Here is a 137,513-nt window from a genome sequence, read left to right on the forward strand (position 1 = left end):
TTTATAGCACTTACCTCGATTTGCACTTATATACTTATTTGTGGCTTCAAGTCCTGTCTTCCTGCAGACTATAAGTTCCAGGAGAGTGGGCATCATGTTTATTTTGAGTCCCACCAGGTTTTCAGTACCAACCACAGTGCCTGGCACCTCTGCAAGCATTCAGTACATATTTGTTAAATGAATGTTCATCCAGAAGCTGCCTGGAGTAGTGGCTAAGAGCACAGGTGCTGGATTCAGGCTCCCCAGATTGAAATTCTGGCTCTGCCTCTTAATGACTAAGGGAGCCTGAGCAAATTACAGAATAAGATCCCTTATCTTACAATAAGGGAGGACACTGAGAGTGCCTGCCTCGTAGCATTCTAATGAGGATTAAATAAGATAATAGATGTAAAATACTTGAAACACTAACTGGCACAGTAAGCACTCAAGCAGAGTTAGCTCTTAATAGTTTCTTTCAGAGCATAATTCTAAGAAAAATCGAAAGCCTGATTGCTAAAACTCAATTTCCTTGGGAATTATTAGGATGCATACCATCAATACTAATCTCTGAAGATATTTATGTCCCCATGGTTTAGCAGACCATCTTTTTGATTAAAAAATCCTTTATTATTAAATATGTGGATATATTGAAACAAGTCACACTCAAGCCCTCTCAGCCTGGAATTCTCTTTATGTTATGATGTTTTGTGTCTATGTACTAATCCACTGTGCACGGGCGACAGAGCTTAACTCTAATGGCAGCTGTATTATCCTCATTTCTGAGTTTTTGGGAGGGCCACCTCTGTAACAATGAATTACGGACAATATTCAAGGCGGATATTTTATAAAATTTAGTAAGGAAAGAAGAAGAACATAATAAATACACAAAATTCTGTAAGAACAGAGGTAATCATTATTGTATTCATTTGTTTTAAACGCTTTACTGACAAACACTATGGGACATGCACCATATTTGTAATAAATTAGCATTGCAGTTTTTGCCGCCCCCCCCCTCCATGGGTTTCACTTGGGTGCTTATGGGTAAGCACCTGGACACGAGGAGAAAAGTTACATAACCTCAAGCTGTCAATCAACTTGTCAGTCAAATGACACAGGACACAGGGAGGGGCCACCACTCTAAAAAAAACAAAAACCCAACCCTACCCCACTGCAGGGCTGCTTCTGGTTTCCAAACAGCCCGCTCTCATCCTTTCTCGGGACTGTACTTTTGCTCTGCTTAATAAAACTCTTGCTGCTTAAAAATGCTCTATGCCTCTCAACTGAATTCTTTCCCTCAAGAGTGCAAGAACTGAGGAAATGGCCGATCCACCAGTGACAAACAGATAAGAAATAGGTCCATATACATATAGTCAACTATAATTTTTGAGAAAGGAGACATGAAAACACAATGAGGGAAGGATAGTTTCTTCAATAAATGGTGTTGGGAAAACTGGATATTCCCATGCAGAAGAATGAAATTAGACATCTGTCTTACAACATACACAAAACTCAACCCAAAGTAGAGTAAGACTTAAATGAATGACCTGAAACGGTAAAACTCTCAGAGGAAAACATGGGAGAAAATCTCCTTGACATCCATCTTGACAATGATTTTTTAGATTTGACACCAAAAGTAAAGGCAATAAAAGCAAAAATAAATAAGTGGGACTACATCAAACTAAAAAGCTTCTGCACAGCAAAGGAAACCAACAACAAAATGAGAAGGCAACCTACTGAATGGGAGAAAATATTTGCAAATCATATATCTGATAAGGGGTTAATATCCAAAATATATCAAGAACTCATACAACTCAGTAAAAACAAACAAATGGGGCTTCCCTGGTGGCACAGTGGTTAAGAATCTGCCTGCCAACGTAGGGGACATGGGTTCGAGCCCTGGTCTGGGAAGATCCCACATGCCGCGGAGCAACCAAGCCCATGCGCCACAACTACTGAGCCTGCACTCTAGAGCCCGTGCGCCACAACTACTGAGCCCGCGTGCCACAACTACTGAAGCCCATGCGCCTAGAGCCCATGCTCCGCAACAAGAGAAGCCACTGCAATGAGAAGCCCATGCACCCCAACAAAGAGTAGCCCCCACTCACCGCAACTAGAGAAAGCCCGCGCACGGCAACAAAGACCCAACGCAGCCAACGATAAATAAAATAAATTAAAAACAACAACAATAACAAATTGAAAAATTGGAGGAGGAACTGAGTAGACACTTTTCCAAAGAAGACATACAAATGGCTAACAGGTACATAAAAATGTGCTCAACATCACTAGTCATCTGGGAAATGCAAATCAAAACCACAATGAGATACCATCTCACACCTATTAAAATGGCAATCAGCCAAAACCAAGCAATAGCAAATTCTGACAAGGATGTGGAGAAAACAGAACCATTTTTCACTGTTGGTAAGAATATAAATTGGTGCAGCCACTGTGGAGGTTCCTCAAAAAATGCAAAATAGAACTACCTTATGATCCAGCAGTCCCACCTCTGGGTATTTATACAAAAGAAATGAAATCATAATCTCAGAGAGATATCTGTGCTCCCATGTTCATCGCAGCATTATTCAAAATAGTCAACATATGGAAACAATTCAAATATCCATCAACGGATGAATCGATAAAGAAAATGTGGTATACACATACAATGGAACATTACTCAGCCTTAAAAGAAGAAGGAGGGGCTTCCCTGGTGGCGCAGTGGTTGAGAGTCTGCCTGCCGATGCAGGGGACACGGGTTCGTACCCTGGTCCAGGAAGATCCCACATGCCGCGGAGCGGCTGGGCCCGTGAGCCATGGCCGCTGAGCCTGCGCGTCCGGAGTCTGTGCTCCGCAACGGGAGAGGCCCCAACAGTGAGAGGCCCGTGTACCGCAAAAAAGAAAAAAAAAAAAAAGAAGGAATCCTTGCCAGCATTTGGTGCTGTCAGTGTCCAGGACTTTGGACATTTTAATAGGTGTGTAGTGGCATCTCACTGCTGTTTTAATTTGCATTTCTCTGAAAACATATTATGTAAAACAGATTTTTCATATGCTTAATTTGCCATCTGTGTATCCTCTTTGCTAGGTGTCTGTTAGGGTCTTTGGCCCACTTTTGGATTGGGTTGTTTGTTTTCTTATCATTGAGTTTTAGGAGCTCTTTGTGTATTTTGGGTAGCAGTCCTTCGTCAGATGTGTCCTTTGCAAATATTTTCTAACACTTTGTGGCTTGTCTTCTCATTATCTTGACGTTGTGTTTTTTTCTATGTAGTGAAATTAGAGGAAGATTTCTTATTTATAGTATTCTCCCATTAATCTATTTTATACCATGCTAATTGTAAAATAATTTGCACTCATTTTTTGAAATATGTGAACATTAATGTTCATCATTTATACATTTCATTATACCTGGAATATAGAATTAGTAAACTAGAAAAAGAGAACTGGTACAATGCCTGTTCATCCTATTTGGAGAATAAAGCTGGGGAAAGGAATTAACAATTATGAATGCTAGTTTATTATGAGCTAGATATTGCCCTTGTTCACAAAACACATCATCCCCTTTTAACTTCATCACTCTATGAGAAAGTTTTATTACCATTTTTTTAAGACTATTTTTTAGAGAAGTTTGTGGTTTACATCAAAATTGAGAAGAAGGGGGCTTCCCTGGTGGCGCAGTGGTTGAGAGTCCGCCTGCCGATGCAGGGGAGGCGGGTTCGTGCCCCGGTCCGGGAAGATCCCACATGCCGCGGAGCGGCTGGGCCCGTGAGCCGTGGTTGCTGAGCCTGCGCGTCCGGAGCCTGTGCTCCGCAACGGGAGAGGCCATAACAGTGAGAGGCCCGCGTACCGCAAAAAAAAAAAAAAAAGAAAGAAAGAAAAATTGAGAAGAAGGTAAAGAGATTTTCCAAATACCTTCTGTCCCTACATGTGCATAACTTCCCCCATTATCAACATCACTCACCAGAATGATACATTCTTTAACAAGGATGAATCGATATTGACAAATCATAATCACCCAAAGTCTGCAGTTTACCTTAGGGTTCACTCTTGGTGCTGTGGACCAAGGATCTGGACAAATGTATAATGACATGTATCCATCATTATAATATAATACATAATAATTTCACTGCCCTAAAAAACATTGTCTTTTGCAGAGCAGGCTTTAATTTTAATAAATTCCAGCTTGTCAATTAAAAAAAAAAAAAGAAGAAGGAAATACAGCCATTTTTGACAACCTGGATGAACCTGGAGGACATTCCGGTAAGCAAAGTAAGTGAGACAGAGAAAGACAAACACTGTGTTTGTGGGGGTGGAAAAAGTGGGGAGAGGTTGGTAAAACAGTATAAACTTTTAGTTATAAGATGAGTAAGCTCTGAGGATCTAATGTACAGCATGATGACCATAGTTAACAATGTTGTATTGCATACTTGAAATGTACTAACAGAGTAAGTCTTACGCTTTCTCATCGAAAAAAAAAAGGTAACTGTGAAGTGATGGATACGTTAATTACCTTGGTAGTAGAAATCATTTCACAATGTATACACATATCAAATCATCACGCTATACACTCTAAATATACTACAATTTGTCAATTATATCTCAATAAAACTGGAAAAAACCTACAATTTTTCTACTTGAATTATCAATTACAAAGAGGTGTGTTAAAATCTTCCACAGTGGTTGAAATGGTTCTATAATAGTTGTGGATTTGCCAATTTCTCATAGTAATTCTATAATTTTTATTATAAATTAAATTATAATTATATTTCTATAATTTTATATAAATTATAATTCTATAATTTTTTGCTATATATATTCTTTATATATATTTTAGGTGCATGAAGCTACATATATGATAGTGGGTGAAGAATAGACATCAATGAAACACAATGTACAAATCTAAAGCATCTTTCCTGTTCCCCTCTCACATATGTGCTCATGGGAGTCCTTAGTAATCAATCATGGCACTCCATTCTGATCCTACAGTTGTTCCAGGATATGTTTAACATAGTGCTCCATGCAATCATCTTCATCACCCTTCAAAGTAATTCCTTTTTGCCTTTCCCTTCCTTACCATCTTATTGTCCTCAAGAATTTAATACACTAAAAAGATGAGATCTCAGGTAAATGGGATAAATAAGAGATTACTTTTTAATAAATGGAGATTATTATTTATTATTTAATCAATTATTAAATTTAATTTAATAAATGGAGATTTAATAAATGGATTAGTTAATAAAGAGATTATTTAATAATTGATACTTTAAAAAATAATGTCATATTTCTACTTTCCATGATGCTAAGGAAAATTCTGGATTGATTGAAAATTTTAATATAAAGATAATAAACTCTTAGTTGGTCTAGAAAAGAATGTAGGTTGTTATTATCTTTTCTTGGAATCCAGAGAGCTTTTATGAACATAAAAGCAGGGCCTGGGTAGTGGGCACAAGGAAAAAGTCTGATAGATTAAGTTTTATAAAAATTTAAAACATTTTTTTCAGTCATAAAAGGCAAACTGAATAAATGAGGAATAGATCAACAATGCATATAATACTTTAAGTTCTTAATATATACAGATCTTATAAATTAAATAAGAAAAAGACAAACATCTTAGAGGAAAAATAGACTAAGAACAAGCTCACACAATTTACAATAGAAGAAGTATTAACAGCCAATACACATACTGCAAAAGATTACATTTCACACATAAAACAACACAAGATACCTATTTTACCCATCAAATTATCATAGACAGAAAGCCAAAGATTATATGATTTCACTTACATGTGGAATCTAAAAAACAAATGAACAAACATAACAAAATGGAAACAGAGTCATAGATACAGAGAACAAACAGATGGTTGCCAGAGGGGAGGGGAGTTGGGGGATGAGAAAAATAGGTGAGGGAGATTAAGAGGTACAAACTTCCAGTTACAAAATACATGAGTCATGGGTATGAAATGTACAGTGTGGAGGATACAGTCAACAATAATGTAATATCTTTGTACGGTGACAGATGCTAACTAGAATTAGCTTCATGATCATCTTGCAATGTATAGAAATAGTGAATCACTTTGTTGTGCACCAGGAACTAATGTAGTGTTGTAGGTCAATTATTCTTCAAAAACAAACAAGCTAACAAAAAAAACTTATAGAAAAGAAGACCAGATTTGTGCTTACCAGAGGCAGGGGTGGGGGAGAGGGAATTGGATCAAGGTGGTCAAAAGGTACAAACTTCCAGTTATAACATAAATAAGTACTAGGGATGAAATGTACAGCATGATTAATATAATTAACACTGCTGTATGTTCTATATAAATGTTGTTAAGACAGTAAATCTTAAGAGTTCTCATTATAAGGAAAAAAAATTGTTTTCCTTTCATTTTGTATGAGATGATGAATGTTCACTAAACTTATTGTGATAATCATTTCATGGTGTACGTAAGTCAAATCATTATGCTGTACACCTTAAACTTACACAGTGCTGTATGTAAACTATATCTCAACAAAACTGAAGAAAAAAATTATCATAGATAGTTCCAAAATGATATCATGATAGAGTGAAAATTGGTGACACTGGTAAAAATATCTGGAAGGAAATTTGGAAACATATATCAAGGGCTTCATAAATATTCACGTACTTAGACTCAGTAATTCCGTTCCTATATTTATCTAAAGGTCAGAGGATCACAAGAACAAGAATGGATGAGATGCTGATATTTTACTTCTACGGTTAGGAATTGGAAATAACTAAAATGCGTGAACGATTGCACAGATGGTATTAATAGTATATCTGTATGTTAGAATAAAATCCGTAATAATCAATGTTGGTAGAAATGTACACAAAACAATGTGCAGTGTTCTTCAAACTTTAACATATATTCTATGTGTAATATGAAAGAAGTTGAGAAATAAATGTACAAACATGGCAATAATGTTTGTTTGCTAAGTCTGGGCACTACTATTAAATGACTGACTACTGTTTTAATTGTTCTTAATGTTTTATGATTGTTTTCTTTTTCTTATTTATTTATTTATTTTACTATGAATGGCTAAAGACAGAAAAAGATTTTTAAAAAGAAAAAGTCAGCCAACAAAGAGTGCCTAAAAATCACATCAGACTATTGCAGTCTTTGAATATTTCCTAATCCAGAGAAGTACAACTAACAACGGTTTTATTAGACCACTGACAAAGAAACATCTCAAAAATATTACTTCACTCGCAAAGTTAGAAAATCACAGAAAATGTCTCCTTCAGTACGTACTGTAATAATTTCTAAAGCCCTATGTAAACCGCTACTCAAAATCTCCAGAACTTTCCCTAGTCTGCACAGTGCAGTCTGGCCCTTGCCCTGGGCTAACCAAAAGCAACCTGTCCTCTGGCCCATAGGCCACACACATCCAGGCTTTGCAAAAGGGCCAGAGGTATGGCTGGTCTGCCCACCCTAATCCTGGTGATTACCAGGACATTACAAAATAAGACTTATCTGTGGGTTTATATTTTTATTAAATTAAATCTCCTGAGGGTGTCAGGGTTATGCAAAAACCGTATTTACTAATCCTTGCAACAGCTCAAAGAGACCACTGCAAGATCAGACTGTGAATACACCGACCACGTCATACTGATTCCGTGTGCAGCGTAATCTTCTGAGCCTTATTTGGTGCTGCTAAGCTGCTGAGGGGCTAAATGATGCTCAGGGCATCTCTGTCCCTGAGATGGTATGTCTTTCAAAACTGGAAAATTCTTTCCAGGCCATTTGGACATTAGTACACACTTCCTGAGCCCTTATTAATCCAGCATGTCACTATAAGGGTACTGTGCTGTTTATAGAAAACGCTAGAAGATGTATCTAGCACCTTGTCCAATTTGTTTAAGATGACTGAATTCAACCACATAAAGAAGCACTGTCATAGTCTGTGTGTGCAACTAGCAACTATTGCTAGGCAAGGAGAAGGGAGTGCTGACTATATTCATTTTCTCATTGTTTAGTCACCTGGCAAAAATGAAAGCTAGCAATTTCGGCAAGCAAATGCCAAAGCTACTTTCAATATGGTGTCAACAGTTCAAATATATTATGCTTTCTTTTTTGGAAATCAGGATTTCATAAATCAAATTAAATCAAACTGAAATTTAATAAACACAGAGATCTAAGAATTCAGCATGTGAATTGCTGTCTGCGATTTTCTTCCGTGCTCATGTTAGCCCTTAACCGTGCATGTTTGAAATATTCCTGACAAGGTCACCACCAACCACCATGTGGCGAAATCAGATGGACACTTCCCACCCCTAAACTCCCTCACCCATCAGCAGCATTTGACAGAATTAACCACTCCCTCCTGCTAGGAGCTTCCTTCTTCCCACAAGAATGCACACACCTGCTTTTCCAACTTGTCTGGCAATTGTTTCTCACTCTCTTCTGCCTTATTAACTTACTCTTTTCAGTACAGCCTCTAAAAGTTGGTATTCCTAAGAGCTCAGTCCTGGGGTCTCAAATTTGCTCCAGCTACACTTTTCCATGACGATCTCTGCTGTCTTATGATTAAACAACATCAACATGCTGAAAACTCCTGAATTTACATGGAAGCCCAAACTTTTCTTCTGAACTTCAGCCCTAAATCTAACCTGTTTAGCAGACATTTTTATTTGTGTGTCACACAGACTTCTCAAACTTCACATCGAAAACCACAATCATGGTTAAGAACATTTTCCTTCTTAAGCTGTTTTTTTTCCCTTTCTAAAAAAAATCCAGTCTTCAGTATCTTAGTAAATGACACCCCATCCATCCAGGTATTCAATCTAAAACCCTGAACATCATTTTTATTCCTCCTTACCTCACCAAGTCCTGTTATTCTAATATCCCAGTGAAGGAGTAGTCTTTTTATAACCTAATATCAGAGGTGACACACCATTGCTTCTGCTGTGTTTTATTCATTAGAAGTGAGTCATTAAATCCAGACCACACTCAAGGAAAGGGGATTACAAAAGGGCACTCCCTGTTTGGGGGCTATCTAAGAGGCTGTCAAAACACTCCCCCACTGTTCGGGCAGTGCTCCCAGCCCTGCCAAGAGCTTCTCTCCTTACATTGCCACATGGCCTAGTGGAAGCAGTTGTCGATGTTTCTTTTGGATTCCAGTGCCTGGCATGAGGCCTCGCAATGACCTGTTGAACTGAATTGAATTATACGTCTCTAAGGCATGGTCAGAATATGTAAACAGTGCTGATGGTTGGAACTAAATTGAGAAATAAAGCTTTTAAAATGGGATGTTTCCTTTGGAGGTGGTCTAGTTCAGTGTTCTCCAATCTTTTCCACAGTCCCCTGAAAATAGATCTAATGTTTTTGAGGAATATGTGGTAGGAATCTGGAACACACCAGTTATGATGATGAGGAAGAAGGAAGGAGACAGGTGGTGAGAAACAGGGATGACTCTGTCATCCTTGTAAGGGGCTTAAATGATGGTTTATGGTCTTCTCTGTGCCCCTCTGTCTCAGGAAACTCTGGATGAAGTTTAAGATTGAGGAAAGCAGAAGAGATGACAATACAGAGGGGCAGCTTACAGGGCACTCAGGTACTAGTTTTGTTATAAGAGGAACTGAAGGAGGACATTTGCTTACCACTACCCTCAGGTTCCCAAATGATAAAGGCCAGAGAACGCCCAAATCAAATTCACTCTTTTCCTGTACACAGGATATGCCCAGAATTCCTGCCTGCCATTTTTTTCCCCTAATGATCTGGGTAAATACAGTAACATAGATTATCTTTCTTCTCTACCAAAAGCATAGACTTCAAGCATACAGCCCTATGACTCCAGTCCTGTTTTCTCTCCAGTGTTGAGTATGCCTTCAAACCATCATTTCCCCAAGCTGCAAAATGCAATCCTGCATGACCTAACACTCCAAAGGCTCCTCTGGAGGAAAGGAAAAAAATACAACCTATGAAAGCCAAGGAAATCCCTTTTTTTTTTTTTTTTTGGCGGTACGCGGGCCTCTCACTGTTGTGGCCTCTCCCGCTGCGGAGCACAGGCTCCAGACGCACAGGCTCAGCGGCCATGGCTCATGGGCCCAGCCGCTCCGTGGCACACGGGATCCTCCCGGACCGGGGCACAAACCCGTGTCCCCTGCATCGGCAGGCAGACTCTCAACCACTGCGCCACCAGGGAAGCCCAAGGAAATCCCTTTTAATGCTTCACTCCCGTGTCAAAAAGAATCCACTGCCAAGGCTTAAAATTCCTAGGGAGAAAGGAGGATATTGTTTCATTTATTCCTCTCTCATCATAAAATAGGTACCAGGGGTACAATACGTCAGGAACTCTGCTGGGCACAGGAATCACAAAGATAAAAGATAAAAAAAACCAGCCTTCGATAAGCTCACATTCAAGAGCAGGTAAGAATCTATTGTACAGTGTGTTGTGATATAGAGAGAGGGGAGCACAGGGTCGGAGCACTGATGAGAACAAAGAAGAGGGCATCCTACCTTGGTCGAGTCATCAAACGAGACTTCTTAGGGAGGTAAGAACCAGGTAGAATCTTGAAGGACAAGCCGTGACTGGCTAGAAAAAAAAAAAAAAGCAGAAGAGTTACATTTCAGCAGAAAGGAAGCCATGTTAAAAGGCAGAGAGGGGCTTCCCTGGTGGTGCAGTGGTTGAGAATCTGCCTGCTAATGCAAGGGACACGGGTTCGAGCCCTGGTCTGGGAGGATCCCACATGCCGCGGAGCAACTGGGCCCGTGAGCCACAACTACTGAGCCTGCACGTCTGGAGCCTGTGTTCCGCAACGAGAGGCCGCGATAGTGAGAGGTCCGCGTACCGCGATGAAGAGTGGCCCCCTCTTGCCACAACTAGAGAAAGCCCACGCACAGAAACAAAGACCCAACACAGCAAAAAAAATAAATTAAATAAATTAATAAAAAGAGGCCCTTTAAAAAAAAAAAGGCAGAGAGGCCAGAAAGAATGTGGTGATTTCAAGGCACTACAGTTACTCCTCAAAGAGTGTGAGGGAGGATGAGAGAAGAGGGAGGATAGGGGAACAGAGGTTTGCCATAGCTAGGGAGTGTGGAGTTTACCCCCCAAAACAGTGGGAAGCCATAAAATATTCTGGGCAGGAGAACAAAGTGGCCACATTGTATATCAGAAGGAACTCTGACATTGTTGGAGAGAAATGATTGGCAGACCCATTAGGGGGCTGCTGTAGTGAACAAACAATAAATTAAAGAGGGCTTAAAGTTAGGCAGTGAGAGCACTGAGAAAGGGACAACCTAGAAAGGACCTCAGAATGTAAATCTGATAAGATTCACATTCAATTTAAGGTTAAGGGGGGAAAAAAGGGTGTCAGGGATGATTCACAGCTTAATGGCTTGAGAAGCTGAGTAGAAGATGGTGATATTGACTGAAACAAGAGATAAAGGAATTCCCACATTTCAGGGAAGATGATGAGTTTAGTATTGGACATACTGATGCTGTAGGGACTTAGGACCAATTTCCTCTGTTACTAGGATCTTGGATTCATTTAAATGAAGACAGATCTTTTGGTCGGTAGAAATTTAGACTCCAGGTCTTGAGAGCTTTGGGAAAAGGTTTTGTATCAGATTTAATCAGCTCTGAAATCATAACACCTTCCCAAGCTGTCTCCCACAACTCCCCAAAGTAACTTCCCACTACCAGGGATGGGGGCATACAGGGGACAAACAACAGACTGTCTTACTTAAAGATACAGACAGCTGTACAGGACTATCTCTTGGTCTGTTATTAACTTACTCTAAGGAAACTTTAACATTGAAAATCATGTTTTACAGGTAATTTAGAGCCACATCAACTTGAAAAAGTTATTAATTTACGTTCAACTCTTATTTATTAAACACATTCCATATGCCAGTCACTAAAGTACTTGCCTTTATAGAACTCATCAGTAAGAGGAAACATGTATTCTCTAACTTTCCCACTGGCACCTTCATTTATGAGTTTGGAACTAGGTCTAGTTTCTGGAGATATGTGGGTTTCCAGAACTATTTTAGCTCAGATGAGAACAGTAGAAAGCCATTATGGAGATATGGTCTGTAAATGACATTTTCGTCTTAAAGAGCCCCTTGCAGTGATGAGGAAAAAAAGCAAAGTTTGAAGGTTTTCTGTCCTCTCTGATCTCACTGTTAATTCTAGTTGAATATTAAATGGTTTTAAGATTAAAAATATTATATCTCAACTGTCAAGTTTCAGTTGCTGTGGGGCAGCCAGGTAGGTGATCACATATGCAGGTGTCTCCAAAAAAGAGATTTAATTCAAAGATACAGGTGTAGGAGTCATACATGTATAGAGGTTGTCTAATGCTGTAAAATGGCTAAAACCACTCTTAGAATATGTGTGCAAAAGAGGAATGCCAAGGACTTAATGTTGGGAAAAAAATTTTAATTCTATATGGGAAAGAAACGGTTTTATGAGGGTGACAACAAAAAATAACAAGAAAGAGCACTATGCAGAAAACCCAAGTGAAAAAGAACTTCGAGTAAAAACAACTGGCCAATATTGTCATATGCTGAGGAAAATTCAAGTAAGATACATACTGAGATATCTATTAGCTTAGGAAGTCTTTTTTTTTTTCTTTTTGATATTTGCCTTTTGGCAATATGTTTTCCAAGGTAGATGTGAAAACTTTATGTAGTCAAATGTATTCATCCTTATAGGACTTGTAGGTTTTGTATCATATGACTTTTCCCACAAGAATATACACATTTTTTTCATGCGTTCTTCTACTACTTTTAATTGTTTTAGAATTTTACTTTGGTGTAATCTATGAGGAACATACATAATTTTTTACTTTGGTGTAATCTATGAGGTATATATATATAATTAATTTTTTAGATGGCTACCCAATTGATAGAAGTTATCTTTTCCCACTGGTTTAAAATGTCATCTATCATTTATTCAATTTCCATTGATCTATTTATAGCCTAGTACTACACTATTTTAATTATTATAGCTTTTACAATGTGTTTCAACATTTGCTAGGCAAATTACCCCTTGTTAGTCTATTTTTTCAACAACTTTCCTTGATCATTTTTGCTTATTTAGTTTCCACATACGCATCCTAAAAATCAGTTCTCCTGGGCTTCCCTGGTGGCGCAGTGGTTGAGAGTCCGCCTGCCGATGCAGGGGACACGGGCTCGTGCCCCGTCCGGGAGAAACCCGCATGCCCCGGAGCGGCTGGGCCCGTGAGCCATGGCCGCTGGGCCTGCGCGTCCAGAGCCTGTGCTCCGCAGCGGGAGAGGCCACAACAGTGAGAGGCCCGCGTACCGCAAAAAAAAAAAAAAAATCAGTTCTCCTACTTCCAAAAATACTACCGGAATTTCATTGGGTTTACCTTAAATGTAGAGACCACACATTATCTTGGGGGGCAATAGTTCTGCTAAAACTGTGCCTTTTTTTTTTTTTTTTTTGCGGTACGCGGGCCTCTCACTGCTGTGGCCTCTCCCGTTGTGGAGCACAGGCTCCGGACGCGCAGGCTCAGCGGCCATGGCTCACGGACCCAGCCGCTCCGCGGCATGTGGGATTTTCCCGGACCGGGGCACGAACCCGTGTCCCCTGCATCGGCAGGCGGACTCTCAACCACTGCGCGTCCAGGGAAGCCCCTGTGCCTTGCTCTTTTTCATCTTCACAAATTGCCGTTAGGAGTAAATGAAACACTATTACAAATAGTTCTCCTTTAGCGTCTAGATCTCTAGCTCTAAGCAAGATTACCTGAACTAAGGGTACATACATAGGACTGAAGTAAAACTGAGGTCCTGGTGGAGGGGGAAATACACGCTTCTATACACTAAGACGAAAACAAACCCCCAAAACCTCTCCATCGTTTGTAAACTTGCCTGACAAATTAGGTGTTAATGTCACCGAACCAGGTTCACTCACCGGAGGTGCAGCAAGCCAGACCCTGAGATGCCAAAGTTTGCAGCAGAGAAAGGGTTTATTCACGAGGCAGCCAAACGAGGAAATGGGTGAACGACTCTCAAATCCGCGTTGGCAAGGCTGAAGGGCTCGGGATATTTATGGGATAAAGCTGGGGCGTGGGGAAAGTGGGGAAAGGTGATTGGAGATAATAAACAGCTGAGGCACTCCTAGTTCTGCACAGGCGCAGCTAAGCTACCGGCTTCTTCACGGGCTGCACCTCCAGAAGAGTGGCGCCGGCACGTTCTGAGGGTGGAGCTCCTGGCCCTCTGACGTCAAAAGGTCACAGAGCGGACACCCGCGCATGCCCAGTTGGAGGGTCAGTGGTCCCAACCAGTCTTTTCAGGCTTAAGCGCAAACGAGACACAGCTGACTCCAAGTTTCCAGAAAAACAACTTGGACAAACATCTCGTTGTTTAGGCTACGTGACGCTTGGAGGAAATGTGAGTTTTTGTAAAAAACCAAATTAAAGCAAGCTTGATCCAGTGAAGGCAGGTCACAGTTTAGTATTTATTAATGGCTAACTAACTGATAATTGCCCTTGGTTTCACTCATACACCAAGATAGGTAGATGCACAAGAAATTCATAGTCAATATTGATGACAGTAGGCTAAGTAGTTAAAATCCAATAATTAAGTCTCCTATTCACAATCCTGTGAGTGGCAAAAGCAATGGGTGAACACAAATGATAGTAATTCGGTGGAGAAACTCCAGGTTTCTAGGGCCAGTAATTCCTGATGCTACCATCTCCAGCTGTTACAGATAAGTCATTACCTCCTGCATCTCCATAGAAAACGGGACTACTTTGCAGGATGAGATTAAGTTTGAAGGCAGTAAGTACTGAGGTTTTGGGGTTTGTTTGTTCGTTGGTTTGGTTTGGTTTGAATAGGCACCAGGAAGTAGAAGGGAAGCAGTGACTTGGAGGAAAGCCCTGCATGGACCGTCTGGTCTCCTAGAAGTTCAGGAATATTTAAGTTTTGCCTGCTGAGGAAGTTAGTTTTGGTCCCAGAGGGGAGGAGGCATGTACTTACCTGCCTCCCAAGTTTATTGGCTAAGTCCCACCAAAAACCTGACTGATCTCATCTGTAGTCATGTATACATCTTGGGTCACCTTCTAAGCCAGCCTGCTTACTATGACCGTTCACACCAATTCGTAAAGAACCCCAGATGACTCACCTTCATACGGCAGGACATGTCCAATGTGATCTTGGGACAGCATTTGCCATCCCCATCCTTCTTCCAGAGTCACTGTATAACCATGTTTGCTGTTTCCCTGATTTCTCAGTTTGTATTCATCAGAGAAGATAAAATCACCACTTACCTTGACTAGTTCAACCTCTACACTTGTTTGGCCATTAAAACAGCCACCTGTCATATGAAGCGTATACTGTATCCACATTGTAGATGCAGTGGTTTGGGGGCTGGGATGGGCGGGAATCATATTTAGAAGCCAGACAGACCTGTATTAGAATTCTGCCTCCATTTACTAGTTACAAAACTTTGGACACATTTTCAACCTTTCGAAGCTTTAATTTTCTTTTCTTCAAAATAGACATTTATTGTTGCAATCAACAACAAATGACTGGTTTATTTAGGAGAAAGGGAACTTGGAGGAAGGATATTGGGTAGCTTATGGAATCCTGGGGAACACTGAAGAGCCAGGCAGGAACCTAAGGCAGTCAGGTGGCAAGCACTTGGGCCACGATCTCAGCAGAGGAACAGCCTGGTCAGGATGACACAGCTCTGCAGCTGAACACTGGGCACTGGCACTGCCATCGCTAGACACTGGATACTGCTAAGACACTGCCATGGCCGCATGCTGCCCTTGGCACCACTGCCACTGAACACTTGATGCCACCACCACTGGCGTGAATTCTAATTACCTCTTTCTTTGTGACACTTGCTCCAGATTCATAGTCCCAGCAAAGGCGTCTGATGGTCTGAGCTTAGGTCACTTACCATACATACCCAGCTAGCAGGTTCACAAGAGTAAGTATTCGCTTTTCTTAGCTTTTGTAGGGACAGCATAGACTTTCCTCCTACCAAAACTCGCACAAACATAGGAAGAATTTCAAATACTGAATTAAAACAAAACAAAACAAAACAACTTCACTATAGAGTATAATGCCTTCCTTGCAAAGATGTTTTTATGACTAGTTCTTGGTCATAAAAGGACATCTGTAGTTGTCATAATTTTTCAATATTTATAATAAAACTTTTATAAAAACATGAATACTACCATTGTATTGACTCTTTACTTAAACTATTTTTTTTAAAAAGACTTTATATTTTTAGAGAAGTTTTAGGTTTACAACAAAATTGAGAAGGAGGTACAGAGATTTCCCATACACCCCCTGCCCCACACATGCATACCTGTCTCATTATCAACATCACTCACCAGAATGATATGTTTTTTAGCAAGGATGCTTACATTGACACATCATAATGATCCAAAGTTCATAGTTTACCTTAGGGTTCAATCTTGGTGTCATACATTATATGGGTTTGGACAGATGTATAATGACATATATCCATCATGATTATATCATACAGAGTATTTTCACTGCCCTAAAATTCCTCTGTGCTCTGCCTACTCATCTTTTCCCTTCTTTCCCTGCCCCTCAAAACCACTGATCTTTTCACCATCTCTATAGCTGTGCCTTTTCTAGAATGTCACATAGTTGGATCATACAGTATGTAGCCTTTTCAGATTGACTTCTTTCTCTTAGTAATATGCATTTATGTTTCCTCCATGACTTTTCATGGCTTGACAGCTCATTTCTTTTTAGCACTGAATAATATTCCATCGTTTGGATGTCCCACAGTTTATTTATCCACTCACCTACTGAAGAACAACTTGGTTGCTTCCAAGTTTTGACAATTATGAATAGAGCTGCTATAAACATCTGTGTGCAAATTTTTGTGTGGACATAAGTTTTCAACTCCTTTGGGTAAATACCAAGGAGTGCAATTGCTGGATCAGATGGTAATCTGTTATGAGTATGTTAAGTTTTGTAAGAAATCACAAACTGTCTTCTGAAATGGCTGTACCATTTAGCATTCCCATCAACAATGGATGTGACTTCCTGTTGCTCCACATCCTCCCGAGCATTTGGTGTTGTCAGTGCTCCAGATTTTGGCCATTCTCATAGGCGTGTAGTGGACAATTTTTTTAATTACTTGAAAATCCCACCAGCAGCAGCTTTAAGGGGCTGAACAGCCTGTGGCAGAAGATTGAGGCAAGGTTGACGAAACCTGAAGAATAATGGCAGCTCCAAACATTCCTCTAGCAGGTGGCTGATGAAATTGGCATTCCCAGTAGGCAGGGTGGAGGACTTCTTCCCTCAGTGCTATTTAAGCCAGATGTAGGAACTTTAGAGTCTTTGAACTGTAACCATATTAGAATTTTGCATTGGATTTTCAGACTGATCTCTTGATGCTGCCAGAGGGGTTCGATGAACCAGGAAGAAGTGCTAAATTCAGGGATATGAACAGGTTAGAGGCCTCAGAGAATACTTTTGTTCCATAGTCTAGAAAAGCCAGAGAAGTAGACCCATAGTCTGGAAAAGCCCCTGTAACCCATTGTAGTAATGAAGATATATTTCAAAGGGGCAAATAGTGGTTGATATAGAAGCAGTGTAATCAGTCTTTAGGAACAAGTAGAGAGGTGGGTGAAGTATGACATAATGGTTGAATGATTCAAAAAGAAATTGTTACAACGAATGGGAATACTGGCATGCCTGTTTTATCTGTTATCTCATTTGTGCTCCAGGTAAAGCTGGAATTCCTAAAGAGGCCTCCTGGGGTGTCCTTCCATTTGTTCTCCAGACCAATTTCTCCCCTGCTCTGTGGCTGTGGAAACTGACTTTTTTTTTTTTTTTTTTGCAGGACGCAGGCCTCTCACCATTGTGGCCTCTCCCGTTGAGGAGCACAGGCTCCGGACGCGCAGGCTCAGCGGCCATGGCTCACGGGCCCAGCCGCTTCGCGGCATGTGGGATCCTCCCGGACCAGGGCACGAACCCGCATCCCCTGCATCGGCAGGCAGACTCTCAACCACTGCGCCACCAGGGAAGCCCTGGAAACTGACTTCTTTGAATTCTACCAATGGGCTTTCTTGCCCTCTTGTTTCCTGTTGGGTTTGGCTAATGGTGAGAATCTGCAGAAATCAAAGGCACTCTCACGAGCTGGTGGAATCCTTCAACCAAATGTCTTCGCTCCTATTAGGAAGCTCTCTCTCAACACAGTCATCTCTGCCTCTAGGTTCCAGTAAATGTTTTTCTGCCCTTTAAACCCTTAGGCCTAGAAATTGCAAAGGGCGACTGTTAGTGGTTTACAGTTTCCACTCTAATTCTTGTAGTTTCCCAATACCTTACACCTTTGTACATCTTCCTTTATTCTGTTTGATTCGGCCATCTATTTTGTTTTGGGACCCAAACAGCATCCTGAGATATATAAGGTGTACATTTACCTGTTGGAAATTCCTGCTAGCATACAATACTCCATTTTCTATATTCACTCAATTTTTCCAGTTGGAAATCTGTCTTTATGAACAAATCCTTCTGATTCACCTTTCCATACTTGTCCTAAATCTATCCTTTTCTCTCCATCTACACTGTTACAACCTCATTGCCCCTCGTGTGAATGGCAACAGCTACAGAGCTCGTCTCCACTCTGAGAAATGAGTTTAACTACACATAAGCAAAATGGCCCCGGGTCATGGGCTGTGTTCCCAATATGAACTCCTAAACTGGTTTAAACCTACCCCCATCCCTGAATCCACCCTTTTCATTGCTTGCTCCCATTGTCCATTTCCTGCCTTCTTTGTCCTGCCAGTTTCATCACTGGTTTATTGACTGTCTCTAACGCAATACATCCACTTTGCTTCCTATCATTACACTTCATTCTCTCTTCTGGAATGCTGCTTCCTTGGGTTAATATATCACTGACAAATACCCTTTCCTTCCCCCATCCCCCAAGTAAACCTAACAATTCAACATCTGTTATGTATAAAGCTGAGAATTGGTAGAGAAAAAAAATTACACCAGGGTATATGAGAATCAGTATGACTCTATGCTGAACAATCTCAGCAGTGTGTTCTCTTCTTCTCCAGAGTAACTATTTTAAATCTTCCCCGACCTCATCTTCTACTTGATAGAGATGATAGAAGTCATCAGATGAGGGCTCAGTAAACTCTTTGCCATTCCTGCCAAAAATTTCCCTACTTATCCCTTCCTCCTCATCTTCTATTACAAGATTCTATCCACCTGGTTTCCTTGAGACCGTGAATTGTCTATTATCTCTTTTCTCTCCTGTGTCTTTAACCTCTTTCTTTCTACAGGATCCTTCACAGCACACCTTCAAAATAAATGAAAAATCAGTTCTGTCTTCATCCAGCCTCTCCCTCCAGCTGCTTAACTTTCTCTATCCCTTCACAGTCACTCTTCTTGAGGGAATCATATTTCCCTACTGTCTCCATTTTCACACCTCTTATTCACTCTTCCATCTCTCTATACCACTCTGATTTCTCACCTCATTCTCCACTGTTTCCTGAGACTGCCCTTTATCAACGTCATTAATTACTTCTATGTTGCTAAATTCAATGGAAACCTTTCCGTTCCTTCTTACTCGACCTCTCGGTAGCATTCAGAACAGTCCTGGAAAGTAGGCTCTCCTTCTGGAAACGCTCTCTTCCCTTCCCTTCCCTTTTGTGACACTCTATCAGTTTTTTTCTATCTCACTAGCTGTTCCTTATCAATCTCTTTCTCTAGCTCTTTATCTTCTACTAAATTTTAAAGGGTGGGATGTTTCATGGCTCAGTTCTAGGGCTTCCTGTCCTACACTCTCCCCTTAGCATAGCTGATTCACTTTTATATCTTTATTTGTGATCTACATTCCCATGAGTTATTCCTGCTCTTAGAATGAAGTTCTTATTGAAATATACAAGATCCTGAATGACCTCCTCTACCTGCCTCTGTAGGTTTTACCCTTTCTGTACTCCAAACACACTGACCCTTTTTCTTCCCATCACATCACATCCTTCATGTTCTGGGTCATTTCCACATTCTTCTCCCACTACCTGTTATGGTCCACTCCCAGATGTCCCTAGTTTATTTGTCTGGCTTTTACTTATCCTGCAGTGTTTAAGCCTCACTAGCATCTTCTCAGAGAAGCATTTCTTGAGCCCTCAAGACTAGGTCAGGCTCAGTTCTTATATAAATTCACAGTACAATGTATCTCTCCAGATTATAATTTAGTTAATTATTAATGTTATTGTATAATGTTCACTCTATCACCAGACATTGTTTCTTGCTCCATTGATTCCTGCTGAATGTTCAGCAGACAGCAGGTAGTTAATATAATTCATTCATTCATTGAATAAACATTTTAAGAGTCCCTCCCAGTTTTACAAGGTATATGTTCCCAGAATATTGATGCATCTCTAATTGCCATCCTAATATTTAATCAGACATTAAATCCATTTGTAAAATTAGAACTCCAGAATATCCCTTTGACTTCCCAGGAATTTTCTGGAGAGGGCAATCCATGTGGCATTTCTGAACCACTGTCTGCTGACCAGTGAGGCAGAGAACCAGGTCATTGCCCTCTGTGATAATTAGAAGGGGCTCCTTGCCAAGCCTCAGCAGATGTATGAGAGCAGGGTGCAGACCAACAGCACTAACTGGGGGATGTGCTGACTCCAGCAGGAATGGGGCCGGTCTCACCAGCAGCTGTATGGTTGAATTCTGGCATCAAGTTCGAGATATGGCTCAGCATGGTGCTACTTGCTCTCGTGGCCAGCTCTTGAGATGAAGAAGCAGAGATACCAGAGGTGGCAGGACAAGCTTATCTGGTGACTGAGTGCATTTTACTGAAGGGAAGACTGGCCATCAGCCCCATTTACTCTCCACATGCCCAAGAAAGAAGCCAAATAACTGGCTGGCACCCAGTCTCCACTCTCTGTGTCTGAATGAGCCTGCTTTATAAGGAATGGGTTTGGTTGTATTATAGGATGGAAGGCCATTTTCTATCCAGGTTCCAAGAAACTGCTGCAAGGACCATAATTGACTGACAATCTCCAGCTGCTACACTTTGGGAGCTGCTGTAGTGTCCATGCCTAAACCACACTCTCCAGGGGCTTCTCTTAGCCAACAATTGATTTCTTTTATTTATTTATTTCAATTGAAGTATAATTGATTTACAATGTTGTGTTAGTTTCAGATACACAGAAAAGTGATTCAGTTATACATACATACATACATACATATATATTTCAGATTCTTTTTCCTTATAGGCTATTACAAAATATTGAGTATATTTCCCTGTGCTATACAGTAGGTCCTTGTTGTTTATCCATTGTATATATAATAGTTTGCATCTGTTAATCCCAAACTCCTATATTTATTCCTCCCCCACTTCCCCTTTGGTAACCATAAGTTTGTTTTCTGTGTCTGTTGGTCTATTTCTGTTTTGCATGTAAGTTCGTTTGTATCATTTTTTAAATGTGGTTTATTTATGCAATAGAATATTACTCAGCCATCAAAAAGAATGAAATAATGCCATTTGCAGCAACATGGATGGACCTAGAGATTATCATACTAAGTGAAGCCAGACAAAGACAAATATCGTAGGATATCGCTTATATGTGGAATCTAAAAAAAATGATACAAATGAACTTATATGCAAAACAGAAATAGAGTGATTCATTTTAAACCAGCCCTCAGCCACACATTCTGGCTTTCCCTCAACAGACTTTTGTCTCCCCTTAGCTTCGCACAGTATTGTTGTCACCTTCAGGCTCAGGTTGTGGTGGAATTTGAAGTAGGGGATAATTTCCTGGGGTCACTGGTCTAGAGGGTACAATTCCTGTTGGATTCAAAATGGGCACCATCGGTGCTTGTTCTATAGTTTAGGGGAAAGGGGAAGAGGATGGAGAGTGCTCACTCCCAAATCCTCCTCCTGGACATTTGAATAGAGGCCCCTTGAATCACTCACCTTGGACTTCCCTTTATTAACAGCTGGTGGTGATCCTGAGCTTAACTTTAGCTCATAAATCTATAGTCACCCAAATCTCTGGAACCCTGTGCTTTCCCTAGTGCTGCTTATGGAAACCACAGCCACTCTGTTCATCCTGCTGATTCCTAAATTTCACATAAAAAAAAAAGTGCTCATCCTGCTAATGTCAAAGTTTCCCACGAAGTACATAGCATTTGCAGGATATTCTCAGAGCAGAAACCACACCAAATTTATATTTCTTCTATTAAAATTACATCAGGATTATTTTGATTGCAATTTAAGGAATCAAATTCACACTAGCCAAGCAAAAAAAATAAAAAGGAATTTATTAATTTCAAAAACAAGGAAATCCGATGGATCGTTCTGGCTTTGCACACTATTTCTTGTTAATGAAGCATGAAGCCTCCAACAACCTTCGTTTTCCTGGTCCTCACAGGCGGTGATCTAAGAAAGAGGAGCTTATTTTGTATTAGGTCCAGTAAAATACCATGGAGACCTTGAGCCATAAACCAGCTTGAGCCCTAAGCCCATTCTGAAGCAATCACTATGGCTAGGTAGTAGAGCTATTCTACACAGAAAATATTTGCAAAATATACAATGGACCAATGATATAAATTATTTACAACCAGAATAGTTTTTAAAACTCCTATAAATTAATAAGAAAAAGAAAAATGACCTACGAGGAAAATAGACAAAAGCCACAGAAGAGGAAAATGAATAACAAACACATGAAAAATTCTCATTACCAACAGTAAGAGTGGAATACATGTAAATTAAAACAACGACATACCCTTTTTATTCTACTTAAATGTAAAAATTCAAAGGTAAGTGTCGATGAGAGTATGGGGAAATGGATTCTCTCATACATTGTTGGGGCATGGTTCAATATATCATCATACATCCACGATTTAGAAATCTGTGTAGCCAATAGAAATAATGAGGTAGTGCTGTACATTAACATGGAAAAGTCTCCAAGACACATTGTTCCAGTGGGAAAAGGCAATTCGCATAGGAGAACATTTTGGAAGAATCTGCTGCAATTGACAGTCCATGGCTGCTGACTCTGTGGACTCATGAAGCCAAAGAATGAGGGAGACACCGACACAAGCAGAAAAAAATCTTAAAACCAGGTGGTAAGTGCAATGATAGAGAAGCCCAGAGGAGGTAAACCTAATGCAACTTTGGGAAGATGTGGGAGTTTTGGTCCAGGATGGCTCCCAGGAGGAGATGATGATCAAGCTGAGATAGGTATTAACTGGGTGGAGAGGAGGGGAAAGCATTCCAAGATGGGAGAACAGTAGGAACAATTCATGGAGGCAGGAAGGCTGTATACAGGGAACCAGGTTGCTAAATACTAAACTAGAGGCATGGATTGTAGCAGATGGGGCTAAACAGGTAGGCAGAGTCCAGCGAGCCTTCCTACATCATATTAGATTTGAATATTTTTTTCTATGTGATGAAGAGCCACTGAAGACTTTTGAGTAGGGCAGGCAATCTGAAAAGAGATTAGAGGACAGTAGGACACAAGGCAGAAAGAACAGACAGGAGGTTACCACTGTCATTCCAAGAAGATGAATGTCTCTGAAAGGAAGGTTGGGATAGGGTGAGACTAGCTCAAAGGAGGGGAGGAAATCGAGGAATATCGAGTTGGTACAATCTGTAGGAATTGTCAACGGGATGGATGTGGGAGGGGGAAGTGAGAAATGGGGAGGAGTCATGATTAGATATGCCCAGGGCTCTGGGGTGAGTGCGGGAGGGACGGTGAGCTGACTCAGAAGACCAGGAAAACTATACCTCGGGGAATCCAGTGATGGTTGCAAAAGGCATCTGGTATTGTCCTTCTACCACTGTCTTAAAAGGGATTCTAAAGGGATTTTCTTTCCCTTGTTCCTCCAGCCCTACACTTGCATTACTGGCCTAAGTGGATACTCACCAGCTGGCCGTGTCCATCATTACAGCCAAGTCTGAGAATTCCTGATTATACTTAGAGTCAGTGGAGCTGCTGACACAAACAGTCATTAGCAGACAACCCTTTTGGAACAAACTATGCTTTAAAATGTAAACTGTGTGTGGGGGGGGCATTTTCCTTGTGTTGTCCAGAAAGAACCTTCTGCTGCCTGAGCCTGGATTAATCATGAGAGAGCTTGTCAACATTCCACTGGTACATATTCTTACTTTGGTTGCCTTCAGCGGGACTGAGAAACTTCCAAAAGGTTGGTTTGAGCAATCTTGTCTACTCTTGCCTTATTATCATAGTTCTGAGGTGCATGCGTGTGTTCCGATCATGACTGATTCATATTATGGCACACTTGGGTTTTACTTGGCGAAGTAGGGGTGGGAGAGGGAGAAAACTGTATAAATAAGCAATTGATTGATGGTCTCTATTCTACTGCTATCCCTCCTCTGCTTAAGTTCTGCAATAAAAAAATTCAGCCATTCAGTGCATGTGGAGCCCTCACTTATAGGGGAAACATTAGCAGGTAGACTGCAAGTTATCGAGGTCAGTTTGTTTATGTGTATGTCAAACTTCAGGGTGGTCTAAATGGATGATGAAAACCTTTTCACATCAGGTTTGCCGGGAATATAATCAACCGCACTCCCAGACATCCAGAGTGTTTGCTTCTGAACAAAAATCATTTCCATTTTCAGTTTCAGCTTTGCAAAACTCTTAATCAATATTTTAGTTCCCCCCACATTGGAATTAGAGAAAGACACACACAAGTGCCTATAAGATAAAAGCCTGAAGAACAATGGGTTCTCAATAACTTAGAGGCTGGAGCCATGATTTGGTTTGGCAAGAGACTGTGAAAGGTTTTTTTCAGAGCCTTTGGAATGTACCGGAAATAACACCACCTCAGGGGAAAGGAAAGCAACTTAAGAAACTGACAAACACCTGTTGCAGTAGCAAGAATGTCCACAGTTTCTGGCCAGCGTATTATGAAACTGAGACTAGGGTATTTCAAATCAGGAAGAAAGATAGGAAAATAGGTGACTTGTGAAGTGACTGGGGGCTTCATTGAAATCTTTTTACAAAGACAGGAGAAAGCAGATTGAATGATATTACAGAGTTTTCAAATTAAATGTATTACAGTAGAGTAAAAAAGGTTCTGTGATTTATGACACACCCAAATGAATTATTTTCCCTTCATATTACTTTACCAAAGAACTGAACAGGTTTGTATTGTATAGATAAGTGAAGGTAATAAAATATATTGTATGTAGATGGGAAACATAGATTAGATTTTGTGGTTCATTAGAATTTCTGGAACCACAAGGTCAAAATTCACATGCTAACAAGATACAGCTTTTTTCACAAACAGTCGGATTTCATAGACTTATGTTGTTTTGTTGCTTTCTTTTTCTATTTTACGTGAGTAGAACAGTATCTTCAAATGTATTTAAATGTCTAATTGTCAACTAATACTTTAACATAGCTCCAGATAAAAGAGAATCTAGATCTTTCCAAATATCTAATAATAGCCAGAAAGACTTAACATTGGCTTCAGATTATTTTAATACTTCCTGATCATACAACGGATGTCCGGAAAGGCAGCACCTGGATGTTTGGACTTATGGATTGTTATAAATTTATTTGTGCTATTCTAAACCATGAAGTGACATAAAAATGACATGGTTAAATGCTAAAATTTACTGAAATCCAGTCTTACAAGGAGCAGGACAATTGATTTTCTGGTTCAAATTAGAATCTCGTGCACGAAGAAAAACCAAACCCAACCTCCTAATTTATATTCTCGAAAGAGAAGATTTGTAGCTTCCAAACTTTACAGGTGAAGCACACTGTTTATTTTGAAAACTTCAAAAATGGTGGCATAAATGTAACAAAGCCAAAACCCTGACTTCTAAATAAAATAGCCAGATTGTTACCCCAACCTTGTTTATTTGTTCATAATTTATTTACTGCTTTAATTAGACTGTAAAATCAAAAAAATATTTTTGCCTTGCCTACTCAAAGAGAGTATTTGAGTATTATTGAAAAATCTAAATTAATATGGGTTTAACATCAGCCTTAGCCAAAACACCAGGCCTGGAAGAGCAAACATTCATTAACTACACTTACCAGTTCTGAGAATAAGCATTATCATGAAAACACAATCCTTAAAATTTTAAATGTTGAAGTACATGGAATATATCAGTACAAAAAAACACATTAATATGTGATTATTTTAATACTATTGAAAGTAATGAAGTTGTTCTACACAAAATATCTCTAGTTGTTTTCTCTATTCTTGGCAGAAGGCAATAATGGGAAGAGGCTTTTTAGATGGTATACCTTTTTCCTAAGTCCTTTATCATGAATGAATCAAGGTGTCTGCAGCATAATATATCACAAAATAAACTGGCACAATTAAAATACTGCAAGAGTATTCCATGGGTTCTTTTCTAACCATCGGCATAGGATTTCCTCAATAACATTAATAACCAACGTTGTAGAATTAATAGTGTATTGTTATAGTTTTAATTTAATCGATATTCTTAATATTCAAAGACAAAGGGAAAAGTCACTATCTTTCTGAATCATTTCAACTAGTAATACTTTCAATCATGAGCTCAGTATCAAACCATAAGGAGGAAAATTTTATAAACTGTCATGTATGAAAATAGTCAACATTTCATTGAACGTTCACCTTAACCACATTCTTCAATAATATGTAATGCTTTATCAGGGAGTATTAAGTGTATAGTAGGATTTTCTGTAGGAGTATAGTAGTTCATGTAAGCAGCCCTGAATTTGTTAACATGCTATGCACAAAGGACTCCCGTCCGAATTCCAGTTTTAAAATTACCCCATAACTACCATACCTAGAAGTTGTTGAATCTCAAGTGATTTAACTTGAGGTATATTTTAGTAACTTCTTCTAAATCATATGTCTACAGGGATAGAATTCACAAATTCGACATATGACTAAGTCAGATCAGGCACAGCTGTCATTGAAATCCAGGACACCAAGTCCTGGATGAATGTTTTATACTAACGTATATTGAAAGAGTAACTCATTCCACGTTTGCGGAAACACAGTTGCTTTAAATATTATTGACCTTAAAGAACAGAAAAAGAGCAGAAATGGCAAGATTTCTACCATATTTTGAAAGGTGAAGTAGGCAACTTCTCAGTGAAATAGGACGTGAGATTATTGGGGGAAAGTGACAAGTAAGGGATGACTAGAGGACCTGAAGGAAATGGTCCCATTCAGGAAGATCAGAGAAGTGGATCCGATAATGTGAAGGACCATATGTCCATGCTGAGGACCCGCTGGGACTGGAGACTGCACGCCCATCATGGTCCTGATCTGCACTGTTGTTTCACTTTATCCAACAATACTTTATGAACATATGAGCAGTGAAGACAGCTGGTTGGATTAGTTCAAGATTGGTACTTTCCAGGGTCAGTGAAGCTAAAGGACTAGAGAGTAAGGGAGCTGAGATTATCTGGCAACATACCATGTCATCTAGGTCAAATAATGAAGAAAGTGAAACAAGGATATTGCAGGCCTGGAAGAGAATATTACGATCGAGTTCCTTTTCTAGTCCCCAGTGCCTTTCTGTGTGTCTTTAGGGAAAGCATGTAGTCACTGTAAGCCTCGGTTTTCTCCTAAAATGAAGGACCTACCAGTGCTCAACTTACAATGTTATGTACTATGCTGAGGATTGTCAGTGATTGGTGGTGTGACAACTTCTGGGGAACAAGCACATTTTAGATGAGTCCCTATGAAATCATCCCTTAATCCCAAAGGAATGCCCCCCAGGAGAGGTCATTTCAGAAATTCTAACAGGCTGACCCAGAATTCCTACCTGCCTGTCCCCAGTGTCATTCCTGAAGGCAAGGACCAACAGTGTGTTCTGTGATAAAGAATTAATGATACGGTATTAATAAGTGAGATTACTATAATTATTGAGATGATCAACGAACCTTACAAGTTCCAAAGACATCATAATAAAAAATAACTTACAGGGCTTCCCTGGTGGCGCAGTGGTTGAGAGCCCGCCTGCCGATGCAGGGGACGCAGGTTCGTGCCCCGGTCCGGGAGGATCCCACATGCTGCGGAGTGGCTGAGCCCGTGAGCCATGGCCACTGAGCCTGTGCGTCCGGAGCCTGTGCTCCGCAACGGGAGAGGCCACAGCAGGGAGAGGCCCGCGTCCTGCAAACAAACAAACAAACAAACAAAAACCTTATGTTTGATTACATCACCAGCAGAATAAATGTGTCAGTTTCTAAGATATGCCAAATGATGAGCAATACTGAACATCCTCTTTCTCTGGGGGATTTGAAAAATTTCCGACACCAAAGTGTTTTGTCGTACCGAAAAAACAATACTGTATTCATGATGTTAGAAAAGCATGAATATGTTCCAAGTCTGAGCCCTAATTTTACTAGAACAGAAAGAAGCAAATACACCTGACTTCTTTGTTTATTCAGTCATTTAGTTATGTCAGTCAGCAGCTGGTCAATCAGAAGTTGGTATGTCAATGGCCATGTGCTAGAGCCCATAAAAGGGTAATACCATATCCTTCTCAGCAGCTAGTATTCAAGTTAAGTTACTCTTTGGGTACAGAAAAGCATTGTGTTTATTTTCATGTATTTGTTGTTCATGTGGTCCTTGGATTGAGGGAAGAAATAGTGTCCTAGTTTAAACAGGCCCTGGCTGAGATGAAAGCTGGATAGTAAAATGAAAGCAAACAGGAGACGGTCTGCTGAGTCAACAAATGTCATTAAATACAACTATGTGATTGTGCCAGTAAAAATCTGAAAGCAGATTTGTTTGGATAATTTTGGGATATGGGCAAAGTGGACTTAGACTATACTCTGCCTATAGGTATTGATATTGATAATGTCAATCATGTTTTTCCCCTTTCTGTAACTAGTACCACACTGAAGACATGGTATAGCCTAGAGTTAAAAGACAGGTACTTTAAATCAAACTTAACTTTGAAGTTCAGTTCTATCACTTCCTGCTTTTGTTTTGTTTAGACAAGTTGTTGAACAATTCGTCGCCTTCATTCCTCATCTGCCAATGGGAATTATAAAAGTATCTGCCTTCACGTTTGTTGTGATACATAAATGAGATCATGAATGAAAAGTATAATGCATGGCTGATAGCAGGTGTTTAATCAGTTTTAGATGCTAAAATGATTAAAAACAGAATCAAATCTCACATAAAACTGTCATGCCACTGAACATTAAGGGAAGCTGTTCTTAGTAAGAGCTCATGTGTTTCTCCATGTCTAAGTTTATCAAGGCATTCTAAGATTTACTTCTTTGATCTTAACTCATCTCAACAGAGTTTGTGGTGCCTCGTTGGAAAGATAATATTATGTCTGTTAACTCTGTCACTTCTGCATCTCATGTTGAATGAGAAGAAACTAATGAATAAAGTTTGGAGTTTGGGGTAAAAATAATTCACAGCCATTAAGAATGATACTGAAAACACAAAATATACAAAAGTTTAAAAGAGAAAAACACCCACACTTCCAGGACTGTTAATATATTGATATATTTTCTTCCATTTTTTTCTACATATCCTAAAAAAAGATATCATAATAAGATTGTTTATGCAATTCTGCTTCCTGCCACTAAAGCGTGAGCATATTTTATATCATCAATATCTTCAAAATACCATTTGTAGTGACTGTGTAAATAGTATCCTGTTTAGATAACAGTTGCTAATATATGTTGAACATTTGCCTCTCTGAGGAAAACAAGACCCTAATATGTTACATTTGTTGACTGCTGTCGTATAAATGCTCCAGTCACAGCCAATTTCCAGGTACCAACAAACACTGAATTGGGAGGAGATGTATAGTAGCACACCTACAATTTCTATAGACATTAGATGTAAATAACCACAAGAACATAGATAATAGTAAAATATAGAAAAATAATTAGAAAGTGATAAATGTTGAGTATTATTACTTTGTTTTTAACACAATTTATCTAATCAAATTTATATAATTTAGTTTTTAATAATGGCTCTATTCCATTATCTTGTTAAATTTCTGAAAAATTAACACTTGACTCTTGCAAGCCAGTACAAGCCAGCTCCAGTAGACCACAGCTAGAAGACAAATCTGTGTGCCTAACTCTTCTTCCACTTTCATACAATTAGTACAATTTAGTACAATTAATCTATTTTTGTGCAGTGAAATTCATCTATATGCCTTTCCATTTGGGGATTATTTCCTTGCGATAGACTCCTAGAAGTATTATTGGTAATTTGCAGGTAATACAGAAACCAGGAGAACAACTGAATAGTTCAGGTTTCTGTCTCTAAATTACAGAATCAAATAACACAGAGTGTTCCATATGGACCAAGGACAATGTTAAGTGCATTATGTATATTCACTTACTTAATCCTCATGACAAGCCTATGCGGTGGTTTCATTGTCTCCGTCTACAGCTGAAGATGCCAAGGCAACTAGTTAAAGTTGAGTGGGAAGTAAGTGATGGAGCAGGGATTTGAATTCAAGTCCTGTGCTAGAACCTCTTACCGTCTAGTTCCTCAACAGGCTTTCTTTTTAAACAATGAAAGCTTTCAATACTATCAGTTAACCTTTGGGCCCATCATTACCTGCATCCCATGACCTTACTATAATATTTTTTGTTTTTTAATCTCTCAATATCTATGTGATTATGCAATTGATTGCTTATTTCATTCATTAGTTGTTTAGAAAAATCTGCTTTCTTTCTTAAGAGACTGATTTTCTCAAACTTTGTTATCAATTACAAATTTGCTTCCACTGCATTGGAAAATTAACATTTCTGTGGCCTTCTGATTTATGTCCTATAATTTTTTATTACAAAGATAATATATATTAATTTTATATATTTTTAAATATTATATAGTATTTTCCTGTAATACTTTGCTGTAAAGTATGGCAAAACAAAAATACAAAATTACACATAATGCTCACAACTAGGAGGTAAATGATTATAACATTTTGCTACTCATTCATTTTTCCACTCTCGTGTGTGTGTGTGTGTAATTTTCTTTAAAATTTAGTAGCCTATTACTTCATTGTAATATCTTCTGGTAATATTAATTTTGGTTTGGGCTTTGTTTGAGTCTATATTTTTAAATAATTAAGCTTCATGATTGTTGTATCTTCCTGATGGATTGTTCCTTTTATCATTAAGTAGGATTTCTCTTCATTCTTTAAAGGCTTATCACCTTATATTCCATTTTTTCTTATATTAGTACTACTTTATTGCTTTATCACTTTGGTTTGAGTAGTGTTTACTTCGTATATATTTTCCATTCTCTTTATATCCAATGTTTCTGTTTTAATTTATTTAGGCATGTCTTTTGTGTTTTTTAATCCTGTATGATAGTGTCTGTCTTTCCATAGATCAGTTTATACCATGGGTGTTTATTGTGATTTCTGATATATTTGGCCATGTTTCTTCCACATTAATTTGTGTCTTCTGTTAACTATACCTTTCCTTGGCTTATTTATCCTCCTTTTCTGCTTCTTCATCTTTTTTTTTAAATTGATACAGTTCTAGTCTCTTTTTTCTTCTGCTAGTCTGGAAGTTTTGGGTTTTAATCTATTATTTTATTTTATTTATTTATTTTTTTTTTTTGCGGTACGCGGGCCTCTCACTGTTGTGGCCTCTCCCATTGCGGAGCACAGGCTCCGGACGCGCAGGCTCAGAGGCCTCGGCTCACCGGCCCAGCCGCTCCGTGGCATGCGGGACCCTCCCAGACCGGGGCACGAACCCGTGTCCCCTGCATCGGCAGGCGGACTCTCAACCACTGCGCCACCAGGGAAGCCCTAATCTATTATTTTAGTAGTAAGCATTAATGAAATTTTAACAATATGTCTCTAACCATATATTTTCTCCCCATGTTTAGAGTTATTCAGTGTTTCTGTCATCTTCCTGCTTACAGTAAAGAACTTAGAATGTTTTAACAATCTGCTGAACTTCTTCCCTAAACTTTCATCTTATAACTGTTTGCCTAGAATTCTAGTTCCACTCTTTTTTTAAACACAAAAATTATTGAGTTTAAAAAATATATATTCCATAGTGTCTAAAATTGCAATTATATTTTACCACCATCTATGCTAACTACAGTTTCTCATCACTGGCCCCTTTCTTTTGGGTACAAGTTATTTCTTATGGAGTTTATATACTTTTAGTAACTGTTTCAGAGAAGGTCTCAGTGGTAAATACTCTCAGTATTTGTCTGTTTATTTACTTTGTCTTCATTTTTAAAAAAAAATGATTATCTAAGCTGGCTATAGAATTCCAGGCTAACAGTTATTTTTTTCTCAGCCTTTTAAAAATACTGGTCCATTGCCTTTTGGTATCAATTGTTGCCAAATAATATCAGGTTAGCCTAATTGGCATTCTTCTTAAGGTGATTGATCTTTTATTTCCAGTAAGATTTAAGATTTTCTTTATCTTAAATTTTCTACAGTTTTAATCCAGTGTATCTAAGGATGAATTTATTTTTCTTTATCTGGCTTGATGCTTAGTGGAAACTTTCAACATGAATATTTCTGGGTTTTTTTCACTTTTGAAAAATGATCAGTGATTTATCCCTTTACACATTACTTCTATGCCATTTCTTCTATTTTATTTTTTTTGGAACTTCTGTTAGAAGTTTATTAGTGCCTGTCTGTCTTTATGTCTCTTAACTATTCTTTAATACTTTTAATTTCTTTATTTCTTTGTACAGCATTCTGTATATATTAATGGTCATTTTAGTGCAAAGTTGGGAAAAGTTGGGGGCCTTGCTGCCTAGATATAAAATATAAAAGATGTCATTTCACCTAAAAATTCTGCCCTCTTCTTTCACCTACTCTCTCTCAACCTTTTAAAAAATTTATGCCTTTTATAAAGGCCTCAGTAATAGAGTTTGGTTCATTAGTCAGTGTGCTAGCCCTCCAGATAGAGAGAGGTCTGAGACATGGTCCCTGACCCAAAGCTTAAGGTTTTTATAACTGAGTGTGGGACAAAGACATAAACAAATCATTCTAATAACATCTGTGTGGCAAGTGCTATGAGTGACATATATAGGATGACCCAAGGTTAAAGAAAAGGGCATTTGGTTCTATCTAGGAAGTCAGGGAGATTGGGAGGAGATGATGCTTAAACTGGACCTTAAGAAAAGAATAACACTTACGAAAGAGATACAGGCTAAGTGGACACTCCCAACCACCATTTCCCTCACTCTCAGCCAATGAGTTTGCCTCTGAGTTTACTGAAAAAATACGTTTCATTTAGATACTGGATGCATTTTCTTTTTCTTTTTTATTTTTGCAGTACGCGGGCCTCTCACTGTTTTGACCTCTCCCATTGCGGAGCACAGGCTCCGGATGCGCAGGCTCAGCGGCCATGGCTCATGGGCCTAGCCGCTCCGTGGCATGTGGGATCTTCCCAGACCGGGGCACGAACCCGTGTCCCCTGCATCGGCAGGAGGACTCTCAACCACTGCGCCACCAGGGAAGCCCAGGATGCATTTTTTAATGGCCAATGTGCCAGTTTTTTCTTCTTGTTTTATGGGGCTGTCACCCCCTACCCTGCATCTAAAATATTGCTCACACTACTTACTTGGCTTTCCTAGGCACCTTGCATTTTAACTAAAATGACCATATAATTTACTGTCCAAACTCAGGTATTTTTGGAGTATGGGGGTACTATTAACAATTATGCCAGGATAGCAGACATAACTGATTATTATAGCTGATCATTTTATGTATCTATCCTACCTTATCATCTAGATTGTGGACTCTTACCAGGCAGAGATGTGCTTTACACATCTTTTTGCTTCTAGTCAACCCAGTGACTGCTCCATGAAAAATCGTAAATAAACCTTTGATAAATAATAATAACAAAGCAGTGATGATGATAATTATTTTAAATCAGATTATGCAATGGGGTAGATTTTCAGACTCACCCAAATACAGGTGCTGGCACTTTCTCACACCATCAAACCCTTGAGGTGACCAGGACCTCACCCCTTTGTTTTGGTGGGATTCACAGATTTGTAAATTGAAGTGGGGTGCATCCCTTTACCAACACATTCTCATCCTTCTTAACTTCTCTTTCCTCCCCAATTCTTCTAAGCCAGGTGACCCTCATTTAATGGAGGTGGGAGGAGAGAGGGACCATGTTTATGGCCTCTCTTCCTTTTGTCTTTCTTTTTGTAACACACATACACACAAACACACACCAAGCAAAAACAAACAAACAAAACCCCCAGCTTTATTGAGATATAATTCACATACCAGTCTCTTTGGTTAAAGTATACAGTTCACAGAGCTGTGCATTCATCATCATAATCGATTTTAGAACGTTCTTATTACACCTATTTGAAATCCTGCATTCCTTAGCCATAGATTACTCCCTAATCCCTCCATCCTCTTCCCAATTCCTAGACAATCACTCATGTATTTTCTGTCTCTACAGATAATGACTATTCTGGACATTTTTTTTTTTTTTTTTTTTTTTCTTTTTGCGGTATGCGGGCCTCTCACTGTTGTGGCCTCTCCCGTTGCGGAGCACAGGCTCCGGATGCGCAGGCCCAGCGGCCATGGCTCACGGGCCCAGCCGCTCCGCGGCATATGGGATCCTCCCAGACCGGGGCACGAACCCGTATCCCCTGCATCGGCAGGCGGACTCTCAACCACTGCGCCACCAGGGAGGCCCTGGACATTTTATATAAATGAAATTGTACAGTATGTCGTTCTTGTGACTGGCTTCTTTCACTTAGTTTATTGTTTCCAAGTTTCATCCATGTTGTAGCATGTATCAATACTTTGTTTCTTCTTATTGTCAAATAATATTTCGTTGAATGGATATACCACATTTTGTTTATCCATTAATCTGTTGGCAGACACTTGGGTTGCTCCACCTTTTGGCTACTATGAGTAATGTTGCTTTGAACATGGGTGTACAAATATCTATCTGAGTCTCTGCTTTCAGTTCTTCTGGGCATATATCCAGAAGTGGAATTGCTGGATCATATATTAATTCTATGCTCATTTGAGGAACCACCATCCCGTTTTCCACAGTGGCTGTGCCATTCTACATTCCCACCAACAATGCACAAAAGTTCTAATTTTTCCACATCCTTGCCAGTATTTGTTGTTATATTTCTTTTTTATTATAACCATTCTAGTGTGTGTAAACTAGTATCTCACTGAGGTTTTGATTTCCATTTCCTTAGTTAATGATGTTGAGCATCTTTTTCCATGCTTGTTGTCCATCTGTATACATTCTTTGGAGACAGGTCAGTTCAGATCCTTTGCTCATTTGTTGTTTGGGTTGTCTTTTTATTATTGAGTCTTTTTCTAATCTATTCATAATGCAGATGTGAATTCTTTATAAATCTGATGAATCTTCACCTTCAAAGCCTCTCATTTACAGGAGCCCCCCTCTAAGACCTCCGGTGGTTTCTAGCAATGTGTTCATATAAACATATGTTTTAACAAAATTTGGGGAAAATTGTTATTAAACAGGAATTGTTAAGATTGCTTTCTCTTTTCACTTTGACTTCCCTTCAGTGACACTTCCCTTCAAGTTGATTGGTGTTAGGGAGGCAACAGACATTTTGTATTAATAATTTTATATATTTTTTCTTAAAAAGGACACCTAAATTATATAACTTTGGACTCCACAAAACCTGAATCTGCCTCTACCCATATATAATAAATCTAAGTCCGACTCTCCTGAGAGCCTTCTCTTTTGATTCTCAAATGCCTACTTTAGAAGTAGCAACAAAATCCTCTGCACAAAATTTTTCCTTCCTTTTGGCAAATTTATACCATGGGGAAATGTCATTCTCATTCAGGTATGTGGTGGCCTCTGACTACTTACAGAAGAGTTAGCAAACAGTACTGTAGAATGCTCTCGTTTGATTTCTCCTCTCCTTTCAGCCCCTGTCATCACCACTCCTCTTGAAACAGTGGATGCCTTAGTTGAAGAAGTGGCTACTTTCATGTGTGCAGTGGAATCCTATCCTCAGCCTGAAATTTCCTGGACCAGAAATAAAATTCTCATTAAGTAAGTATTCTGCCTTTTTCCAGCAAGAATGCCCAAGGCTGCCATGTGATTTATCTTTGTCATAAATGTAATCACAGCTCTGGCAGTACTAAAGTTCACCTTCTAGAATACATAAAATGCAAATTTCCTCATTTTATAAATGTAAGATCTGAACTTCAGTGAGGTTAAGAGAATTGCCCAACATAAAGTGATTTAACTGATATGGGGAAGTTAGGGTTATTTCACGGATCCCAGGTTAGGACCTAGAAGAAGTTTCACAGTAATTAGGAAACACCATGATATCCTAATTCTGGAGGTACATGTTCCAGGACACTCTGGGGAATTAATAGGGACCAGCCTCATTTCCTGTACTTCTAATATCCCAATCAAGTGATGCATGTGGTCTAGGAATCTGACCTTTAGGTGACCATGACTTTTTCTTTTGAAAGTCAGAAAGGACTCTTGATGTATATAGTGAGGTACCCTCTCAAACAGATAAAATTTCTACTTGGCACATAAAGGTTAGGCTATCCTTTCCCCATTACAATAGCTATCTGATCAAAAATACTCTAAACATCTGTAACAAATATAACCACTGGCTTTCTAGCAGGCCACATAGCTTGCATTAGGACTAGAGCATTTAAATGCTCCACAAACTAGAACTTTTACTCCACATCCATGAACTTGGATGGGGAAAAATTACATCTTTGTTTTCACTAAGCTCCAATTGAAATTTATCATTTCCTTCTATTATATATGTTGTAATGTGGGAAACTACCCTGGGCTGCAGAAGCCTTCAAGTATTCTACCAGGCAAGCTATCCCAGAAGTCCTGGAATAGGAAGGCTCACAGACCAAATTAAGATGCTTGAAATACAGTTAATTAAATCAATTTAAAATACATAGATAGAGAAAGGAATGGAAACTACCAGAGGGTTTCTATAGGTGTGCACTCTGTTCACGATGTTTCTGTTTGGCTGAAGGCTTCCCTAAGCCGTGTGGCTGACAGGGTCTTGGTGCTCTGGCCTGTTGTGCCGAGCTCAGGACATTGGACCACCAGAGACCCCCAGGCCCCATGTAATATCAATTGGCGAGAAGTCTCCCAGAGATCTCTGTCTCAATGCTAAGACCCAGCTCCACCAAACGGCCAGCAAGCTCCAGTCTGGATACCCCATGCCAAACAACTAGCAAGACAGGAACAAAAGCACACCCATTATCAGGGAGGCTGCCTAAAATCACGCTAAGTTAACAACACCCCAAAACACACCAACAGACGCAGCCCTGCCCACCAGAAAGACAAGATCGAGCCCCATCCACCAGAACACAGGCACAAGTCCCCTCCACCAGGAAGCCTACACAAGCCACTGAACCAACCTTACCAACTGGGGGCAGACACCAAAATCAATGGGAGCTATGAACCTGCAGCCTGTAAAAAGGAAACCCCAAACACAGTAAGTTAAGCAAAATGAGAAGACAGAGAAATATGCAGCAGATGAAGGAGCAAGGTAAAAACCCACCAGACCAAACAAATGAAGGGGAAACAGGCTGTCTACCTGAAAAAGAATTCAGAGTAGTGATAGTAAAGATGACCCCAAATCTTGGAAATAGAATGGAGAAAATACAAGAAACGTTTAACAAGGACCTAGAAGAACTAAAGAGCAAACAAACAGTGATGAACAACACAATAAATGAAATTAAAAATTCTCTAGAAGGAATCAATAGCAGAATAACTGAGGCAGAAGAACGGATAAGTGACCCAGAAGATAAAATAGTGGAAATAACTACTGCAGAGCAAAATAAAGAAAAAAAGAATAAAAAGAACTGAGGACAATCTCAGAGACCTCTGGGACAACATTAAATGCGCCAACACTCAAATGATAGGGTCCCAGAAGAAGAAGAGAAAAAGAAAGGGTCTGAGAAAAATATTTTAAGAGATTATAGTTGAAAACTTCCCTAACATGGGAAAGGAAATAGTCAATCAAGTCCAGGAAGCACAGAGAGTCCCATACAGGATAAATCCAAGGAGAAACACACCAAGACATATTAATAAAACTATCAAAAATTAAATACAAAGAAAAAATATTAAAAGCAGCAAGGGAAAAGCAACAAATAACATAAAGGGAATATGCATAACGTCAACAGCTGACCTTTCAGCAGAAACTCTGCAAGCCAGAAGGGAGTGGCAGGACATATTTAAAGTGATGAAAGGGAAAAACCTACAACCAAGATTACTCTACCCAGCAAGGATCTCATTCAGATTCGACGGAGAAATTAAAACCTTTACAGACAAGCAAAAGCTAAGAGAATTCAGCACCAGCAAACCAGCTTTACAACACATGCTAAAGGAACTTCTCTAGGCAGGAAACACCAGAGAAGGAAAAGGTGAAGGTGATATACTGCATATCACCAGTGGGTGGTTGTTTTCAAGGTGACAAAGTTGTCAGTCTAGAGGTGGCAGAATTATGAACTTGTCTTTCCATCTCTTCCTACCATAAATAATGCTCTTCTTTGTTCCATATTTTTAATTTATTCCATCCATCTTTAGTAGGTTGCAATTTTATTTACTACCTATATTCAACACAATTTATCAATTCTGCCTATATTTCATAAGTCAGTAGCTTACTTTTTATCTCTACTTACAAGTCATTTTACCAATATCTCATAAGTTATTAGCTTTACAATTTATATGCTTAATACTGTTTATGAGTTTTATCCATCTTATGTCTTTGTCTTCTATAGTAAAATTGACTATTCCTAAACAATACAGGAAAACCTCATTTAATATACATCATGAATAACAGTGGTAATAAAGTACCTGTGACACTATTACAGTAGAAGTTATAAATAGTTTTATATTACATTACAACATGATGTAATATATTATTGTTGCTTATAAACTGAGATATTATTTATATTCTTCTCTACTTTGAAATTATAATAGTTGTTAGATAGCATTCAGTATTCAAAAGTCAATATTCAGGGCTTCCCTGGTGGCGCAGTGGTTGAGAGTCTGCCTGCCAATGCAGGGGACGCGGGTTCGTGCCCTGGTCCAGGAAGATCCCACATGCCGTGGAGTGGCTGGGCCCGTGAGCCATGGCCACTGAGCCTGCGCATCCGGAGCCTGTGCTCCGCAACAGGAGGGGCCACAGCAGTGAGAGGCCTGCGTACCGCAAAAAAAAAAAAAAAAAAAAGTCGATATTCAAAGACTACTCTCCCCATCAATGTCTTTTAATTTGTCCAAGAAGGAAGTTTGTTGCCTACATTGTCAAATAGCTTTGAAAAATATTGCCCTATAATCCTCTCATGTGTTTATCTCCCAATATTGTAAGTAGATGAAGAATTAGACAACCAATGAGTTTTTCTCAAATCATGCAAAGAAAATCAACATTATAAGTCTGGTTCAGGAAACCATAAATATTCTAACTTGGCTTATAATACTATGAATAAAATTACTTTTAATAAATTTAAATCTTCCCTTTATTGTATGGCAAAAAATATGTTACAAATAAATAAGAAGTAAATGGAGCAACAGGTTCAGATAGTTGTTAGTCAAAGGATATGTGAAATAGGAAGAAATTATGTTTTGAAAATACAATTGAGTGCTTCTTAAGGAATAATGAATAACTTTACACAGGAGATACTTGACAAGCACTACCTCAGCCAGGTGATAAAGGTCAATATCAATAGTGAGAAATTATATCGATAGTAATACCCTTATTATGATGTGATGAAATGGCACTCTACCTGTGGTCTTCCTCCCAAAAGCTATAAACCCAATTTAATCATGATAAAAGCATATGACAAATTCCAGTAGAGAAGCATCCTTCAAAATATTTGACCAGTACTCTTCAAAACTGTCAAGTCATCAAAAGCAAGGAAAGTCATAGAAAATGTCAAAGCTAGAAGGAGCCTAAGGAAATGAGACAAATAAATTAAATGTAGTATCCTGGAAGAGATTATTCAACAGAAAAAGACATTAGGTAAAAACAAAACAAATCTGAATAAACTATGACTTTAGTTAATAATGTATCGATGGTGACTCATTACCTGTAACAAATGTACCATACTTACCTAAGATGTGGGAAACTGGATGTAGGGGGTATATGTAAATTCTCTATACTACCTTTCCAATTTTTCTATAAATCTAAAACAGTTCTGAAAAATTTCTCTTTGACATAAATCATAGCAATATGTTTTTGAATCTGTCTCCTAAGGCAAAAGAAATAAAAGCAAACATAAACAAATAGGACCTAATTAAACTTGAAAGCTTTTGCACAGCAAGGGAAAACACCAATGAAACAAAAAGACAACCTACAGAATGGGAGAAAATATTTGCGAATTATATGACCAGTAAGGGGTTAATATCCAAAATATATAAACAGCTCATACAACTCAGTATCAAAAAAAAAACCCCAAACAACCCAATCAAAAAATGGGCAAAAGGCCTGAATAGACATCCTTCCAAAGAAGACATACAGATGGCCAACAGGCACATAAAAAGATGCTCAACATCACTAATTATTAGAGAAAAACAACAATAAGATATCACCCCACACCAGTCAGCTATCATAAGTCTACAAATAACAAATGTTGGAGAGGATGTGCAGAAAATGAAACCCTTGTACACTACTGGTGGGAATGTAAGTGGTGTGGCCTCTATGTAAAACAGTATGGAGGCTCCTCAAAAAGCTAAAAATAAAGTATTATATGATCCAGCAATTCCACTCTGGGCTATATATCCAGAAAAAATGACAATACTAATTTGAAAAGATATATGCACCCCAAATTCATAGCAGTACTATTTACAATAGCCAAGATATGGAAGCAACCCATGTGTCCATAACAGATGAATGGGTAAAGAAGATGTGGTATATATTTAGAATGGAATCTTAGCCATAAAAAAGAATGAAATTCGGCCATTTGCAGCAGCATGTATGGACTTAGAGAATATTATGCTTAGTGAAATAAGTCAGATGGGGAACAACAAATACTGTATGATACCACCTACATATGAAATCTAAAAATTAATACAAATGAATGTATATGCAAAACAGAAACAGATTCACATAGAAAACAAACTAGTGGTTACCAAAGGGGAGAGGGATGGGGGAGGGGCAAATTAGGCATATGGGATTAAAAGATACATACTACTATGTAGAAAATAGATGAGCAACAAGGATATACTGTATAGCACAGGGAATCATAGCCATTATCTTATAATAACTTTTAATGGAGTATAATCTGTAAAAATACTGAATCACTATGCTATGTACACCTGAAACTAATATACTATTGTAAATCAAGTACACTTCAATAAAAAAGAAGAGAAGAACAATTTATATTTTGAAAATTATAAATACTTGTGTCCCTCACAATCTAAAAGCAATTTATATACTTGAATTAAGCAGCAGTGATACAACAGATTATAAATCTTGGAAGTTTATATTTCACAGAGTGGCTGGATTCTTGGTCCACAAGCACATCTGTAAGATATTCCAATATTCATATTTTCCATGAAAACTTATACATAGCAAAAAACAAAGCAAAAATTACATGAGAGTGAATATCATGGCTATCCTCAGTTATTTAATGTGATTTAATGAACTACCCAGTGATTATATTATCCTTAGTCACATTAGACCAAAAATTACTACATCCCTTTTTTCCTCTTTAAGATCAGTGTGTGATGGGAGCCACCCATTGAATTAGAAAAATCAAAAATCCATTCCCTTTACAGTTTTTGTTTTCATGTCATGTTAGTTTTTCCCATTTCTACTGTAACAAATTACCGCACACTTCGTGGCTTGAAACAACACAAATTTATTATCTCCCAGTTTCGGAGTTCAGAAGTCTGAAATAGGGCTCTTTGAGCGAAAATCCAGGTGTTGACGGGGCTGTATGCTTTCTGGAGGCTCCAGAGGAAAGTCTGATTTCTTGCCTTCCCTAGCTTCTCGGAGCTGCCTGCGCTCCTTGGCCCCTTCCTGCATTTTCAGAGCCAGCAGCTGTGTCACTCCATACTCTGCCTCCACCATCACAGCTCATCCTCTGATCCTCCTGCTTCCCTCTTCCATCTTTTAAGGACCCTAATGATTACATTGGGTCCCTCTGGATAATCCAGGATACTCTATTTTAAGATCCTTGACATCTGCAAAATCCCTTTTTCCATGTAAGGTAACATATTCACAGGTTCTGGGGACTCAGACATGGATCTTTGCTGGGGGTGGGGTGCCTCATATACAGATTTAGCGTAAAGGATATTTGGTCATAAAACTCACTTTTAGGTGGACGCTTCCTCTCAAATTTCTTTTTTTTGGTCCTAATTCCCTTCTCAACATTCACGTTGCATGTCATTTAGTGAGATAATATATGTAAAACCTGTATTTTTACAGTTTGAACCTCTTTTCTTCCTTATGTATCCCAAGGAACTAGGACTGTGCCTGGCACTTGTGAGGCACTCAACAAACATTTGATTCATGAATGAACAAATAGTTAAGTGGTAGTTAGTTCTATAAATATTTAACTCTTTCTCTTTTTTTCCATTTTTTAAAATTGAGGTATAGTTGATTTACAATGTATTAGTTTCAGGTGTACAGCAAAGAGATTCGGTTCATATATACATACACACACACACACACACATACACACACATGCTCTTTTTCAGATTCTTTTCCCTTATAGGTTATTACAAGATATTGAATATATATTTCCCTGTGCTATACAGCAGGTCCTTGCTGTTTATCTGTTTTATATACAGTAGTGTGTATCTGTTTATCCCTTTCTGCTAGTCGCACTTATGTGTGTGTGTGTGTGTTTTCATTATCTAGCTGCTACTTCCCAGTAAATATGGGGCAGAACTCAGATCTCGGGTAATGATATACACTTTCCTAAATAAATTTTATGTTTGGTCTCATCAATAGACATCACCTTTTGAAGTTATTTTTGAAGGACTCAGCACTGCTTTGATTATTGGAGACTAGGAAAGATTAGAATATAATGTTAGCTTTCAATTCCCAAATAAGTTTATTCTATTACTCAGAACTCAATCGAATTTCCTCATACCTTTAGTCTACTTCCTCCATTGGTTAAGTCATCTGTTTGATCATTTAATCATAGCCAAAAAATCACAGATGGGGCCCTAACCTGCCATAATCCTCTGCGACCCACAGGCTCTTTGACACCCGGTACAGCATTCGGGAAAACGGTCAGCTCTTCACCATCCTGAGCGTGGAAGACAGCGATGACGGCATTTACTGCTGCATCGCCAACAATGGCGTGGGAGGAGCTGCCGAGAGCTGTGGAGCTCTGCAAGTGAAGATGAGTGAGTAGAAAAGAGAATCACCCATTGATTTCAAAGCTGACTTGGTACATTTTGAAGCAGGCAGTAAATAGAGCCTCCCGCATACCTGTATGTTCAGGCAGCCAGACAAGTTCAAGTTCAAATCACAACCTTGAGACAGTCCCACACCTCTTATTCCTGCCATCAACCACCCTCCTACAGGCAAGCCTCATTGTTCTCTACCGTCTCCCATTTTCATGCCTTTATATGTCTCTTTATTTGCGCCACCCTGACATCTTTCACCAGGAACTTCCCTTTAGAATCTTTACCCCATACCTTCAAAACAGTTTCATTACAACCAAACACCCTTTTAATAATCTAAAACCTCTTTGCAGACACTTCTTCTACCCTTTTGCCTTGTTTCAAACTTGATTTTCTTGAGCGACTTTTCAAACTTGAGTGACTTTTCTGCTTAAAGGGAGACTATTTCTTCCCCACTTCATGTCAACAAGGCTAGCATGTACTGATGTTTCATTGTGGCTTTTAAGCCATTATATTTTGTATTCCTGTGCAAAACCTTTCCTCTCATGAGGGCTTTTGCCATTTTGACATTCTCTCTAACTCTATTCATCACGTCAGCTACCCACTTCTAGGTCCTCTCCCATATTTCTCAAAGATTTTGATTCCAGATTTATTAAATTTCTATCCATTCCTACTCCTGCCATCATCCTAAGCGATTTCAACAGCCATGATTCAGAGCCACTGTCCACTTCATCCTATAGCTCCTTGACCTTCACAAGTCCAGTGATGTTTGCCTTAACTCTTTATCAGTCTACCCAATCTATGACCTTGTCACCCCCAGGAAATGGACTGTATTTCAAATCTTAAACCCCAGTAGGTCACATCCTGAACATGGACATTTCTATTTCCAGCTCTGTCCGATGAGGAAAATTGTTTCCCACACTCATGATTTGCCTCCAAACAGAAGGCACAAACTTCATCTGTCTCTTTCTCAGCTAAGAACAGAGTCTAGCTCTCTCACACCCTTCCTCCTATTCCATACCGTCACCATCATGGTCATGTTCTCCTGCCCTTAACTCCATTGAGGGGGGTCTCTGTTCCATTGACCCCCAATGGGCACTTCATTCAATTCTCTCTTCACTTAGTTCTCTCTCCTACCTAGTGTGGCACACGCAGCCCTTACCAGCATCCTCAAATCTCATGACCCCCTGTGCTATAGCACCTGCTGCTTGCAAACTCTCAAACTTGTAATGAAGTAACCTTTATTTTCTCCTCCCTGACATCACAGTACTGATGGGAAAAATCACAGAAACATGCATATTGGCACCATACAAAGCACGGTGGAATCCAGTTCCACCTGGAACGTTTATTATGAGTTTTTGTTGTTGATTTTATCACTATTTCTTACATCTTTTATCTTTTGGTTTTATCGTTATTGTTTTGCTGGAGGAAGTGGTTTGCTGCTTCTTTTCAGTGTGAGCACGTGAGATGTCTTTTCTGAATGTTTGTGTGGCTGAAAGTCTTTATTTTGCACTCCAAATTTTTCTCCTCATATCTCCTACGTATCTATCTTGATATTCTACTTTCTAGGAGATTTATTTGGCTTTTCCTTCTGTATCATGAATTTGGTCTTCAGTATGACCATTCTGCTACTCTGACCTTATATTCTGTAGTTTGATCTTAAAAACCCGTATTTTTAATTTCTAGGTATTATTTTTTCCCTGACTGCTCCTTTTCTTCATAGCCAACTGTATGTGTATGATGCAACATTCACTCATCTAAGGATACTATTAATGCATTTTTTAAAAGCATTTTCTTATTTCACCTGCTTTATTTCTGTTTTCTTCAGGCTAAGTTTTGATTTTATTTTGATTCTCTTTCTTCATGTTCATGGTTGTTCTCACATGTCTGTTAATCTTTTATGTTTGATCATACCTATAAATGCTGTCTGAGATTAACTACAATAGGTATGTAGTGGGGCTAGTGGGACATCGTGGGAAAGCTGACCTGGGGGTTCTGAGGGTAAATAGGTTGGGATGTACCCACAAGCAGGCTTTCTTTCAGCATGTGGGGCAGTAAGAACACCAAGTAAGGAAGTTGGGATGTTCTCTTTTGCTGAAGAATGAAGGTGTGATTCCAAAGACAGAGTACATTTAAGTACTTCACTACTTTGTGGTACTACTTTTCCTTTGAATACTGCTCATATTTTTCTGGCACTAAATGTTCTTGATTTGGGTTCTATCCTAAATCCTCTTTTTTTCTTCTCTCCTCTTCTTTTCTCCACTCCCTCCTTAGGAAAGCTCACCCATTCAGGTGGGTATACACTGGTGTGGCCATCCCAACTGTTAAAATTTTGGAATGCTTCCACACTGCTTGCTAAAGAGCTGTTTCCTGAGACCCTCAAGGTCCCCACCCCCATCGCTACTCCAACTACCCTCAGACCTCCTTCGGGAGTTCCCTCCCCCAGATTCCTTATGGTCCAACAACTAAGGGTTCAGTCTTGGCATAGCAGGACACTTCCAGCATCCCACTTCAACAAGATGACCAGTTCTGATTAGTCAGTGCTCATGGCTCCACCTGAATCATGCTCCCTTAGGGTAGGGAATCCATGACTCCACGTCAATACTCAGTTCATTCCTAATTTTCTTTATATTCATATGCCCGCAAAGGTTCTCCTGACCTCTCACCAACAGATGACAAAGACATCTATTTCATGGAGAAGACAGGAGTTATTTGCTTTAAGCAAAGGTTTTCTGCCTAAGACATTATCTCTGACTCAGGTTTGCCATAGGGATCAGTTCAGGGAGCCCAATGGGAGGAATGAATAATACTCTCTTTGATTATATCACAGGTGTATCAAATCCTAAGCTAAGCTTTTGCCAATAGCTGTATGACAACTCAACCCACAATTGAGGTGCCTAGTCATTATCTAAACGTAGGTATTCACTGTCATTGATGAGAATGAGCATTGTATGCTTTAGATCGCAGACAAAGTGACAACGTTGATATTTTCCTATAACATGTTTAAAGCCTGTCTTGTATCTTTGCCACACTGCAGGATCATACCACCTCTAAGTGGCAAAAATGGCTAGATTAAAAATCAATAGACTATGCAGTCTTTGCAAATATCACTTATAACCACCACCAAACCATGTCCCTCCAACACACACACACACACACACACACACACACACACAATTGAAGTAGAAGGGCAAAAATCCTTATTTCCTGCTCTTCTATGTCAAAGTAACAAATTGATTATGGCACATGACCTGAAAGAAATAAAATGCATCTATTTCTCAGTAGTGTCTCCTGCAAAGACAGTCTTTCTGTTTTGTATCTGTAACATAAGATTCCTTAGGAAATAAATGTAGTTTTCATTATTTTATGAATGTTTCAAATAGTAAAATAACTGGCATCCTGAACTTGTCAATACTTCTATGCAATAGATTTAATAATGTCTTCCTCTGAAAGCTCAATATTGGAGAATAAAAATTAACTGACATAAACTATTTCTTCTGAAAAAAATAATTTAGGAGTGTTTCACAGAACAGTATACACAAGTTGGCTTTGCAGAGTAGAGTTACTCTGAATTGTATTACAGAATTTCTCTGATTACAAGTATAGTAACATTTGATTTATTTTCTAGAGGATAAATGTATCTAATTTTTAATCATCAAACTTAATAGTCAAATTAAGATGGAAACCAAAGGGAAAGTAGGTCATAACTCAGAATTATCCAAATAAAACTTATATCAAAACTTTACTTTCATATGTTTTCATGTATGTTGCTATGAATTACATAATGTTGAATTGTTATCAGTTTACTTTAATCAACTTTTTATTAACTGTTTTTAAAGTGCAGAATACTATGATAATTATAAACTCCTAATATGTTTTATGAACTGAGTTTTCAAATAAGATAAAACAGAGATAACCTAAATTTTCAAAAATGATTTCTGTTTGATAGCCACTAAAAACATGTCTTAGCATTTGGCGAATTCTGTATTATAATAAGCCTAAGAATATTTTTAATGTATATTTATAATTAAACATAAACTTAGAAACTCTAAGTTTAATAAAGCCATATTGCTTTTTAATTTTTAACCTTCATTTCCCTTTAGAACCTAAAATAACTCGTCCTCCCATAAACATAAAAATAATAGAAGGATTAAAGGCAGTTCTACCATGTACTACAATGGGCAATCCCAAACCATCAGTGTCGTGGATCAAGGGGGACAGTGCTCTCAGGGTAAGTGATTGTTATGTTAAAACATGTATATACAACACATTTTCAAATACAACAATCCTTTGCAAACTCAGTCGCACACTTATAAACTTAGTATAAACTTTTTTCCATGTACAACATTTAACCAAACTTTAATATTTCTGTCCCCATAAATGCAAATTGTAAGGCATTCCAGTTGGGGCTGAGTAAGGGAGAAAAGCGATAGGAACCAGTAGTGTTAAGGATGATAAAGGAGGCAAAGCAGAGCAAAGCTACAGTCTTTTTTGTTGGTTCGTATTTGAATCATTTATTTTTCAACATTGAATCTTTGAGACTCAAGAGATTTAAAAAATGGAACTAAGCTCCAAGCTTTAGACCTGACAAATAGTTTTTGGGAGGAGAGAGAGAAATAAGGTTTGGAAGAAAAGGAATGAGAACATTCTGGAGTGAAGTTAGATCATCAAGACTCAAGACTGGTGAACAAACCACCTTGACAACAACCTCAATCACATACAGTAGTCAAACTTGAAATGCATTATTCACATGCTTATTTTGTACTGCTTTGTATCTTATACCTACATTTATTGATAAATTACTATACTGCATCACCATCGTCTCTTTCCATCCTTGTATAACCTACTAACTGTGAACTCAGTGAGGTCAAAGACATTATGTTTTTCATATTACTGTACTCAGAGTATTCCATGGGGAATACATAGGTGTTGATATATGTCAATTAATTGAAATAAAACATAATATCAATTAGCTTTGTTTTATTTAAAATAAAACAAATAATTTTCATTTTTTATGGTAATCTATATAATTCTCTGGCTTTCCTTTTGTTATAAATATTTTCTACAATAAAAGCAGGGGGTGGCTCTATATATACTACTGAATTTAGAGTCCCCAGAGAGAAGATAGATGTAACATTTTAACTATAAAGACCAATTTTTATATTATCTGCAGAATTTTCCAACTTTTCAAAGGACATATATTCCCCTAAGGATACCATATAGGCAGTAAGCATGGCTGTTAAAAGCAATGCTTTTAATCAAACAGACCTGGATGTGACTTTTTTAGATATCAAATAAACTCCTAAAATAAGGCTTGTTGATGTAGGACATCCAATAAGCCTTGGGGTCCTCATATAATGAAAGAAAATAAAAATAACTATATCTTATGGCATTGTTATTAAAATTAATTTTGGTAATCTTATACTATCTCATTTATTATTGTATGTTACCCATAATAAATGCCAAATAAATGTTAAAATAATATTTTTGATAAGAATGATAGTGATGACTAGATGAAATATAGCAAATGTGTCCTTGACAGACCTATGGCCATTTTTAATTCATGTCCCTATCCCTGGCAGGAAAACTCCCGCACTGCGGTTCTTGAATCCGGGAGTTTAAGGATTCATAATGTGCAAAAGGAAGATGCAGGACATTATCGATGTGTGGCAAAAAACAGCCTCGGGACGGCATATTCCAAGTTGGCGAAGCTGGAAGTTGAGGGTAAGGAGCTGCGTTCCTTCCCATAACAGTGCTAGCGGAGGGCCTCACGCTCTACTGTGAAGGCTGTATTTCAGCTTGCAAAACAGAGAGGCAGTAGGTAGTTCATTTCCCTCATTTATCGCAGATATTAGACCGTTAGGTCAACACTCAAAAAACTGAAAAGAGAAAAAAAGAAGTTCCTTTGTATAACAGGTCATATTCCATCTATGGCCCATCAATTAATCAAAACCGACTAAAGTCACTATAATACTAAAACAATAGGATACCATTTTAGAACGTCTTCTTGGCTTGGACAATTCTCCCTTGTTTATAAATTTGAAGATATTCATTTTATCTTTTTTCAGCATAAAAGACGTGTCTTAAAAATGTATCAAAAAGAAAAGAAAAAAAGTAACTTCTTTCCAACTGTATTGTCACAAAGGGTTGAGAAAAATATAATACCGGCTCAAAATGTATAACCCCAAATTGTCCTACTTCTATGAGTTATATTGTCAAAATATTTTCCGATTTTTAAAGTGTTCCCTTAAAGTCAATTAATCCAACAACTGGTTGTGAAATATGTTCACTGAGAAATCAGAATCCAGATCGAGCTAGGGATTCTATCCACTTGGTCCTCAGCTCCTTCTTGACCTAAAATTATAACATATTTTGCTTAAAAGTAGAAACTACCAGCATGCCTATATGAGGTGAGTAAACTGAGTGCAAAACTCTTCCCAGCTCCTCCTGTTACAGGCCTTAGAATTAACCTCTCTGGCTCTCAGTTTTCTTATCTGCAAAGTGGGGTTTGTTGTGAGGATTCAATGAGATAAGTTACTGGTAGTATTTAGCAGAGTATCTGACCCTTTGTAAAACTCAGTAAATGTTGACTATAAGAATTATCACTTCCTTTTCTGCTTTTCTGTTATCTGATTGATAAAGTGATTATCACACACTGGCACATATTATAGTTCAGCTGGGGAAGACTTCACAGTTTCCCCATAGCTTACTTTGATGTCACCCTTCTCTTAGGCCAAAATCGACCCTTTCCTACATTTCTTCCTTCTCAATCATACAGTTTTCTATTAGCTCCTTTAAGACTATCTTTTATTTCCTAGCTAGACCTCCTTCTCACAGCTTTAATGATCTCATCTCAATTAACTGTTCATGGAAAGGAATGAGGTTGGAGGGAATAGTGGTTGTCAGATGTAAAAAGAATATATTTTTAGCACAGCTGCTAGAATTGAAAATCTTTTAAATGATCAATGCTATTTAAAGCTCAGAATGCAACAACCACCTGATGTAACTTATTGAGTGAAAATTAAATAAACATACAAACACACGCAGTCCCACTTTCAGACACAGTGAATGTCTGCCTAGATCCAGTGTTTCCTTGAACTCCAGTTCAAGGAATTCTGGCTTGAATTCTGGCTTGAATGTGGAGGGATACAGAACCAATGGCTTGAATTCTGGCTTGAATGTGGAGGGATACAGAACCAATGGCTTGAATTCTGGCTTGAATGTGGAGGGATACAGAACCAATGGCTTGAATCATGGCTTGAATGTGGAGGGATACAGAACCAATGTTATCCATTTGTGTACAATATCATAAATATTTCCCTCTTCAAGGTATAAAATATGAGCCCACTGAATTATAACATCAAATACTGATTGTTTAGGTTACTGTCTTCAAAGATATTGAAACCATTTGGTTTAGCTTTGGCCTAGAGAAAATTATCACAGATCTCATTAGTTGGAGTTCAATTACACAGTTTGGTCTTGCCTTGCCATTTAGTTTTGTATCATGCCTGTCAGTAAAACTGAACACTCTCCTTTCTTCCAAACACTGAAACCATCATGTTCATTGTGTTAGTAATTAATATATGCTAGAGATTTTATTAAACTTGCTAGTACTGAGAGCTCATAATATCATTTAAAGTTACTCTACCAGTAGGTAAGATGCTCATTTTAGCATGCATGTCTATTTCTACTCCATTCTAATCCTTATTAGTCAATATACACGAGAATATGTGACATGCTTAGCACAGCTGCTGGTATATAATATGCATTTAGTAAATGGTATCAACTATAATTATTACTATTAGAAGATATATTTTGCAGAAAATCTGCTTTGGCTATTGAAGCTCTGAAAAATTGGCTTCCACCTAAAGGAATAGTGGAGGCATGTCCACAAGATATAATGCAAACATGACCTATTTTAAAGGAAGGGCCAATTCAACCAACAACTCAGAGCAGGTGAAAAAGCAACTAAGAAGTCACTGGAAGAATCTCAATGTGCCTTCAAATGCCTGCTGTCTTGGCAATGGTGAGGGCTAAAGATGAAACTGGCCATGGTCAGTTAGGACAGATGAGCATTTGCTATGTATTATATCGGTAACTCTGCAAGTTAGTTTGAGCAAATCAGAATGAGAGCCCTGTAAGTGCTATTTGATGTGGGGCTACATTGAGGGCAAATAGGTATGTCGGGGAAAGATATGGTTTGTCTGCCATTGTGAGCTTCTAATGAGGTGAAGCATGCCAGGTTATGGATTTAGTACAGTGTGTTTGCTAAATCTTAGCAGCCATAACAAACATGAAAGAAACACCCTTGGACACAGAAGTAAAGCTAGCTCCCTTTCTAGATTGCCATCTTCAGGCCGCCAGGTCTCTGGAATGGCAATGTAAAGATATTCTACCCTGATGCCCTGCCTTAAAAGATTCAAACAGTGGCATGCAAAATTACTGATGGAACCATCTAACTCAACCATGACCAAATATGGATGTTTTTTGAAAAGGATGAGCAATTCGGGATGGCTAACATTTTAAAATCCTAAATGCTTTACAAGTATTATTTTATTTTAATTTTCACTAACAGTCACTGAGGAAGGGCCTATAATTGTACCATTTTAGGAAACTGAGGAACACAGAGGATAACTAATTCACTCAAGGCTGCACAGATAGAGGCACCTAAGAAATGGGGTAACACTAACTACTGTGTGTTCTATTAAAAAATGAGAGAATCATGTGTGACATTGTCAAGAGTAATGTCAGAATGGGGATGGGGAAGAAGCCAGAATTCTGTGAATGAAGGAGAACAGGAACTGAAAAAAAGAGAGACAGTGTATGTAGACAATTTTTTTCGATAAATTTGGCAGAGAAAAGGGATGAGTCAAAAAAGTTAGCAGTAGTTGGAGGCATCTTTGGCTCATAGGAAGTGTGGTTTTGCACGATTTCTCTTTTTAAAAGATTGAAATGTTTAAGAGAAAAACATGGACAGTGTTAAAATATTAACGAGAAGGAACCCAGAGAGAAGGAAAATTTGAATATACAGGAGAGAGGTGGAATGTTCAAGGGACTGTGGTGCTTGGGAAGGCAAAAGAGATGTATTCAGCAATAAACCTTATATAGGGGGTGACCGCATGTCCCAGTTTTCCCAGGACAGTTCTGGTTTACACCCGTTGTCCTGGAATAGTTATTAATAGAGTCCTTCTTTTACTTTCAAAAATATCCCAGCTTCAGTGGTCAATTATATGATTACTTAGACAGGAAGAAGAAACTTCCTTCCTTGTAATAGGAAGAAGGAGAAAAGAGGTGTATGCCAGTATAAATGAGTTCATTAGTTGGGCAGGTGGAATTTGAGAAAGCTCTGTCCTGATGGGCTCTATTTCCTCTAGGAAGTAGGAAGTAAGGTTATCTTCTGTAAAGGGGGGCAGAGGGATGAGGAGAGTGGAAAGGTTTTAAAATAGCTGTGGGGAATGGGGGACATGACTCACAGGGAAACTAGGCTTGCTGGGCAACATTCAGATTTTAGAAGAGAACAGGACTATGAATACAGAGTGGCATCAATTTGCTTCATTACAGGTTTTCCCGCAGGGTTGCTCAGCAGTACAGGTATAAGTTGGAATAAGTAGAAAGCCAAATCCAAAGTCAAGATATAAGCATTGGAGTTTTGCCAGGAAAGAAAAGAGGGCAAAGGATTTGTGAATATTGTAAGAGAATGCTTGAAATGGTGACTAATGGAATCTTTATGTACTAAATACACAAACCTGAGATTAAACACTTAGAACTCCAGCAACACGGCCCACAAGATAATATGAAAATCTTCCTACTACAAACAGCCAGAAATGCCGGGTTAGTTGTATAACTCATAAGGAAAAAATGTAAATATGCAGAAGTCAGGAATGAATAGAAATTGGAAAAGTAGAGCAGTAAGATCATGAGCTGGTTGGGCATTGTCCTCCACGTAATGAGACAAGTGCCCATTTCTATAATGTAGAAGATTGGTTTTAAGACTCTTAAAGGGAAAAAGTCAAGGTCTTGGGTCCCTGTGAAGTGGAAGTTAGTGCTGATACCCTTGTATAAAGCTGAGAACCACTGAAGTGAAAAGATAGGCCAGAAAAATGCTACCCTTTGGCATAGAAAGACAACACAGAGGCTTGTCTTTCTCTTCATAAGAAGAAAAAACAAGTGTTCTTATGAATGAATAGCCAACACTCAGGACTGTATCTCAATTAGATTTGGTTTTGAATTCATGCTGCCCACACAGCCAGTCTGGGAATCCCCAGTTGGAGAAATTAACATAAAAATTAATCCCAGGTCTTCCAAAAAAGACATAGAGATGGCCAACAGGCACATGAAAAGATGCTCAATATTGCTAATTAATAAAGAAATGCAAATCAAAACCAAAATGATGTATCACTTCATACTGGTCAGAATGTCTATTATCAGAAAGTCTACAAATAATAAATTAGAGAGGGTGTGAAGAAAAGGGAACCGTCCTACACTGTTGGTGGGAATGTAAATTGATACAGCCACTATGGAAGACAGTATGAAGGTTCCTTAAAAAACTAAAAATAGAGCTACCATATGATCCAGCAATCGCATTTCTGGGCATATATCCAGAAAAAATGAAAACTCTAATTCAAAAAGATGTGTGCACCCCAATCCAGCACTATTTACAATAGCCAAGACATGGAAACAACCCAAGTGCCCATAAACAAATGACTGGCTTAAGAAGATGTGGTATATATAAAATGGAACATTACCTGGCTATAAAAAAAGTGAAATATTGTCATTTGCAGCAACATGCGTAGGCCTAGATGATATTATACTTAGTGAAGTAAATCATTCAGAGAAAGACAAATATGTGGAAAGACATATGTGGAATCTAAAAAATAACACAAATCAATCTACATACACAACAGAAACAGATTCACAGACACAGAAAGCAAACTTATGGTTACCAAAAAGGGGAGGGAGGGACAAATTAGGAATATGGGATTAACAGATACAAAAAAATACATAAAATAGATAAGCAACAAGGATTCACCGTATAGCACAGGGAATTATATTCAATATCTTGTAATAACCTGTAATGAAATATAATCTGAAAAAAAACTGAATCACTTTGCTGTACACCTGAAACTAATACAATATTGTAAATAAACCATACTTTAAAAGAAAAAGTTTAAAAATTAGTCCCTGGTCAAAAATTTAACAACAAAAAAGCTGAAAAAAGAAACACCTTACACAGGTTACATAGGGTTTTCATAGGTAAAGCCACACTGAGGATGAGTTCACAATACAAAATTATCGCATCCACAGGAAACAACCCGCCTTGAGTGAGAATTAGCTGACACAATATACAAAGTGATTTAAACCCCAGGAAATTCGATTAACAACACAATATAATAGATATTCTAAAATAAATATGTTTAAACTAAAGACACAAAAGGAGGAACAACAAAAAAGTAAAATACATTAGGAAGAAGAGAGACAGTTCTGATAAAGAATTAAATATAATTTTAACAAATGAAAAATATAATGGTTAAAATTAAAATTCAGTGGTTGAATAATGGTATATTAGAGATAAAGAGATTATTCACACATTAGAAGTCAGCTCTTCAGAATTAAGAATTCAGTGCACAGAGATGGGAAAGATGAAATTGAATTTAAGAAATAATTAAGGATAAAAAAAGAAATAACTAAGGATGTAAATTATAGAAAGAGAGAATAGAGAAATATAAGAGAAGCTATACTCAAAAGCATGATGCCTGAGAACTTGCCAAAACTGATGAAAACTTAAATCTTCAAGTACAAGATGTACACCAAGTCCCAATAGTAAAAATAAAGAGCAGATATAGAAATACTTGCACACCCAGACACATTATAATGAACCAAACACATAATGAACCAAAGACAAAAAGGTGATGTTAATTATTAAAGAAAAGACAGATTACTTACAAAGAACATCAATTAGAATAACAACAATAGACAGGGTGTGGGAAACCAGCAATTGCAATTATTCTTATAATTTGGTGTAGCCTAGTGGATATGTTTTTTGTTTTTTGTTTTTAATAACCATCAAACTTTAAAATGTGAATCGATTTGTCTCAATAATTTAACTTCTAAAAATTTTTCTAAGGGAATTATTTACAGAAGTATATACTCAAGATTATCACAAAGTTGTTTATAATAGTAAATTTTTAAAAATAATTTAAATTTGCATCAATAGGAGACTGACATAATATGTGATGAAATTCCATGTGACCATTAAAAAGGATGAGATCGATCTATATGTATTAATTTCTAAGACTTTCCACCATATATGTGACTTGGGTCTGTTTCCTGTCTCTGAATCTCATTTTCCTCATCTCTAAAACAGGGGTAAAAATAGGACCTACCTTTTAGGTTTTTGCAATGATTACATGAATTAATACTGGCACACAGTAAGCATGATATATTTGCTGCTTTTATTAGTAGTAATTTAATTAATACTTACATAGTGCTTACCATGTGCAAGGCAATATCCTATTTCTTTAGAAGTATTAACCCATTAGAAATATTAATGTGTTCATAAGTGGAAAAGTAAGTTAAAGAACAGTATGTTATATATTATACACTGGAGTATAAATGCCAAATTGTTAATAGTCATCATCTCTGCATATAGAATTACATGGGGGGGGTTGGTAACCTTCCATCATATACTTTATATAGCTTTCTAATTTCTGAACTTTTATGAAGAGACCTTTATAATGAGGAAGAATTAATGCTTGTATTTATGCTTTGGAAAAAGTGACTTCTTCCAAATATTATACTATTTTAATCAAGTGACATCAACCTTTCTGTTCATTGGTTTTACATATTATTTTTGTAGCTCTGTTGCTCCATTCTGCTCTAGAACAAACTCAGGGATGGGAAAAGTTTTGTCAAAGGCAATCGATCTCTCTGCTGATTAGATATTCACAACTCTTGCCTATTGGCTGAAGAATGTTCAGGGTGGGATCATGATAAACAGAACACGGGAAGCTGCCATTTCCTTAGGGAGGGAATTAACCCGTAAAGACAGTAAGTTGAGGAAGTAAGGGAGCCACTTAGATGGAGTGGGAAGTGAAAAGGTTCAGAGAGTGGCAGCTACTGGTGAACTCTCCTCGTTTGACTCTTCTTTCTTGATTATGGGCAGAAACCTGGAATATATGATTCTGTAGTAGCTTGGAGGATCCAAACTAAAATTCCATATGGGTTCTGATTTCTCAATGAATATTTTCTACACTTGGTTAGGTGTTATTGACTCATAAAGTAAAATAACAGTAAGTTCACATAGAAAAGTGAAGCACTCCTGCGTGAGAACTATATAGCTATACTGATTTGCCATTGGCAGGGAAATCTCTGGCTTCCCAAATTCCATAGTCACCTGGAATGCAGAAAAGAGCTGTCAGTCTCACAAATATGGAGGCTCTCCCTCTGGAAATGTTAACCCCTCTCTCGGGTACCTCTGTGACAGTAGGCTTTAGGATAGGCCTCATGGCAGGATAAATGAGGGCCAGAGAAATCTGTATGTCATATTTCATAGAAAATTTCATTTTCTACATGTTCATTTTAAAATATTTTACCATATTTGGAGTGAATCTCACAGTCATTGGTTTCTTACAACAAGCATTGGCTAATTTTTTGTTTCTTTATTATACATTTTAATATATCTGAAGTTGAGATTTGTCTTACCCAGCTGAAAGGCAATCATACCTTGTTTGTGGCTTCTGCCCCCTAGCTAAGATGGTTCCTTAGCTGTCTCCAGATATGAGAATGAATATACAATTATAAAACAAAGATAAATCAATCATATTGGCTCAGAAAGATTTCCTTATATTTAACTAGAAATGTCCCTTCTGTTTGAGATCATTTCTTTTAATTAGTTCCTCACAGAGGTAAAAACATCATTTTCAGCAGCATAATTCTATGTAGGCTCCCCTCCCCCTGCCGGCCCTGAACAATGAGACTTGCTGCATTCGTTTTGTTTGGTTGAAAACAGACAAGGTGACTTCTCAGGGACCTATGGAAGGAATTCTCTTCTAAGTCAAGGGACAGCGTTGTTTCTTTCTCCAATCTATTTCATGTTCTACCTTAGGCATGTGCCCATCCAAAGAATGATCCCTACTGTTTCTCCTATGTGTCTTTAACTGAAACAGTTTTCTCCTGAGTACTCCGAAGTACTCAGTACTCCAGAGCACTCAGTGGCAGGGCGATACCACCATGTTGTGTGACGATCTGAGTGGTAGAGCTGAAGTTTTCAAGGAGAGGCTGCCATCAGGGGAGGCTTTGAATGACCTCTGAAGTACCAGATTCTTATTTTACTTTTCCAATTTTGACGAGAGGGATATTCTCCCTTAAAAAGTGTTTCATAACCACTACACCACAGAAATTAAACACTTCTAATACGATAATGTAATTATTCTTTTTGTAGCCAGAAAGAACATTGTTCTGAGTTTTTTAATCATTGGAAAGGATCCATTAAAAAAAAACTACAAATATCTAATTTTCTTATATTTCTCTTATATTCTTACATATTTCCCTTATACTTCCCTTATATCCTTTGCCTTAATTATTAATGAAATGATTTATTTATTTGGAGCGAGGGCGGATCTTATACATTCTGTGAATATCACATTCAGACGAATCCTGCTTTGTGTATAGAAACTGGTTGAGTGTAGAATACTTGAGACCCAAATTAAAATAGATGGATGTTGGAATGGATTGGGCTCCCTGCTAATTGCATTTTCTATTGCTGCCTTGTTTCTTCTTGGAGCTTTAAGCCATTAAGGAAAAGATTAGGCAGAAGAGAGGCTAGAACCAAGGGTTTTCAGTCAGTGATCACCAGTGGGAAGAGGTGGCTTGGCATCAGTATAAAGCTGCAAGTGAGAGCCCTAGAAGCAGACCAAGAAGAGAACAGAACCCTTCTACATAGAGGGTTACAGTAGGCTCCTCTAATGTTTAAACAACTCCTTATTTGCAGGGGGCCTCAAAAATAGACCCATGTCTCCACACTTGGGAGAGGCATTTTGGGGAGTGAGGAGGAGGGAAGATGAGCCATTTGGCAAACTTAATTGGCTCCAGAGCAAGAGTTTCCCAGCACTGAACAGGGCACTTTATTGCTGTCAGTCCCTTTCTCTGCAACCTGAAAAGCTTCACCATGTATCCTTAGGGATGACCTGGTCTATTGGAGGCTTTTGTTGTTGTTGTTGAAGATTTTTGGCAAACATACACAGTATATAAGTAGAACTCTAAAAGCCCAAAACAAATACACACATAGGATGTCCCAGAGGCAAATGGCAAGAGATCTAACTCTCAGAGATCAGAACTGTTTTCAAAAATGTTAGACTTCTGGCTGTCTTCTTTCCTAGAGATCAGACTTCCTTACTGCATCTAGAAATGTTTACATACATTTGACTTGCTCTTTCCTTTGTTTATGCTGCAGCTCTTAATATGACAAATGCCACAGAGAGAGGTATTTAAACCCCCAACGTGTGCTGTGCTCTCAGTGATTGCAGTCTTAATAAAATTTGCAGTGGCCCTGTTCCCGGCATCAATTCTACCTGCCTGATGCCACTAACAGCTTTGATTTGCTGTCATGAGTACACTGTGTATTTAAAAACCAAAGAAAAGAAACAGGCATAAATCTTTGATAACTCGGGGGGCTATCATGGGGAAAATTAAATCTGCATGATTAATAGGGTGCATGCTCTAAAAGAAGGGTTTGACCCATTGATTTCAACTTTAGGGGAGATTATGCTGCATTCTCATCTAGAAAGTTCTGTAGTGCTTTTGAGAAACAATGGTAAAGTGGTCCTTTAGTTGAAGAGTTGTCAGTAAAGTTCTCTAAGGACAAAAAATAGTTATATGATGATTATGCACTGAACATATAATACTTCAAGGCTCTCTAGTTAGGCCCTCTTGAATCGCTTTTAAGAAAAGAAAATGTGCTTCAAAGATTTGTCTTCAATTATTTAAGATAATCAAATTGATACAATGTTGACATTATATCATTTGAAATGAAAAGTTATTGGGACCTAAAATATGCATCCTCTAGTTGGAGTAAGCTTTTATTTTCATTGTTTAGGTATTAAAATGAGACGTACAAGTTCAAACATACATTCACCAAAAAAATGAAAAATTCTTTCTCTCTAATGCATTCATCCAACAAAGTTTCCTTGAGCAATACACCAGGTGCTGTATGAGACCATACATACAAGACCATGTCATCACTGGGCTTAATTTCAAAATGTAGCTATTTTGAATCATGCAAAGGTATCACAGAAAGCTGTCAGGACTCTATGGCAATATGGAATTCAAATAATACATTCACCTGTTTCCTTCAGAGATCCAATATGTGACTTTCAATTTTTAATTAGTATATTTATTTCCACCAATGATAAACTATACAAGGCATGATTTTTGGAAGGAACTTAACGTACTGGCTAATAACATGGGCTCCAGATTTTTGAGAAAACTGCCTGGGCTCCAGAGACTAGAGTCAACTGCTTAAGTTCAAACCGTGGCTCCACCACTTACTACTTATGTTAACTTCAGGTGGGTTACTTCGTTTCTTAGTGCCTCAGTTTCCCTACCTGTAAAATAAGGTGAATAATACTTCCTATCTCATAAGTTGAAAAAGGATAAACCTCAATACCATGTTTAAAGCTCTTAGAAGAGTGCTTGGAACAGAGGAATCACTCAAATAATAGTTATCAATATTAGTTCTAGAACTGAAGTAACTTCAGTACAATGAAAGCAACGACTTAAGCAACTGGAAAGACGTCTACAGCTCTTTACTCCATGTGTCGTCTTTATCCTTGAGGTAGAAGCAATAAAGTTCAATGCAAAAACTAAATTTTTATTTAGAATAGAGTTGATGTTTTATTAACTTTGGTTCTATCAGAAGAGTAACCATCGGCTTTAAAATCTGAAATGAGCCCTAGAAGTTATGGCTCAATCCCTTAGTCTTCAGATAAGGAAACTTGAGACCAGAAAAAGGATTACTTTGCCTAAGTTATCCAAGAGCTTGGATGTCTTAACCCCTAGACCAGGACATCTTTCATTACCCCATTCTCGAGTCTTTTCTTCTTCTATGTTTATGTTACATAGATCAGTACTCTGCCACTTACTAATTACGTGAGATTGGATAATTTACTTAACCTCTGCAAGTCTATTTCCCCTTTGTGAAATGGGGGCAATATGACTTGGAACATAGAGTTCTTAAAAGGGGCTGAGATAGCATATATACAGTGTCTACATGGTAGCTCTTTGATGAATACTGGCTGTTGTTGGTATTGTTGTCTGTTTTTTACGTTGTTATGAAGCTGGATGACTTCTATCCAGAGAATATTGCTGGTTCGGCTTCTCAAATTTCATAAATAGAATGTCAGCATTACCAACTGCTTCTCTTGCTTCCAAAGAACATAAATCGACCCTCAATCAGCAATGCTTTGTCCCTACATTCTTGGTACTTGTTAGAGATTATAACTTTAGTTTGGCCCCATTGCGACAAGTGATATAAGGATGCTTATCTAAGGAGCTGTATGAAGATGTGCCTTTACTGGCAAACTAGAAATGGGCTGTTTAGAATCAAACTGTCCCCCACAAAAAAAGTATCAAAACAGGAAAGTCGAGGCAACCTTAGTGCATACCCCAAGCTTACATCATATTTTATTCACTACAGAAATAGCTGTTTGCCAAAAAGCTTGTTGAAAATATTGATCATTCCGTCACTCACCGCTCTGCAAAACATCTTAAGTGAGAAATTGCTTTAAAAATTTAGTGCCTGGGAAGAACACAATGGTCTCTCTTGAGACCATTTTGCACTCCTTCCTGTGGCGAGAACTATGTACTTTATTTTCTTTTACGTTTTGCTCTAGCTTGCAGGTATCTCAGAATTCAGTGTGAAGCTTAGTCATAGTATCCGTTACACTAAACCCAACAAGAGGTCTCCTCTTCTTAAAACGAATGTGTTGTGAATTCATTTAATTGACTGTCATATCACTGATTAGACTCACTTCAAAATTCTCTACGAAAGGAGAGGGAAATAACAAAGCTGATGGACTAATGGAACTCTTCCTCCAAGGTAGTGGTTTCCAAGCATCAGTGCACATCAGATCTTATTTAAAGGCGTAGCTCTAGTTGGCATTCCCCAGGGACTCAGATCTGATGCGTCTCTGTTAAGGCCTTTTAACAATCTCCCAAATGATCCCTACATAGGTAGTCTATGAACTACACTTTGCGAAACATTGATTTAAGGATTTCTACCTGGAATGTCTTTATTCCAGATGAAGCTTAAAAATTTAAGAAGAAACTTAGCTTATTCACCATTAGTATTAGGATAGCTTCAAAGTGATTCATTTGTTGAGGGCCTACTATATTCCATGTAGTGAGATAAATCCAAGGTTACAGAGATAAATAAGACATGGTTCATTTCTTGAAAAGTTTTCATATTTAGTGAGGAAGGTGAACATGCAAGCAAGTAATTAGAGTAATTAAAGTTCAATGTACTTGCAATGATAGAAGTTTGGGCAGGATACATACACAGGACAGGGGAGACAGTGAAAGGTCAGGGAAAGCTTCAGAGAGGTGAGGTCCCACAGGGCTTTCTTTGATGGATGAATGGCAGCTCATGGTACAGATCATATCTCAGTGAGGGAGGGGAAAAGGCAGACTTATCATGCTAGCCAGGCACACTGACCCCTAACCAGGGAGTCAAAGATGGACTAAAGAGCTTGGGATAGTATCTATTGGAGGCGCTATGAAGACCAGAAGGAGCTGCAATTTGACTCACAAGCTATTTGAGTTTATAGTCTATGCTATCTTTCTTGGACATCATTTAAAAATGAGTGCATATCTACCATCTCATCAGCATGGGACCCTACAGTTTGGAGGCCTATCTATGGTCCTATTGGAACATACAGAATCCCATCTCAAAGGCTACCGAAATGTTCCCAAGCCAAGCCACTTTAGACAACCGGGATATTACAGTATCACTTAAGATTAAGGTTGTGACTCCTGTTTCTTTTCCCAGCTAAAATTTCTGGTCAGCTAAAAAATAAATAAGTAATTTGAAAATGCTGGTTCTTACTAAACTTCACCTTCTTTGACTACTGTCAGAGCTCAGGTATCTTCCTTTTCATGCAATTAGGTCAAAATGTCATTTAAAAGTAAACGAAGATTTTGATAAATATACTGTAGTTATATACAGTGTTAACACTGGAGGAAACCGAGTGAAGAGTACCTGGGAACTTTCGTATGCTTCCTTTACATCTTCTGTAAATCGAAAATTAGTCCCAAATAAAAACCTTTTGAAAGGGCAAACTAATAACGACTTCCGTCCTCATCATCAAGCTGTTTAGCATCTCCTCCCATTAAAACCAGAAGATAATTTTTTTAAGAGTGAAAGAAGTGAATCAGAACCGAAATTCAACTTTTGACTTACAGTTAAACTTGTAATGTACTTTCAGAACCATTTTTAACAAAAATATTCCTAATAGTTGCTCTAGCTACGAGGACTGAAATCAAAACAAGTTAACTTTGTGTGGCTCTTGTCTGATTTCCTTGGTAAACATGTCTTACTCACAGTCATTATTCACCATCCATATTTACAAGCTAGGAAAATGTTATTATCTCAACGGCCACAGAAATGTTCCCAATCCAAGCCACTTTAGAGAATTGAAATGTCACAGAGGCAGGCCAGCCTGACTTGGAGGAGAGAGTCACAGTGTGTGAGGGTACCATGTATGTTTTTCTAAAGGAACTTGCGCTCCCGTCCCTTCAGAGATGGAGCCACAGTGGATAAACCTCTTTATGCATTGCTCTGCTTCAAAGGGGACAGAAATGTAAACAGTGGCAGCACACCAGGACCGGGTTTCTTTGCTTTAGCCACCAAGAAGTCAGGAAAGGAAAACCAGGTATTTACTTAGGTTTATCATTACTATTGTCAGGTTTTCTTTTAAAGATTGGAAAACAAAAGAAGAATCTGTTCAGAAACAAAGTACCACAGAGCCTCCCTGTGATTTCTTTTCAACAACCCCTGAGCCATTTTTTAAAAGTATAAAATTAATAATTAAAATGACCTTTTTTGTCCTTTGTGATGGTTGTCTACTAACAGGCATCTCTGACTCAATAATTCTTAAAATACAATGCTATATGAGACAAATGTAGTCTATTTAAGAATGGATTCAAATAATCTAATATTGATTAGCATCTATGTTTTAATAATAGGGCCTGAAGAATGGATTTCTCTTTCTAGAGTGATTCTTCTCGGATAATTGAGGAATGGATTTAAGCACAGGCTTTTAACACCTACAAAGAGGCTATTCAACATGATCAATATCTGGGATGCAGCCAGCTAAGGCAGACTGAAATTTAAAGACAAGATAAAATAAAATAACCTTCTACCTCTGAAGTCAGTTGGAAGAACAGCTTTCATCAGTCAGGAAGATACCATAGAGATAGAAATAGCAAGCAAGCAAGCAAGAAAGAGCTAGAAGACATGGCTTCAAAATTAGCCCTCAGTACCTTCTAGCTGTGTCTTAGTTGCTGTATTAACTTGTTTGTACAAATCATTTCACTTAATCTTCTTCATAATTCTGAGTTGGGAGTCAATACCTACATTTTCTGCATGAAGAAGCTGAAGTTCAAAGAAGTTGAGCACTATCACAGATCAAACAGCTAATAAGCAGTAGAGTGAGGACTCAAACCCAGATCCACTTGCCTGGTTTGTTTTAAGGGTATTATATATAACTGTAAGGAAACAATTCTGGTAATATAATTTTAATTTCCCAATTTCTGAGTATGCCCTTAGAAAAAGCCCTAGAATGGTATTCTTAGAGTACCAGAGATTTCCTTAAGATATTGCCTAAGAAGAAAATTATAAATGATGCCATCCTACAAAGAGCAAAGAATGTGCTATTTCAGCCTCCATTGAGACTTCAACTCTAGATAGCCAAATTCCTATTATCTTCTTGGCTTTCCTCACTCTTAACAGTCAAAAGAATGGAAACCGTCTCACAGGTCTGCCTGTCCTCTCTTCTGGTTTCATTTCTTTCTTTCTACAAGATCTACATGACCAGTATTATTTAACTAAATATATTCCTTTTATTTCCACCAGAGAACCTTGATGGCGTTCCCTCCTTCTATACAACAATACATTTCCCCCCCCAACTTCTTCTTCCAACAACTAATACGGTGAACTGAGTAGGAAAAAGTTAATTGACCTTAGAATCAAATCATATTTACTCACTCTCACACACACACACATATTCAAAATTGGGGAGATAGACCTTAATAAAAGCAAATATAGAAGTGAGTATTGGGTATTCAGGACTTTCAGTGGAACCAATGACCTGTTTTATTATATGAATGCAAATAAAAACTTATGCAAATTTAGATTCATAGAGGTAGAGTATTTAGAAAGAGTCTCACTCTTCTTTGAATTTGTGAGACTCTAGGTGTATGTTAGTTTTAGTTCCTGGTACCACAAGATAAGAGGATAAATTACGAAAAGAGGGAAAGATAAGAGGTGGTTCAAAAGTGAGCAGTCAGGGGCTTCCCTGGTGGTGCAGTGGTTGAGAATCCACCTGCCCATGCAGGGGACACGGGTTCGTGCCCCGGTCTGGGAAGATCCCACATGCTGCGGAGCGGCTGGGCCCGTGAGCCATGGCCGCTGAGCCTGTGCGTCCGGAGCCTGTGCTCCGCAACGGGAGAAGCCACAACAGTGAGAGGCCTGCGTACTGCAAAAAAAAAAAAAAAAAAAAGTGAGCAGTCAGGATGGTAAACTGGGGCTAGCAAGCTTGGAAAAATGAAAATATTTGATGGATTTTTTTTTTCATTTTTGTCCAGTGGATAGAAGTAGGAACTAGGTCTTGGCAGGGGGTTGATTACAAGGAGACTGATTTTAGTTTGATTTAGAATATATATGCATATATTTTTAAAACGTAGTTGTTTAAAATGGGTTGATATGATAATGCTGAGTTCCTCATAAACCAAAGTATTCAAGAAAATGATGGATATCCTCTTTAACTTGGATGTTGATTTTATCTCAGATTATTCCAATACGAGAAGTCTCCGATTCTCTGTTCTAAATGTCCTACTGAACAATCCCAAGAAAGCAGAGGTGGAAAATGAATCACTATCCAACTCTTTTTTAAAGAATTTCCTTTCTCTACAAGAGACTGTGCTGGACTTTAGGGGGAAAAAAGACGGCAAAAGCAAAGTATGCTATGCTGCTCCCTCCTCCACGCCCTACTCCCCACCCCCCAAAGAAGATTACAAATCACATTGGAAGACAAGACTGATGCAGTACACATAAGGCAATTAAATGAAAATTTAACAATTAAGTGAGAATAAAGACCATGAAACAGAATATGTAAAAATTGATAAGAGGTAAAGCAATCAGTTTAGGAGACAAGAGGGATCGTGGTAGGCTAGGCAAGCAGGATACACGGAAAAACTAGGACTACAGTTTGACCTTGAAATAACAATGTCATACACTGAATGCTTGTACTCAACCTTAAATAGTTTGCAGGTATTCTTGCATATTTGTCTCTAATGTAAAGTAACCTCAATTGTGTGCGCATGTGTGTGAATGTGAATATTGATACCTAAGCATATGTAAATATGTATCTATAAAGATGTATATTTGCATTTGTGTGTAGAAAAAAACTTTGAGAGTCTATATACGGAAGTATAATTTCTGGTGGAACTTCCAGACCTCCTCCTAGGAAAATGGCAAATCTTAGACATTCTTTCATCTTCCGAGTTGGTTCTACATATCTGGAGTGGATGAAATGGGTGCATTAGTTCAAAACTGCTTCCAATTCCAAACAAATCAAGTAAAATGAACAATAATAACAATAGTAACAACAAGGTGAAAGATGGCAAAGGAAAATCAGCATAGCCCTCAGAGTCTACTTTAAAATACAGCCCAGTAAAAGATCACGGTGTAAAGTTAAAAGGAGACTGAGGATTTACCTGTACTTGCTCTAGAATCCTAGCGAGAGTAGTGTAAGAGATGAGTAAATAAAGTTCTCAAAACTTACTAAGGCCCTTCAACTTTAGTGGAACAAAATTTTGGAGATATAGCAGCCAGATAATAAAGACACTTAATATTCCCAGAGAAGTCTCTTGCCCATCTCAGGCACTCATAAATAGTTATTTGGCTGGTGGAAAAAAAAAGGGGGGTGGGTTTCTAAGCTTAGAAATAAGCACAGTTGTGCTGACGAACTAGAAAGATATGTGCAGCCCAAAGGCATTCAAATATAATTTTTCAGGTCCAATCTGGTCCAACTATGGACCTTTATTTATTTCTTCTGATTAAGGTCTGTGTGGCAAACAGGGAATCTCTGCTGTTTTCAAGTGTCCAGATGACCAGTTTTTAGCTTGGAAAAAAACTCATTTTTAGCCAACATGACCTTGATACTTAAAAGAATAAAATAAGAATGTGCCACGGACTTGATTGGTGGAGGTAGGGAAAGTTCAGAGTAAAATCTAACTGGGAAATTATAAGTTCACTTAAATTTAAGAGTATTGGGTATTAATTACCAAAATGAGGGCTTCTCACTGTGATGTTAGGTTAGAACAGAAAATTTGGTGTCTGAAAGTTGGAGTGGCATTTCTGGTCTGCATCTGCAGCACATCTGTGAGTCTCACATTCCTTGTCTGGAGCATGGGCTGAATAATATCAGTCATGTACAATCACAGAGATATGGTGAGGGTTAAGTGAGATAATGTACAATGTGTGTGAAAGTCTCCATAATCTGTAAAGAATTATACCAATGTATTCTTATCATTAAAAGTAGTTAACAATAGCATTGCCATTTTATACTAAAAACAAATATTGTACTTGGCTTATCATTAATTCAAAGAAAGGTCTATTCTAACTATACTCCAATAAAATTAAAATATTTTTTAAAAAACAAAGAAAGGTCTAAATTGACATGAAAAATAAATCTTCATGATAGAAAAGTAGAGCCTCATGTGGGCTCTACATCTGATATGGTTGTATTAAACATTTTGGAACAATTAATTTGGTGGCTGTCTCTTTTCTAGGATTTTTAAAATTCTAAAAATTCTCAATTCCGTATACCCAATTTAGATATTTTTATATTTTTCTTTGTAGCTTGCTTTACTGGTTTTTTCCTGAAAGAGAATGACTTGCTCCTCTCTGCTCTCTGAGCAGCCTCTGGGAATTGATACAGAGGAGAGAATCTCTGTTGGTTGTAGGCTCTGTTCTGCAGACACCCCCTAATCCTCTGTTTACCACAACATGGGTCTATTACCATAGAAATGATAGCTGAGATCCCAGATTCAACATCACTGACTTCACAGCAGGGCCTCGTAAGTGGAGAAGCCATGCTGACAAGGAGAAGCACAATCACTACTACTATTATCAGAAGAGTAGACAGTCTGTGGCCTTGAAAGAAAGGGTAATTGTCAACATCGCAATAAAAATGCATGAATGAGCTGTGTTGTTGGGATATGCTGTAGTTCATTTTCTGTGTAATACTGCCTAAAAGTAATGATTTGAAATTTTATGTCATTTAATAGTTTGCTTTTAAAAGGTCAGCAGTTTCACTTGATTGCATTTGTCTCTCATTGAGACAAGAAACAAGCAGATTCTTTACAGAATTCATCTTTACAGCGCTGTTTCAGTGCTCAAAGATTTCCCTTTTCATGATGCGTTGTTTTTGTTTGTGTTTGTTTGTTTGTCTTGTTTCTATTAATAGAAGAGAGTGAACCTGAGCAAGATACTAAAGGTATTTTTTTTGCTTCCTGCACTGCTTCTTTTTAAATGTATGATTCGATTCAACTGTTTATTTCTCTGACCTTGTAAACAACTCTGAGTGCCATGATTTTGTAAGGAAATAACAAACGATGTAGGGGGAATATTAATTCAGCATTTAACAGTGTTATTAGATGGGCTGCCTTATTACATAGTATAGTTATTGAGAATTTACTTTTATTAAGAAAAGTTTGAATCAACAGAAATGTTTAAACTTTGTACCCCAAACTCTGAAAATGCAAACAAAATGAAATGACGTAAATCAGCATGAGAATATAAATCTCACACAGATTGGAATAGAAAGATCCTCTGACCAAAAGTCTTGGGGGGACAGGAGGTGAGGGTGTTACAATGTTTGGAGACTTGTAAAAATGTCAAGGTGCCAGCTTAGGTTTTTACTGTCATTACTTGAAGTGGACAAGTATTATGCAACTGCTCCAAACCAAACCAAATCAATCAAACTGTTCTAATCTAACTTTTGTACATTTTGGATGAAATTCACAAGTTCTCATATAATACAGTTTGGGTCTAGGAATAAACCCTAGGATGGTATTCTTTGAAATACCACCTCCTTATCTTAGTATTTCAAATAAGGTATCCGAGATGTTTTCCTATTTCTAAATATCAGGCTGCTTATAACTAAATTTAGATAAAATGATTTCACCTGCTCCTGTGTGGTTTTGGGGGGTTTTGTTTGTTTGTTTTTTAGTTTTTGTTTTGCTTGTTTTCAATTCACTCCTGTCAGTGCTGGTTTGAATCAAGTAGCCTCAAAGACCTCTTTAAGAGAAGCTAGAAAATTAGGAAGACGGAAAAGAACGAAAGAAAAAATTCATGCAAACTTATTGTGTCCTTTGAAATAATTGCTCAAAAATAGAATTTATAAGGGACTTGAGTATTCTTCTGATCCTACTCGCTTACCAAGAAAAGAGAGGCAATTCATCTCAAGCCAAACTGCTTATTAATTTCAGGATTTAACTTGGGTCCCCCACCTGTTAGGCTTTCCATTACCCCACCAGGGAAATTTCAGAGTGTATAATGGCCCTACTTCCTTATTACAAATTCAGATTACCCCTTAAAATGGCAACAAATAATAAACTTTATTATATATCTGAAAGTGCTTTGAAAAATGGAATGAGAAAGATGTGGCAGGGTTGGGGGAAGAAGGGAGGGAAGGAAGGAAAAGAAAAGAAACAGAGAGAGAAGGGAAATGGGAATACAATACGGTTATATTATACAGAACTTTGGAATCACTGGCTGCTTAAGCCCAATTATGAATACAGGATTCTCAACCTGCAGTTAGTATTGTAAACTTACCCCAGAGAAAGTAAAGCCCAAAACTCAGGACTAGATACCATGAGAGAAAACCCAGGGATAAATAGATTGCCCGTGTCTATTTTACATGTTGCAAATGAACAATAACGTGCTTGCCCATAGGAAAGCAAGTCAGAAACAGCTCACAGTGAATTGGAGAATGATGGATAAAACCATTTGTAGAAAGAAGAGTTGGATAATTTTTCTCTTTAAAAATCCACATCAAAATAATTGTAAACATTTTCCAAATTACTCAGTAATGCCATGCCCCTTCTATTAAACAGCTTGTTTATGCAACAAAAACACTTTTATATTGTCTTTCATGCAAATAAAAGGTAAAATAGGGATATTCAAGGGACATTTATTTGATATGAAACCTATCACATTACTTTTAAAATGGATGACTTAGAACGAATTTTCAGTTTGTGGCTACCGCTAAAACAATGGGAGTTTATTATTGAACTATGTTTAGGTTTATTATTACAGGTATACTGTTATCCATGGAGCAGTCTTGCACTTATTTTTAATGGCAACTGGCTTTATTGTTTTTAATGTTTGATAAATGTGGTGAAATTTCCTTCTCCATCCCTTCACCTTTTATGCTTGGAACTGGTAACAAATACTGATGGGTATAAAAATATTAGCTTTATTGCTGATAAAGCTGAATTGAAAAATAAAGCTTTCTCTTCCTTCATCCAAGAATTAGAGTCAAGTGATCTACTGATTCCTCCCCACACCTCCACCTTTCACCTGGAGTCATAGGATGGAGAAGTCCTGACCTGGAGAACTTACCTACTGCATATTAACCCATACCCTTCTTGTTTGCTGGGTAGCTGGCAGAAAGATGGCCCAGAGAGGATTGAGATACTCATCATATACACAAGCACTTTCCCCCAATCTCACCAATCAGAGGAGTCACTAATTCACTCATTCAACAAATAGCTATTGAGTGCCTACCATGTATCATGCAGGGTTCTGGATCAATTGATCAATGAACCGACCAATGATCTGTCTATCTATCAATCAGCTTGTGTTAATGAACAAAGCAAGCTTTGCCCTTCTGATGCTTACATTCCAGGAGAAGAGACAGCCAAAAAACAAACAAATCAATACTTATGACATGGTGTGAGGGGGATGTGTCGAGAAAGCATCTGAGTCAAAACCTAAAAGACATCTGCAACCTTCTTTGAGGGAGGGAAACTGGCAGGAAAGGTGTAAGCTATCTTTCAATACTGAAAAAAGAGTCAAGTTTCTATTTTATCTTTTGGCAAGAATGTGGAAGGGCAGGAGAGACCAGCTTCCCTTTATTTCCTGGCCTTTATTTTTTTCTCTTAACCCATCAGACTTAACAGTGAAACCCATGATCAGCCAAGGGTCTATCTGCCCCCTTGGAGCAGGAGACTAGCAGGTTGTCAGCACAACCCTACATTCATGAAGCCACCTGCAATGCCAATGGTGCTCCTTTCTGTACCCTCCTGTGCCCCACTGGACCCCCCAGAAGGTTCTGATATGGGACAGAGAGGCACATTAATTAAATTAACTCCAAGGCTACGTTGACCTTTAGAACGATGATGGACTCTGTTTTAGTTACCATCGCACATAATTCTTAACTGTGTTGTGCAATATGGATCATCATAGGTTTTGCAATGAGCCCAAATGATATTCCAAATAATGTAACGCCAGCCAAAAGAAGAGAAAAATCCACAAATTACAAAATAAATAAATAAATAAATAAATAAACCCTCCCTTATTATTAAATTTCCAGGAAGAATTTAAAGTCCCCAAATGAAAATTCTTGCCTTTGTAAATTAAAGCAGAAAAAAACAATCTAGATTTCATAGTTTTCCAGTTTCTTATGCTTCTCATCTTCAGCCAGAAGGCTCTCATTCAGTTTTAAGGGCACACTGACTATTGTCGTCTTCAGCAGCTGCTTGTCTACACTTTTCCAGCATTCATGGAATTGAATTAAACCCACTCTCAATCTTTCAAGGATCCTGCTTTTTTCCCCAGATTCTCGAAGGTAGTGGGACCCATAAAATGATCATTGCAGTAGACTCAAACTCAAAAAATTCTGGACACACAAGCATAGCCCCAAGCCCCTACAAGAGTTATTTCAGCCAAATGATGAATATGGACTCAATTATGTTGTGCAATCTAGGTCTCCATTATTGTTGCCAGAAAACATCAGAAGGAAAAGAATCCCTGGGTGTACCCTCGCTCAGATGCCAGTCACTCTGTGTTAGTTGTCAAGGGTCCACAATCTGTGAACTTAGACTAAGTTGGGAGAAATCTCCTATCAGGTGTTCAGATGGGGTACCATGTTTGTCGCTCTGGAAGAAATGTACACTGCCTCCTAGCTGGCTTGTCTTCTTGAGAAATTTAGACTTTCCAATGGGGACAGCCTCTGCCTTCTAGTCTTCACTGACACTTCCTTCCGACCCATCCAGCATTTTGCAACTTTTTAATTTTCCATTTCACCTTGGAGCCTTGTTTTTCTGGAACTCCAACAGAGGTGCAGCCTTCACCCCTATTTTAAGAAGGCAGTTTTAGCTCTCACCGCCAGGCTCTCAGGACTGGCTCCATAATTTGTGGACCAGGTGCAAATGACAGTGAGGGCCCCTAGTTCAAAAATCACTTATAATTTCAAGACACAGGCAGCAGAAAAATAAACGAAGCATGGGGTCCTCTAAGCATGGTGCCCTGGGGGACTATACACGTCATTCACTCTTGGAGCCGATCCTGCTGACCATCATAATGACTGCTATTCCTCTCGCTATGGAATTTTTCAGGTTATAACTATTGCCTGCTAGGGAAAATTTTCCCTGAGTCCCACATTTTGTTTCAATTTGGAATCATCCCCCACAGAGCTCTGATCTAAAACTGTTGTGGTTATTTCTGAACTCTTAGGACTGACACCTCTGACAAATGTTTTTCCTCAGAACCTTACCCTTCTTCAGGTTTTAGGTTTTCTAGTACCTTATGCTATTTCAATGGCAAAAGAGGTATGTGTCCCATTGCATGTTTCTCTGGAGCTGTAGAGTAGGCTCTACTGCAATTTTTAAACTTTTTAATGTTAAAACTTTTCAACCTTACAAAAAAGTAGATACAGTAATAGATTAATAGTAAACTCCCATGTTCCCATCACCCAACAGCAACAATGATCAATAGTCTACCATTTTTGTTTTATCTAACCCAGTACCGTTTTATTGCTGCTGGTTTATTTTAAAGCAAATCCCAGACATGAATTCAATCAGTCCGTATGTACTTTAAGGCTTTTTAACACAGTCACATTACTATTTTCATTACCCCATCCATCCCAGTTAGCACTAATTTCTTAATACCATTTACTACCAGGACAGTGCAATTTTTATTTGATTGTCTCAAAAAACTTCTTTTTACATCTGATTTGTTGCATAAGAATCCAAATGAGAATTCACACATTACATTTAGGGCTATGCCTCTTAAGTCTTTCTCAATCTATAATAGTTCCCTCTTTTTCTTTTTTCCCCCCATGTTATTTATTTGGTGAGGAAACAAAATAACTTGCCCTGTTCAATGGTCTATATTTGGGATATGATTGAATTGTATCCTTATAATGTTGTTTAACATGTTCCTCGATCCTCTATTCTTTTGTATATTGGTAATTCGACCCCAGGACTTACTTAAAATCAGGCTCAATTTTGTGTTTATTTGGAGCAGGGGGGAAAATTCAGCTTCCTTTTAAACATTAAATCCACTTTTTTTTTTTTTCTTTAACACTTTTGCCTTGAAGTTGGCACCTTCCTTCCTTTTTCTTTCTCCTGGCTTTAGGGTCCAACATGTGTATTTCTAGCATGCTCTTCTAGATTCCACCTCTTAGAGTCCTCAATATCAAAGATAGAAAGGTGAGTTCAGTGATGTTGAGCATTCTTTCATGTGTTTGTTGGCAATCTGTATATCTTTAGAGAAATGTCTGTTTAGGTCAGAAATGCAAATGAAAACCACAATGAGGTATCACCTCACACTAGTCAGAATGGCCATCATCAAAAAATCTACAAACAATAAATGCTGGAGAGGGTGTGGAGAAAAGGGAACCCTCTTGCACTGTTGGTGGGAATGTAAATTGATACAGCCACTATGGAGAACAGTATGGAGGTTCCTTAAAAAACTAAAAATAGAACTACCATATGACCCAGCAATCCCACTACTGGGCATATACCCTGAGAAAACCATAATTCAAAAAGACACATGCACCCCAATGTTCATTGCAGCACTATTTACAATAGCCAGGACATGGAAGCAACTTAAGTGTCCATCGACAGATGAATGGATAAAGAACATGTGGCACATATATACAGTGGAATATTACTCAGCCATAAACGGAAATGAAATTGAGTTATTTGTAGTGAGGTGGATGGACCTAGAGTCTGTCATACAGAATGAACTAAGTCAGGAAGAGAAAAACAAATAACCGTATGCTAACACATATATATGGAATCTAAAAAAACAAATGATTCTGATGAACCTAGGGGCAGGACAGCAATAAAGACACAGATGTAGAAAATGGACTTGAGGACAGGGAGAGGGGAAAGGGTAAGCTGGGACAAAGTGAGAGAGTGGCATGGACATATATACACTACCAAATGTAAAATAGATAGCTAGTGGGAAGCAGCTGCATAGAACAGGGAGATCAGCTCAGTGCTTTGTGACCACCTAGAGGGGTGGGATAGGGAGGGAGGGAGGGAGGCTCAAGACGGAGGGGATGTGGGGATATATGTATACGTATAACTGATTCACTTTGTTATAAAGCAGAAACTAACACACCATTGTAAAGCAATTACACTCCAATAAAGATGTTTAAAAAAAGAAGATGATCAATAGATTATGGATGTTTGATTCTTGTGGTTAAGGACAAAATTTATATTTTCCTCAAATTTATTATGTTCTAAAATATGATCAGAAAATACAAGGTCCAATTGCCATCTCTCTCTCTAAAAAAAAAAGAAAGGTGAGTTCATCTGAACCTGCAAATCTGGAATTAGAACTTGCAAAAAGCATACAACTGTCAAACAAATCATATCCGCCTATATCCCCTTGAATTATGTAACCTTTTTAAAAAGGTATTCAAAAATCAGACTAACTTCTAATACAGCTGAATTTGATCTAGCCTTGGCCTGTACATCTCCTATCTAGTATATACTATCTCTTCTGTACTTTCCTTTTGAATACAGACTCCACAAATATCACAGTTTTAGAAGAACTAAGCATCAAAGCCTTGTGTTAATTGGAATTTCATAGTCTAATATTATGTTCTGTCTTTAAGTCCCAGAAAACAAAAGGCAAGAGCAAAAAAAAAAAATCATGTTTGCAGTAAATGGGCAATTAAAAGGATTCCATAATGGTCTAAAGAACACTGGATTTGAAGTCAGAGGAGTTGAACTCAGGTTTCTCACCCATCAGTTTTATTACTTTGGGGAAGAAACTTAGATTACCTGGGATTTGGTTTCTACATCTATTTAATAAGAGGAGAAATCTAGTTGATCTCTGAAGTCTCTTCCAAGATTAGTGATTCTGTGATTCTAAGTACCCTTCAATTTATTGTACATTCTAAACCTCATCTCCACTCTTCAATTAAAGGTAAAATTTCTTTTCACACCAAAAGAACTTCCTCTTATCTAGTTAGTGGGGATTCAGCCTCAGAAAAGAATATAAATTACCCATTCTCCTGCCCACTTTTGTCTAAAATATTCCTTTTCTTTTTGACCCTGTATGCTCATCTCACTCTCTGAAAAGTTTGAAAGATTTTATCTGTCCTCCCACTATGATACAGTTGAAGATGTAAAGCATTAATTAATTATTTCATTGATTCAATTAAATATTATTACTTTGGTAGGCACTCTCCTAGGTACTGAACAAAACAGGCAAGGGTTTTTGTTGCTGAGGACTCACGGTCTACTGCGGGGAGACAGACAATAGACAAAAAAATAAATAACTTCAGATAGGGGCAAGGTCTATAAAGACAGTGAAACAGGATGATGAAAAAGCAAATGGGGGGAAGGTTAGACTTTACGTTGGGTGGTCAAGGAGGCCCTTTCTGAGAAAGTGTCACTTAAACAGAGACTTAGATGATACAAGGAAACCACCACATGAAGATCTATGGGATGAGTGCTGTAGGCTGAAGGATGGCATGGACATCTCTTAAGTTGGGAACAAGCTTGGTGTATTCTGGAGTGGTGAGAAGCATAGGGTCATAGCATAAATGGCTTAGAAGCCAGGGCACAGCATTTGATATTACCCTTAAGACAGAGGGAACATGGAAGATCCTTCACAGGAGAACATGATCTGATTTGCATTTCTTAAAGGCCACTCCAGCTTGACTATTCCCTGTAGGAGAGTCACTCACCACTTCTGTTTTCCTAACAGTTTTTGCCAGAATCCTGCGGCCTCCTGAATCCCACAATGTCACCTTTGGCTCCTTTGTGACCCTGCGCTGTACAGCAACAGGCATCCCTGTCCCCACCATCACCTGGATTGAAAATGGAAACGCTGTGAGTGCCAACTGTATGGAAACTTGTCTGGGGAAGACGCACTGGTGGTGAATCTCAGGGCAGACCACTTATTTGTAGAGTTACCTTGACCTGTGTCATTGACCCCACCTGCATCTCCATTTTTCAAAGCCTTCCAATATTTTCATCCTAGAAGTCACTGACTTAGAGACTGAACTCCATAGGTTTACTTCTTTCCTTGTATCATGGGGATAGTAGAAAGTCGAATTCATTCTTTATGCTTTTGTGTAAAAGGGAAGTGGTGTTAATTCCTTCCCACACAAAACTCATCAATTTAATAATTAGTTCACTGTTGGAGCCTACTTTGATGAAAAGTAATCCAGAATTAGAACCCATGTCTGTTAGTGCAACAGAATTTTCTTTTCATTTCTAATACTGGTAATAATAACTAACATATAGTATGTGGTTACTATGACCAGGCCCTGTTCTAAGCACTTTACATAAAAACATTCATTTATTCATTCTACAAATATTATTGAGCATCTCCTGGGCATCAGGCATTATTCTAGACATTGTGGATACAGGCACAACCAAAACAGGTAAAGTTTCCTGCCCTCAAGTTGCTTACATTGTGAAGGGGAAAAACAATAAAATAAGCAGATGGGAGAATCTATAGTCTATGTGCATAGTGTCAAATGCCATGGAGAAAAATAAAGCAGGAGAATGAGAAAATACAATCTCAGGAGAAAGATTCCATTTTCAATAAAGTGGTCAGAAAGGCTTATTAAGATGGAGATATTTGAGCAAAGATCTGGAAGAGCTGAAGGAGGAGGCTATGTAGATAATGTGGGGATGATAACCAGGCAAAGTCACTGAGATAAAGGTGCACCTGGTATGTCAGAGGAACAGCAAGTAGGTCAGTGTGGCTAGAGGTGAGTGAGCAAAGAGGAAAGAGATAAGGGGTGTGCATAGGGGTTGTAGATCCTATAGGCTTATATAGGTCAGTTGATACATTTTGGCTTATTTGAGTGAGATGGGATGCCACTGTAGGTCTGTTTCTGTCGTCTGTTTTCCTGCTGACTCTTTCATTGTGTTTTGTTTCCTTGTGTGCCTAGTTATCTTTGACTACCTGCTGTTCATTGTTTTGAGAAAAAAAAAATGTCAGAGATTAATTTGAGGTCTAGACAAAGGTTCTTTTCTCCAGAGAATTTTTGTTTGTTCTGCTAGGGACCAGGGGCTACTACTAATCTTAGACTGCCTTAAACTTGTTATAGTAAAGTAACTTGTAGTCTTGTTCTTCTTTAGCTCTCGAATTAAATTTTAGGTGCCATTTAAAATTCACATCTTATTTGGCAGTATGTTTTGTGGCTTTTCTGTGAAGCTGTAGGAGTTGTCTTAAGCCTCTCAAAGTAGTGTAAAGAGATGCCCTAAGAAAACTGGGTAACTGACAATATGACTTTATTAATTTGTCTTAAACTCTGTAAAAACAGTTAATACAGAAAATGGAAAGACATAGGCTTTTAAAAAATTCAGTGTTTTCAAAAGGCTCCTATGAGTTTAGAACTGGAACACACATGATTATTCTCTGTTGGAGTTGAGGAGTAATAAAAAAAGCCAATGGTTAGAGTTAGTTTTGGTCTTATTGAGACTCCAACTTCATCTTTCAAGATGTGATTCACAAAAACCAGAAAGCAAAATGGACTCTTCGTCAGAGATTCTAAAACAGGAATAAAATAAACGAATGGTAACTTTCTTCCAGGAAGAAAGCAAAAGGACATTTGCAGTTCTCATGGTCAGAGAGAGTGTTATTCTTACAGCCAAGTTTTGTTCTTGGTGCTACTATCCAAGTCCAAATAGAAATCGAGATGACTGCCCCATGCTGATGCAAATAACAGGAACTGGAGGCAACTGCAGGCATTTAATGTTGGACAAGTAGCCAACCAGAGAAGTCTATTGAGGAGAACAGGGAAGGGCCACAGACCTGGTATCATTCTGGGTGGGTGGGATTAAGACAAATGCAGAGTTGGGAGCTATTTGACACAGAATAAAACAGAATTTGAACTGTGGCTTTTCACTAGCTATAAGCCAGTTAACTAACTTCATTACACACTACCAAGTACAACGAGTACTTTAAAAGATGTGAATGCTCCTTTTCTCCCCCTCCATGAACATGCCAATAAACTAAAACCCTGAATGATTACAGCCAAAGAACAAGAGAAAAGCAAGAAACTTACCCCAAAGCCATCAAGAATTCTTTTGGGGCTTCCCTGGTGGCACAGTGGTTGAGAGTCCACCTGCCGATGCAGGGGACACGGGTTCGTGCCCCGGTCTGGGAAGATCCCACATGCCGCAGAGCGGCTGTGCCCGTGAGCCATGGCCACTGGGCCTGCGCGTCTGGAGCCTGTGCTCCGCAACAGGAGAGGCCACAGCAGTGAGAGGCCCGCGTACCGCAAAAAAAAAAAAAAAAAAAAAAAAAAAAGAATTCTCTTGCTTTCTTCCTATGGAAATATCATTCATTTTTCATGAAAATTTGTAGTCTTAGATGAACTCAGAGTGAGCAGTAATATCACTTTTGTTTTACAACGTTGGAAATAATAGTTTGGTGTGGCTACAGCAGAGTTTACTTTTCTAAAAGAAAATATCCTTACATTTTGATAACCAGATTTATTTAAAGTTATACCCATCTCTCTATTTATTATTTTGGCATTTCAAATAAAAAATATAGAAATTTTGCACATCTCTCTTGCTTTGTCCAATCAATATAGTTCCTAAAATATGTTAAAAGTTGAATCATTTTAACTTATTAGAAGAATTTTATAAAATAAATAGCCAAATCATCCGTGTTGAAGATTGTGGTTTTTGAATTTCCTTAAAGGGAGGCTCACCTATATATTATACGTATTTTTAAAAATTTATATGTTTATTTATTTTTGGCTGCATTGGGTCTTCGTTGCTGCGCACTGGCTTTCTCTAGTTGTGGCGAGCAGGGGCTACTCTTCGTTGTGGTGCGCGGGCTGCTCATTGCAATGGCTTCTCTTGTTGCGGAGCACGGGCTCTAGGTGCACAGGCTCCAGTAGTTGTGGCACGAGGGCTCAGTAGTTGTGGCTTGTGGGCTCTAGAGCACAGGATCAGTAGTTGTGGCACACGGGCTTAGTAGCTCCACGGCACGTGGGATCTTCCCAGACCAGGGCTTGAACCCATGTCCCCTGCATTGGCAGGCAGATTCCCAACCACTGCACCACCAGGGATGTCCCTATACATTTTTTTTTTTTTTTTTTTTTTTGCGGTACATGGGCCTCTCACTGTTGTGGCCTCTCCCGTTGTGGAGCACAGGCTCCGGATACGCAGGCTCAGCGGCCATGGCTCACGGGCCCAGCCGCTCTGCGGCATGTAGGATCTTCCCGGACCGGGGCACGAACCTGTGTCCCCTGCATCGGCAGGCAGACTCTGAACCACTGCGCCACCAGGGAAGCCCCTTATACATATTTTTAAGAGGCAGTTTTTTGGTTTAAAGGACACGAGCTTTGGAAACATCTCTCACTAACTGGGTAAACCAAGATAATTACATATATCAAGTGGAATATATTAAGTTGAATATTTCAGCAGCTAGATCAAAAGAGGTCAATATTCATAGCTATGTTGATCAAAAACAGCATGGGAAATTTTCTCAATTGTTCCTTTTTCTATGATGCATAGACAGACATTATTACAACTCCCTAAATATGGACCATATTGGGCCACATCCTAAGGTCCCTGAGATAATCCTAGCCAGCATAGACAGACATTATTACAACTCCCTAAACATGGACCATATTGGGCCACATCCTAAAGGTCCCTGAGACAATCCTAGCCAGCTGGGACTATTTGCAAGACAAGGTCATAGAAGCCAGAATGCCATTCAGAGGTTTCTCTATGTTGAGGTCAAATCATGATGAAGTTGTGGGATTATCCATAACTCGGGATAGATTCTCTCCAAACAGCATTATTAATATATTAATGATATGTAAAAAATATTCCACCTATATTGCCTCGCTCAGAAGGCTTTTACATACGTTAAATCAGGTGTGAACTAATATGCCTCTTTAATAGTGTTCCTGTTCGATGGCCTCATTTGAGGTCACTGTCTCAACACCACACACAGAGCAGAGAGCTGTTTATCCAGCTCTTTCAGATCAGTATGCCTGGGTGACTTGGAGAAATACCATATTTACTGTAATACCAGATAGAGTCACCTCAATTAAGTCCTCAGCTTCGCCTCAGCATACCTTGGTCAAAGCTCCCAGGAATAACCTGAACTCATCATTTTGAGCTTTTAAACCTGAAGAGCAAAACGATCAAAACGCAGGGCAAAGGGCTGTTTTGAATTTTAGGTCATCAAAAATACGAAACTGTTGGTCAGGCTGCTCCATGAAGAAAGAAAAACAAATTCAAACGATGACTAACAAGGCCTGCTGTGCGTGAGTCACAAACTGAATCAAGCCAGGCCTCTGGAAACAGGAGGAAAAGCTCTTAGGAATCACATCATAATCAGGCAATGAGCCTCAGAACTTGCTGGTCTACTCGCTGAACTATGTCAGCACCTGGATGACGTCCAGGAGAAGAGAGGTCAGGCGGTTTAAAACTCACTTCTCTTTCCTCCCAAGAATGTTTTCAGTGACCTTGAGGAGTGACTTTCTTAGGTGTGAACATGAAAATTGTGGGAGTTTAGTCAGCATTTGGGGGATTACTCGTTTCTGAGTTGTCTCCCAGGCACTGATGGTACAGACCTACTTCTTGAAAGCGGGAACGAACTTTGCAAAGGAGGAAGGTAATTGTTCTACGGATTTCACATATATAAATTGGAAAGGGATTATATTTATAAACAAAATATCCTGAGAGCATAAGGCATACTGACTGACAGAGGTTTGAGGCCTTTAGCTTTTTACTCTTTGTTGCTTTGTATTAAAATTCAGGGAGAGTCCAAAATTGTATTTCACCAACAAGCACCTAGTATATAGCACAAGGAACTCTAATCAATATTCTGTAATAATATGGGAAAAGAATCTGAAAAAGAATGAATATATGTATATGTATAACTGAATCACTTTGCTATACACCTGAAACTAACAGAACATTGTAAATCAACTATACGCCAATAAATTTTTTTTTAATTATATTTCAAATTGTTCAATCCTTTCCATCTAATTTGGACACTCAACTCCATAAGAACTTGCACCTCTGATAAAAATATGATAATGATGAATTCGGTTTGAATTCCCAACTGCATGTATGTCTCTTAAAGATATTTTTCTCTCTGCCTTGTCAATTTCTCATAGAGTCCAGGCTGCTTATCTGGGGAAAATGCCACAATACTTGATCTGACCTGGGACGTTTCCCCAGTTAAGGTAAATTGATGCTCACATAAACCAGTGTTTCTCATAAGGAGACTAATAGCGCAGGTAAAGAATAAAAAGACAAAGAAGCTAAGTGAACAAACTTTCACTGCCTAGTTGCTACAGAGAGTGCTGGGTTTTGGGGCCAGCCAGCCACCTGGCAGCAGAAGGATGGAAAGTTGGTCTCACCTCAGGGCTTCCCTCCCCCTTGCTGGTCTAACTGTGAAATCTTCTCTCATGTGAAACAGTAAAATAACTGGCTCCAAGTTTTTCATTCTCTTCTAGACAGAAAGATCTCTTTCAAGGCCACCATGGTACTCATCCCTACTCCTCCAAGATAAGGTCAAGGTGAAACCATCAGCTAATTCCTTGACTGTCATTCCGTTCACACTTCCCTCAAACCAGCATTTTCCCCTCATATAAGCAATGATAATTAAACAATAATTATTAAAAAGATGGTAGAGTGCTTAAGAAAACAGTGAAGAAAGAATCACCAGTTTAAGAAGTGCCACCACTTTAACAATGACATTTAAGTCAGACGTTTGTTTTGTTCATGGTTGATTTGAGGTTGTTATTACTCTTCTTGTTTTCTAATAACTCTATGCTGTTTTCTAGGACTAGGGAAGGCACTAAAGCATAATGATTAAAAGCACAGGCTTTGGGGTCAGACAAACTAGGGTGTAAATTGGAACTCTGCAACCCAATAGAATATGCTAGACAGCTGTCTTTCTCACAGAGTTGAATGCTGACAGCTAATAAGCATTTACATAAATTAACCTGTCAATTACGTGCTAATATGGCATTGATAGCCTGGCTCTTTGAGGACATTTGACTTTCTGATTTAAGTAATGAGGCAGAAACAGAATTGGCTTTACAACCATTTTTTCCTGATAACCATCCACTATTTGATGTGCATTTATGGGGAACTGAACAGGAATTATGAAAATAAGCCCAAAACTCTATAACCTCTCATAATTGACTCTATCTTCAAGACAGAGAGACATCTTGGAGGATCCACACAGTATATCCTTTCCTACTTTGCATCAGTTATCTATTGTTGTATCACAGACATCCCAAAGCCTAATGGCTTAAAACAATAACCATTTGTTAATGCTCACAAGTCTGTGGGTCAACCGGATGGTTTTGCTGATTTGGGCTAGGATTGCCTGCTCTTGCTGATCTAGCTCCTGTGATTGGCAGGTTGACTGGGAGCTGATTGGTCTAGAATGGCCTTACTCGTATATCTGGGTGATATTATTGGCTCCCAGCTGGATCAGTGAGGATAACTGAGCTATATGTGCCTCATCCTCCAGCAGGCTAGCTTTGGCTTGTTCACAGGAGGTCTAAGAGCAACAAGAAAGCAAGCCACAATGTGCAAGAACTTTGCAAGTCTCTCTGTCTTTCTAAAACATGTCACAAGCCAATCAAGATACAAAGCATGGAGAAAGATGCCACCTCTTGAGGGAAGAGCAACAAAGTCACATTGCAAGGTCATGGGCATACGGAGAGAAAAGTTGTTGGCAATTTTTGCAATCTACCACATGCCTTTTGATCGTAATCCTTATCCTTTTTTTTTCCAGGCAAATGATACAGCATATTAGAAATCCTTGACCTAATTCTATCCTCTTCTTCCCCCTGACTCCACCAGGTTTCTTCTGGGTCCATTCAAGAAAGTGTGAAAGACCGAGTAATTGACTCAAGACTGCAGCTGTTTATCACCAAGCCAGGACTCTACACATGCATAGCTACTAATAAGCATGGAGAGAAATTCAGTACTGCAAAGGCTGCAGCCACCGTCAGTATAGCAGGTAGGATGGATTTTCACAATTGCATTGCTCCAGGAGAGGAGAGAGTTGGCACTATTCCACAATATCTTTCACTGGAGGAAATCTTTTTTTTTTTAATCTCTTACTCCAGTCCCGTTTGGGATATTTCTTCCTCCATAGGGACACTCCAGAGGTTGACCTAGATAATTGATTTTGGCTGATGTGTTGCTTCAAAAACTAGATCCACAAATACCTGCCCAAGTGATGGGTAACAGCTTCCAGTTCATTTCTTTTTCTTTCATTTTCTTTTCTCCCTTTCTTCTTCTTTTATTCTTCCCTTCCTCCCTCCCTCCTTCCTTCCTTCCCTCCTTTCATCCTTCATTCCTTTCTTCCTCCCTCCCTCCCATTCTTTTTCATTCCTTTCCCTCCCCTCTTTTTTCCCTTCCTCTTCTTTGTTTCTTGGGGTTAATCAAACTTTCCAAGGCTCTAAAGAGGAAGTTGGCAGATATTTAACATGGTTGTGCCAGTTTCTGCATGGCTACATTTTGAGGGCATTTTTACTTATGAATATGTGATCTACCTTATGGTCTTTCCCCTTCCTGTTTCATGCAAGTGACAGCAGGACCTACAGGTATTTTCAAGGAAAAGGGCTGACACATGGATTTCTAGGATACTTGTGTTGAGTTATAAAGGTTTATTTTTAAAACTTAAATGTCCCAAAGGCTTCTGAGAACATTTGTGGAATTCCTAGAGACGGAAATAATCCCTGTATCAGGAAATGCCTGGCATGATAATATTCATAGCATGTCTACTGTCCAAGGGTCAGCAGAGAGATGCTTGGCCTCACATGTAAGGCAAGCACTGGTAGGACCTGTGCCCAGGGCCAGCTCCCCAGAGCCTACTATTTCTTATTACAGTGCCACTTCCTAGATCTTCCCTGATGGGGAAATTTCCAGTAATGTTTGTGATTTTTTAGCATGAGGTGAATAAAGACACAGAGAGATACAAAGGGAGCATTGGACAAGGCTGGGCCTCTGAGGCATGTCCATGAAGGAAAGAGGTTTCAAAACCAAGGATCCCTTCTGCCTTCTCCAAAGATATATCTGCCTACAGTATCTTGAGACATCATATCAGTTATTTGAGAATTTCCACTAATGGGAAGTCATTTTCCCAGAGAAGGGTAAGATTCTTAAAAGTAAATTCAACTCAGTTTAACAAATAAAATGATTATTATTCACATAGCACTTTGTTGTTTATGAAGCACTCTTACATGCATTTATTAAATACACTGGGCTCAGTCCATTGCGTTAGGTAAAGGATGCAAACTTAATTAACGAATGGGATCATTAGCAATGGAGTCCCAGTTTTCTAGGGACTCTCAATCTAAAAAGGAAGTCCATTGGTCACAGACATTATGGCACAGACTATGTTCTACGCAGAAGCACAAAGTACAACAGCAGACACAAGACAGAGAGTTTAAGGGAATCCTTGGAAAAGAGATACCATTTGAGTTAGAGATGACAAGGTTGAAATGAGTTCAGAAAATAGCAAGTCATGATGGAGACTGAGAATGAGGTGGAGGATGGGAAGAAAGGTTTGAAATGTGAGCTCTAGCTGGGTTATGAAGAGCCTGAGTAGCTTGACTATTCTTCAATCAATGGGAAGTCATTTAATTTTTTAGAGAAGGCAAGTGATATGATCAGATATATTCTTTTTTTTTTTTTTTTTTTTGCGGTACGCAGGCCTCTCACTGTTGTGGCCTCTCCCGTTGCGGAGCACAGGCTCCGGACACGCAGGCTCAGTGGCCATGGCTCACGGGCCCAGCCGCTCCACAGCATGTGGGATCTTCCCAGACCGGGGCATGAACCTGCGTCCCCCGCGTCGACAGGCGGACTCTCAACCACTGCGCCACCAGGGAAGCCCCCAGATATATTCTTTATCAAATCGACAGATGTCGGGTGTCAAAACATGGGGAGGCATGGCATGCAGTTAGGAGGCCATTCCAGGAGTCTGGAAAAGTCATGAAGGTCTGAACAACAACAGCAACAATTGGTAAAGAGAGAACAGGGGAGATGTGTGAAACCTATCAGGAGAGAAACGATAAGATTTGAAAGTGTTTGAATGCGGTAGAAGGAGTTCAGATGTGTCTGAGATTTTGAGGAAAGTGTCTAGGACAAATAATAACAGATAAAAGAACATGAGAAGGTTCAAGAGATAATAAAACAATTAAAATTTTGATGCTTTTTAAATTACTTGGAATGATTCTCACTATCTTATGTTTTATTTGATATTTGATCAAGACCCAGTGTTAAATACATAAATATATATTTATATAACCTATATCTATATATTTACAACGTGTGTGTATGTATGTTTGTGTGTGCAGAGAGAAGGAGAAACATTTATGTATGAATTCTCAAATCCAAGAAAATAGACTGATCTAATCTAGCTTAGATTAGAATCACCTCCACTGGTTAGAAGAGAAAAATTAATGTTGCTAATCTGAAGAGAGTCTCATTTCAGGTAATTATTCAGCCATTCAAAGATCAATTTCCTGCCACGTTTCTTCCTCCCCTTTCTCCTGTATCTCTTCGCTACATGGAAAGAGAGAAGGAGTCTTGGATTTATGCAGTGGTGTCCTCTGGACCCGCCCTGGTATTTGGTAAAGTCTACAGCTAGAGAACTAGTGACCTCATCTCTTGGCTTGGTTGGGACCCAGAGGACCTCCCTGTCTGGCTCAGCCCCACTGAGGCTCTTCCTGTAGCAGCACAACCCTCTACATCTCAGTCAAATCCTTCATCGAGCCCCTCTCTAGATTATACTCTGCAACGTCTGCACGTAGGTCACCCTGGCTCTCCCTACAATACCAGATACACTAAAAATCCAAGTCAGCTCCTTCCTTATCCCTCATGCATCCTGAAGCAACTTCTGGATCACTTTCATGTTACACAAAATCCAAAAAAGATTCATACCTACCAACTCAGTTCTGCTGTCTACCCAACCATGTCATGCTACCATTTTTACACTAATATGGCCAGCCTATGTCAGGGTAAGAGGTCCCTAAAAGGTTCTCTGCTTTTAGAGTCCCAAATAAGAAGTAGGAAAAACTCCCTCTGCTTTGGCTTTTTCCTTAATTTATCAATATACCTCTCTTCTAGGATTTTGGTCCAGAGAAAGGAATCTATAAAATGTGTATCTGAATTCTTAATTCCCTTAACCTTCCACCTTTCTGCAACATACCAAGCTGAAGGGACTGGTCAGGGACTCCCCCTTTAGTGCAGTAACCTTCAGAGCCCACCCATCATAAGTACAAAGACAGGTGTGAAGGCAGTGCTATGATCAATAAAAAGAAGAACCTGATAAAATGGGTTTATCTCCCCCCGACAGAGACAGATCCATCACATGACATGATCTCCAAGATGCTGAAAGGACTATAGAGCAGAATTACCACCATAGTGTATATGGCAACATCACCCCTTTCATCGCAGTCCTAGTCCAAATGAGAACCTGATCCAACACTGTTAATAAACAGAATATACCAACAGAGGAAGCTGTAATCCTAAAGAAAATGATGGTATCTTCTGGTGGTAAAAAGAGCCTTAAAGTGTGGACAGGCAGCATAGAAAGGTAATGTCCCAGAATGCAGGGAGAAGTCATTAATGTTGAGAATAGACCAGAGTGAGAATGAGGGCAAATAGCAATGGCAGCCTCGAGGAAAATAGCAGGAGAATTTGCGTGGGGAAAGGAATGGTGGGAGCAATGCGTGAGTTGGCACATAGCAGCAGAGAAGCCTGGAAACTTGCCGCAGCAGAGGTGAATGCAGATAGGGAGAAGTGACCCCAGTAGGGGCAATGGTCATGTAGACTGAAACCAGTAATGACTTGACTTTAGCCAATGGGCCTGTAGGTAATGTATTTGAATAATAAATGTGAATCCATCTGCACATAGAAAAAAAATTACTAAAATGAGTAGAGGGACTCCCTCACGTAGCTAATTCATAAAAAGCTGCAAGGCCCTTTTGTTCATCTCCTGATCTGTTTTTCCTGTTGGATCCCATTTACTATGAGACTTGAAGCTCCCCTACTTTTCCTAAAATTTCCTCAGGCAGATTTAATGAGGGTGTCTCATGAGTGCATTGGAATAAGACCTCTGAACCCCAGGAGACACCTGCCATTTTTCTTCCTCTCCTTAACCCGTTCTTTTCGGTCAAAGCTGCTAGATGCCTCATAAAAGTTTCCCTGCCATCACTGAGGAAACTGTTGTACTTTCCAACTCTGGGGTGCTCCCTGAACCAATATTCCATGGAAGTGAGGCCACTCTGGTGAAAAAGGGATTCATGGAACCACTTTAATTCAGAATCATTTCAAAGCACGGTCTTATGCTTTCCAGATCTCTCAGAGCTTGGTTGTGACATTCGCTCTCTCCACTTCTGCTTTAGGCATCTCTCTCCATTGGCCTCTGATGGGGCTGGCCAGAGGTCCAGAGCCTGGTGCCTCCCCTGGACATTTTGGCAATGCTTCCTTACCCCAAATTCTCCTTTCTCTCATTTCAGCCATCCCCATCCTCCCCTAGTGTTCTGTAGTCAACAGTCCCCTTTGTCACATTCTCTGTGTTTCACTTTGAAGATTTCACTCCATCTGTTTATTTACTCAACCCAGCAGGAAAACTGGAAATAGAAAAATCTGGTCTAGTGCTTAGGATTATGTCTAATGATATTGCTAGTGTCTGAAAGACAACAACAAAAAAAATAAAGATCAGCCTTCATTTTCCCAAAACTCTTCCATGTGTATGCCCAGATCCATATGTATTATTTGAGAAATGTGATATACTTCTTTCTGACTCATTTACATTTGCTGTTAGTCATCAAAAGGAGCCAGAAAAACTTTTGGAACCTCTCCCTACGAACCAGGAAGTTCCATTTCCCCTCTAGTCAACCTCAAAAGGCTCAAGTTGCAATTTAAACTCAGCAGGATGCTGGGTTATTGGCAAGATGCCTTCTCTTTGTCATCAGCCTTGTGACTGAGACCAGCAAGACACCTCATGATCCCTGTAATGAGCATAGTCCTGGAAGAGCCAAAGGTCATCAAAATAGACACAGGTATTAAATCTACCAAACATTTAAAGAAGAATTAACACCAATCCTTATTACCCTGATACCAATGCCAGGTAAGGGCACTACAAGAAAACTGAAGGCCAATTTCCCTGATGAACATAAATGCAAAAATTCTCAACAAAATTCTAGCAAAGCAAATTCAACAGCACATTTAAAGGATCACACACCATGATCAAGTGGGATTTATCTCTGAGATGCAAGGATGGCTCAACATACACAAATCAATTAGTGTCATACACCACATTAATAGAATGAAGGATAAAAATTACATGATCCTCTCAATAGATGCAGGAAAAGCATTTGACAAAATTCAACATACATTCATAATAAAAACTCTCAGCAAATTGGATATAAGGAAGATACCTCACAATAAGGGCCACATATGACAAACCCACAGCCAACATCATACTCAATGGCAAGAGGTTAAACACTTTTCCTCTAAGATCAGGCAAATGACAAGAGTGCCCATTCTCACCATTTCTATTCAACATAGTACTGGAAGTCCTAGCCCAAGCAATCAGGCAAAAGAAATAAAAGGTATCCAAAGAAAAAAAAAGAAAAAAAGAAATAAAAGGTATCCAAATTGGAAAGGAAGAAGTAAAATTCTCCTTGTTTGCAGATGATACAATCTTATATATAGAAAATTCTAAAGACTCCACCCAAATCTGTTCGAACTAATCAACGAATTAAGTTCCACATACAAAATCGACATACAGAAATCAGTTTTTTAAAAATACACTAACAACAAAACATCTGAAAAAGAAGAAAACTATCCCATTTACAATAGCACCAAAAACAACAAAATACTTAGGAATAGGTTTAACCTAGGAAGAGAAAGATCTGTATGCTGAAAATTACAAGACATTGATAAGAGAAATTGAAGACACAGATAAATGGAAGATATCCTGTGTTCATGGATCAGAAGAATTAATACTGTTAAAATGTCCACAGCACCCAAAGCTATCTGTGGATTTCATATACTCCTATTAAAATTCCTATGGCATTTTTCACAGAAATAGAACAAACAATTCAAAACTTTGTATGGAAGCACAAAAGAGTCCCGATAGCCAAGCAACCGTAAGAAAGAAGAACAAAGCTAGAGGCATCACACGTCCTGATTTCAAGCTATAGTAATCAAATCAGTATGGGACTGGCATAAAAACAGATGCCTAGACAAATGGAACTGAATCAAGAGCCCAGAAGTAAACCCACACATATATGGTCAGTTAATTTCTGACAAGGGAGCCAAGAAGATACAACAGGGAAAAGACAGTCTTTTCCATAAATGGTGTTGGGAAAACTGGATGACCACAGGCAAAAGAATGAAACTGGACCTCTATCTTACAACATTCACAAAAATTAACCTGAAATGAACTAAAGACTTAAACACATGACCTGAAACCATAAAACTCCTAGAAGAAAAAATAGACAGTAAGTTCCTTGACATCAGTCTTGGTGATGATTTTTTTGGATATGATACCAAAAGCATAAGCAACAAAAGTAAAAATAAACAAGTGGGACTGCATCAAACGAAAAAGCTTCTGTACAGCAAATGAAACCATCAACAAAACTAAAAAGCAACTTATAGAATGGGAGAAAACATTTGCTAATTATATATAAGGGGTTAATATCCAAAATATATAAAGAACACACACAACAGCAAAAAAAAAAAAATCTAATTTAAAAATGGACAAAGTATATGAATAGACATTTTTCCAAAGAGGACATACAGATGGGAAACAGGTATATGAAAAGGTGTTGAACATCACTATTCATCAGGGAAGTGCAAATCAAGACCACAATGAACTGTCACTTCATACCTACTAAGATGGTTATCATCAAAAAAATAAGAGTTAGCAAGTATTGGCGAGAAAGGAACCCTGACCCACTGTTGGTGGAATTGTAAATTGGTTCAGCCACTATAGAAAAAAGTATGGGGTTTCTGCAAAAAATTAAAAATAGAACTACCATATGATCCAGCAAACCCACTTCTGGATATATATCCAAAGGAAATGAAAACAGGAGATCAAAGAGGTATCTGCACTTTCATGTTCATTGCAGCATTATTCACAGTAGCCAAGATACAGAAACAACTTAAGTGTCTGTCAACAGAAAAATAGATAAAGAAGATGTGGTATATGCATATAATGGAATATTATTCAGCCACGACAAAGAAAGAGATTTGGTCATTTGAGACAACATGGATGAAACTTGAGGGCATTGGGCTAAGTGAAATAAGTCAGACAGAAAAAGACAAATACTGTATGATATCACTTATATGTGGAATCTGGAAAAAGTCTAACTCATAGAAACAGAGTACAGTAGTGGATACCAGGGGCAGTGGGGTGGGGGAAAAGGGGAGACATTGGTCAAATGGTACAAACTTCTAGTTATAAGATGAATAAGTTCTGGAAATCTAATGTACATCATTGGTGATTATAGTTAATACTGTATTATATACTTGAAAGTTGCTAAGAGAGTTGCATTATGTAACTGTAGCAAATCAACACCTTGTCCACCTTAAACTTACACAATGTTGAATGTCACTTATATCTTAATAAAGCTAGGAAAAATAGACACAGGGATCCAGTAGAGGAAAATCCATGTTTGTATTTCCCATTCTCAATGGCATTAATAGGTCCTTCACGAAATACTGAAGTCCAGAGTTCTTTTCTGCTTATTCAGTCTGAGGGTACAGGAATGAGTCTGTGGTCACATCCCTCCTCTAACATAAGCCACTCCTCATTCTACCAACACCCCCACTGTCTGCAATGCCCCTTCTTTGGGTTGACCTCAGAGTCTGGGGATTCTGGTCACTAAATTTAAAGCTCAAATGAAAATATGTAGCATAACCAAAGCTGGGCAGTAGGGAGAAAACCAATATGTTAGTATTGGAGTTCCCCACCCTCCCAAAATTGACCACATATTTTTATTTTTTAAATTTTTATTGAAATATCATTGATTTACACTGTTGTATTAGCTACCGGTGTATAGCAAAGTGATTCAGTTATATATATTCTTTCTCATATTCTTTTCCATTATAGGTTATTACAAGATATTGAGTATTGTTCCCTGTGCTATACAGTAGGTCCCTGTTGGTCATCTATTTTATATATAGTAGTGTGTATATTTTAATCTCAGACTCCTAAATTATCCCTCCCCCCTTTCCCCTTTGGTAATCATAAGTTTGTTTTCTATGTCTGTGTGTCTATTTCTGTTTTGTAAGTAAGTTCATTGGCATCATAGTTTAGATTCCACCTGCAAGTGATATATGATATTTGTCTTTGTCTGACTTACTTCACTTAGCATGATAATCTCTAGGTCCATTCATGTTGCAGCAAAATGGCATTATTTCATTTTTTTAATGGCTAAGTAATATTCCATTGTGTATATATACCACATCTTTATTCATCCATCTCATATTTTTATTTTCTATATTTTGTGTTGATGTTTCACATTATTACAGAAAAAAATTAAAACTTTGGACTCTTATTTTGTAATCGATATAGCTGATTGAACGTACTACCATGTTTCACACTCTCTCTCATGTCTCATAGTCACACTCCCGTGTCTCCCCAGTTGTGAGACGTGGGGTGATGTAGCAGGAGCACACGACTCCCTCTATCACCCAGTGTTTCAGCCACGATAGGTAGAAGTGTTCTTACCAACAAAACAGGCCCCGTCCCTTGGCATTTCATGGTGGCTTCATCTGGTTTCCAATGGATTAAAGGTGTTTGTTTTTGTTTTTAATAAAAGGGAAAGGAATAAATGACTAACAGCCAGTAGCCACACTAAATTACTACCAGCTGTTCTGCAGCTAGGCTCAAGAGGTAAGCATTCTTTCTACAATCAGGCAGCTTTTTTATATTAGATTGGCTGCATGTTTTAGAAGAGAGACAACATTTTATTGGCTTTTCCAGATAATGGAAAAGATACTACAAATATTGATGGCTGTTGGAAGTTTTTGAAATTTTTAAAAATCTAGTTTTGAGATAAAAGCACTTGTTTATAATCGGAGGCTCTTGGACCCCTTCCCTGCTCCCCACTCTCACCCCCGCAAAAATGAAAATGTGACTGGAGAAATTTCTGTACGAAACACATGGAAGCCTAGTGAATCATCCTTTGATTCTCTTAATATTCTTGAAAAGACTGAGCACCCTTAAATGACCTTGATTTTTTTTTTTCCCTCACTTGTCCTTGAAATAGAAGCCTAACTAAGCTTAGTATCTCTTCCCAAGTCCTATGGCTGGGTTCTCTTTGGCTCTGGTTGATCTCCATGGTATTGAATCCTCTCTTTTGCATCTTAAATTGGGGGCTCTTTCATATACATAACCTTGGCCTTTTCATGTTTCAACAGATTTCCCTGCTCAGCTGCTATTAGATTCTGCCTTTACCCATTCCAAATTATATACCTTTTTCTCTGTAAGAATTTCCTCCTGTCTCTTCCATCTGTTCTCTCCAGAAAATGTGGGGCCCCTTGTTAAATTATTAAGTGTTTCAAGATGATAACAGCAGAACACTAAATTAAGCATGGGGCCCTTCTGAGTGTGGGATGCTGTGTGACCACGTGAAGCCAGTGGGTCTGTAAGAATCACAGCTCCACCACCCTCTTCCTGTTCAACCTCCACTTCTTGCTTTCTTGATGCAAAGTCCTTGGGTGGCCAACAGAGGGAAATTCTGACCTATGATACTGCCTGGGCTAATGAGGCCACGGTTGACTCAGCTTGAAAGGAAGAATTCAGTTCCTGGAGACATTTAATATTTTCTTACTCTCCTTCTCCAAATCTGCCTGTTAATGCAGGATCTGGCCTCCTAGCAGAAGCAGGGAACTTTTCAGAAACTTAGAGATTAGAAGAATGAAAATTATCTGTTACAAACCTTGAGGTGAAAATGTACTAACTTTTGTTTCTTTTCCCCTTTAATTTGATTTCCTGTGGAACCTTCCTTTCCTGTTACTAGAATGGAGGTAAGATATTATTGTTATACCAATGTTTTGTTTCGCTTTGTTTGACATGCCATTTATTGTATTTATTATTCGTTGAGTACTGTAATCTTTCAGAAAACTTTCTAATTTCTAATCCTTTTAATATTCTCACAAAATGATGATGAAGATGAAGATAGGCAACATCTGTTGAATACTTACTATGTATCAGGCACTGTGCTAAGAGCTTTACATGCATTTAAAAAATTTATCCTCAGGACATGAAATAGGTGCTAGTATTACCCCTATTGTACAGAAAAGAAACAAAGAGACATACTTTGAACTGGAGAGCATACATGACTTACACAGTTAGTATATGATAGGCTTGGAAAAGAGACACAGAACTGACTCCCAAACCCTCCCTCATAGCTTTATCCTGCAGATAAGAAAGTAACACCATGTAATATAACACTGTGAAACTTACAGCATTTTATTTGCATAAAATTGCCTTTCATAAAAACTCTATGATGTGAAAAATTTCATCTAATTTTACAAATGATGAAACTGAGATTTAGAATGGTTAATTACTAATAATAATAGCAGTTAAGTTTTGCAGGACATTTTTGAGTACCACTGTTCTCATATTAATGTTTCAGCAACTTTATGGGGCAAAAACTATCATCCCTCTTTCTTTATATGAGGAACCTGAGGCACAAGAGTTGTCCAGACCACATAGCTAACTACAAAGCCTCAATCTGAGCTCAGACAGACAGACTCAAGAACACAGATTCATACCTATGATGCTAACCCAGGTAGCACAGCAACTGAGCAGGACCTGCAACTCAAGCCATTGAATCTAATTCTATGAAATGAAATAATCCATTGCATAAGAAAATTTAGCTTGTTCTCAATCTTTTTCCCAATTCATATAGCTTTGATGCATTTGTTTACCTAATAAATAGGTATTGAGAAAGAGTCCTGACCTGAAGGATTCTACAGAGAAGCTGAATATCCACTGAAGGGATATACAACATAAACACGGGAAAAGGTAAATTAAAATGCAGGCCAACCACAGAAGAGATGCCATCTTTCATTCATACACCTCTTTCATTCAGCACACCTGTCTTCTCTGTGCATCTTTAAAACACTCACTCTATTCCTGGCACTATATTGGAAAGTGGTAAAACAAAACAAATTGTACATATTCCCTGCACCCAAGGAATTTACATTTTACTAGGGGACCGACACACACACACACACACACACACATTAGTTACAAGGCAACATAATAATGGAATCATGCACAAATTCTAAGGGCTCAAGAACAGAAATAAATCATTCACATGCAACTAAATGCAAATGAAAATAATTTAAACTGATTATAGTCAAATAAATGCTAACTAATGAAAATTCCATACCATTTTTCACTTGTGATAACACAAGCACTTTTGGTTTTCTGCAAAGGGCTAGATAGCAAGTATATGGCTTTGTGGGCCATATGGTCTCTGTTGCAACTGCTCAGCTCTGCTACTGCAACACAAAAGGAGCCATAGACAATTTGTAAATGGATGAACCTGGCTCTGTTCCAATAAAATTTTACTTCTGGCCACCAAAATTTGAATTTCATATAATTTTCACTTCTCCTTTTGATTTTTTTCAACCATCTAAAAATGTAAACACCATCCTTAGCTCACAGGTGGTATAAAAATAGGCAGTAGGCCAAATTTGACTTGTGGGTTCTATTTGCTGATCCCTGTCATAGAGAATGAATCATATACAAAGACACTAGGCATGAAAGGATAAAAAGAATTCCAGTTTGCTTTGGAAGTTTAGAGTGGCGTAGGGCCCTGGCCATCACATTTGTTGGGAAAGTACAATGGGAGCCTGGCAGTTGCTGTATAAGGAAGAAGATGTGTCGCTATCAGAGAAGAGGTCCCGTTCTCACGTGTGCCAGCCCTAGGGAGGGCAGGAAAAGAAGATGTGGAGTTTCCGCTGGGGTAGTGGGGTTGTCCCAACCAACCATGCCATGGCTGGTCATCTGGATGTGCCCTTGGACAACATATTGTATTATGTGTTCAAAGGGAAGAGATGTTGCCCTCCTAGAAACTGGAAGATCACATTTTAAAACAGTGGACCCTTGAACAATTCAGGGGTTAGGGGCACCAACCAGCATGCCCTATAACCTTAGAGTTGACTCTCTGTCTATGTGCTTCCTCCATATCCACGTTCTGCATCCTTGGATTCAACCAATTATGGATGGGATCGTGTAGGACTGTAGTATTTATTGAAAAAAAACTGTGCATAAGTGGACCCATACAATTCAAACCCATGTTGTTCAAGGGTCAGCTGTATTCTACTGAATGTGATTCATACATGTTAAAGCAGAGAGAAAATAAAAGCAAAAGGTGTAGTGAGAATCCTTTAAATATTCCATCTGACCAAGGAGAGTTGTCTGCTATAAAATAAGTTAGAAGGGGGACTTGGGATCAAATATCAGTTGTTGCCTCCAAAAAGAGAAACTGTTCAGAAAGAGAGGTCAGCCAGGTTCAGTCTGTCAGGAGACAAGAGAGGGACTGGCTCCATGTGCAATATTAACTAGAATTTTTGGAGGTAGTCCAGCGGATCATTCCAAAACAACCAGCATTCTGTGAACAGATTCCTGTGACCTCTGCCCCACTGTTCAAATGAGCAACAGGACCAGCTGCCTCTGCTGTTGCTCCATCCACAGTCCCAAGATCTGCATGTGGAGAAATACGACTTCAGTTGGACAGAAAGGGCAGTCATCACTTGCAAAAGACAGAAGACACCAATGGAAATTTTTTGCATTCATCTTGTTCCCTGGGTTTTGCCGTGACCTCCTTAAATTTTTTAAGTGATAGGGTTAGAAGGATGAGGGAAAAAATGGCCCCATTGGCCTCCATATCTTGCCTCTGAAATTTGACCACTGCAAAAAATTTGAGGTTTATAAGTCAGCAAAACAGGGGAGGAAATTGTTCCAACTCTGACTGAAACTGTGACTGGGCAGTCTCTTTATGTATGTATTATGTATGTGTGTGTATAATATATATATATATATATATATATATATATATATATATATAGTAAAAGGGAAACTAAAATACAGGCCACCCGCAGAAGACATGCCATCTTTCATTCACACACTGTTCAGCACATGTGTCCTCCCTGTGTGTTTTTAGACCACTCACTCTATTCCTGTATATATATATTTGGTACTATATATCCCTTACCTTGTGGGGCTAATCCAAGCAAAGATATACTACCAAAGCTAAGTCTTTAATGCTTCCAGAACATCACAGAGACAGAGAAAATTAATAAGAACCATATATTTTGTATCTGTTTTTTCCCAGCATGCAAAGGGTTTTCACAGGCTAGTTATCTTCAAGCTGGTAGGAAGACAAATCAAAATTAAAACCAAGATCTTCTCATTTCTATTCAAAACCTATTCTGCTTTTTCTTTTTCCTTTTTTCTTTTGCATTATATAGCTAATGTTCAAAAATCACTGAGGACTCCGTACTATTAATTCACATTGAGGTTGTTCTAAAGATTTTTCCAGGGGGTTTTAAAAGAGAAGCAGCAGAAACTCAGAAAAAAAGAATTGGTTTTTTTTTTGTTTGTTTTTTTTAAGAATTGGTTCTTAATTGATTATTAATAATCCTTATCTCTGAGGCTATTTTCATTTTTTCTTTTGTGTAATTTTTCTTAGTTTCCAATGTTTTCTTTTAAATGTTTTTTGCGTATGTAATTAAAGAAAAAATCATGAATTTTTTAAATTAAAAATATTCATGGAAAAATAAAGAAGTGTCATTCAATAGTTAACACATGACCGTGCAACATGGATGAATAATTCTCAGCTCAGAGACACTAGGAGAAATATTCAACTTTTACATGCTATAGTTTTTTATAAATGTATGTATTTGTTATTTATATTTGGCTGTGTTGGGTCTTCATTGCTGCGCGGGCTTTCTCTAGTTGCGGCGAGTGGGGGCTACTCTTCGTTGCGGTGCGCGGGCTTCTCATTGCCGCGGCTTCTCTCATTGCAGAGCATGGGCTCTAGGCACACGGGCTTCAGTAGTTGTGGCACACGGGCTCAGTAGTTGTGGCTCACAGGTTCTAGAGCACAGTCTCAGTAATTGTGGTGCATGGGCTTAGTTGCTCCGCGGCATGTGGGATCTTCCCGGACCAGGGCTTGAACCCCCGTCCCCTGCACTGGCAGGTGGATTCTTAACCACTGCGCCACCAGGGAAGTTCCTATAGTTTTTTTCTAAGTGAAAAGAGTCACACCTGCTCTTATCCATCCTCTCTTTTTATGGAAGGATTATCAATATGTGTGACCATTTTGTAAGCCAGTTTGGGGTATTTCTAATTGTTAGGTATTATTATTCAGTTTCTTAAAGCACAGTATATCCTTGCTTCTCTAGAACTTTCTTAGTGTCAGCATACCCTGAATTCCCTCAGAGGTTGAGTCATGAGCTATTTATCTGGGTGTTTTCTCAACCCTATAGGGCCCAAGTTTTCATGGGAGTTTTGCGTTTTCTTATTCAAGGCATTCATTTAAAAAATCCCCAATGAATTACAGGTAATGCAATAAAATTCATGTTGACTAATTAGTAGAATGCTAGTATGAATTAGAGAATGATTCTATGTTACAAAACATCATTTTAAAATATAGTATTTCACGGAAGTTCATTGTTTTACCTGAATGAGTTGTATCTCATTTAATAGATTTGCTTCAAAGACCAGTCAATGATGTTTCTAATCAACTTTTCAAATTCAAATGGGGTCTGTTAGCAACTTAAACAATCCCCACAAATTCCAATTTGTTTAATTTTCTTTCCTTGAAATCCTTTATATAAAGATAATGAAATGCTAAATTCCAACAGATGTACAAATCTAAATGAGAGTGCAACTTGAATTTGCTGTCAGTGTTAATAAGATATCTGATGGAAGGCATAAGGATATATTGAGACCATTACAGTGCCTGCACATAGTAAGTGCTCAATAAATATCTGTCAGGTGAGTATAGGAGCTATTATAATTCCCAGCATTGCATTAAGGAAGCAGTGGATACGTGGAGGGAGTACCAGCTGCGGTTTCCATTTTTCTTATTGTCCTCTTCAGTTGTTATAGCAGATAAGCTTTTAATCTTATTGCTGTGCTAACACTTATATTACCCATGAACACACAATAACCTGGGTTCAGGATAATTACTTACATCACTTTACAGATTAGGACGTTGTCAGAGACCAGATGACTCTCCCCAAGACATGTGGTGAGAAAATAGCAAAAGTGAAGATGCTACTTAGCTCCTCTGAGAGCCATAGCCAATGCTTTCTCCTCCCTGTGTGGCTTTCTTCTTATTCTTTAATGGAATGCCGGGAAGATGTGTGAGTGAGAGGATCTGATTTTGGAAGATGTGCCCCAGAATTCAAATCCTTAACTATCACAATGTTTAAATAAACTATGTTCATCAGGCTGCAAGCTCTGTGGATCAGAGCAATTACTACGTTCAGTCACGTATTAATCATGATGATGAATATATTTTTTAGACGTATTTACTTGCTATGTACGCTTATATGTAACAAATGTGGAGTCAAATTTTATTTATGATGGAAACAATAAGAATTCTCCCATCCATTCTGGCCTTGAGCGTTTCCAAAGCTTTCCACATCCATTATCACATTCGATCCTCTTCATAGCCCTCTGGAGTAGCTAGAGGTAATATAATTGCTGCTGGAAATGAAGACAATATTCAGATGGAACGTTTCAACCAATTTGCTGGTGCAATCTTCTATTTCTGTGATGCAGATGTGGAAATGGAAAACAAACAAAAAGGCAGATGGGATGCTAAGAAATAGCATGTGATCAGGAATGTTTTTCACTGCTTCTTTCAGTAAACCACAGAAAGATAACAAAGGCTACTGCGCCGAGTACAGAGGGGAGGTATGTAATGCTGTCCTGGCAAAAGATGCTCTTGTTTTCTTCAACAACTCCTACATAGACCCTGAGGAGGCCCAAGAACTACTGGTCCACACTGCCTGGAATGAACTGAAAGCAGTGAGCCCATTCTGCCGGCCGGCTGCTGAAGCTTTACTGTGTAACCACATCTTCCAAGAATGTAACCCTGGGGTGGCACCTACTCCTACACCCATTTGCAGGTAAAAATTACAAAATAAATAAATGGGGAAATTCTGTTTGTCTGTCTGCCAACAGGAAAAGTTTTCAAAAGAGGAAGTTGTTAGGTGTAACAGTAAAGGCAAAAGCTGGCTTTTGTCCAAAATATAAGGTAATTAATTGGACAAAATTCCTACCATGTGAATCACTGGTGATACCCTATTATACAAGGGCTCTAAGTTAGAAAATGTCATAAAAGGTATAACGTTCTATTACATTTGTTATTGTTCACATTATTATCATATTCATAAACATCCCTGCTTTCTAGGAAATAAAAAACAAAATCCCAAACTAATATGGACCTCATTAGTAAGCCAAGATAGAGAAAATAAAGACTACATATCAAGCATTTCAGCATTATTTGCCAATAAATATGAGATCTTGGTGAGCATGTCAGACTATTAAAATACATTCCACCCAATATTCTAATTTAAGTACTGACACTCTTGTGTCATGGTGGGTGGAAGGAGTAGAAACAGTTATAAAACAGATATTTCTTTAAAACCCCCTACTCTTTAAACACTGAAATTTATAAACCCACTTTCAATAGAATTATCTTTGCCTTTATTTACTTCTTGTGTAGAAAAGACAGGAATCAATGTAGCTTTTGAGCTAAATGGAACAAAGTTCAAATACTGTTTTGTACTGCTTTCTAGATGCACTGACATATGACCTCAGCTAAACTTCAGCTTCCTCGTCTGCAATAGAGCTGAGAGGATTAAAGGATAAATTGTACCCAGGGTATATATTAGAAACTGGATGGATACTGTTTGCTTTTCAAGAAAACACACGAAGGCTACCAATACAGCACATTTCCAACTGTTTTGATAAAACCAGGAACTATTTAAATATTGAAATAGTTTTAAGGCATTCTATTCAGTATAAAAGGACTACAGAGATCATTAAAATAGAGTGCTCCATTCTTCAACTTACTGCAAATTTTGAGGGTTTGGAGACATTTTAAGACTAATATAGGGACTTCCCTGGCTGTCCAGTGGTTAAGACTTCACCTTCCAATGCTGGGGGTGTGGGTTCGATCCCTGGTCAGGGAGCTAAGATCCCGCATGCCTCGTGGCCAAAAAACCAAAACATAAAACACAAGCAACATTGTAACAAATTCAATAAAAACTTTTAAAATGGTCCACATCAAAAAAAATCTAAAAAAAAATTACTTAAGACATATAATTTGTTGTTTCTTCACTTAAGGTTATATTTTCATCAGACCTGACATCTAAGTATCTTTTGAGGAACAATGAGAATTAAAATTGAATGGTATCTTCATATGCTAGCACAAAATAAATTTATTGAGTAATTTCCCAACATTTATGCCCTAGATCAGTTTACATGCTTAGGCCACAGATGTTCTTTCTCAAGATTGAAAATAATTTAACTTTTTCGTTTTTTTAGAAAAAAATCCCATTCACTGAGATTTCAAATTTATTAGAATAGCATAGTTAATTAACTCTTAAATCTGTGAGCCATTTGTAGTGTACTTAAATTTTTTTCTTAATTCCAGCTGTTATTTAAACAAGTATTTTTTAATATTTATTTATTTATTTATTTATTTACTTATTTATTTTTGGCTGCACTGGGTCTTCGTTGCTGCCCACAGGCTTTCTCTAGTTGTGGTGAGCGGGGGCTACTCTTCGTTGTGGTGCGTGGGCTTCTCATTGCGGTGTCTTCTCTTGTTGTGGAGCATGGGCTCTAGGCATGCAGGCTTCAGTAGTTGTGGCATGCGGGCTCAGTAGTCGTGGCGCACGGGCTTAGTTGCTCCGCAGCATGTGGGATCTTGCTCGACCAGGGCTCAAACCTGTGTCCCCTGCGTTAGCAGACAGATTCTTCACCACTGTGCCACCAGGGAAGTCCCTGAGTATTTTTTTTAATCTGAAAATTGTTTCTACTTTTGTAATCCTTGTAAACAATTTATTCACATTGGGGTTGAAAAATATAGTCTAGAAATTTTCACATTTTTATACTTCATTAAGGTTTTATTTTCGCTTATATATAATCAATAATTGTTTAAAAAATTAGACATTTAAAAAGACTTGGGAATAGATTTCTTTTCATTATTTTCTTTCCTATAAGTAATATAAAAAGAATGGATAATATGATTTCATCATCAGACTTGTGTCTTTTTTATTTTAAGAATTTTTCTTATAGTATATCTCTGAGTATTTTTCTATTTTTTTATGTGCTCTAGTTTCTTGTTGGGAAACATTGTTATTTGTACTTTGAATTTCTTGCTTGCTTCTCCCTCTCAGTTATCTCCTTACTCACTATTTTCATCTTTCTTTCTGCATTCAGTTAGAACTTCTAAAGTTTTCCCCTATTATTTGTTCAATATCTTGCTGTGCCATTTCTTTCTCAATGAAGATTTCACTTGTTTCAGTGAAACAAAGTTGTTTTCACTTCTCTGTGGTCTTTATTTACTTCAGTCACTACCATGTTTAACTTAACCTAGTTTTCACTCTATTTTCCATTTCATCTTGATTTTTTTTCCCCCGTGAAAAACTCTTCTGTAGAGGCCATGCTTCAGTGCATGTCAATGAAAACAGAACAATTTTTAAAATTCTCTAACGTGTCTTTCCATGTATAATAAAAAATAATTTTCCCAAGTATTTGTTTTCTTCACATAATGTGGGCTAAAAAGTTCTTTCATATGTCCCATATTGCTTTTGCACAGTTTAGCTGTAACATCTGAATGCAGAAAGATTTGCTTATATGACCCAAGGATGGGACCAGGCATAAGAAGAAGTAAGCCAAGCAATGTTTCTCCAGTTCTTCAGAGTCTCAGAAGCCTGAAAGCCCCACTGTTCCCTCTTCCTTTGCAGACATATTAAGAATCTACATTCCATTGCTGTACTCATGACTCCCATTATATCCCATCACATTAGTATGTACAGCCCTTTCATTCTGCACATGCTCAGTTGGTCCATATTGGCAAGTGGTTGCCTGGGAAAGCAGGAGTGTAGGCATGAGTAGTAAAAAAATAAAATAAAATAGACATGTATATATAACTACACATACACACGAATGTACACACTCACACAAAATTTCCTCCTCTTTTATACTTCATATATTGAATGAATGACATTACTATTATTATCCTTAATTTCTTTAATTATCTTTAATTTCCTCTTATTATGAATCCCAAATATCTTAATTTGGAACTAACTTGATTTTTCCTATGTAGTCTATCCTATTTCCTATAAGATAAGCTTGAACAAATATTAATCCACAAAATTCTAATTAGTCCAACTAGTCTACCTAATCTTTCTTCAGCCTTTTCACTCAGTACAACATAGAGATGAACATTACAGCTTCATATTCACACAGACCTTACTCTAGCTTTCTCAGATGCAAGCACACACAGCAATGGGATAGGACTCAGCTTCTCCAAGGGTAGGGCTGGGTAAGGACTCCCAAGCCCTCCTATAACCTTTCAGGAAGGTGATACTATTCTGTTTTAGGGAACAAAGCACACAGAGACACGGACTGTGTTCCTCAGGCCCTGCCCATTAGCTCTGAGATTACAGAAAAACCTCCCAGGCTGGAAACTGCTTGACAATGATCTTTTAAAGCTCTGCGTACCTTGTTTCTGTACCTTTGTAGTTACTTTAATATGAAGTTAAGAGAAAACATATCTGGGATTCCTAATCCATTACCTTTTGAACTTGAACGTTCTTTTCCCCAGTAGCATTAGTGATATTTTAAAAACAAGACAGCATATCATCTCATGGGATAATATACTATATATTTCATAACTTCTCACATTATTTACAATAAAAGGATCTTTACAAAAACACTTTTGCCAGAACAAACAGTGTACTATGATGATGTTTTGAAAATATGGGATTTAGGCTCCACCACCAATTTGGCTTCAACGTGCTATGATTCATCAAATTTTGTTCTCCCTAAATTATTTTAGAGAATACTGCCTGGCAGTAAAGGAGCTCTTCTGTGCAAAAGAATGGCTAGCAGTGGAAGAAAAGACCCACAGGGGACTCTACAGATCTGGGATACATCTGCTCTCCATGCCGGACTGCAACAAACTCCCCAGCATGCACTGGGACCCCATGGCCTGTACCAGACTGCCATATTTAGGTAACAGAGTTCTCTTGAGACTTTGGAGGTTCAGAGAAATTTACTATTTTGAGGAAACTAAGGTGTGAATTTAAATCTCCTAATATTTCTAGGCATTTCCAATATTTTTTGAGTTCTGCCTTCCTTCCATATCTAATAACAGAATCCTATTGCTATCCTAATTGCACCGGTTAGCATAAGGATTTATTCCATTTATTCTAAAAGAAATTAAAGAGCACTTTTCGCTGCTGCTTGAGATCTTACTTTACTTCATAAGCAGATCTTATGAGAGCTCATAACATTTTATTGAATGTGCAGAGAAATGGCTAAGAAACAGTTCATATTTTGTCAGAGGAGTGGAATAAAGGCATAAAGTCCTCTTTCTTACCCAAGGAAGCAGATTTTTCAGCATGCAAAAATAAGCCATATGTTTGCAAATGCTGATCTCACAAAACAAAGCTGAATGGCTGCATGTTGCTTTAATGAACTTCATCTGTAAGGAACTATGTGGTGAGCCCTAACAGCTGTTTTAATTTCAAAGATGCAATCCTTTCACATTCGAATGTGAAGAATGTTTTCCCATTGTATATTAAAAAGCTGAAAGAGAACTTGCATTTCTTAGCACTCTCTCACAGAACACAGGAGCTATCTGGATGTTCACTTAAAACAAATTTTTATCCTTTCCCCTTCAGATTATAAAAAAGAAAACCTAACAAGTAAGTAATTTTGTTTGTGCCCTTGAAACGTTATGTGTATGTAACTGGATTCATGCATGCGTATTTACACCCATATTTCATGATGTCCAGAATGGGATGTGCGGTCCCTCTCAAAGTCTTTTCACTATACTCACCCAGGGTAGAATATGAAGGAAGATCATCGGAGAGCCCAGTTTATAGCCTCTAATTAGGCCATGGAGAGCACCATATTTAGTGAATGATGCAAATCCCATCTCCTACGTCAAGGTTACTAAGTTGCTTTATCCCTTCTATGGCTATAAAATAAGCCAATTTAAAATATCACCTTTTGATTTTGCATTCATGATATTTGTATCATCCAATAGTATAAAGTTTACAGGGTCAAATCAAATGGTTTTAAAAGGGTCATCTCAAAATCTCTAGGAAAGAATTCAAGAAGGTTGCTTGAAAAGGGGTGTCCTAGAAACTAATGTGTATCAGATGGTACGTTAAGCCTACCAGAATGCAGAAATCTTCAGAATGAAATTAGAAATTTTTTTCATGTCGACTAACTTCCTCTGATTTTCATGTTCAAGGCTCAAATCATATTCATTTCTTGGGCTAGATATTCCAGGCCTAATTGTTTCTGCACTTGGCTAAATGCCAGGACTTGATTTTACCTGCTTACTTAAAGGACTAAGACTTAAAATATTGAAAGAAAGAATGCTACTGGTCACAACTGAATCACTCAGAGCTAGGAAACAAGAACAGCTTTGGAAAACCCTAAAAATCTATTATTCTGGAAGCCTGTCAAATTGTCATTCCCAACTTGAAAGAATGAAAAAGAAATGTTTCAATTCTTTGTCACAGAAGCAACCAAAGTTAACTTTGATTGGACTTTTAATTGATGACTGTGATGTTTGTTATCCTTTGATTGTTTACTCATTCATCCATTCAAGCATTCATTGAAGGTTTACTGTATGAAAGGTGTTGACCTTCCATCCTAGATTAGACAGAAATAAGACACACAAAAGCATCCAGATTTCTGCCTTCTACACTGATTATAAGAAATTGCAAGCAGCATAGATTAGCTAAATCATTTTATGAAATCTTTGCTATATGTAAGAAGATGAACTCCAGATGTCATAAACTGATCATTTCATCTGACCATATGGTGAGGAATGTCTAAAAATATGTTCTCTAAGTTAAATACAATTATCAAAGAAATTGGCTTTAGCTCTTCAGGTAGGTTGATCGTTGAACAGAGAAGTCATCCTTATTAGGTAGACTGTCTCATATTCTGTGGGAGTGTGTAAAGCCCTCAAATATTTCTTGGAGAGTCTCTTGAATTCTGAGTAAACTCTAAAGGATATTACCAGTTCACTTTGAAGGGTGATGGAAGATTTTTTTGAATCATTAGTTTATCTTTTGGATATTTCCTTCTTGCTTCCCTTCTCCCTGTCTTTTAATGATTGCTCCTACTTTCATATTAGCATTAAGTTTAGCTCTCCAATTTAAGCCCCCCTCCCCACTCATCTTGGATTGATTTTTTAAATCTTCGAATGACTCAGTCCACAGAAACTCAGAGCAGCTTTCAAACCATCACAGCGGAGCCTGGGAAGTCTGTTACATCCACCACTGCTGTGATGCTTGATGAGAAATGCTGTCATTGGTCCTGCACGAATGTTTTACTGCTGTGCTAATATTCTCCTAGTTCCAGGTGCCTGCTTGAGTCACAGGAGTAACCAAACTTGGTCTCCACAGGCTTCAAAACCACTTGCTTAGCCACTGGTGCTCAGGGCATAATCACTGCTTCCATGCCTAGACTAAGAAGTGATACGTAGGCATCCCTTATAATCTCTGCTTTTACATGTCCTATTTCAAATGGCTTCAGGCATCCCTGCAATGAAAGTTTTCCTTTGACTCTGTGATGTGTTATAATAATATAGTTCCTTCTATGAAATCTTTTACTATACTGCAGTCAATTTCTGATATTTCATTTAGGATCTTTTAAATCTATGCTCTATAATCTGCACTTTTCTTTTGTGCTAACACTGTCAGGTTGTGATATTAGTATTATAATAACTTGCTAAAACAATCTGAAAGATTTTTCTCTTACTGGAATATATTATAAAACTGTGAAAATTGTATCTCTTCCAATACTGAAAGAATGTAACCATAATTCTATAATGACTTAAATTTCTTGGTTATGGCTAGTTTCAGACTTTCTAATTCTTCAAATTTGGTAATTAATGGGCTCCTACCATTTTCCTTAAGATTTTAAAAATGTAACTCCATAGTTATATATTATTTCATTTTTATTGACCTTTGAGTCTATTGTTAAAATGACTTTATCATTCCTAATTTTGTATATTTGTGCCTTTCTTTTCATTTTAAAATTAAAATGTCCCTGATTAGACTACTTTGTAAATATTTATCAGAAAAACTATTGACCTATTTTTAAATTCTATCATTTGTGTTATGTGTATTCTAACTTATTAATTTCTGCTTGTACATGGCTGTTACTATATCACCTGTTTCCCTCTGTTTTCTGTCGATTTTGTTTCTTTTCCAAAATCTTGAATTAAATATCTAGTTCATTCACTTCATTCTTTTTATCTAATGGAAGAAGATAATGCTATGAGTTTATCACTGAACACATCTTTGGCCAAATCTCAACAACACTGCTAGGAAGTTATTTTGTCATCTGTAACTATGGCTACTTTCTATTCTTTGATTGAAAGGTTATTAAAATGTTTCTTTTTTTAATGTCTTATTGATTTTATTTAATCTATTATTAATTGCATTTTGATCAAAGAATAGATCTGCATAATTTCTTCTTTTGAAACTTACTGAGATTCATCTTTGTGACCTGACAAAAAAGACCGTGTCTGTCAGTATCCCACAAATATTTGAAAATAAGGTTTATTCTGTCTTTTTAGGGTACAAAGTTCATTCTTCACTATTAAGACATTCTTGTTGATTATGTATTAAAATATTCTGTATCCATGTTTTTGTCTTTACTCAGTCAACTAAAAGGATTTAAAATATAATTCATAATGTTGTTTTAATAGATATACAATGGACGTTGCACCCTACAAACAGAGGGACATTAGTATGACATCTTTTGGTTTCCAGTGGTAATACAGATTTTAACTTATTTGTATATTGCATTGACCTTTTTAATAGGAATTTGACAGGAGTTCAATTGTTAGATGAACTAACTTTCTCATTTCTGTCCTACTATTTCCATTTTCCATGTTCTTCCATTTAATTCTGTTTGTAAATCAACAATACATATGTATAAAACCTCAGCTTTAGACAATCCTGACTTCAATTTCATAAAAATATTTTATTTAATAACTTAACAATGTCCATGATTGTTGTCAGGTCATAAAAACTATGATGAGTGTAAAGACACTAGCCCAGGATTTGCATTTGTCTTGGAAAAAGTATTTCCTTTCCCTGAGTCTCATCTTTAAAATTCTATGATTCTGTAAGCTGGATTTACTTACAACTAGACTTCACTGGATCCTTACAATTGAGCTTTATAGATATATAACCAGGGAGAACCTGATACATTAAAAGATAATCTTAAATTTAGTTTCCTGATTGCCTGAATACGAAAGTTGCTGCTTAAAAGTTTAAGAATGAGTGAAAATCTGTTGTTGACTTACAGCATTCCCACCAATGACGTCCTCAAAGCCGAGTGTGGACATTCCAAACGTGCCTTCCTCTTCCCTGTCCTCCTTCTCTGTCTCACCTACACACTCCATGACTGTAATAATCTCCATCATGTCCAGCTTTGCCATATTCGTGCTTCTTACCATAACCACTCTTTATTGCTGCCGAAGACGAAAACAATGGAAAAATAAGAAAAGGTGAGGTTCTAGTTTAAGTGAATCACGTGTAGTAACATTTTTAAAACCTTTATGTATTTGGTATTAAAGCTGGAGATGGGAGGAGGGGTATATATAACACTGCCACTTCCTTTATGACAGCCATTGCCTTGCTTTAACGGTAAGCAGCCCCACCATGATCTTTAAAAATGTCAATGACATGTTGCATAGGATCACATGTCCTAAGGTTAGTTTTTCACAGCAGATGGAATCTAAACCACAGTTTGGAAGAATATGGCTGTTCCTGCTCCCTCTCAGCCCCCTCAGCCCCACTGCCACTACTAGATTGGATAGTGACACGATTCCTGAAAAAAGGAATGTACCTTTAGGCTCCAAACCAAATTCTTCGCTGCTCTAAAATGGAAGGATCTTTGGTGAACTTAGCATAATTTGTTTCCTCCTAAACACCATGTCTCTTTAGAACCTAAGTCTGAGTACAAAGCTCTCACCTGGTCCTCAGCTCACTATTGATCTTACCTGTCTTACCTGCAGAGAATCAGCGGCTGTAACCCTCACTACTCTTCCTTCTGAGCTCTTGCTAGACAGACTTCATCCCAACCCCATGTACCAGAGGATGCCACTTCTTTTGAATCCCAAATTGCTCAGCCTGGAGTATCCCAGGAATAACATTGAATATGTGAGAGATATTGGAGAAGGAGCATTTGGAAGGGTCTTTCAAGCAAGGTAAAGTTGCCCACGTTAAAAAAAAAAACTACCAACTGAAATACGTTGTGTCTGAAAAGTTACCAGACATTAACTTGATTCTATGTAATATGTATAATAGTTATTATCAAATTAGTTCATTCTTCACATCATTCACCTTATTTTTATTGAGTACTGTACTTTGAATCTTGATACTTTTCCCCCTCTGCTGGAAAATAGGGTTGTGTATATGGAGAGAGTCTTTATAAAGTGTTCCGCTGATAAGCAATTAGCAAAGTTTAATCATATTTTCTTTTCAGAAGAGAATTTCGTTGTACACTTTAAATAATCATTTCTCGCATTGCTTTTAGTAAATACTTCTAAAATCTCTTCCATTTTCAATTGCTATAGTCTCCACTTAATGTTTACTTTGAAATAGTGTTTCAGTTTAAGAACTCAAAGCCTGACATGTATGGATATTAAGTAGATGTTCACAGGATGGCAAGACAGAAAAAGGAAAAAAAAATTACACAAAAATGTCAGCCAACAATGAGCTCAAAAAAACAAGTATGTATTAGGGCCAATGCTAGCCCAGTTAATGTCTTTGTGTGAGTTGGAATAAAATATCCTCTCTGCATGGATGTAGCTCCACAGACACACAGCTGGGCCACAGAGTGTGGACTTGGTTTTAATCACCAATTGTTACTTTGGCCCATTGCTCTTGGGCGGGATACAACCTTACTTCTACTCATAGTGGCCCTGGTATGGAGGTTACATGATTAATGAAAATCTCACACAAATACCTATTGGGAACCAAAAAATATGCAAGGAACACTTTTAGGCTCTTTGGGGATATAAAGATGAATAAGTCATGGTCCCTGCCTTCCAGGAATTTATATTCTGGCCAGAGATTAAGGGGTTAGGATGGTAATGATAATCCCACTGGATTTGGGCACTTTTGGTTTTCTGTTATTAATAAATAATGCATTTTTCAAACAATCTATGTTGTAAATAACCCCAGTGATTTTTATTCATTGGAGTCAAGGAGCTTTAAGTGTGACCTGCCATTGGCATCTTACTTTGGTTCTGTGGCTCTGGGAAAGGCTGCATGAGTGTGGGGATGTGTATACATGGGTTGTTATCATGTGACTCTGTGTAATCTTCCTGATCTTTGATTTCTTGCTAAATAAATATATCTCTCAGGGCTCCAGGCTTACTTCCCTATGAACCTTTCACAATGGTGGCAGTGAAGATGCTCAAAGAAGAAGCCTCAGCAGATATGCAAGCAGACTTTCAGAGGGAGGCAGCCCTCATGGCAGAATTTGATAATCCTAACATTGTGAAACTCTTAGGTATGAAAATATAAGTGAAGAAATGTATTGCATCAGAAAACAGAGGCTTGCCAAGTTTTTTCTCCTTCATACTTCACTTAGGTTTTTTCTTTCATTCCTTGATCAGAGAGATGTCTCTGTTCCTCCCCATAGAATATATTCTGTATTAGGGAGTAGACTATTTCATTAAATCACCTAAATTCAAAAAACTGAAGTTTTAAAAAACTTCTCAGAGAAATATTTTGTCATTTCATTAATTCTTTTACCAATTTTGTATTTAATTTTTAATTTAATTTATATAGTACATATAAATATACAGATTGCTAAAGTCCCTGGAATTAAAAACTAACATCAAAATAAACAAGCCAAGGTAATCGTATTCTCATTTCTTTTCCTTTTTGAACAGACTTCTAACTTTTGCCTGAAAAAAAAATAGTTAATGATCTATTTTTATGCTGATATGAAATTGTGACCATCTGATCTAATATTTCAAGTTGTCCATTTCCCTCTCAAATACAGCAAGATTTTAAAATTCACAAATGTCTTCCTGGCACTAAATCTAAGACTCTTTATGTTAACATTTTGTTTCTTTCTGGAATGAACATTGTACATTTACCTAAATGTTTTACTGCAGTCACCTGAATACTGCATCTAAGATCTTGGATTGTTTCTGTGCTCCTTTCCAAATTTCATACAACAGCTTCCTTATCATCCTTCTTCAGAAAGGAAGCAGAAACACAGGACAATTGCATTACATACTCAAAGCAAACATCCACTCATAAATTCATTCACCCAATATTTACGGAGTACTTGCTCGCCAGACACACGGTAGGTGTGTGGAATTTAAAGAAGACTTAAGATATAATCTCTAGTTGAAAGGGCTAAAATGTTGGGAAGAAACCTCAGCTAAATGGATGATTATAACAGGCAGGTAGATAGGATGCAGGGTTAAGGATAAAGAGTGAAGGAAGGAAAATCTGATCCTGGAAAGTTCAGGAGCTGAAGCACCCCATGAGGAGTGATAAATCAGTTGAATCTTAAAAGATAAATAGGAGATGTTCACACAAAGAAAGGGGGTCAGAGTTCGACTATGAAAAACCAAGCCACCACATTTTCTGATCTGGTCATTTGCTTTCGGACAATTTTTTCCCACGTGTCACTTCAGAAACGCAACCTCTAACAGGAGGCCTTGTTTTGGTTCTAGGCGTGTGTGCAGTGGGGAAGCCGATGTGCCTGCTCTTTGAATACATGGCCTACGGGGACCTCAATGAGTTCCTCCGCAGCATGTCCCCTCACCCCGGACGCAGCCTCAGTCCCAGCGACCTGCCCCGTGGGGCGCAGGCCTCCAGCCCCGGCCCGCCGCCCCTTTCCTGTGCCGAGCAGCTGTGCATCGCCAGGCAGGTGGCCGCCGGCATGGCCTACCTCTCCGAACGCAAGTTTGTCCACCGGGATTTGGCCACCAGGAACTGCCTTGTGGGTGAGAACATGGTGGTGAAAATAGCCGACTTTGGCCTCTCTAGAAACATCTACTCAGCTGACTACTACAAAGCCAACGAAAACGACGCTATCCCCATCCGCTGGATGCCCCCGGAGTCCATCTTCTATAACCGCTATACCACGGAGTCTGATGTGTGGGCCTACGGGGTGCTCCTGTGGGAGATCTTCTCCTACGGCCTGCAGCCCTACTACGGGATGGCCCACGAGGAGGTCATCTGCTACGTGCGGGACGGCAACATCCTCTCCTGCCCAGAGAACTGCCCCCTGGAACTGTACAATCTGATGCGTCTCTGTTGGAGCGAGCTGCCAGCAGACAGGCCCAGTTTCACCAGCATCCACCGAATCCTGGAACGCATGTGCGAGCGGGCAGAGGGGAGTGTGGGTGTCTGAGGTCGAAGATGGGCAGGTAGAACTCTCCAGGCTCCTCTCGGACTCTAGGAGCCTGCGGAGTCCACCACCAGAGGCCCAAGGAGACCCAGATAGGAAATAATAGCAGGCATGGGTACCATGCTGTTTGTTTCTCAGAAAAAAAAAAAAAAAAAAAAAAAGGGCAGAACTCCTGGGGTGGGTGGAAAGTGGGTGATGGGAAAGGCAGGGGAGGAAAAATGTCAGATAATTGGAGATAACTACTCTTCCTCATGGGGAAAGTTTGTATTATATACTGTACAGGAAAGAATGTCATCCTGTTCAGTTCCTGAATTAGCTGGCAGCAGAGTAAGACTCTGCTGTATTAAATTTTGATACAAAATGCAGCTGAGAGCTCCATTTTTAATAGAGTTCATTCCCGCCCATTAGGAAAGTAGCGCATCTTCCTGTAAGAAGTTTAGCTCAAGCACAGAAAACTACAAAGAAGGGAAAACCACTTATCATCTCCTCACCCAAAGACGGGTGTTGGTTTTTTATTCAATATTTCTTTAGTTTAATGCACACTTTTATATTTGTTTGTATTCTACAGAGTTGTGGCTTACTTTATTGATAGAAGGTTTCCAAGGAATAAAATGATAAATCAGCAAGGCTATATTCTTATTGTGATAAGAAATAAGTTCCCTTTTTCTGTCTTTGGGTTTCTTCTTTAGAAGTTTTTCCTTTGTGTGCACTTGTCATGAATTTAATCTGCTTATTTTATTCCTACATTTTCTTTTCTGAAAAAAATCTTTTGTGGCTAATTAATTTACCTTTTTCTTTGAAAGTTTTTTTGGTACTTTTTCTTTGCTCTTATCTTTATTTCTTCCTTTTTTCAGAACTCGGTTCTTTTTCGGTTATTTAGCTATTTTTTCTTTTTATTTCCTCCATACAACAAACACCCTGGCAGAAATAATAACTTTCTAAATAACATTGTGGACTATTATGTATATACCTTTTGCAAAGTATTACCATTTTCTTCTGCACTTGCTTTTTTTTTTTTTTTTTTTTTTTTTTTTTTTTTTTTTTTTTTTTTTTTTTGCGGTAGGCGGGCCTCTCACTGTTGTGGCCTCTCCCCTTGCAGAGCACAGGCTCCGGACGCGCAGGCTCAGCAGCCATGGCTCACGGGCCCAGCTGCTCCGCGGCATGTGGGATCTTCCCAGACCGGGGCACGAACCCGTGTCCCCTGCATCGGCAGGCGGACTCTCAACCACTGCGCCACCAGGGAAGCCCCTGCACTTGCTTTTGAAGCCACACATTTTAAAGTTGTCATCCATTAATTTTATTGCTACAGTCTATTAAATCTCTTTATAAAGCATAGCTTATAATATGGGATTTTACAAGATGCTCTTGTGGCTCTGAGTTATTTCAAACCTGATGTTTGTGCATTCTGACATTTTTTTCCTTCTAGAAACCAATTTGATAGGCAGTAGAATTAATGTAGGGCTGCCTATCAACTTTCTGCATGACTATTCACCTATCTTGTTACATCTTATGATTCTTACAAAGAAAAAAAACCCTCTGGAAGTCAGATTCTTGGTGCACAAGATTTCTCAGTGGTGCCCACACAATATAGCTTTATCTGAGGCCAACATGGATGATATGAGTCTCTCCTGATATAGTATGAACCCAAATTCTCCTAAAAAGCAAATAAACAGGGAAGAGAAAATAGCAGTCTACCCTATATCAGCTTACTTTCATTCAACCTAACTGGTAGTTAGGGCAATAGAGAAATGGTCTGAATTCTTGAAAGTAGATTTTCAACTGCTTCTGGAAGGCTCTACCTAAAATCTCCAAATGCACCTGCATGCAAAAACTTTTTCATCTTTGCTGGAAAACCTGCCATTTTCTTGTTCATAGTCATTCCAGGCAACCAAGACAAAAACACAGACTTGTCCCTCTCCTTCACCCATGAAAACTCTATCAGTTTACTTTCTAAAATTCTCCTGGACACACCACCTCCCCTTCAGTCTGGCTGCCCATTACTCACACTCTATCACTGCCTGTTGTCTCATCTTTCTACCATTACAAGGCAGAGAAGACTCCATGGGCTACGACAATACGTGCTTACTAACAATTCTGATTTACAAATAAGGAAGCCAGAAGTTAGCACTGAGACCTTGAGAGGTGCCTTAGGTTAAAGTCATGATGGTAAGTCCAAAGTTAAGACAGTCATCCAAAGGGCTAGATGAGGAATAAGGTTGCAGCATGAGTCAAGCAGCCAAGTGGCCAGCAAAGCAGAAAACTTGGAGAGGGCCACCATCAAGTCTGGAAGTTTCCCATAGTTATCCATGGCATGACACATGTGTGTGTCATATATGCTCTGCAAAGGTCAAAGACATCTTCAGTTTTCCTCAGCTGACAGAGTTTTATTATAAAAGAAAGACATGGAAGTCAGGCTAATCAGAAAAGCTACTCCATAGAAAACCAGGGTCAGGACAGTTAGAGTTACTTGGAGGACCTGCCATGGGGTTAGTGCTGCTGGGAACGTGTTGCCCCTCAGAACGGTTTCCATTGCCCTGTTCTACTGTCTGCTGCTTTGAGCTGTGCTGTTTCCCTCGCCATTGCTGGATAACTGCCCTTACTTTCCTGTCTCTTCTGCATGCCTTCCACAGCCTCATAGATTCTCTATGTGTCTTTTAGGCTCTACTATTTAAGATTTCAAAGCAAAAAAGTCAGAGAGACATAGGTAACTACAGTCAGTAAATGAGTACGTGAGCAAGAAAGGAACTGTTGTATAGACCATCCAATTTTACTAAATATTTAAAGGAACTGAAAACTAAAATAACAACTAGAAATCCATTATAGTAACAATAATACTCTAAGGCCTATATATATATATATATTTTTTAAGCTGGTAGGAATATTTAATTGGCATTTTGATAAATTGGCAGAGTCTGCTGGCTGTGGACTAGTGTAAGAGTGAAAAAATCCTGAAGGGTACAGATTTAAGGAAACCTCATAACATTTGTGAGATTTACCTCCAAGAACTTGACCAGGTATCATGTAACAAAGTCCTACATTCCATGGGAATTTGACAGTCTTGTCTCAGCTAGTGGAAGAAAATTACTGCTTAGTCCAGATTCTTCCAGCTTTTATGTCTCACCTGAGGAGAAACATTTCAGTTAAAAGGGGTGAGGACTTCAAGGACATAGATTGGGGATGATATAGCTAGGGAAGCAAGTAAGTGGCAGTGGGGAGAAAGCTATATACAGGAGAAACACTTCTGAAGGTTAAAGGCTCTGATGAAAAGAAAAAGTAGACATGTAAGAACAGATGGATAATATAAGCAGAGATATTGAAAGTCTAAAAAAAAGAAATGCTAGAAGTAAAAATACTGTAACGAAAATGAAAGATATTTTTCATGGACTCATCAGTAGAATGGACATAGCTGAGAAAAGAATCAGGGAGCTTGAAGATACGTCAGTGGAAATGCCCACAACTGAAATGTAACAAGAAAAAAAAAGAGCCCTGAATATCCAACAACTGTGGGACAATTTCAAAAGGTATAACATGCACAATTGGAATACCAGAAGGAAAAGAATAAGACTAGAACAAAAGAAATATTTGAAGTAATATTTGCAAAGAATATTTCAAAATTTGATGTTTACAAAACCACAAATGCAGGAAGTTCATGCAGAACAAACACCAAAATTTCTGTACCTAGGCATATCATATTAAACTGAAGAATACTGAAGACAAAGATAAAATTTTGAAAGTAGCCTGAAGGGGACCAGGAGGGAATGAGACAACCTACGAGTATAAGAATTACATCGAACTTCTCTATAATGCACACAAGTGAGAGAGTTGTATATTTTTAAATTGAAGTAAATATATTAACTTAAAACATACAATATCCCTGTGATGTCAGTACTATCATTATGCCCATTTTTTAGGTGAGGAAACAGGCACAGAGAGATTGTGTAACTGGCCTTAAGCACCCAGAGCAGCAGAGCCTAGGTTGTGACCAAAAGACGGTGAACTCTCAATCATCATGCTGAGGTGCTTCCGATGATTACAGAGGGAACAACTGAAACACATTGACTCTGTGGAGGTGAGTTATAATTTGCAAGTAGCTTCAAAGCATACACCATACCCCTTATACTCCTGATTTCCTATCCCAGTCTTTTCATTGAATAGCAAAAAAGTATATTTTAGCATTGTTAATTTAATCAAAAAATCCAGTTGATGGCATGTGTATTTTTTTTGTTAGCTCTAAATGCATTTTCAAGTTTTGTCAAGATCACTGTCCTATTTCCTTAGTGGTCATCCCAAGGTTCTGTGTCTCAGGGACATAGGCCCAGTATTTACCAGTATTGTTTTCCTTTTTAAATACAGATTTTTTTTCCCATTGTAAAATCATTGTATAAATTCAAAAAGATCAGGAGAGAGACTCACAGGGTCATTGTTACCAAGTGTCAGGACAGGCACCAGTGAAGCACCCACAAGTGATGTTAAATGGTTGAATATCAAACAAGACAAGAGTTCCAGGGCACCAGAAGAACACATTCCCTGGTATCGTGATAGAGCAGAAAAGGAGCACTCCTTCCACTTTGCAGGATATTATAAACCTGTTCTATATCATTAACTATTTTTCTAAAAGTTCAGTTTAATTTCTGAATAATATTCCATTTTATGGATATACCATAATTTAATTAATTTCTTATTTTTAAAATATTTGAGTTTTTTAAGTGAAACATTTGAGTTTTTTCCAGTTTTCACTATTACAAACAATACTATTGGTCATCCTCATTTGCACAAGCCCATAAGTATCTCCTATGGAAATTCTGAAAAAGGGAACATCCAAGCCAAATGGCATGAACAAAATTAAGGCTTTTGTTTGTCATATTCTCTAGGAACACTGTTCCCATCTCTGTGCTGTACAACGGATCTCATAGCCCTAAACTTTTGCTGTCATACATAGAGAATTAATTCTCTATTTTTTACAAGGCTTTTTTCTACTTGGTTATAGAAAAAGATGATCTCATTTTGATTTTATTTTTAAATTACTAGTGAGGTTGAATTTTTCTTGTTCCCGGGTCATTTATAGTTCTTGTTTGGGGAATAATCTATAACTCATTTTTCTATTGCATAGTTCATTTTCTAATTGATTTGTAAGTCATTTTATTTAATAAATAGTAAACTTTTGTCATGTTGCACAAAAGAGAAAATACATATATACTTTTATTTTAAAATAGCATTTGCTTTATCATTGCAAAAGCAATATTAGTTTATTTTTTTGAAGAGAAAAAATAATAAGCAACAATATACAAATAATAAAGAAAATGAAAAAACACCAACCAGTTGTAACTAACATTAACTCATGATAAATATTGTTCCAGTCTTTTTCATGTAGGTAGGTAGGTAAATAGGTAGATGAGAGATAGAGCTATAGAGAAAAACAGATAGATAACCCTTTAAAATGAAAACAAGATCATACTGTTTTATTGTTTAAAGCTTTGTTTTTAATCACTGAGTGTATCAAACATCTTCAATATCAACAAGTATTCATGTGCAACATCACTTTTGATGATTGAATAATATTCTATTATATGAACTTACCATTTACTTAACTATTATTCCACTGTTGGACATTTGGTTTATTTCTACTTTTTTGTTATAAAATACAGTATTTTGATAATCCTGTTGCTAAATTTTGTGATCATCTGTCTCGAGTGATTTCTTAATGTATAATTCCTAGAAATATCGATAGAATTTCTAGATCAAAGGGTATATATACTTTTAATGCTTTTAATACATTGACAAATTACTTCCTGAATTATTTTGTCAATATATAATCTTCCAGCTAGATGAGAGCCTTTTTCTTTCAACCTCACCAATACTGAGCATGAGCATTTTAATAATTGCCAACATAACAGTTTAAGTTTTTATTTTGCAGCTTATGCTTACATTTCTTTAAATAAGATAAGGCTGAACAATTTTTCAATGTTTTGAGGACAGTTGATTTACTCTGTGATTTGCCTCCTATTGTTATTTTTCTATTGGGTATATCTCTTTCTTACTGCTTTATGAAAATGCTTTATATATTGAGTTAAAGTTTGTCATACATGTTTCAACCACTTTTGTAATGCTAAAAATGTATACTTCTATTTGTCTTTTACTATCAGATTTTATTAATCAGGAAAGAATGTTGAATTTTGAGTCTACTGAGATGATTACGGCTTTTTCCTTAATCTGTCAACATGTAGAAATGTAAGAATTGATTTCCTAATGTTGAAATGTTGTTATGTTCTGAGAATAAATGCTCTTTGGGGGTCATATCAGTCTTTTAATTTACTACCAAATCTGTTTTATTAACATTTATTTGCATCAATATTTACAAATTCATGAAATTAAAAGTTTATCATTTTCTTCTCTGTTAGAGTTTGGTATCAGTATTATGATAGTTTCCAAAACTTAGGAGTTTCTTCCTTTGGATCTTGGTTAGTTTTTTAAAAATAACTGTTACTTATTAATAAAAACAATACATAGACATGATCTTTTAAACACTCATAAGAAGTGTACAAATAAAAAATAAAAAGTCCCCTCTTCCAAATCATCTCTAGTTCCAGCCTAAGTACAAACCACTTTACCCATTTCTAGTTTCAGTTCTGCTGGCAATGACCAATGCAATTCTAACAAATATACTTAATCTCTTTCTGAATTGATCAATTAAAAAAGGTGTGTAATATCTCCCTTCACAAAAGATGCAGGTTAGAGCACTTTTACTCAAACCCCTCTCGATTTTAAGTTATTTTAGTTAACTTCTTATTATCAATCATGTTATTTATCCATATAACTTTAAAAAATACACTTAAACATCAGTGTATTAAAAATACAGTTAAGGGCTTCCCTGGTGGCGCAGTGGTTGAGAATCTGCCTGCCAATGCAGGGGACATGGGTTCGAGCCCTGGTCTGGGAAGATCCCACATGCCTCGGAGCAACTAGGCCCGAGAGCCACAGCTACTGAGCCTGCGCGTCTGGAGCCTGTGCTCCGCAACGAGAGGCCGCGATAGTGGGAGGCCCCCGCACCGCGATGAAGAGTGGCCCCCACTTGCCACAAATAGAGAAAGCAGTCGCACAGAAATGAAGGCCCAACACAGCCAAAAATAAATAGATTAATTAATTTAAGAAAAAATACAGTTAAACATCAGTCTCCCAAGGCAACAGACATGAAAGCAAAAATAAACAAATGGGACCTAATCGAACTTACAAGCTTTTGTACAGCAAAGGAAACCATAAACAAAACAAAAAGACAACCTACAGATGGGGAGAAAATGCGACTGACAAGGGCTTAATTTCCAAAATATACAAACAGCTCATACAACTCCATAACAAAAAAAACAAACAACCCAATCGAAAAATGGGCAGAAGACCTAAATAGACATTTTTCCAAAGAAGACATACAGATGGCCAACAGGCACATGAAAAGATGTTCAACATCAATAATTATTAGAGAAATGTAAATCAAAACTACAATGAGGTACCACCTCACACTGATCAGAACAGCAATCATCAAAAAGTCTACAATGAACAAATGTTAGAGAGGGTGTGGAGAAAAGGGAACCCTCCTACACTGTTGGTGGAAATGTAAATTGGTACAGCCACTATGGAAAACAGTATGGAGGTTCCTTTAAAAAACTAAAAATAGAGTTGCCATATAATCTAGCAATCCCACTCCTGGTCGTATATCCTGAGAAAACTATAATTCGGAAAGATACATGCACCCCAATGTTCATTGCAGCACTATTTACAATAGCAAGACATGGAAAAAACCTAAATGTCCATCGACAGATGGGTGGATAAAGAAGATGTGGTATAATATATATATATATATATATATATATATATATATATATATATATATAGTGGAATACTATTCAGCCATAAAAAAGAATGAAATAATGCCATTTGTAGCAACATGGATGGACCTAGAGATTATCATACTAAGTGAAGTCAGCCAGAGAAAGACAAATACCATATGATATCACCTATATGTTGAATCTAAAATATGACACAAATGAACATATCTACAAAATGGAACCAGACTCATAGACATAGAGAACAGACCTGTTGTTGCCAAGGAGGAGGGAGGTGGGGGAGGGATGGACTGGGAGTTTGGGGTTAGCAGATGCAAACTAATATATAGAGAATGGGTAAAAAACAAGGTCCTACTGTATAGCACAGGGAACTATATTCAATATCCTATGATAAACCACACGAATATGAGAAAGAATGTGTATATATATATATATATGTAAAACTGAATCACTTTGCCGTACAGTAGGAATTAACACAATATTGTAAATCAACTATACTTCAATAAAATAAACATTTAAAAAATACACTTAAACAAAGGCTATCTATTGATTCTGGACTATGTTAGATACAACTGAAGCTCACACACTTCCTTCTATCACTTTTTCTGTTTCCCCCTATGTTCTATCGCCTGTTTCTGTGCTGTACAGCTTTTTCTATACTGTCCAGCTGTTTCTATGCTGTCAGGATCTATAATGTTTGCATTTTTTTCTGCAACAAATTAAGATTTGAGTGTTGACTCTAGGTTGATTCTAAGCTTGAAAAAAAAAACAATGCCTACAACAGTGTGATTATGTAATACTCATGCATTGCCACACCAATAGTGGTATTTAATTATTTTAACTTGATAATCTATTTTAATATCCATTAATTCTTTTTATTTCCTCTATTTTATGGATGAAGTGTCATTTAAAATATCACAGAATTTTATGTTCTCTTCTGTTCTTAACATTCTTTTTTTTCTTCCTCTTTCTTCTGCCTCCTTCTCATGCTTTTGTTTTCCACAAATGTCTGGTGATGGTTGATTTAACATACATCATTGCAAATGAAGAGCTGTTTTGATTCATATAGGTGGCAGGAGTGTAGTTCCTCTGCAATTTTGTTGGAATGTTTATGCAACACGGCCTCTCTTTAACGGGATGGCTCCCCGTGGGCTCTGCATATGTGCTTTGTGGGGAGGACTTAGGCAGGCTGAGTTAGAAATCCCACAGTTGCCAAAGTGATCAAAAGACTCTACTCTGAGGACATAACGCTTTGGCATATTTCACTCCTGGAGAGAGCTTTTATTCCTTCGCCCCTTCCATCCCCAGTGAGAGTCTAAGCTTCTCCCCCTATTCTCCTCTTCCTCCCTACCTAGATTCAACACACACAACAAGTACCCTTCCCAGGCAAATCTTCCAGTCTAGTCAGAGAGCATTTCGTGGGGCTCCAGCTGGTGGGAAAGCCTCTCAGTCCACCTATTCTATATATAAGCCTCACGTTGCTCGCCCTGATTGACAACCCAGAGCCCATCCCTGCCCTCTGCATCTGCTGACTCAGAGCCTGGAGTCTTTATTCATGCGAGATCATTTCCCACCTCCCCTGAGAGCTGGCTCCTGTGTGCTGCAGGCTGTAGTTTACTGTTTGCTGTGTTACTCATGCATAAGAACATTAGATACCCTCTGCTTTCCAAATATTTGTCAACATGATGGCACTTAGATTGGTTTCAACATGTACATAGATTTATTCCTATTCACATACCTTTACTGTTACATCAATGAAATCTTGGGAGGAAAGGAAAGGCAGGGGTTCAGCCAGCCTACCATTTTGACTGAGAAGCCTCTCTGGAATAGTTGGTAGTTTAGGAATTACCTGCTCCCTCCTCCTCAATCTTCTTTGTTGATTCTTTCTTTCCTCCCTCCTTCTCCTAGCCTCTTAAGATTGGAACATGCCACAGCTCAATCCTTGGGCTTCATCTCTCTTTTATGTATGGTCTCCCTTAGTGATTGCATCCGGCCATCTCAATCATGGCTGTACATACCAGCTAGATGCCAACATTTTTATCTTTAGCTCAAACCTCTCTCCCCAGTTTCATACTCGTATTTCTAAGGACCTATTATAGATGAGAGCTTCAAATTGTCCCCCCCAGAGCCAGGCTCTCTGCTCTATTTCTATGCTTGATCTACAGTCAAAGCTGAAAAGTGCTTCACAGCTTGGTATTGCCTCTCATGTCAGGGAGGAGTCTTAGAGCCTCTCCAAAATGAGAGGACACTTGGTGTCCGGGTGCTGCACTTTTTCTCAAGAGGGCAGATTGTGTCCATTTTAATAGCTTCCAATACCCTCTCCCATTTCTATTACAGCTGGCAGAAATTCACCAGTTTCTTGCCCGGAGCTGTTACCCATTCCTGTTTTGCAACACTGATACGCATGTTTCCTTTTTTTTTTTTCTTTTTGCGGTATGCGGGCCTCTCACTGTTGTGGCCTCTCCCGTTGCGGAGCACAGGCTCCGGATGCGCAGGCCCAGCGGCCATGGCTCACGGGCCCAGCCGCTCCGCGGCATATGGGATCCTCCCAGACCGGGGCACGAACCCGTATCCCCTGCATCGGCAGGCGGACTCTCAACCACTGCGCCACCAGGGAGGCCCCGCATGTTTCCTTTTAAACATGGTCTACGTGCCACTTTAGGAGAAGTGGGGAGGGGAGAACTTGATGCTGTGCTCATTTCACCACTTTAACCAAAATCTTCCTTATTGTGGGGAGGATTTACCCTGTCCTTGTGGATTCAAATCGTCACAGAACATGTATTTCAGGTCACCATTCTTTTACTTGTTTTAGATCTACTTAAGTAGCACAGACACCAAGATATATGCACGTATAGACCTTTACTTGGGCCCTGATCACCATGGAAACGACGGCACCACTCACTCAGTGGCTTTTGGTCCTATGAGTCATCACATCATCATGATGTAGTGGGAAATTACAACAGCAGGGAAGACTCATAGGCGTGACGGTCTGATTTTTAAAAAAGTCTTTGCCACTCAGCCATAAAAAAAGAGTGAATGCCATTTGCACCAACATGGATGGTCCTAGAGATTATCATATTTAGTGAAGTAAGTCAGACATAGAAAGACAAATACATGATGTTGCTTATATGTGGAATCTAAAAAAAAATAATGATACAAATGAACTTATTTACAAAACAGAAATAGATCCACATAGAAAACAAATTTATGGTTACCAAAGGGGAAAGATGGAGAGGGATAAATTAGGAGTTTGGGATTAACATATACACACTACTATATATAAAATAGATAGCAAACAAGGACCCACTGTATAGCACAGGAAGCTATACTCAATATTTTGTAATAATCTACAAGAGAAAATAATCTGAATATGTATATATATATGTGTGTGTGTGTGTGTGTGTGTGTGTGTGTAACTGATTCACGTTACTATACACCTGAAACTAACACAACGTTGTAAATCAACTATACTTCAATAAAAAATAATTTAATAATAAGATTAAAAATTATAAAAAGTTTAAAAAAAGTTTTTAAAGTCTTTGCCAGTGCATTTCTTACAAACAAAGATATATGTGTGTCTAGATGTTCACCTTGCCTTCTAAAAGATTATGTCATCTGAGTATAAAGCAAAATAAAAGTGGAGAAATAATTACGACTTCTCAACCTTTACATGTCTTCCTTACTGGATCCCTCTTAATTGAAAACTTCTAAGAGATCCAAAAGGGTTACTTATTCTTATAAGCTTCATCATCATACCCGTAATTATGCAAGTAGCTGTCATTCCTCTCCTTTCAAACCACAGCCTCTGGAAAGTAAATGTCACATTTAGAATTGTGCCCCTAAGAAGAGAAGCCACCTGTACTATCTAAAGTTATGTTAGAGAGATGCTAACCACAAAACACACCAGACTGAGATATACACACTGTCATTTTCTGGGTGTGCTCTTAACTATTTAGGGCTGTGAATAAAATTAGAAGCGTTGACATGACACTGCTTTCTGAACTTCTTTTTTAGCCATGTTAGCACTATAGTGGTTTGCATGATGCTCTTTCTTATTTCAATTGATGCTTTACTCAAGGAAGGACTAAACATATGATTTACTGTCAACATCACTTTTGCTATCTTGGTTTTTAAATTATTGGGATGTATTATATTTAAGGATCTTAGGGAAGTCTATCAGGTATCATGTATTCATTTATTTTATCTTCATTCATTTAAGTCAGCTTTCTCAGGAGAGAATAATGATCCTAGGATCACTGTCCACATCACTCTGCTCAGGTCACTTTGCTTATGATAACCTGAAAAAAAAGAACCACTGATTTCAGCCTATCCCTCAAACTATTTTCAGCAGTGACAGGCAATGAGGAATAAAATAACTGAGGAAGAGAGACAGGCCTACAGAGGGGTGACACTGAATAAGCAAAGAACCACAGGTAAATTCAATGTCTAAGAAGGTAAAAAAGACCAGGAAATGCATGAGGAGTCATAATTTTTAAGTTTTAATAATAAGCGTGTAATTTTAGGGAAAACTTCTTTATCTCAGTTTCTATGGCTGACAAATCCAGTTTCCAATTATGAGATCAGTTTTGCAAAGCTTGATGAAATCCGTTTTTAATTTTCAAACACAAGATAATTTTGGAAGGAAGCATGCCTCTACTCATCCAATTTTTAAAAAACTTTGAAGAAAATTCAATTTTTCCTCTCAAAGACCTCTTTTCTTATTGCAGTACATGTGAATTTGTCTAGCACTTGCCCAGAATTTATCATGACTAGGTAAATCATTGTATCTACAGCACGATCAAAATGATGACTTCAAGATACCACAGCTCTGAAGGAAAAACCATTAATCCTTTAACACGAATCTTTTACACTTAGATTCTCCACTTTAGAAATCTACACTTAGATTTTTTTCCCTTAAGATTGCCTTGTATTATTTAGTAGCCTGCCAGTTTTCCATTAACAATAAACTTCGAACATATTTTTATATTTTAAATATGAACAATTACTTTAAGGGCTGTATAATAAACCATTACATACATGTTGCCTAATTGTATCTAGACAGACAGCAGATAAAGCAGTGAAAGACATGGACTCAAGCACTGACTCACATCCCAGCAATTGACTTAATCCCTCTATGCCTCAATTTTCCTCATTTATAAAATAAGAATAACAAGACCTAGTTCATAGGATAATGGAAGAATTAAATGGGTTAATATGTGGACAATACTTAGGAAAGTGTCTGATACATAGCAAATACTACCAAGAGTTTTGCTAATATAACTGTGTCTAATTTTTACTATTATATAGGTAGCTGCCATGAACCATAGCTAAATCTATAGCTGCCATGAACTATAGGTAACTCATTGCACATATCTTTTTATTATTTCCTAAGACTACAATAGAACTGAAGTAATTGGGTCAAACTCAATACACATTTCTAGGAATGTTAAGGTATGTTGTGAAATTACCCTCCAGAAATCCTGGAACAATTTATACAACCAACAGCAACATATGAAAGTAACCATTTCTTATACTGGCTACCTTAGAATGTCATCAAATTTTAATATTTATCCATTTTCATAAGAGAGACCTTTTATCTCCTAGCTTTTTTTTTTTTTTTTTTTTTTTTGCGGTACGCGGGCCTCTCACTGTTGTGGCCTCTCCCCTTGCGGAGCACAGGCTCCGGACACGCAGGCTCAGCGGCCATGGCTCACGGGCCCAGCCACTCCGCGGCACGTGGGATCCTCCTGGACCGGGGCACGAACCCACGTCCCCTGCATTGGCAGGCGGACTCTCAACCACTGCGCCACCATGGAAGCCCTATCTCCTAGCTTTAATATGATTTTTTTTTTTTAATTCCTGGAGACATCGTGGATTTTCTTCACATATTTTTATCAACTTGCTTTTGGTCATTTTGTAAATTGTCAAGGACATGTTACTGTTTCTTTCGTACTGATTGTCCTTCATCTGTTTAGTTCTAGTTTTTTGGAAGCCTTATTAGAATGCATGACTCAGAACTGCTCTTTATATTCATTATCTTTACTCTCGTATTAATTTCATATCATTTTCCTCTGGGATAGGATAAATGTCTCAATCTGATTTTCTAATTCATTATCTCTCTTATCTAAGGATCCAATCTGCTTTTAACTGTTTCCATTGCATTATTTAATTGTTTTTTTTTTTTTTTTTTTTTTTTTTTTTTGCGGTACGTGGGCTTCTCACTGTTGTGGCCTCTCCCGTTGCGGACCACAGGCTCCGCACGCGCAGGCTCAGCGGCCATGGCTCACGGGCCCAGCCGCTCCGCGGCATGTGGGATCTTCCCAGACCGGGGCACGAACCCGTGTCCCCTGCATCGGCAGGCGGACTCTCAACCACTGCGCCACCAGGGAAGCCCCTAATTGTTATTTTTATTGAATGATTTTTAATAATAATGTATTCACGTGAGTCAGACTCTAGAGGTTATAAAAACCTATACAGCAGACTTCTGCTTCCGGAAAGATGGAGGAGATGTAATTTTCCCTATCCCGCCCACTAAATACAACTATAAACCTCGAACATCACATATGAAATAAACATAAGACTATGAAAACATAAGTCTTTTGAAACATAAGACTATGAAAGGTGGAGAGAAGTAGGCAGATTGGCTCAGAAGAAGGAATGACACAGTGGTGAGTTCCCTAGGTTTTCCTGTGGCCTCAAATATCTCAGATTTGGAGCTGAAGAAGCTGGAAACCCAGAAACACCAATGGACATACACCCCTAAATGCTCTAACTGAAGCCTGTTCTCTTTAGCCAGGAAAAAGGACAGCCTATTAAGACAGAAAACTTCCAAACAATAACTGCTCTATTCCAGCCAAACACCACAGAAAAATCAGAGTTCATTCCCATCCAGGCCAGCAAAGGTTGAACAGGGGCCTAGACTTCCACCCTCACCCATCCATAATGAGGGGCTCAAACCCTGCAGGCGTGGCCTCAGAAAAGTCTGAGTGAAGTCAGGAGCTGAGACTTTCATCCCTGCTGGGTTCTAAATGTGTGTAGAGGAAGCATTTAAGGCAAGTATATTATGAACAGGGAGGCTAGAAGGATGGAAAAGGAAGCAAAGTTTCCACACTTTGTTTAAACTGGTAGAATGTCAACACCAATCGACTATGATGGGTTACATACAAACACATAATGGAATATCTGGAGCAACAGCTAACAAAACTATACAAACAGATATACTTTACAACACTACTGGTAAATCAAAATGGAATTCTAACAAATGTTCAAGTAACCCACAGGAAGTGGGGAAAAGGAAAACAGAAAGAAAAAAATGGAGAGCACAAACAGAAAGCAACAAATAAATTGGCAGACTTAAGCCCTAGCATATTAATAATTATATTAAGTGAAATTATTGTGGGATCTTCAATGTTTGGATGGGCTCCCTGTTCAAGATGGAAGATGGGGCACATGTGTTTGCCTCCCCATGTGGGGTCTCAGTGGACTATAGGTTTTGATACATTTCTGGAAGATAGAAAGCAGATGGAGTCATGCTGACAGAAAACAGAACACAGGAAACAAAAGAAGGATGCAGTAGAAGTGGAAACCATTCTTCTTGACTAAACCCTTGAGACTGTTTCCCTAGATCTACTAACGAAAGTATTATCACCTGGCAAAAGGGGGGATTCAGGCCCTATGTATGGTGATCATTCTGTTGGCAGTGCCTGGGTGCTATCATTGAGTATTGTGACCACCACACCTAATAACAAATCTTCAATCATTCCTTCCTCCAACCCATCCATTAATTTTTTATTATTTATTCGACCAAGAGTTACTGATTAGCTACTAAATGCTAGGCACTGTTGTAAGTGCTGGGGAAACAGGAGTGAACACAATGCACATGAACTTGGAGGTGGTAGTTTCCATCCTAGTGGAAAACAAACAATACACATGAAAACAAAGATAAAAGAAGATCATTTTAAACAGCAGTGAGTTCTATGAAGGCAGAGACTTTGCACAAAGTAGTCTATTTCCTTCCACCTGCTCACTACAAATAAATGTATTAACGATTGAACTGCTACAGCATTCCAAGGGCTGTCTATACGACACCTACCCCCAGCGATGGGGCCCTCATCGCCATCAGCGAGTGATGCAACTCTAGATTCCCATTCTTAGAGTGTGCTTCCTGGTACCACTCCTAAGTCACTGTTTTAGGTCAGGTTCCCTAAGGGTCACGCCAAAGATGAGGATTCCTATGCCAGTGATTTACTGAGGAAGTGTTCTCAGGGAAAAACCCTTAGGGAGGGAGGGAAACAGAATTGGGCAGCAAAGAAGCTGGGCAAAGGGGTAGTTTCAGCTGTAGTGTGACTCAGCTTGGCCTTACTGGGAGCTCTGGAGCATGAATCATACCCCAGAGGTTGTCTACCCAGTGGCAAAGGCAACTGTACTATTTATTATGCCTGTGCTTTGGTCAGCCTTGGGCTAGAATCTGCCCCAGGGCAGGCAGGGGAGTGGTGGCAGGTAACCTGTCAGGCATCACCATTTGAGACACATGCTCCGGTCATTGGAGGGGAGTCCTCTAGAGAAACATGTTGGTGTAACAGCTGAGCATGGGTTTTAGAGCCTAGGAAGCGAAATTTGTGTGGAGTTTTAAAGCCTCTGCTACACCATTGTGGTCTTCTGACATTCTGAGAATTCTGCTGCATGAAGTTCTTTTCCATGTGCTTCCCAGACAGTCTTCTCTCATAGACCATTAATCCAGATTCACCTACTTCTACCTTGCAAAACAATCCTCAGAGTTTCTGACTTATAAATGACACCCTTTCTGGCTTGCATTGCTAATACAGTGCATAAATCCTCTCACTGGACTTTTTTTGATTGACTCTGTTGAAATTTGGAAGAGGAGAAAGCATTAAAAAATGATACAAATGAACTTATATACAAAACAGAAATAGACCCACAGACATAGAAAACAAACCTATGGTTACCAAATGGGAAAGGGGAGGGGGGATAAATTAGGAGTTTGGGACTAACATAAACACACTACTACATATAAAATAGATAACCAACAAAGACCTATTGTATAGCACAGGGAACTCTATTCAACATTTTGTAATAACCTATAAGGGAAAAGAAGCTGAAAGGGAAGATATATATATATATATATATATATATATATATATATATATATATATATGTATAACTGAATCACTTTGTTGTACACCTGAAACTAACACAACATTGTAAATCAACTATACTTCAATTTAAAAAAAAAGATTAAATGGTGGGCTGAAATCACTGTCTTGAATTCAAAGTCTGAGTTTCTTGACTTCCTGAACTTTCAGTTTGGAAATATTCTTATTATCAGGTTTATTTTTATGCATGTAACCTTGTTAAGGAATCATGACACATTATAGCCTTTTATGTTGAACACCTCCTTGCATACTGCTAGTAGATATGACATAAATCCTGGTAACACAATCAGTCTTTTAGGTTGGTCCAGGATCCAGCCTTCCTTTCTTGTTGAAGCAGCAGCTGAACTTCAGGGGAAAGAAGGAACACTCCAAATTCAACCTTAGCTGGTTACCAAATGAATGAGATGGAAACTGCCTACCCCATACTAACAGCACATATTTAGCCCATTAGTTGGTCTTCTTCCCTATGAGAAAGCTTCCACTGATTACTAGTCTTGGGAGATGAGCATTCTCCCAGGCTTTTGGAGTCCTCAAAGTGTCACAAATGCTGAGAAGAAACAGGGAAAGAGGAAGGAGAAGAAACAAGGAGACAATCTTCTGTCCTCTTTACTATTTACAAACCATTGTATGTCCCTGATTTCTGTCCTGGATGCAATCTGGGTTCTCAGCATTTTAAGAAGAAATTGAGAAATTTTTCTGTAGCTATGATAAAAAAATATTTCTGGAGGTCTATGATGCTATGTGCTGGAAATGCAAAAGGGGAAGTATACCAGTTCAAGTTTAGTAAACCATAACTCTTCCTGTTGTCAAGGATTTCACAGCTTTGCTCACACTTGGGAAAGTTCTCAGAGCAGATTTGACAATATTTCACAAATACCACAAAAGAACTTGCTCAGCAAGGAACATTCCAAGCTTGGCACTGAACAATGTAATCTATCAAACGGCACCAGCAAGTCTCACTTGATATGAATAGTCCACAGGACAGACCAGTACCAACCTTAGACCTGGGCAAGAGGGGTCCCTGACTTTAGGCCCACAATTAACAGGGTCTCACTCCGGCCCTTCTCTGGCCATAACCCTCCTCATAGGGTAAGGGGTCCAAGTTGCCAAGGAGACATGCCTACCTAGAGCCTATATTCCTCCTTTTAAACCATGTTCCAGGTATCAGAGACCCTAGAATTTTAGCATTGGCACAACCTTTTTTCTCAGTCCCTCTACTCTAGACTGAATAGTTCCAGTGTGCACACCAAGGGGCAGGTGTTCTGAGAATATTGAACACAAATGTGTGTATGAGGTCCTTCATGTGGTGGGCAAACCCCAGGGTGGGAAAAGAAAAGGAGGAAGATGGTCTAGGCCCCAGCTCTTCCCACACAATCACATTCCAGCAGAGAACTCTGAAGAGTCGCAGAATTCTAATTTTGTGTGTGTGTTTACATGTGTATAATAGTGTTAATATAGAACACTAAGATTAGTATTATTAGTATATTATATATATATTCCAATGATCATAGAGTCAGTCCAGGAACTCTGTGCCTACAGCCCAATGTTCTTAGTTGCTTTAAGCAACCATTCACCCTGGGGCTCCTGCCATCTCACCAGGACACCTACAGAGTGCGTCTCCACCACCACCAGAAACCAGAGACGTTGGCCCCCTTCTCAGCCTCGGAGAATCTCCTCCCTTCTCTTGCTGCTTTCTTATACCTAATCTCTCCAATTGTTTTAGGCTTACCCAAGTGCCAAGAAGAAAGACTGTGCTCAAGCAACTCAGGCTTTAGGCACTGCAAAAACATCTGGGGCAAAGGAAACACAGGCCTTAGAACTAGGTACAAATTCCAGAGGGAAAAGCCACCTCAAATATCTCTAAGTTTTCCAGCAGTAAAAAGAAAATACAAAGTAATACCTCAACAAACAGTCACGTAGGATATTTGAATTGTTATGTATCTTTCATCATTTTAAAAAACACTATAAAAAATCTCTTGTATATGTGCCTATATTCTTGGCATGGATTTCAAATAGCAGAAACACAAGATATCATTCAAGGGGCCCTACTTAGTTAAACAAAGAGAGAATGAGGTCCTTAATTTCATGGTTGAAGGGGAAAGGAGAACCTTTTCGTCATTAACAGAGTTTGCTTTCCCAAGAAGATACCTTAACATACCTGTAGGCAAGACGAACTACCATTCTGAAAGCCAGTGGTTCCCTGGAGGAAACTCAACTCCTTATGCCTGACAGTCAAAGTTCGGAGAAGTTATCAGGCTGGATTGTGATGGTCTGACCAAGTTCTGCCATCAAGAAAGAATAGCAGGACTTCCCTGGTGGCTCAGTGGTTAAGAATCTGCCTGCCAATGCAGGGTACATGGGTTCGAGCCCTGGTCCGGGAAGATCCCACATGCCACAGAGCAACTAAGGCCGTGCGCCACAACTACTGAGCCTGTGCTCTAGAGCCTCTGAGCCACAACTACTGAGCCTGTGTGCCTAGAGTCCATGCTCTGCAACAAGAGAAGCCACTGCATTAAGCCCACGCACTGCATCGCAGAGTAGCTCTGCCCCCCGCTCGCCACAACTAGAGAAAGCCCGCGCACAGCAATGAAGACCCAGCACAGCCAAAAATAAATAAATAGATAAATAAATGAATAAATTTATTTATTAAAAAAAAAAGAAAGAATAGCAAAGCCCTCCTAGGACACTCACCAGGAAGGAAGGGACGTTTGCGATGGTACTGGACCTCCTCACAGGCTTATGAAATTTGGTAGGGGAGGCTGGTTCTATACAGCGTGAGGCTGAAGAGGGAAGCAGTTCTGCGTCAGTGACTCACACAAAGGTTTGCTAATCCAAACTCTTGCCCAGGCACAGAGATGGGTTTAGACTAGCAGAGACATCCCTGCCCCAGTGGGCAAGCAGGACAGATCTCCAGCAGCTGCAACTGCAGCAGAACTGATCCATCCTTCCGGGCCCCGTCTCCTCTGGAGTGTTAAGGCAGAGCTGGTCACTTCTGCCTGTTGTCCTTGACCACTGAGGATGTAGGAGAGAACTCCAGAGGAAGAATTTGGGGTTGTCTGAATTAATAATTGGAAAAATAAGAAATGGGAATATATTTGTATCCCAAGCTGGAGAAACAGGTCATGAAAAACACACACTATCAGAATCACAGATTTATTCACACCACAGTGCAAAGAAAATATAGAAAATGTAGATGCTTTGTTGCTTCCTTGAGTATTCCCACCTGCTGCATAGAGGGGAAACCGACGGTTTAGTTTACCATAGTAAACTTGGTCCAATAACATTATTTAGATAGTCCTTTAGGAATGTAGGCACCTCATATGAAATTCTTTAGCTCTTGAAACCAAGCGGGGGGACTTCCCTGGTGGTCCAGTGGTAAAGAATCCGCCTTACAATGCAGGGGACATGGGTTCGATGCCTGGTCAGGCCACTAAGATCCCACGTGTCATGGGGCCACTAAGCCCACGTGCTGTAACTACTGAGCTCGCATGCCTCAAGGAGACAGCCTGCGTGCCACAAACTATAGAGCCCACGTGCTCTGGAACCCCCGCGCCACAACTACAGAGCCATGCACAACAAGAGAAAACACGCACGCCACAACCAGAGAGAAGCCCGCCTGCTGCAACGAAAGATCCCACATGCCTCAACGAAGATCCTGCATGCCGCAACTAAGACTTGACACAGCCTAAAATAAATAAGTAATAAATAAACCTTTTAAAAAAAAAAAAGAAAGAAAGAAACCAAGCAGGATCCTGTGGAGCTCCTGGGCATAGAAGCCTTTCTGTGTCCCCCATTTCTTGCTCGTAGGGTTGAGGGTTCAGCTTCTATGACCCTCCCTGAGTTCTAAAGGGCAGGTTCTAATCAGTTGCTAAACAGGGAAGAGAGGGGATGCAGAAACAAGGGAGGAACAATAGGCAGCCTTGGGACAGGGTTCTGTTCTGCCTCAATGAATACACATAACAATACCTTTGAGCTTCTCTGCAGAACTAAAACCCCAACAAATGGAAGATGTTAACTACCTGATGAAGCATTCCTCATTCCAGAGACAAGGTCACAGTTTGATAACCACACGAGAACCACAGAAGCTCATCAGGAGACCATCTGAGGCCAGATTAAAGGAATGCAGGCCTTGTACACACCCGGATTCTTATCAGCAAACCTGCCCTTGAACCACTGCTCTAAAATTCATCACCAAATCCCCCCAGGTTGGGACACACAATTTTGAGGGCATTAGCCTGCTGTGTCCCCCTTTGCCTGGCAAAGCAATAAAGCTGTTCTTTTCTACTTCACCCAAAATTCTGTCTCTAAGATTCAATTCAGCACCGGTGCACAGAGGCTGGTGCCATCACTGTCAGATGAGTTTGCCCATCCTCCATCCCTCTTCAGGATGGTATTGGAGCAAATGGCAAAGGGATTTCCTCACCTTATGAAAGCAAGAAAAACGGGGTCCAGGATTGCATGCAGTGGCCCTGGATACTTGCTGGTCCCCCCAAAAGAAAGCCTGTCTGTGTGTCTACTGCACTGGTGACCATTGAGTTATGCACAACTGGTTACATACTAGTGTATACAACCAGAGACCATGGTCCAAGCCATTTGACGCCCCCCCCAAAGACTCTACCTCATACCCACTGTAGACCCAAAAAAAAAGTTCAATTGAAATAAAATAGTTTAATTGGAGATAGTACAAATGAACAAATGGTGCTGGGAGAAATTTACGGTACAAGAGTGTCCTCAGAGTATTACAGTGACAACACTCATGGAAAACCTAACTGGTTTAATATATGTTCTTTTCTTCCGTCAGTATGGACTAGTTCATTGAAATTAACAGATTCCAAAACAAGCCTAAACATGTTCTGCTTGCATTCTAGGAATTATAATTATATGCCTTTCATGATTCAATGGTCAAACAAAATTCCAGCCAGCAATAAGTTTTCCAGTGTTCTGGAAAAAGGGCATGCTATTTTGCATGTGTTTAGAACCATTGACAATGACATTGTACATATATATATATATATATATATATATATAGTGTCAAGATTTTCTTTTCATTTCTTCAAGCCAGGGCAAAGTGAGAAGCCTCCCACCAAAACTTCAAGGCAAAGGGATGAAAGAATTGCTCACCCTCCCTAAATCTTAAACCTCCAAGATGGGCACAACTAAACCAGAGCTTTGTGCTGTTGGACAGCCCCTGGCTGCAGACCAGCCCTGCAGGATGGGCAATCTGCCTGAAGCACTTGTGAGCCTGGAATCTCTTTAGCAAAACACTTGGCTTGAGCACAGTTTATCTCCAGGAAATGTCTTTGGTGGGGGCAGGTGGGGGGTGGGGGTGGGGACTGAAGGGTCTACTTTACTTGAGATTTTTTTTTTTCAGCAGAGAGATTTCAAAACAATCCTCATTCATGTCTAAATGGGTCTTTCCCAGCTAGATTAAAGAAGCTTCTAAGGGCTGTAGAACAGTTTTAAGGGAAAGACTATTCAGTTAAAGTTAAACCTGCAATTGCTAGGGGCCATTTGCTCCTGCAATAGCTAGCACCAAAAGGAAACTAAGAGTGTATTTTATGAGTATGTGCCTTTTGAAAAGAAATCTTTAAATTTAATATCCGTTGTTGTTGTAAGGAGAAATTGAACAATAAGGTGCTATAAAGTGATAGGAAATGGACACTGTTAATACAGTCAGCCCTCCATATCTGTGGGTTTCACATCCGCAGATACATAGGGCTGACTGGACTGGCCATTTTACATATGGGACTTGAGCATCCTCGGATTTTGGTATCCGTGGGGGTCCTGGAACCAATCCCCCGTGGATAATGAGGGATGACTGTATAAATCGATTTACTTAAATTCCTCCACTTGAAAATTTAACGTTTGGCTATCTTAATTTGGGAGGGGTTTATTGTGGGATTTTCAAGGTTTCCATGACCTTCCAGTTCAAGACAGAAGAGGAAACACATGGGTTTGTCTCACCATCCTGGGCCTGGGTGGACTACAGATTTGATCAATGGAAAGCAGATGGGGTCATGCTGACCAATAACAGAGCACAGGAAACAAGATAAAGAGGCAGTGAAGGCAGAAACCATTCTTCTCTGCTAAAACTTTGAGAGGCTTCTCGCGAGGCAGAGGCAGGTGTAGAGAGTAGAAGGGGGAAAGAAAACTAGAAATGTCTCCTCTCAGCCATTCACTCCTTTCCCAGGCCCCTGACCAAGCAGAGTGATGCGTGGCAGCAGCATTTAATCCCCAACAAAAGCTAGAGGCTCTTCTCTAAAATATCCATATCTAAATATGGACAGAATCAAGGTTGCTCGTGTGGGTACTGGCACCTCAGAGTAAAATGATCCTTATTTTGGTATTGCCTGCTTGGTCATCACTTTTATTGCCTAAATTAAAGCCTGCCAAGTATACCAAGCCCTCCCATTCAGGGGAGAGGTCTTTTGGAGGAAAAATCGATAGGAAAAGCTCACATCTGTGGCTGATGTTAATCAACCCAGCCCTCCACAAAAGGGAACTGAGATCCAGACATCAGCAAATATCTAAGACAAACCACAGGATCAGTGAGAGACCAAGAGGAGCAAATGGCCAAAAAATAATATTGACCCTTGAGGAAAAAGCAATTTTTCACAGAACTAAGAAAATCTAAGAAAAAAAAATTCTAATTCATTTTCTCTGAAAAGTTTGAGAAGTTACTGAGATAGTGTATCCACAACTACAAGAACAGGTTGCTATAGAAAAGGAGAGAAAAAACAATGTGTTTTTAAGAAACATTTTAGCTAAAAGAGAAAAGTTAACAGAAGATTATGTAGTTGACTGATTTCATTAATGATCCCATTTCTTCAGCCCTCACTTTATCCACATCGTTTGCTGCTTAACATCACGGGTAACTTCCCTATTTGTCTCTGGGTTTGTCCAGGTGAATTCTTTTAACCAAGGATGTTAGCAAATGACACAGGAAGAATCCAGAAACATGTGTTCCCTTTCTTCCACTTATGCCATTGCCATAGAAATGCCTAAGCTAGGATTCTGGATGTGTGTGAGAGATGCATGGAGCAGGGCTTCAGCTGGCAGCCTGCCTACTCTTGGTCACACTATCGAGCCCAACAGACATCAGAAGAATTGCCCATTCAAGTATCAGCTAACACTCCCCCTCAGAAACGCTTTCCCTGACCCCTCCACCTAACGAATCCCTCCTTGGCAATTGTCTCATTACTGTTATACTGCCCACATAGCACCCATCATTACTAAATGACCTTGTTTCTATCTCGTGTTCATGTTGACTGTTTGTTCTCTCTACTTGAATGAGAACGCCACCCTATCAAGGACCCTGTCCACCTTCCTCACTAATGTTTCTCTAGCATCTACAACAATGTCTTGTATTTAGCAGGTCATCAGTAAGGATTTCTTAAATAAATGAATTTTAAAATGAATGAATGGGTTGGCAGAAGGAAAAACTAAAAAGAAGATGGGTTATTAGCAGTGATAGTCAGAATATTTACCAACTGATATGGCCCAGATTAGACAAATTAGAAAGGTCACCATCCATAGGAGGCCTGGAGGTCACCCTCTTACCAAATGAGTAACACTTTACTTAGTTGATCTAGGGAAGATCCAGAGGATCCCTGAAGTACAGTATTCCCTGCCCCCCCCCCACCGCCTCTGCATTCCGTGGTTTCACTTTCCTTGGTTTCAATTACCCCCCAGTCAACCATGGTCTGAAAATATTAAATGGAAAATTCCAGAAATAAACAATTCATGACTTTTAAATTTTGAGACATTCCGAGTGATGAAATCACACCGCTCTGCTCTGTCTGCCCAGGACATGATTCATCCCTTTGTCCAGCAAATCTCGCCTATTAGCTGTCTTGGTTATCAGATCAACTGTCTTGGCAGAGCTTGTGTTCAAGTAACCCTTATTTTCCTTAACAATGGCCCCAAAGCATAAGAGTAATGATGCTGGCAATTCAAATATGCCAAAGAGAAGCTGGAAAGTACTTCCATTAAGTAAAAAGACAAAAGTTCTCAACTTGATAAGGAAAGAAAAAAATCGTATGCTGAAGTTGCTAAAATGTACAGTAAGAACAAATCTTCCATCTGCGAAACGGCAGAGAAGAAAAACAAAGTTTGTGCTCCTTTTGCTGTTGCACCCCAAACTGCAAAAGTTATGGCCACGGTGCATGATAAGTATTTAGTTAAGATGGAAAGGCATTCAATGTGTACAATAGGATATTTTGAGAGAGAGAGACCTCATTCACATATCTTTTATTACAGTATATTGTTATAATTGTTATATTTTATTATTAGTTATTGTTAATCTCTTACTGTGCCTAATTTATGAATTAAACTTTATTATAGGTGTGTTTGTATAGGAAAAAACATAGCGTATACAGAGTTTGGTACTATGCACTGTTTTAAGCATCCACTGTGGGTCATGGAACGTATCCCCTTGTGGATAAGGCGGAGCTACTGTACTTCAATATCTTAACAACTGGGTTGGTTCCTGGTACATACAGTTTGAAGATGACTCTGGTGATTAGGAAGGCCGTGAAATGAGACAGTAACAAAGTCCCATAAACTGGACAAATACATCCTGTGACTCATTTTTAAGTGGTCAGTAGTATCATCTTGGTGCCCCCAGATCTTACATTGCTACTGTTGGAGCTCGTATCAGTGGCTACGTAGAAAGAGGATTGTTAAGCTTGAACATCAAGCTCTCAGGCATTGCTCTTGCTTTATGGGATTGAAGTCATTTAAGGAAAAGAATGAGATCACTTACACTTCTTCAAAACTGTTTCCCACTTCACCCACTCACA

General features: G+C 38.5%; 1 protein-coding gene across 6 annotated transcripts; it reads left to right on the top strand.

The window, feature by feature from the left end:
- Positions 1 to 24,043: 24,043 nt before the first annotated feature.
- Positions 24,044 to 112,335, top strand: MUSK (muscle associated receptor tyrosine kinase; the record flags this gene model as incomplete). 6 transcript variants are annotated; one of them, XM_081237249.1, is made up of 15 exons in its annotated part: positions 24,044 to 24,122; positions 35,809 to 35,935; positions 43,080 to 43,231; positions 47,335 to 47,462; positions 48,814 to 48,955; positions 67,975 to 68,004; positions 75,744 to 75,868; positions 82,847 to 83,006; positions 98,887 to 99,175; positions 103,120 to 103,295; positions 103,967 to 103,990; positions 107,628 to 107,829; positions 108,340 to 108,531; positions 109,693 to 109,841; positions 111,025 to 112,335. In XM_081237249.1, the coding sequence occupies 15 exons, from the start codon at positions 24,044 to 24,046 to the stop codon at positions 111,705 to 111,707; spliced, it is 2,658 nt and encodes an 885-aa protein (XP_081093375.1). In that variant the 3' UTR covers positions 111,708 to 112,335. The 6 variants fall into 6 exon arrangements, with proteins under 6 accessions (XP_081093375.1, XP_081093377.1, XP_081093373.1 ...); XM_081237251.1 differs by lacking the exons at positions 98,887 to 99,175; positions 103,967 to 103,990 and adding an exon at positions 93,037 to 93,043; XM_081237247.1 differs by lacking the exon at positions 103,967 to 103,990.
- Between the last annotated feature and the right edge of the window lie 25,178 nt (positions 112,336 to 137,513).

The sequence above is a fragment of the Mesoplodon bidens genome, assembly GCF_964165515.1.
Source record: "Mesoplodon bidens genome assembly, chromosome: 6".
In the NCBI taxonomy this organism is placed as follows: Eukaryota; Metazoa; Chordata; class Mammalia; order Artiodactyla; family Ziphiidae; genus Mesoplodon; species Mesoplodon bidens.